This window comes from Vitis vinifera, chromosome 5 (genome assembly GCF_030704535.1).
Source record: "Vitis vinifera cultivar Pinot Noir 40024 chromosome 5, ASM3070453v1".
Lineage (NCBI taxonomy): Eukaryota > Viridiplantae > Streptophyta > Magnoliopsida > Vitales > Vitaceae > Vitis > Vitis vinifera.
In genome coordinates this window covers 3,696,492-3,835,059 of record NC_081809.1, presented here as the reverse complement: position 1 = coordinate 3,835,059, position 138,568 = coordinate 3,696,492, and the positions used below count along the sequence as shown (strand labels likewise).

The following is a 138,568-nucleotide window of genomic DNA, read 5'->3' as shown; positions in this document are numbered from 1 at the left end:
ATTAAATTAAGACATAGGATTTTTGAAGGATTAAACTTTAAATAACTAGATAAATATGTGATAATAATTCTAATTGATGAAAATAAGATTTAAACAAATTATTGAAAAGTTAAATTAAGACATGGGATTTTTGAAGGATTAGACTTTAAATAACTAGATAAATATGGGATAATAATTCTATTGATGAAAATAAGATTTGAACGAATTATTGAAAAATTAAATTAAGACATGAGATTTTTGAAGGATTAGACTTTAAATAAATAGATAAATATGGGATAATAATTCTATTAATGAAAATAAGATTTGAACAAATTATTGAAAAATTAAATTAAGACATGAGATTTTTGAAGGATTAGACTTTAAATAACTAGATAAATATGAGATAATAATTCTAATTGATGAAAATAAGATTTGAACGAATTATTGAAAAATTAAATTGAGACATGAGATTTTTTGAAGGATTAGACTTTAAATAACTAGATAAATATGTGATAATAATTCTAATGGATGAAAATAAGATTTAAACGAATTATTAAAAAATTAAATTAAGACATGAGATTTTTGAAGGATTAGACTTTAAATAACTAGATAAATATGAGATAATAATTATAATTGATGAAAATAAGATTTAAACGAATTGTAGAATTTTTAGGATGAAAAAAAATTAAATTAAGACATGAGATTTTTGAAGGATTAGACTTTAAATAAATAGATGAATATGAGATAATAATTCTAATTGATGAAAATAAGATTTAAAAGAATTATTGAAAAATTAAATTAAGATATGGGATTTTTGAAGGATTAGACTTTAAATAACTAGATAAATATGAGATAATAATTATAATTGATGAAAATAAGATTAGAATTTTTAGGATGGAAAAAATTAAATTAAGACATGAAATTTTGGAAGGATTAGACTTTAAATAAATAGATGAATATGAGATAATAATTCTAATTGATGAAAATAAGATTTAAACGAATTGTAGAATTTTTAGGGTTGAAAAAATAAATTAAGATATGGGATTTTTGAAGGATTAGACTTTAAATAACTAGATAAATATGGGATGATAATTCTAATTGATGAAAATAAGATTTAAACGAATTATTGAAAAATTAAATTAAGACATGAGATTTTTGAAAAATTACTTAAGGACCTAAGTTTTGAAAATAAAATGTAAAGTTTAGAATGTAGTAAATTTATCGATTAGAGGTATAGAGATTTTTTTAGAATTGAGGCAGCCAAATGAGCTAGCTCAACATGGACTTGGGCCACGAGGGTGGCTGGCATGGGGAGTCCATCAACATCCTTGGGCCTGGGCTCCTGCTCAAGCCCAATATCCTTGCCATGGGCAAGCCCAAGGCAACCATCTTCATCACAAACTTGGGCCTGGTGCTCCAACCCAAGCCCAAATCCAATGCCGTCATGAGCAAGCCCAAAACACCCATTCCCCTCACAAACTTATTCCCCCCCCCCCTCGCCTGGGCATCACCCTCGGACGGAGCTTCCTGTTGCCGGCGGGACGAAAAGCTGGGCGGCTGTCGAAGTGGGAGGTTACAGGGCTCGCCAGGTCCCTGGCACGAGCGCCGCCGATGTAGAAGGCGGGAATGACAGAGCGGTGGGGGTGGCGGGTCTCTCATCATGATGAGAGGGCGGCGTCAATGGCTGAATTCTCAGCACGGCCGGATGAGCCGTGGGCGGTGTAGGTGACTGGGGCGCCGACGGGCACGAGATCCGGGGTTGCGTCACGCCTGGCGCAGGGCCAACAGCACAGCGAACAGGTCCGATGAGGCCAAGCTGGGCTTGGATGAGGAGAATGGTGGGGGACTCCACGACCGGCAGCGGGCGACTTGATGGGCAGGGTGACGATCGCGGGGGTTGTCTAGGAGGACGCAGAGGAGCGGAGATGCAACCTTTGGCTTCAACGGCGGCGGAGAAGGCATGCAGGTGGCGCCAGGTGAACCTTCGGCCATTACAGAAGGAGAGGAGCTTGAGGGGTTACAGGGGTAGCCATGCATGGGGTTTGAAAGAGGATAGAGCCAACTAGATATCAGCTAACCAAGCAAGGGGAAGGAATGGGTGTGTTAAAGCACCCTCATGACTTCCTAGAGGTTAAAACCATCTTGTGGTCCCTCCATGCCTTCCCCCTTCGGCAGTTCATGCCGGGAAATCAAGTGCAATCTAAGCAAAACAACAAAAAAGAAAGAACAACGTAATGAAAATGGGATTTAAGAAAATGGCCAGACCTGAACTTTCAGGGTGAAGATGGTCTTAGCTCCCTCTTTCCTCGTCCGCCCCCTCCAGAGTGCGTTCCCCTCCAACTCCCCAGAACTCTCTCCCTCTCACTTTTTTCTCTCTGCAGCTATACCCACTCTCCTATTCCTCCCGTCAGCCAGCATGGCTTCCCCGCAGCCCTGCCCTCGGCCAGTTGCCTATGCCGTTTGTCCCGTGCATGGGAAGGTCCCCCCTCCCTTCTTCCACAAATGTCATGCAAAAGGAGAAGAAAATTCTCCCGCCCCCCCACCCCCCCCCACTTCAAAAAATGGGTCAGGTAGGTTTTTATCTTAAAGTTTAATCTTTTTTCTTCACTAGTTTGAACATTATTTCCCTAGTAAAAAAAGGATAAAAGCATAGAAAAATAAATTAGTTTCTTACTTTTTTTAATTAATTAATTTTCAAGAAAAAAATTCAAGATTGAAAGAAGTATATTTTTTAAATCTTTATTCAATTTAATATATATATATATATATATATATATAAATAATAGTATTTATTTTAGTTTTTCTAAGTTTTTATTTCAATTTGTAATTTAAAAAAATGAAAAGGTAAGGTTGTGTTTGGTTCTTGAAAAATTTGAGTGAAAATACAAAGGAAAAAAAATAGAGAGGAAAAGTAAAAAGTAAAGGAAAATAAAAAATAGAGTTAAAGATGATAAATTATTTTTATTTGTTACTTCAAACTCATTTTATTTATTTTAATTCATTAATATAAAGATTAAATACTTTTAAAATGCATAAGTTTCTAACTAATTTTAATTATATTTAATTTTCTTTGGAATATTTTATAGGATAACCAAACATGAGAAAATCATTTTTCTTTGTACTTTTGAGGAACCAAACATAACTTAAAGAAACGTTACCCGCAATTTCTGCTTGTTGCAAAAAAATTACATCCCTCAACCAATGTGGATGCCATGTCGACGAAGGCTGATTAGATTGGGATTTACTATGGAGCCTATCTATATCAATTCTTTTAAAAACAAGTGGAAAAAAAAAAGTGTTGATTGAACTAGTCTTTTGATCCAAAATGTTAATGAGACTCTTCGTTACTAGGTGTAAGGATATGCTATTTTATTTATTTATTTGTATGAATATTATTTGCTTTGAAGCCATACTGGTTAAGGGAATGATGTTCGCAAAACTTTTTAGGCTTGGAATAAATATTATGTACATGGGAGGAAGTGAGTTATTATAAATGATATCAATATCAATTCTCAACCTTAATATGAGATTCTTTACACCCAAAATAGTATAAAGATCCACTCTCTTTTGTGTAAACATCATTCGCTTTGAAACCAACTTGATTAGAGGAATAAGTTCCTTATATATATAAATTTTATTTAATCGAGTAAATGTATTTTAAAACGATGGAAGCCCTTTATACTTAAAGTGAATAACTTGTACATAGGAGGAAGTGGATTGTTACTATCAACACCGATCCTTAACCTCAAAATGAGATTTTATTCGTCTAACCTCAAAGGGTGTTTATTAGTAACTCCATAATCCTATAGGACACATGCAGTAAAGATGTTGTGTCTATAGGAGGATGATTTCGATATCTCACGTCAAATAAGGAAATAATTTCATGACATTTTATATAGGTTTTATTTCGATATTTCTCTTAATCACACATGCATTTAAGGGAATAAGTTTTTGAAATTATATGTATAGGTTTTATTTAACTAGGTAGACGTATTTTAAGAATATAAGATAGTTAATCGTCACAAATAATATCAGAGTAAATCCTCAACTTTAATACAAGATTTTGTTTGTCCAGACTCCCAAGAGTGTCTATTTGTGTGACCAATAATCTTATCTTATGGGACATAATAAAAAGACAAATCACTGCAACGAGGAGAGTTAGAAGGTGAAGTATGGAGGGTTTTTCTCTTAAAAGGAATGGACTTGCCCCTCGGGTTGGGGTCTACTTGCATAACCTTCGATAGCTTTGTTGTGTATGGATGGCGTAGCAAGGGCAAGGTCAACATTCTCGGGCAGAGAGCTTAATTGTCATTGTTTCTGCAAGTGGCGCCTAGGATACCTTGCCTTGCTTGTCATTGATTGCTCAGGCATGTCTCAGACGATGGTCAAAGGATAATTGGAAACGTTGGGAAGGGACGGTAACCAGGAGTCATCCTATCATGTTAGACTTGACGGACCCATTGTATTAGTCCACGAAGGAGGGCGGCACCCTGAGTTTAGGTGGCATCTAGCAGCGGCACCCTGCTAATCCGTCCAGACACTCCTGGCATGTGCCCGAATGGATGGAATCCATAATCTCGGCTTCATCATGGAACAAGTGTCTTCTCAAGCGGGCTTGTGTGGCGTGATACGCCAATCAGTGAGCCGCCACATCTAACCCGGGGTCTTCGTGGATAGGGTTGGTTCTCCACTGTTCCACAGACTTGGGTTTGCTAGCTATTGGCCGGCCTGAGGATGTTTACCCGATTGCACGATGGACTCAGGTCATCGTATGACTGGTCCCTCCAATGGATAAGTTTCAGGAAACCAGTAGAAGTTATTTAGCTATTGGCCGGCCTCAGGATGTTTACCCGATCGACTCAGGTCATCGTATGCCTGGTCCCTCCAATGGATAAGTTTCAGGAAACCAGTAGAAGTTATTTAGCTATTGGCCGGCCTGAGGATGTTTACCCGATTGCACGATGGACTCAGGTCATCGTATGACTGGTCCCTCCAATGGATAAGTTTCAGGAAACCAGTAGAAGTTATTTAGCTATTGGCCGGCCTCAGGATGTTTACCCGATTGCACGATCGACTCAGGTCATCGTATGCCTGGTCCCTCCAATGGATAAGTTTCAGGAAACCAGTAGAAGTTATTTAGCTATTGGCCGGCCTCAGGATGTTTACCCGATTGCACGATGGACTCAGGTCATCGTATGCCTGGTCCCTCCAATGGATAAGTTTCAGGAAAGCAGTAGAAGTTTTTTAGCTATGTGCCGGCCTGAGGATGTTTACCCGATTGCACGATGGACTCAGGCCATCGTATGCCTGGTCCCTCCAATGGATAAGTTTCAGGAAAGCAGTAGAAGTTATTTAGCTATGTGCCGGCCTGAGGATGAGGATGTTTACCCGATTGCACGATGGACTCAGGCCATCGTATGCCTGGTCCCTCCAATGGATAAGTTTCAGGAAAGCAGTAGAAGTTATTTAGCTATGTGCCGGCCTGAGGATGTTTACCCGATTGCACGATGGACTCAGGCCATCGTATGCCTGGTCCCTCCAATGGATAAGTTTTAGAAGTTATTTAGCTATTGGCCGGCCTGAGGATGTTTACCCGATTGCACGATGGACTCAGGTCATCGTATGCCTGGTCCCTCCAATGGATAAGTTTCAGGAAACCAGTAAATGTTATTTTCATCCATTTAGCAAAAATAATTTTGTGACTCAAGAATACCGAGAAATCCAATGCAGAATGCAATGGAGAAACGAGAGAAGAACTACGAGGTTAATTCTATTGGAGCTTACTTCACTGATGAAAGAGTTTGTTGGATTGTCAATTTCATAGTGTTGATGGCTTTCCTTGTCTGTCTTCACGGTAATTCCGCATAGCTACTTTCTAGAGTTGGGCATTCAAATAATTTCAAGGTTGGACGGTCATTTCAGGGTAGCAATTAAGCAATTAAGCAATAAAGATTGTGTTGGGGACTGAACATGCCAAGCAATACTTCTTCCTTATAATTCAGCTTTTGTTTGAAAATATAATCAGTACATGGTTCCATAGAATTTGTATGGCTATCATATCTAATACAACCTCTTCTAATAATGGGTCTATTTAATATGATGCCCTATTCACATGGATACAGTTTTACTACTACTTCTTACTAAGCCACTTGCATCTGGAGATTCTTGTCTGAACTTGATCCTACCGGCAATGATTCACCAACTTCTTCCTCTTCGTTAGGCATGTCATCCCAGAGCATCTCTGGTTGACTCAGGCTCCGAACCAACTCAGTAAATGAAGGAAAATGCTCAGGGGAGAAGAAATAGGCTCCCATTCTCTGATAAGTGAACAAGTCCACAACTCCATCCTCGCCCAGCAAATTCTTCTTTACCTGTTCGAAACCACCAGGTGCTCCTGAAACAGACGAGTTTTGCCCAGAAATCTGAACTCCTCTCTTTCTGCAAGCAGACTTGATTTGTGCGAGTAATAATTCAGGGCTAGAGAGGGACTCCTGCGGCTGGTGATCGTCTGACAGGTCCATTCCCGGTAAGATCATTTTGCATGAATTTTTTGCAAAAATTTCAGCAATCCTTTCATAGCCGTCCTTGTCAACTGTGTTGTAGAAGCCAGCTGTTAGCTCAGAAGGGTGCGAGCGGGTTTTGTACCATGAATGAACGACTGGGACCTTGCCAGAAATTGCAACGGGAGAGTTGCAGAAAACTGTAGAAGCAAGGGAAAGGAGGCTACTTCCATGAGATATTAGCTGGTTTGAGTACCAAGAAAGGAAGAAATCACCATATGGAGTCTCCCATGATCCGCCATGCTCCCTGAAGAAGTTGTTCGAGTTTGGCATCCCATCATACTGGGGGGCATCATGAGGACCACCGAGACCCCAATACGGATTTCCAGTTGCTTCAGCATGTTGCTTGAGAAGGCTGAGCATGTTTTTGTCATAACACTGAAATTCTCCAACCCCAGGGACTTTACCCCTTTTGCTTACCCTGTGATGAGAAGGATATCGAAGCTCACCATCTGGGCCTAGACCCATTGAGATGCCCTGCAAAATAGAAAATACCAGAATCCACTTTAAGTGTCATTACCCCAAATAAGATACCAGGAATATATGACAATAGAGTTGTGGGATCCAGATTCTTACTGTGATTGTTGAGCCCATGAAATGTGAGAACGAAGTCTTGAAACTCTCACAGAAGTCATGGTAAACTTGGATTGGTGTCTTTCCATCTAGAACAGGAAGATCATCAACAGCCAGAGATAAGCACTCCTTGTAATGCTGCCCCAACCGATCTGTATGGAATATATCAGGCTGCACTTCACCAATCTGTGATACCCACTGGGGAAGAGAGACTTTTGGTTGTTTGGATGCATGGAAACACAGTGAAACATGAAGCTTGAGACCCATTTTTTGAACCATCTCTGCAACTGCAAGGTAGCCAGACCAATCATATTTTCCCATGGCTTCCTTCTCAGCTATTCCCCACCAGACTGGGAGCTCAACACCATCCACCCCCATTAGCTTTAGAGCCTTCAATCCAGCTGAAACTGCTTTCACCTGATTTAGTGTATTGCAGTCGGATACTATATCCAGGGGCAGGCCAACATATAATCTTACACCATCAACCTGAAACAATAAAAGCAACAGAACAATATGATAATACCAGCATAATCAGATTTTAACAGGAGAAAGATGATTAGCTTGAATTATAGAAAAGCAAGAAACTTTAATAGTTTGAACCATCCAAAAAGCAAAATTGTTCTCTTTTACTTTCAATAAGAAAGTTGAGGCATCTTTCCGATATACAGGGTTCCATATAGAGATAAGGTTTCTAACAGTGCCCTTATCTAACAATTACTAAGGTGGGACTGGTTTAGACAGATCAGATAGATCATGTCAAAATAACACAAGTTGTGGACATTTTATGACAACAGAGATATAGGACAATTATAAATGATAACCTTGCAAGTCTCTCTCATGGTAAAGGGTTAAAATTTTATCCTAAGTTTGATTGCCGAGAAAATTGGGAAAATATAGTAGAAAATTTAAACAGGGTTCCATATAGAGATATGGTTTCTAACAGTGCCCTTATCTAACAATTACTAAGGTGGGACTGGTTTAGACAGATCAGATAGATCATGTCAAAATAACACAAGTTGTGGACATCTTATGACAACAGAGTATATAGGACAATTATAAATGATAACTTTGCAAGTCTCTCTCATGGTAAAGGGTTATCATCTTATCCTAAGTTTGATTGCCGAGAAAATTGGGAAAATATAGTAGAAAATTTAAACAGTTTCAACTCAGAGCTATATCTCCAAATAATAAGGACCTTTGTTTATACTTCCCATTTAAATTCAAAATACCAGAGGAGTCCTTTACTGTCATGCAAATAAACTAAAGAAGGGTACACATAGCGTCCACACCTAGGTTGGTTGCTGAGGAAAAAAGGGAAATTAAAGAACTGAAAATTCTTAAATTTCAAGCCAAATCAAGTCAAATACACGACCTTTTCCATTTCTGAAACAAAAACAATTCCAAATGTTATTTTTCATTTCCCTCGATCTTAATGACCACCAAACAGATGTAAAGGGATAATCAGCGGAGAAAAGCAAGCAATTTCTGGAAGAAAGTTGCAAAAGAAGATATAAATTTCAAAGCGAACCTCAAGACTTGATGTTCTGTTTGCAAATTTGAATACAAATAAAATTTTCATTCTCGAAGAGAAAAAAAACCTCGAGTGATCGAGCCCAAACAAATAACAGACCACATAAAAATCATTTTTTTTTTCTTTTTTCTTCCGTTTCCCAGCAACCAAACAAAAGTTCCTAAAAACAGAAAAACAAAAACGAACTTACTGGCTTGGATCTTCTAGCAGAAGTAGACACATCGCCGGAAACTTTCTCAGATCGGAGAACTTCCGAATGGACAGCGTTCAAACTAAGTCGAACACCATCCGTTCTCCATCTCTGGGAATGATCAAAACAGATCCTAGTCGTCCGAGAGAAACCCTGAGCCGCCGGATTATAAAATCCTAGCTTCCTGTAAGCCAAACGTGCTCTCCCGATCTGAGCCTGAGAAGTCCCAATCACCAAAGCCTCCATACCTCAAAACCTAACTTTTCAAACCCCAAAATCTCACTTCTCGATCAAATAAACGAGAAGATGAAAACCAAAACAGAAATTCCCAAGGAATGAAATTTTGCAGGAATGCTAGTCGTGGAAGAAAATGAGGGAAAAACGTAGGAGAGAAAATCGGAATGTGAAGACAGGAGAGTCGGAGCCCCGTAAGTTATATACAGAAGGATCGACACAAGAGGGGCATTTTGGGAAAAAAAAAGTCCTTTAAGATCCGCCGCGTGTCCTGTTCGAAAGTATAAAATTCTTCTATCAAAAGTATTTTTTTTTTCTTTTTTTATTAATTTTAAACAAAATTATAGAACTAGGTTTCGTTTTCTGTTACCTTATTTTTAAAACTAGTTAAAATATATAGTATTTATTAAATATTCACTAATAAATAAATAATTATCTCAATTTATTAATAGTCAAAATTGTGGAATTCTTTTCAGTTTTTAAATATTAAATAAATTATTAAAATTGAATTAATAAATTATTCAAAAACATTTTTAAAAATTTTTAATTTAAAATTATAATAATATTAGTCAAATTTGGTAGGAAAAACATTTTCCTAGACAAGTGGGTCAGGTATTCATAAGAATGGGCCGACCACAGGGTCTCTCTGTGGGTGCGAAGAGACGTGGTGTATTTGATGAGGTGGAAAGTGAGATTCCAAACCGAGTCTTAGCCACCATTTATTTCACAAGTTGTAAATGATGATGTTCTGGATTGGCTTCACACGTGGCGCTTAGTCATCCTGCCTGTAGAAGCCTGCTGACTCACGTCCAGGTGGATCTTGATTGGCGGTGCGTGTTCAAAATGGATAGAGGCCCATGTGTATGGGGATCTAAACAAAAACTTCACCATCCAACGCATCACTGGTGCCTTTTAATGATTTGATTCTATCAAAAAATGCCCCTCTTTTTTGTGCGTATTGTGAAATTAAAATTTACTAGAAATTAGGATATGGATCGAGCTTTATATATATATATATATATATATATATATATATATATATAAAATAAAAGGTGTTTCATCACCCAATTTCAAAATTCACTTTGTAATTGTAAATCTTGTTCGAGTGTGCCGAAATCATCCTAGGGATTTATTTTTTCAATTGGGCTTAGATTTTTTGAAATGAGAATTATACTATCATTCTAAAAATATGGTTAACAGTTATTTTAAAAAATATTTTTTTTAAAAGATGGGTATTTAATAAAATTTTAAAAATTATTTATAATATTTTTTAAAAAAACACATAAAATGTGTTCAACTTGTAATAATTTTCGAAAATGGTTTAATTTTGTTTTAATATTTTAATGATAAAAAGTTTCAAATGTTATATAGATCAGAAACAATATCGGGATTCATGATCAAACGGGTTAGAGTTTTTTCTAAAACTATGATTAACTTCTTTTTAACCTTAAAACAATTTAATAAATAAGGATATTTTTATAAGTATATAGAAATTATTCTTTATGTATTAGGGATTACTTTTTCATTTTACACTTGTGATGAAAAGGCAATCTTTCTGTTCTTAAAAATTTTGTTTTATTTTTAATAAGGTATGGTTGTGTGATTCCCCAAACAAAGGAAATGCCAAAGTAGGAAAGAAAAGCCAGAGAAACTATAGACCCAAGCATTGAGGCAGCAGTGGGCTTCTTTAATGTTTTGTTTCCTTGTTTTTGGACATGGGTTCCCTGAAGAAGCACAGCGCAGACGTGCCTAATTCTATACCTGTTCAATGGTTGAGTTGTTTGGAATAGGCAATTGACACGTATAGGAATATGGTATTGTGATTTAAGATTTTGTTCAGTGCCTGCCGGATTGCTTTGGCATAAGGCAAAAGAGAGGGTGGGCAACCGTCCAGTTCCATACTTGGCGGTGAATGGATATGGATAATACCCATTTTCAATTATTTGTGGCTCCACCATGACCACATGTGGCCGTCACCTCTCAATCATTCTGTATTGCTGAGGCTTGTGGAAAAAGGTGCCACTTCATCCACCTAGCCAGGCCAAACCACCCCCATATATTTTAACATATTTGTGTCACCTCATAACTATACATATACGTGTCTTTTCTCATGCCCCTCAGGCCTCTTGTCAAATTTTAATTATCAAGATGAGAAATCCAAGGCCATCCATTGGCCACCTGAATTAGACCGAAAATCATTTTTTAAATGTGGCTGCAAGAAGGACTCTTTCCATACCCATCATCCAATAGTCTACCGTGCCTCCCTCCCTTTCCCTCCTTCTCCTTCCCTCCCTCTCTCTTTTAATTTTTGAATGATACAAGATGTTATCTTCAAAGACCACTTTCAACTCTCATACAAGGCAAGAAATAGTGGCCTATTTTTAGATACTTGCTTCACAAGTTTAGAGAATTGAAGTGAAGACAAATGATGTAGTCTATAGACTATGGATAATGTTTTAGCAATGCGCTGTGGCTCATGTGATGTTCCTTTGCCTTTAAGTTTCCTCATTGATATTTAATATTATTTTCTATAAAATTAAAAAGACGTGTGCCTTCGCTCGATTGTTACAATAAAATAACCTTTGATAAAATACTATATATCTTTAAAATTAAAGGATAATCATGTAAAGGTCTATAATTTGAAAAATATGAATCAATTAAGAATCTAAAAATGAGAAAATCATGGAGAGTAAGAAAAAGTAACCCATAGCATTAAAATAATAATTTTAGGCATTTTTTCAATACTATCTTCTGGCCATAAAGGTGGGCTGTCACCAATTTGAAAAATATGAACCGATTGAGAATCTAAAAACAAGAAAATCATGGAGAGTAAGGAAAAATAACCCATAAATCATGCATTAAAATAATAATTTTAGGCATTCTTTCAAGATTACCTTTCGACCATAAAGGTGGGCTGTCACCAAACAAAGCAAAACTTTAAGTGATTTCGGTTATTGCGACCGCATCCCATTCCTTCTCATCTATTTTAAGTGTTTTCGATCATGGTGACTGCGTCTCATCCTTTCCTTTAGATTTAGGTGACTTTAGTCTTTGCACACTTTGTCCTCGCAACTTCATATTTCATCCTGTTTTCGTATAATAGATGTATGGTTTTTCCCTTTGTACTTATTCCTATACTTTTTGGTGGTTTGACTGCTACTCAACTTCGATATTGATTTTCGAGTTACTTTGGAGACTTTTCAGGGATAGTTTGGATCACAGTGTAACTTTAGAGGCATCATAGGAGTTTTATTTTCTTGCTTGATACGTTCTTGCCCTCTTTTTAGGGTTTTAGAGCCCCTTTGTTTTTGTTTTTGTTTGAGGGCATCGTGTTACACTAAGACACTTTTGAGGTCTCTCTTGTTCTTAAGTAGAGTTCACTTCATTCCACTCATTGTTCACACTTTCATTCCACTTCATCATTCATATTCCTTACACTCGAGAACTCTACCAAAGATGGATATATTTGTAGACCCCAAAATTTGTCTTAAACTCTTTTATTTTTATTTTTATTTTTATTTTTTGTTTATATATATATACATATTATTTATCTTAAGACTTTTGGTCAATGATTATTAGGTTTATTTCTTTTAACTTTTAAATCCAATTTTTGTTAGAGATTTAATCTGAGTCTTTCTTATTCTTTTTTCATCAAATCCCCATCATTCATTTCAAAACAAAACTTTAACCTTCTCATTTATATCCGATTTTTCTCATACCCGCCTCTCAGTCTTCTCTTTCATTTTTCTTCTATTTTCTTTTTTTCTTTACATTTTCTTTTCCCTTCCTTCCCATTTTCATACCCACGACACTACCCCTCTCACTGCTAGCGACACCACAACCAGCGGCACCACTATCGGCGGCGCCACTGCCAATCGACAATCTCTTCCAACCACACTTCTCTCTCTCTCTCTATTTTCCCTACATCTTTTCGCTTTCATTCTCTCAGATTTTCTAATATGAAAAATTGTATCCATGGTTGACGCAAAAGAGCGTTCATCCATTTCTGCTTCCAGCCGAGTGACTCATGGTCGTCATGCCGCTCAACTCTATTGTCATCCTTTCTACCATCGTTGTTTGGTTTCAAGGTGGGATTAATGGTAAAAAGAAAATTTTCATCTTGGTTTACATAGTAACTGTTTTGGGGTTGAATTCAGGTTCAGACCTACTTTCAATATTATTTGGGTTCTGGTTTTGTTGGTATTTAGATTGCATTTTTAAGTTGGGCTTGTTTTCTTAATTGGACTTGATTTTTTTATTTGAGATGTTGGGCTTGCATAGTTATTGATTTAGGTTTCTAACTTATGTGATTTGGGCTTGATTAAAATATTTTCAATGGGCTGTGACATTTCTTGTATTTCTTTATGTTTTAGCATTGTGTTGAGAGCAGAAGAGCAAAATGAGAGCAATTGGGGTGGTTGAAGCAGGATATGGGCATGGGCAAAAAGTTGGCAGAACCGAATTTGGGATAAAAGGATCACTGGCAGCTTGAGAAGAGAGGGGGGAGATGACTCTAAATTCTCTCGATTTCTTGGTATTTTTTTTAGTGTCTGTGTAGTGAGGTTGAGAGATTTTGGTTTGTATTTTTTGAGCTTTGTTTGGGAAGTTATGGAGAGCCAATGCTAATGAGATTGCATTGCACTATAAAGTTGTATGTTTATCCATATCCTCCTATTTATTTATTTATTTTTGTATATATTGGTTTTATTCTATATGTTATTTTTGTATATATAGTTTTTTTTTTTTTTGGTTTATCAATGATGCAAATATCGATTTTTTTTAATATTTATATTCGTCAATTTGTGCACATATCCCTGTAAATATCTTACTTTTCTTCTTATTTATTTTTGTGTGTTTATTTGGTAAGCATGGATTTTATTATTAGTGTGCACATTGTATTCATTCATTTATTTAATTTTATATTTTATATTGTTATAAAAATAATTTTTTATTATTATATTTGAGATTATTATTACTTTTTTAATATTTTATTATAAAGCTGAAGATTTGGTTAAAATATGATATCATTTTTCTAATAATAAATTTTTTAAGTCATTTTCCTAATAAAATAAATAAATGAATACTTTTTTATTTATAAAATCCAAGCAATTCTTATCAAATAAACTTTTTTATTTTTTTTTTGTCTTTGCAATTTTGAAATCCTATTCCTTAAAAAGTGGCCTTTTTTACTTTCAACAAATATCTTCTTTTATTATTTTTTTTTTTCTTTTAACGAAATTGAAATCTTGTATTTTAGGAAATTTAAATCACTCTTTTTATATACAAACTTCAATTATTCTTTTAATAATAAAATTCAAACCTTTTTTTTTTAATACAATGATACAAAGAATTGAAATCATTCCTTTCAAAAACTTTTTTTTATTTTTTCACAAAATTAAGAATTTTTTTTTTTTTTTTTTTATTTAAATGATCAAGATATCTTTTGTAAGTAAACATAATTGGAATAGAATTCTTTTGTAAATAAAATTGTGAAAATGTTTTTTTTTAAATAAAAAATAAATAAAATTCCCTCTTTAGTAAAGTTAAGGAAAATTCTTCTTTGTAGATAAGGTTATGTTTTTTAAAAAATAAAAAAAAATAATAATAAATAATAATAATAATAACTAAGTCAAAATTTATTTTATGTCAAAATTGTAAAGATTTTTTTTTCCAAAAAATAAAATAAAATAAAATAAAGGTTTAAAACACCTTTTGGTGAATAAAACATGAAAAATTGGTTTTCTTTAAATAAATTCGGATAAACTCTTATTTATTTATTTATAAAATCCAAATCTGAAAGAGAATCAAAGTTTTATTTATTCATTCATTTATTTTTATTTATTTATTATTATTATTGTTTTTTAGTTCTAATAAAATTGAAAATTTTTTCTTTTAAATCAAATAAAGATAAAATCTCTTCTTCAATTAATCTTTTTTTTTATTTAATAAAACCATAATAATTTTTTTTATAAATAAAATAGGGATTAATACATTTTTCTAAATAATTTTGTAAAAATTCTCTTTTCTATTAAATAATTTTTTATTATTAATAAAGTTGGATTGAATTTTAATATTTTTGTAAATAAAGCTACAAAAGTCTTTTTTTAATTAAAAATTATTTTGCAAATAAAGTTATATATATATATTTTAATAATTTGTATAAGTTACTTTTCTTAAATGAAAATAAATCAAAATACTTTTTTAAATAAAATTGTAAAAATTCATTCATTTATGGTAAAAAGCAAGTAAAAATAATTTTTGTTACCAAATTGAAATTTTGTAATAAATTATTTTGATAATTGTAAATAATTTTTTTTTAATTAAATACAAATGAAATTGAATCAAATCATTAATTGAAAATAAATTGAAACTTCTTTTTTGTAAATAAATAAATTGAAATCACTAATTCAAAATTGTTTTTAATAAAATCATTTGAAATTTCTTGAAAACTAATTCTTTCAAATATCTTTTTTTCTAATTAGTTCAATAAATCAATTTGCATAATTCTATTATTATTTGTTTTGTACATTCTTGTAATTTTATTTTATCATCATCTTTGTCTATATTGTTTCATTCCTTAAATCTTGGTGTCCATGATTAATTAATTAATTGTCACAATTTTTTTAATTCGTTTAATAGAAACCATATGTATATGGCTTAGAGGGGTGCTACGGCTCACAATCGTACATTCCCAATAGATAACTTGACCTCCAAATCCAAATTTGGTTTTTACATACATGTTTTTTTCCAAATAAGGAGTCACACAAAGTTTTCTTTCTTATTTTGTTTTCTCTTTAAAAAAATAAAACGAAAATAAATGGCGACTCCAAGTCTTTTTCAAAAAATCAAATTTTTATCAAATAAATAATAAGAGAGTCACCATTCAAGTAGGGATGCATGTGAAAAACGCGGGTCCACAATTTGCATTAAATTTTTTAATATAAAATTCACAATTCTCATCATATTATATGATATTTAAAAAGAATAAAAAAGAAAAACTAATTTTTTTTAATTAAAAATGTAACACACACACATTTTTGTTTAATTAAAATTTTAAACCATTAAAATTGTTTTTATTTTTTTAATAAATAATGTTTTTATAAAGTACATTATGTGCATTTTTTTGGCATATTATTTCATGATCAATGTCAAAATCATAACAATGATAATAAAAAACTAAATAAGTTAATATATAATGTTATCTATAATAGTACTTTTAGTCACTTACATGGTTACTTTTAGTTTTTGGTGAAAATAATATCCACGTTATCTACGATTATACTTTTAGTTACTAACATTATTACTTTTAGATAAAAATAATATTATTATTAACATGTTTGAAATAGAGATTAAAGTAGTATTGAGTGATGTGACAATTATATAAGCGAGGTCTAATTAAGTATGATTGTCAAATTGCCTTGTATAGGTGGCAACCCACTTTCAACGGATTGAAGGGTATTCTTAGAAAGTTATTATTTTAGTGCATGATTTGAGGATTATTTTCCCCAAAATATATTCTCCATGAAACCCAATTTTTTAGGCTCTCAATTCATCCATATTTTTCAAACAGTAAACTTTTACATGATTCATAAAATGATATATAAAATTAGAGGACATTAATAGAAAGAGAGAAACCCAAGAAAACTGGTTCAACTCTCAATACACACATCTCTAGCAAATAAGGTGAAATATGGGTTAGAAGTTGAGGGCCCCTGTCACCATCCAGGTGGGCCAGGAGGTCCTGGTGGGCCACCAGGTGGGCCAGGAGGTCCTGGTGGGCCACCAGGTGGGCCAGGAGGTCCTGGTGGGAAACCAGGTGGTCCAGGAGAACCTGGTGGGTCTGGTGGACCGAAAAAAGGTCCCAGAGGCGGACCAGGCGGAAGAGGAGGCCCAGGTGCTAGCGGAGGAGGTGCAGAAGGGGGTGGGGGAGGAGGCCCAGGTGGCCCAGGTGGCCCAGCCGGCTGGGGAGGACCACCGAAGCAGTCTTGCAGTAGGCAGCAACAGCACAAGAAGTAGAAGCTGCAAAAGCATAATACAAAGAGTAAGTTATGAAGAAAATTTTCCGTAGTCTTCGCACAAATTAACGCAATGATGCAGAGTTTTCTCACTAGATAGTGTTCAAATTGAGATGATTGTGAAATCTGTCAAAGAAACAATTTAGAAAATATAAAATATGTTGTAATAAACAAGCTTTGCCTAAAGAAGTGAATAATCAGCCATGCACTTGCTAGGTTACTGGTAAAAATCATCAATCTCACCTTTATCAACCCCCAGTTGAAGAAACCTACGGGTATGGGAGAGAGTGACTCCATTATGTACAGTCGGGGTTTTGATACTAACGATATAAACAGAGTAGAAGATGAAAGGAATGATACTAACCAAGAAGATACAGTGGAGCACAAGCCATTAACAAAACCACCGAGAAAGCCCCCTGGAAATAATGGACCAGGTGGACCGGGTGGCCCTGGTGGCCCGGGTGGTGGTCTCATTTAGCCTTCCCAAAATGCAAATTGATCAGCCCTTTCAGATGGTGGTGGTTGCGAAGGAGAAAGAGAGGTGTGTGGTGGAAGCTGAGATGAGGTAGATTTTTTGTGTTAACTGTGTAAGTGTGTGTGGGTTGAAGGTGTAGGGAGATTGGACTGTGGACATTCGCAATATATAGAGGGGAATGGTGATATGTCCATGTGTAGTCTTTTTGATGTTTGACCAGCTGACAGGTTTTATACAACACTCTAGGTTTTGGCTTTGGGGATCTGCCTTTCAAAAGGCAACCGCTCTTCTTCTTCGACCTACTGCTCTTCCTTTTTCTTTCGCCCAGATAGAAAGGTTGTTAATAATGAAGTTAGATGGGCATGCCACTTTGATTGGTGTGGCAACTCATTCAACTCTTTCCAACAGTCAAAACTGCTTCTCACCTTACGTATCGTTCCTTTTTTTCTCTCTTCTTTTTATGTCTTGTTGGAAAGTCTGCTCAAACAGTTGGATTCAAAACTTGGCATTAACTACTTCCTTTTGCAGTCCCCTTTCACTAAAACAAATAAATCTAATATTAAGATTCATTTCTTGCCCTGAAACGGAAGTGTCCAGAAGAAGAAGAAGAAAATTATGCAGTGACCCACTATCAGAGTTTGGGAAGAGGCCGCGCTGATAAACCATAGGAGTGAATTTTAAGTTTGCCTCTGAGAATCACGGATTTGATTGGTAGTTTCCACGAGAAAAAACCTTCGGGGCACGATGGAAAAAGCATTAACAATCATTCCAGTGCAGACGTCTTCCATCACTTTCTTCTTAGTGCCTTATAGGTCCATTTGACAGCGAAAGAGTGCACTTTCCTTTCACAAAGTGTATTGGCCAATTTAAATCAGGCTCAAGGATCCGCACTGGGGCAGTACAGTTCTGGTCCATTAACAGGGCCTAAGATCTTGATTCTTGGGCCAGTCTCAGTAGTTACATTACTAAGGAAAAAACAGCATAACCCTGGCTATGTGGATCCACTGGAATTCAGAACTTGGAAAAAGTAATAACAGAGTATTTCATTGAGCTTGGAAGACAGTAGCTGAATTCAACAAGTAACAGATTTAAAGGACAACATCAAACACAAGATTGGGTTCTCGTGACAAGTTTATTAAATTTTCACTAACCTAAATAGAGTTTTCAACACAAAGGGATAAATAATAAAAAATATACAATACTTGCGAATCTTCTCAACATTCCAAAGGAAAAAATAGAACATAAAATAGAAAAATGAAATACAAGATATTTTACCTCTGTTGAAGTTGACTGGCTGGCTTTCCCCGCTGGAACTTAAGACACTCTGGATCCGCTGCAGCATTTGCAGCCTCATGAATTGATTCTCAACAAAACTAGAAATAATATGTTACATGCCTTCTTTCTCTTTGACCCGAGCAGAATTCTTATCTCTATGAGAATCCTTTGGTTGCTTTGACTGTGCATGTCCATCACCTGCCATATATTTTTTTCTCCTTGGAGCACCTACAGCAGCAGGATCAACCAATGGGCCTGACCACGTTTGGATGGGTGCTTTTGAATATGTGAAATTGGAGGAACTGAATGGGACATCAGGAGGATCAAAGACTGGATCAAGGTGGTGTGAAGAACCCAATGGGTAGCCAAGGGTTCCATCCTGGTGTGGGGGAGGAAACTTTTCACTCTTGCTCTTGGCATTTGCATGAGTTATTAGACGTCGCCTCTGTTTAGAAATGGAGATATAAGACAGCAATCAAAATCTACAAACTACAAGTATCAGAACCAACTTGATCAACAAAATTATATGGAGCCACATGATGAAAAACATGTAAATACACACTTGCCAGCAGTATGAACATTTAACTATGAAACCGGTTCATATACCTCTAAATTAGCAAAAGAAAAAACAAAATTCTTTATGCATTTCTATTATAGATGTCTAGCAAAGGTGTTGGCTAATTGACTCATGAAGGTTGTGGGAAGAGTAATATCCAACCATTAACTTGTTTTTGTAGAGGGTTAACACATTTGGACAAGATTTTTATTGCAAATGAGGCCATAGATTCAAGGTTGAAGAGCTTAACTAGTGGTGCTATTTATAAGCTGAACATGGAGAAGGCTTATGCACACACATGATAATTAAGGTTTCTTAAACTTCTGATGAAAAAATATGAGTTTTGGCCAGAAGTTGGTCAACTAGATTACATGGTGCATATCTTCTGCAAATCTTCAATGTTAATTAATGGGATTCCCGTTGCTTTTTTCAGAGCACAAGGGGTTTGAGACATGGGACCCCCCTCTCTTCCTATTTAATTGTTTTGGCTATACAAGCTCTCAGTTGCCTTCTGAAAAGGGCTAACAAAGGGTGCTTCTCATCAAGCTTCAAGGTGGGTGGGAGAGATGGTAAGGGTGGAGGTGTCTCATCTCTTATCTGCTAACAATTCTCTTATTTTCTGTGATGCTAACTATTAGCAAATTTAGCATCTAACTATTATATCTTTCTCAGCTTTCTGGCTAAGATCAAGTGTAGTATCTGCTCTTATACAAGAATAACCTATCAAAAATAAAAAGTTGCACTCCCATGTGGCTTGAGGCAGTTAGTTATAACTGACAGTCAACTTGAAGAAGTTTGGGTCAGGAAGGGTAACTAATGTGGAGGAGTTGGTTTCTACATTGAGATGTGGTAGGGGAGCTCCTCGATACTTAGATCTTCCTTTGGACACCCCAATAAATCTTTGAGTGGTGGCAGAAGGGAGGTCTCAAAAAAGGCTAACAATGTGGAAGAGAAAATTGCATGCAAAAAATCAAACAAGACTTCTTGGCAAGTGGAGTTGGAGATTTGCCTTTGAAAGGAAGCCTCTATGGAAGACGGGTTATTGTAGTTTTGGGAAGAAGAAGCAAGATGGTGTCCTTGTGGCGTGAGGAATGGATTTGAGGAGGGGCTGTGGAGGCAATTGGAAGAGGGTGGGTACAACTAGCTTTCATTGGTAGAGGATACTACCATTGAAATAAACCCAGAGTGTATTGGTCATGAATCACATCAATTAAGGCATGTACATCTCTTCATGCCAGGCACTTGCATCTTTTTTATATCCTACAGTATGGTATAAAACAAAAATGTACTCTTCCAAAATTTTGTACTAAAGTAATGGACTGCAAGGCATCTAGTGGAAAATATTACTGATCTAAAACTAATTTTTCCCAAGAAACTAAAAGAGTCTCAACATATTGATGTGATAACAAATAACCTAAGTATGAAGAAATGTTGCTGAAAAGAATAGCATCTGACATACATCAAGATTGGCTTGCAGCTCAGCATTGGCTTCTGGAGCAGGCATTGCCCTTACAGCTCGATCACGTGTACGAGTTTTCTTCACTCCATCTACATTAGCTTTGCCAGCAGCTCTCAATCTACAGTCATGAGGTTTGTCTCCATTAAATTAGAGAGGGAGGAAAAGATGCAAAATAAGTAGAACACAAATATATGTACATGCATATTCATGAAACGTCATCTTATCAATCATACAAGTAAATGACAATGAGATCAAATAACTAATATCTAAGGGGAAATTCCAGTAGATGGAAGGGAAGTTAAACCTCTAAAATCTTTAATCATACAAAACAGACACAAAAAACCTATTAAATAAAGAAATTCTTCGTGAGGTCAAATTATGAAAAAACCATTTTTTAGTTATGTGCTAGAGATATCAAAATGCTGTTGACAATAGTTTCCTTATCAAATTTCTCATTAGTTCATTTGTCTTATTGTTTCTAATTGTTGGACAAAATCCAGTTCTCCTAGCATTTGAATGACAATATAAGCCTTGTTCATATGACGCATTCCAACTTTTCTTCGGAAATCTAAAGTCAAGGAATAAAAATACCTTGATCTGAAAATTCTACAGTTGGATAGATATATTAAGTTCCAATCAATTGGTAGGTGCATTTTTAAACTAAGGATTGGATCCTCCAATCCTATCCCCTCACATCCTTCAGGGTACATTTGATTTGCTAACGTCTAAACTTGAGAATGAAAATCATACTTCCAAAATAAATTCCTGAAATGTAATGATTATAAAATTTATTTAGTTTGGTTAAATTTGAGAATTTTAAATTCCAGCCAAATTTTATTTCCCATAATGGCATTTTATTATCTTGGAAATTACTTGGAATAACTTGGAAATTAATGTAAATTTACATGGCAACCACTCAATAATATTAGTAAAAATAATGATTTTAAAAAAATTATTTGTAAAAGTTGGACCGAGTTATAAATAAAGAAAAACTAAAAATAAGTTTTCCACCTACCTTTTATCTTCATTTTCAAGGAATGAAGGAAAAAAAAAAACCAAATCTTACATAGAGATGAAATTTTCTTAACTTTGATAGACACCATATCTAAGAAAATTAAGGCTTCATTTGTTTAGAATGTTCTCTATTTTTCTTTTCTTTTTTAAATTAAAAAAAAATGCAAGTCTGAACATGTTTGAACACATTAATCCACTTCCATTTTCTAGGGAAGTGAGTTAAAAAAAGGTCAACTGTGAAAACGCTAACATCTAGTGTATTAAATTTTTTTTTGTGAAAGTGAAATGTTTTCTAAACAATTATCACTTTCCTCAAGCAAACACACTTTCAAGAAAAGAAGAACATTGGAAATATAAGAGTCTATTTGGGAACTGTTTTCGAGAACAGTTTTTTGTTCTCCAAAACAAAAAAACTGGAAAACAAGTTTGACAATCAAAAATCTATTTTCCCTTTTCTATTCTTAAAAAAATAGGGTGTTTTTTAAAACATATTTAAAAATAAATAAATAGGTTAAAAACATTTCAGATTCCAAACAAACTTGGTTCTACAAAACATCAAAGAATAATTTCCAAAAACTATTCTCAAAAATTGTTTTTAAGAACTATTTTCGAAAATAGTTACCAAATAGGGCAAAAGTGTTTTCAAAATTAAAGTTTTCTTTATTATTAATGGCATTCCTTTTTGGCTTTTTCCAAAGATTTAGAGGCTCAAGACAAGGGAATCTTATTTCTCTCTATTTATTTGAGTTAGTAATGAAGGTCCTCAATTGTCTTCTTAAGAAGGCTAGGGAGGGAAGGCTACCTATCAAGATTTAGGATGAGAGCGAGAGGTGGAGAGGGGGCCTTCTATTTTCTAATGATAATATTGTTTTTTATGAGGCTTCTCAACATCAAATTGTTCATTTAAGTTGATTGATCATATGGTTTGACCCATCTTCGAGCTAAAAATACACTTAGAGAAGAGAGAGTTCATTCCAAAGGGAAGAACGAATAACATGGAGGAGTTGGCCTTTTGAGATTGGATGAAAGGTGGGAGAGCTTCCATCTACTTACTTGGGTTTATCTTTAGAAGCCCCCTTTTAAATCAATGGCGGTTTGGGGTGAGGTGCAAGAGCAGTTTCGCAGAAGGCTAGCAATATGGAAAAGACAATATTTCTCCAATAGAGCATGTTATCTAGCTTGTCCATCTATTTTATATCCTTATTTAGCATTCCTAGGAAATTCAAATTAAGGCTAAAGAAGATTTAAAAGGTAGGGCATTAGAGAAAAAACGCATTTAGTGAAGTGGCCAATTATTTGCACAAACAAGAGGAACAATGGCTTGGGTGTTAGATGTTTTTCTTTGCTTAACAAGGTCCTTCTTTATAAGTGGAGTTTGTGATATGCATCAGAAAAGGAAGTTCTCTAGAAGCAAGTTATAGGTGGGAAAAATGGGAAGGAAAAAGGGATGTGGAGTTCTTGCAAAGTGAGAAATGGATATGAGGGTGGGTTAAGGAAAACTATCACGTTGGTCAATAGATGATTTCTTTGTAAAGTCGACGAAGAATCCATTGATCACATCCTAATTTATTGTGCCAAGACAAGGATTTTATGGCAGTTTTTGTTCTCTTAATTTAATGTATCTTAGGAGTTATCTTCCACCATCAAAGAAACTCTTTCAGGTTGACATGGATCCTTTGTGAGAAAAAGGTGAAAGAAGGTACGGAGAGCCCTTCCTTTGTGCATTTTTCTTTACAATATAGAACGAAAAGAATCAAAGATCATTTGAAAATTACTGGTAGCCTAACCAAAGGCTGAAAAGCAATTTCCTTAGTAATATTCTCTTGTAGGTTTTTTTTTATAGGTAAAAGCAATTGTATTAAAAGCACCTAAAACTCACCTAAAGTATACATGATATATACAAGGCTAAAAAAGGAGAGAGACTCACAAAAAACAACACCCTCGCCTCACTTACAGTCCAACCAACCAATAAAGTCGAATAAAAACAAAGTGCTAGACCCTAAATGTACCCTGACCCACTCCAAAACCATGCGCATGAAAGAGCGTAAAATAGCATGGTCTAGCGGGTTAAGTTGTACATAGAAGAACATTCAATGCTTTTAATTGATTTTGTAGATTGATTAGGTTCTCATTGAGAAAGGGATAAGTTCTTTGTGTTCCTTATTTTTTTCTATGCCTTTTGGCGCTCAGTACATTGATGCTCTATTTCTTTTATTGCTTTTCATATTATTTACTCACTTTATTGCCAATAAATAAATAAATCTTTTTTTTTAAATAAAAAAGAGATGAAAACTAGAAAATATTTTCCACACCAAACCCAACCTAGAACTTTACAAAGTTATATGCAACAAACATGGTACTCTTACATTTGCATATAAGATACTCATTTCCTAGTTGAGATATGAGTGAACCAAAAAAAGCTCAAGGATTTTAACATCTCTTTGCTTATTAACTCAAGAAACATTTGGTGTGCTTTTGTTGAGGCGCTTTTTGTCGACATATGCATATGTTGCATGCTTATCAAAAATAAATAACTAATAACTCAAGAAACGGACTTTACAGTTTAGAGTTTCCAAATCCTCCATCCAAATGTACTCTAAATTTTAGTAGTTATGTCACCTGATAAGCAGAATGTCCAAAATGAAGTGAAAAAAACAACCAGAAATTGAAGCTAGCACAATTAAAAACTGAAATTGTCCACACACCTTCTGGCTTCTTCATCCCGTAATTTAGCATCCATCTCCTTGCTGGGAGGATATTTTGGAAGGCTGGAAGGCTCACAAGCATAAGGTTTGGTTGTGAAGAACTGTGAGGCAGTAAACAGCAAATCACAGTGAAAAATATTTAATAAATGATCAGGGAATAACACAATCTAACCAGAAAGCCATGCAGATTAAATTCTAAAAGAAAATCTATCCCCAAAATAGGACCACGTGAACTCAGTTTCCAAGCTAAAACCTATACTTCAAATATTAGTTTTCCTAGAAAATACACCTATATCAACACTGTGGAAATTGACCAAAGCCAATAAGCTAACCTTTCTATTTGTTATCAAAGGCTCATTCAGCAATCTAAAAACCTAAGTTTAGGCTAGATTTTTCCTTCCCTTCTCTCTCTCTCTCCCTTTCTCTCATTTCTTTTTCTTTTTCTTTTTCTTTTTCTTTTTTTTTTTTTTCTGTTGATCAGAACCAACAATTCATTGAAAATGGATTTGAAGGTGCAAGAAAGGTGAGCCGTTCTTATAGTCACCACAAAGTCCTCAATTCCAAAACAAAGATCCAAAAGGTAAATTAAATCAGGCTTATTAAATTTCATGTATAGTGTTGTGTAGTTGTAATATTCTTAAAAGTAACTCAGAAAAATCGAGAGAGAGAGATCCAGAGTAACTTATACAAAGAAGATATGTACAGAAGTTCAATGTGGTGTCAGTATGAAAAAGAAAAAAAAATCCTAGAAGTACCTAACACAAAAAATGCAATTACAAAAGTTCAATGCAGTGTCAGTATGAACAGGTATGGCAAAGCACTGAGTAAGCTCTCTGTATGTTGAGGGGCCTGTGTTGCATTAGTATAGTATTGAATACTGGACAGATAAATATGATGGATTAGAATGATTCATGAGTTCACGCTTTGCAAATCTATATAAACAAGAAGTGAACAGGGATTATTGAGCTTGGAGGAAGTTCAACTACAGCTTGAGGTTAATTCAAGTCCAAGATTGAGCAGCCAAATAAATTGGCTCAGGTTAACTATTTACTTCCTACACTTCTATATTCAACCTTTTCACCAGTGGTGGAGATAGAAATTTATTTCTGGGAGCCAAGAGTAAAAAATTTATTCTAGAGGGACCAAGATACAAACAAAAGTTATTGCTTTAGCCTGATGGCAGCTATTTTGATAACCATCTAAGGGTGGGGTGGGTCTGCTTATGTTATCACTGTGAAAACATAAAAAAATTGGCAAACAATCTTTCTGGAAATTGCTTTGCCAGAAAAGAAACTAATCAAGCAACCAGAATCACCAGATATTCAAAGTCCTCAAGTTAGAGGGTAAGGTTTGTAGACTCATCCAAGGGGCCAGAATGGTTTCAACCAATGTGGGACTACTTAGCAAAAAAAAAAAAAAACGGGTATTGCCAGTATGGCATGTAGCTAAAACTATGTCAGACATTACTGACAAAATCTTAACAAGGGGAAATAAGAATGGGAATCCAAAAGCCCTATTTAGTATTCCAAACCATCCTTAAGCTTGTATTTCCATAACAAGATTCAACCATTTTCCACGATTAGCATTTTGAAATATGATGCAGTTTTTTATATTTTCAATTGACAGTGTAGTTAGTTAGTTCTAAGAAATCCTAAGTGTAAGGAAGTCCAGAATTTTGGGTTGTACCTATAACTAAAGAAACCTCAATCGTAAAAGCAATCACATGCTTCTAGAAAGATGCCTATTTTCCAAATACCACCTACTACATTCAGACAAAATAGTCCAAAGCCAAAAATAAAAAAGAGAAAAAAAAAGGGGGGGGGGGGGCGCAGGGGAGCTCTCTATTTAACCATCTTTGTTCATGAAATGCAGATGTACTATACACATATATTCATACATGAATATATGATAAGCAGATAAAATAGAATTATTAGAGCACATTAATAAATGAGCAAAGTCATGCATTGCTAGGGCTTTAGAATAGAGATTCCTTTTTTTGGTCATTAAATGGACCCAGCATGAAGGCTAAAAGTATCATTCGAGAAGTATCTTAGTTTGAAATAGACAAATAGAAAAAAGAATGTAGCCATATAGAGCCCTATATTGCAAAAAGAAAATTAATGCTTGGTGAGGAGCAAGACAATCTGATAATTGAATATAAAAGCTCACTTCACTCCTCAATGCAGCAGTGGCAGTTTGACGTTCAGCTGGATCAATTGCAAGAAGTGTCTCAATTAGGGGCAATGATGATGCTGGAAAATCCTTAAATGTCTCTGCTATGCATCGCTTGTATGATTGTTGAGGCTTAAATATGGTTGCATGCGGCAACTTTGATTTTTTCCAGTATTCTTCAGAAGGAGAGCCACATAGCTTAAATATCTTGTGTAGCTGCTCCACCTGAGCACACAAAAGAAAATTTTTAGCAGCAATAGAAGCAGCTGTACTCTTGTTTCAAAATTGGGTCCACCACAAACACCTAGAAAATTCAACAAACCCTTGGAACTGTTCTCTTTCTCACATAACTGAACAAGCAGCCTGTGATTTAATGATATGCACATCAAGATATTACTAGAGCATATAGTTTACATTCAAGACCAACATCAAATGCCAAGTAGATCCCAAACCATGTGCCTCAAAACGTAACACATGTAAAGTTGAAAATGTTTGCTTTACACAAATATGTGAAACGATATAAGCTTACTTACTACATTTACCCTGAACTCTAAAGAAAAGGTGATGATTGACAACTCCCTGTCTAAAAAGTATTGGGATGAGGAGAGTTGAGTATTGAGTAGAGAAGAAATCAGGTCCCTCCTATCTAGAAGATGGAAAAATAATGAGCCCTTCATAGACGATGACTCCTATGATATCAATAGTGGGGACTTCCCCAAAGTTTATCATTCATGAAAATGTTCCTGCTAAGAAGGGTATTTTTTGGGGTATGCTCAAAGCTTTGATTTGGACTTTATTTGTGTTTCAATATTAAAATCTTAAGGATTTTAGAGGTATAAATTGCTATCTCATAATTCTACCCAGGCTTCTTGTTCTTGTCACTTAAATTTTAAAATTTTGTCCCTTTACAATTTTGCAGGGAAGTCTGCTCTATAACCCTATGAATTATCTCCAATATTCTAGCTAAGTACAGTTTCCAAATTTTTAAGCAAAAGGTATTACAATATGACAGAAAAAGAACTATACGTTCAGCCACATCAGTCTATCAACATTACAATCATAAATAGTGTTATTAACAATTTCTCCTTAATCTTCTTAATCCTTTCTAAGTCCTTTAAAATCATCTCTCCATTTATGAAACTTAACCAAACCCTTCTCTCAAATTTCATTTTCAACCTTCTCTCCTTTTTAATATTATCAGACTAAAAAATACAAATATCCGTGTTTTTCTTCATTCAAAGTGAGAATTTTCTAACTGATCTAAGCTTGCACAGATTTCCAATAGAGGCGAGAGAGTGGGTACAGTAATCGCCAATGGCATATTCTATTTCTTTTCATAAAAGAAAAGGTTGATCTGATTTGGAGCAGGTGAAAATTATCATTTTGCCAATCAGAACATACTTTTACAACCAAAAATGAACAATCCAAGTGCATAAGCTGCTGCAAACACTAAAAGCAAGAATAACCACCTCGCCATAACAAACAGCCCAAATAATGCAACTAAAAGTTCAAAGCAATGGAACAACTCATTTTAAATATATATTGTTGAAGTTACCTCGGTGCGACCAGGCATGATAGGCTTCCCGGCCAATAACTCAGCTAGAATGCAGCCAGCACTCCAGAGGTCCACACCTACACCATATTCGGTGGCCCCAAGAAGCAGTTCCGGTGGCCGATACCATAGAGTAACCACTCTACTAGTCATGGGCTGCTTATGATTAGGATCAAAAGTAGAAGCCAGACCAAAATCAGCAATCTTGAGAACTCCTCCATTGTCAAGAAGAAGATTTGACCCCTTAATATCACGGTGCAGCACATTGCGATTATGACAGTGTTCTAGCCCTGATAATAATTGATGCATGTAACATTTGACCTGCCATGTCCAAACATATAATGCACGCAAAAATAAATAAATAAATAAAAATAAGAAATAAGCACCCAACTTCAAAATGTTTATCCAACTGATAGAAAATTACCAATGACATGTATTTTGACTTCAAAATGTTTATCCAACCAATACAAAATTCAACCAATTATATGTATTTTCAAATAAGCACATAAAAGCAGGTAATAAAAAAAACCGAATCCAACCTGAGGTTCTGTGAACTTGATCCCTGGGCTTGCAGCAAGTCCAGCCAAATCATGCTCCATATACTCAAATACAAGGTATAGACTACAGGACATCCTTGAAGTCACTAAACCTTCCAATTTTACCACATTTGGGTGATCCAACCGTCTTAGAATATGAATCTCTCTAGCCATGAACTTTACACTCTCTGGCTCCAAATTGTCGAATCTTACCTTCTTCAATGCCACAATTTTCCCTGTCAAAGTATCCCTAGCTTTGTATACGTTGCTATATGTGCCTTGCCCAATCTGATCAATAAAAGATTAACACAATAAGTATCAGTGGCCAAGAAAGAAAATAAGAATGCAATTCTTGGCGTTAATGGTAGTTTTTTTTTTTTTTTAATAGCTATATTAGGAACATCTTTTTCTAAATAACAATAATCTTAATAGTCTAAATTATGGTTTTTCTATCCTACATTTTCTCATCAACCAAACACAAACCATTGGCTCCAAAACGGTTCCACGATTAGAAACTAATAAAGCCTCACCTTATCAAGCTTCTCAAACGTATCAGCCCGGCGAGGCGTCCAGCCATTGATAGCCTCGCCCGCGGCCGCTGAGAGCCAAGACGGCCACCCGGCAGCCACCTGCTCGCCGTGAACATTCTTTGGAGGATTGCTCAACCTAGGATTCGGCCTCCCCGATCGCCTCCTGGAACGCACACTTCCCTCCTTCTCCTCCTCCTTGCGATCACCGCCGTTCCTCACCTCCTCCTTCTCAACCCTAACCACTGCTACCGTCGCTGCTGCTGCCTCCGCCGCTGCCACATCCCTGTCTTCCCTCCTCTCCACCACTCTCTTGGCCGAAACCTCTCTTCCAAACACGCACCCCATTTTTCACCCTCATTTCTCACCACATTTTCCCGGCATCCAAACACTCCCACCACCCAAACCCTAATATTTCTCAAGAATCAAACCCTAGGTCCTTTTCCCCGACAAAGTAATGATTTGTTTAGCAAGCGCAGTCAAAAAAATGAGGCAACAAAAAAGAAAAAGTTGAACAGTGAAATTCAAGTAGCTTTTTTAGGGCTTTTTTTGGGTGGTGTGATGGTGGAGATTGCTGATCTGATGTTAAAGAAGAGAAAGAAAAAAAAAAGAAAAAAAAATAAAAAAGTTTGAGATTTATCTGAGGTTCAGTGAATTGAAGGACTTTGAAGAGAGCTATATGGAGTGGATCTGCTTCCACTTTCTACCTTCTACTTTCTCACTCACTGGTCTTTTTTTTATTTTATTTTTTATTTTTATTAACTCTGTGACTATGACTGTGACTGGCTCAGCATGAGAAAGATAGTGCTAAATTGCTAATTTCCCAAACTGTACCCAACCCAACCGCACCCCATCGCCGCAAGTCAAAGCCCCTCTCTCTCGCTCCGCACACGTATCCAGTGAGGACGGCGGTACTTGTTTATCCTGAACCAACCAATGAGTGCTCGCCACGTCTCTAAACCTTCTCACATGTTCTGATGGGGTCCACATCCAGGGGAACACACGTTACACACCCCTGTTTCCCTCTGTCACCTGATATTGTAGCCCAATTGCATTGTGACACGTGGATAGGTTTTTGGAACCTCTAGTAAAATTAGGAAAGAAATTCTCATTAAGCTTTAATGGTAAAAAAAAAAAAAATTTGGAATGTAAATGTTAAGGAGGAGTCGAGCCTGACTCGTGAACTGCACTGCAGTGGAGTAACTACAAAGCTTCAATTTCTCTCATGTATTCTATTTGATTTTGACTGATTCCAATATTTAAAGACTTGTATGAATTGTTTTGCGCGTATTTTATTACTTCTATGGATGTTGTTTTTGGCAGCAGTCTGAAATTCTTTGATTTCTGCCCCTGTTGAGATTTGGGCCAACGTTATTTAATTGAATAATTCATTGAGATGTGCTGTCAAACTCTACTAACTAGTTTCTGTTAAAAACCTTATCTTATATTACAATCGATGTCTTAAAAATAAATGTATGTTTAATTTCAGGAAAATACTAAAAAAAATTATATTTTAAAATAATTTTTTTACCAGTTTTGATTTTATTATGAAAAATACTAAACAAAAGCAAATAAAATTATAATTATATAGTTCGATAAAAGTCAATACTTATTATTTAATCACTTAAGTTAAATTATACTTAAGTTACAAATTTAAAACTTATTACTTCATTTTACTTATTTAATAAAATCAATTTAAAATTTATTTCAAATCATTAAATTAACATATTTATCATCATAAATTATAAATAAGACAAAAAAAGATTGACTAGCAATGGAAGTTGCAGAATAACAATGGAATTGTAAAAGTATTATTTAGGGTAAAAAAATAAAATGAATATGTAAATTTAAGAATAAATTAATTGTAAAGTCTTTTTTTACCTTAAATCATATCATTGAGTTGTTTTACTAAATATATTTAATTTACTTAATTGTCTAAATTAAGTTATTAAGTCATTTTAAGTTGTTAAGTTAATTTACCAAATAACTACTTATGAAATATTTGTTATTCTTATTTAATTCTAAATATAACTTAAAATTAAATAGTACTTGTTGGGGTTAAGTATTAAGTTTTTTTTTATTTTTTAATATTTTATTTTTATTGAACATTAAAAAGTATAAAAACAAAAAAACCAAATATGTAACTTTTTTTATTTATAAAAAGTAAATATTTTTGTTTTTTTATTCAATTAAAAATTTATAATAAATCATGAAAAAAAACCAAATATGTAACTTTTTTTTATTTATAAAAAAGTAAATATTTTTGTTTTTTTATTCAATTAAAATTTTATAATAAATCATGAAAAAATGAAAAAAAAAACTAAAATCTAAAAACAAATTACTTTTAATAAAAAAAAAAACTAAAAAAACAAACACCTCTTACTTTTGTTTTTGTTTTATATCATATTTAAAAAAAAAATCATAACATTACTTTTGCGTTGTCATTGCAGACAAAATATTAAAAAATAAAATTTAATTTAAAAAATAAAAAAATGATAGTAAAACATCGAGATCCATTCAAACTTTAGAAAAATAAATAAATAAACCGGGCTATATTTCAAGATCTCGTTAATGCATGCCGAGGAAAAATCATTTATTTGAGGACCAAAAGTAAAGGCACTACCCTAAAGAAAGGGGGGAACATGGACGTGGCAGCATAAAGTCGTGCCACTAATTGCTCGTAGTAATTATGATATCAATTCATACGCATTTGAGTTGTCAGGTTGGTTTATTTCAGTGGGGTTGGGTGCCTGCCTTCTACCATAAAGGTCCATGGTCCCTCTTACAAGACATATTGAATTGGGGAAGAAACATTCATTAGGGCATGCAAACAAAAGTTGTTAAGGTTGGTGAGCTTGCGTTTGACTCTCCCATGGAATATGTCTCTCAATGATGATAATAATTTTGGAGGTAGGTTACATAAAAACAAGTCATTTCAAGTTTTACGTGGAAAAATTCTTTATGATATGTTTGTGATTTTTTTTAATCCATCAGAGTTTCGATTTTGAATTATGTCCAATTGATATCGATGGTACATATTTTGTCAAATTTTTTAAGTTTATTAAGAGTTTTTATCAATTTGATTAATCTTATTATGATAGCTTATAGCTTAAAAAACAACTTAATATATAGGTTGGACAAATATTATTTATCGTAAATTTTTTTTTTTTTATATTTAATAAATTTAGATGCTAATTTTTTAAATTCGTGATTTTAATTTCAATTGTAGCTTTTAATCAAAATAAAAACGAGACTTTAATCTTATTTTAATTATTTTTTACAATGTATCAAGTCATAATCTTTGATTTTGACAAAAAAATGACAGCATTTATGATCCAGCGGTTTGAATTTGTGACGTTTATCTAACTTAGATGATGATATATATTTTCCTATGTGTTGGTAGCTAAATAATAAAGTAACCATAATAATTAGTAGATGGCACGTTGTCGGTCAAAATGGGCATGGCAAGGGATACAAATTTGGGCCCACCAAATAGTGAGCATGAAATGAATTGAAAGACATGGACTATTTATAAGAGGTTTCATTAATAATTTCAACTTCCTCATGCACCATAATGTTCGATGCTTGGTCGGGTCCGTGACGCACCTAAAAGAATCATGAAATATTTTAGAATTTAGTATAGATTATTTTCAATTAAGAGATATAATTTTTGTTGTTTTTATTTGAAGGTAAGATTTGAATCAACATTTGATAGATCATCTAACCTCACGCAATCTCAGATATTGGTGGGGGTTTGATTCGTTAGCTGGTATTTGTTTAATCATTCAAATGGTGACTGGCATGCCACGTCTTTTGCTCGGAAACATTTGTGATAACGGAGTTCTTGGTACAAGGAGAAAGAATGGTATAATCGTATATATAATTTCCTATTAATTAAATCAAACGAGTTTGAGGTCGAGATTCAAAAATTCACCTTTGGAAAGTAAGGTACAAGTAGGTCCGATAAAGAGTGATACAAATGCTTAAGGGTCAATTTGGTAGCTATGTAACAACTATCTACACTGTAGTTATATTTTGAAGAAAGTTTTGAATTCATATAACCCTTTATCGGAGGTTGAATGAATAAATCAAATTTTATTTATAAATTAATTTCTTATCAATATTAGGTGATGAAACAATCACATTTTAGATATTGTTTAAGTGTGTTTGGTTGTTTATTTATTTTTAAACAATAAAAGATAGTACTATGTTTATTTTTTTAATTTAATTTCGAATATAACTTAATACTAAATAGTATTAAGTCACATCATTTTTTAATATTTTAATTTTTTATTAAATATTATCAAGTAAAAAAAACCAACAATTTATTTTTAGCATTTAGAAAAATTTAAATATTTAAAAATTTTCTATTTAATAAAAAAATTTAAATAAAATATAAAATTGAATCAAAATTTATTATTTTTTCTCCACTTTCTTTTCATCTATTTGTTATCTCTACCGTTTCCCTTGTAATATTTCATTTATTTTTTTTATAACCAAACATAGCTTATTTTTTTAAAGATAAATTTCAAAAAATAATTACACTTTTTATACAAAATTTATTACTATTATTTATTTATTTTTAAATAGCAATTTGTACAAAAAGAAGCACTTAATTGAATTTTAAAAGATTTTGACGAATGATTGAAAAAAAAAAGGGAAAAATACAAAAAACTTTTGTGGGAGACAAGAAAGATGATTAAGTATCATTCAATGTAACAACCACTATGATTCAAAGCCATCGTTAAATCCAAGTAATTGTTATTAAAAACTTAAAATGCAATCCATAGATATATTCAATAATTCCATAAATGCCCTCTCTTCAAATAAAATATTAGGATATTTAATTAAAAGGACCTTTAAAAACCTAAATTTGAAAATCTAATCTTTTATTTTTTTTAATTATATTTAGACAAAAATACCCTTATTTTTTCTCGTAAAAATAACTATTTATTTTAAAACTTATATATAAATACTTGAAATAGGTAATGATATTTGTGTACAAAATGAATTATTTAAAAAAAATAAAAAAATGTTAAATTCATAAATATGAAAGGATTATTTGATTTATTTTAATCAATTATTTCTTGAATATTTTTGTAAAAAATAAGACAAATTATAAATGAAATATTTTTATGATCGTAGATATAAAGACATAATGCATCATAACATAACATAATATGATTGAATAAAAATTGATGTACAAACACGCAATGCACACATTGGCCTGCTTTTTTTTTTAATAATCCCGGTCACGCTTAAATCATGATTCATGACAACTCCTGCTGTGATGTAAATTCCAGCAAAGTGCCACGTGTAGATTTGTTATTGCACCGTGAAATCTATCGTCCCAGACAAAACTGAAAACCCAATCCGGGTCCGTGGAACCAGAATGTGGAGAGTGGGCCCAGAAAAATCTCCATTTCGAGGAACCCAATCGCAGTCCGCATCTCCATTTTTTTATCTTCTCCACTTTCCAATGGGCACTCTTGGTTCGACAACCACTCTCTCTCCGTACTTCTCCTCCAAGCTCTCCTTTTCCTCTTCGTTTCATCGGCTCCGCTTCAGCGCCTCCAGATCGTTCCTCTCTATCTTCAGAAACCCTAGCTTTCGTGCGAAACGCAGTGTTTCAACAGACACTCGTCTTCGAGTCAGCGCGTCGTCCACGCTTGGTGCGTGTTCTGTTCTCTCTCTTTTTGTTTCTGAATTGTATGTCTGTGCGCGGTTATGTGTTGTGTCGTACCTTTTTTTATGGCTGTTTGGTTGCTGAGAAACTGAGTGGAAGAGGAGAAAATTGAGATTGATATCGTTTATGTTTAGTGACCGTGTTGAGTGTACTATTTGGATTGGTTTGTTGAATTTTTACGCTTTGGTAGAGGGCAGTGACTGAGGTTTTGAATTTTTTGTCATTTTTTTTCAGCAATCAAACAGTGCATTGAAATGTAATTAATCAAATTACTGGTGCTTATGCTATTTTGGAGTCATTGATTTGATTAATCAAATTAATTAATCTGTTTGAAATTAATGAAACAGTGCATCGAGGTTTTGAGTTTATTTTCCTTTCTTTTTTTCAGCAATCAAACAGTACATTGAAATGAAATTAATCAAATTAGAGGTGCCTGTGCTATTTTAAAGTCATTGGTTTCTAATACTGCTTTTATTTTTTTGATTTATTGGGTGCTGAAGGTGCACCAAACGAAGAAATGGAGACTTCTTCTTTTGGTTTGGTTGGAGAGAATGACCTTCTGATTGTTGGACCTGGTGTTCTTGGGCGCTTGGTAGCGGAAAAATGGCGGGAGGTATGACTTGAGCAATTAACCAAATGAATTATCCTTGTCTGGGATTTTTATCTGATTATGTCAGATCTTATGTTTTATTAATTCTATTGACTTGCCCAAAATATACGCCATATCCACATTGTCTGTATTTGTGATTCTCATGTTTGTTTTGGAATGGTTTTTATGGGACAATCTGGTCAGTAACTGTCTGTTCTGAATATTGAGGAAAATTTGGGGATTGTGTGATATCTTTGGATTTATACTGCAGAAACGTTTACTTTTTACTAGTGTGGGAGTGAACACTCAGAATTGATTGTTTTCTTTTTGAGCAGGAACATCCAGGATGTCAAATTTATGGTCAAACTATGACTACAGATCATCATGATGAATTGGTTAAAATTGGGATAAATCCATCTTTGAAGGGAGTGAAAACAACTCATCAGTTTCCATATGTCATTTTCTGTGCTCCACCCTCCCGCACCTCAGACTACCCTGCGGATGTTAGGTAGGCACAAGCATCATTGATATGTACATGTCTGTGTCCTTAAATTTAGCTTTGAGTGGTTCTCAGGCCTCAATGTGAAAATTATTCTTCACCTGTTGATAAAATCTCGTGGAAGGGTTACTAAGGGTGCCTCTTCTATGAGAGACATTTTTAAACAGGCAAATTCTATGGTTGAGTTGTATATTTTCTGCAAGGTTTCATAAATCGTCAAGAATGAATTCCGCTTTCATGTATGACTCACATTCTACCAACAAAAATCTAAAACATGGTTTATAGAAAGTTGTGAACTTGAAATTTACCTACACTGGATGGCAATAAATATCAAGACATTTTGAGTCAACCTGTACCTGTATGCTACAATGATAAATTTCTTTTATGAGGAGCTTCATGAGGAATAAATGCTGATGGAAACATGTTCACATGGGATGCTTCAATGGCACTGTAATTTAGAATGTGTTTTCATATGTGTCAGGACTTTTGGTTGCTACTCTTATTTTGATCTATAAAAACCTATTCTGGAGCTATGTTTGATTTTAGCTGAGAATGGAAGATTTAAGTTTCCTTGAATGCCCTTTAAAGAATCACTGAATTAATCTGGAGCTATGTTTGATTTTAGCTGAGAATGGAAGATTTAAGTTTCCTTGAATACCATTTAAAGAATCACTGAATTAATCTGACATAGATGGTTCCATTATTGGTATGTATTACTATGGCAGCAGCATTGTTTGAGAAACCAGGGTCGTTTGGTTTTGGAAAAAAAATAAAACATATGGGAGAAACAATAAAAGAAAAAGAAGAAGAAACATACCATTAATCCTACCATCTCTCCCATCCCTAATCCCTAGCTTAGAGTTTTAGGTAGACAATCTGATTTGGAGGTGGTTGTGGAAGAAAATACAATTTTTTTTTGTGTATCGCATGTATCCATCTCACTGTATATGTGTGGAGAGGTTGTTTATTGAAGAGCTCAAATACGTGGGATTGTGTGTCAATATCTAATTCAAAGGTACTCACTTATCAAAAAAAAAAAATTATCTAATTCAAAGGTACTCATGGATAATGGGAAATTGAATCTGATAAAAAAAGATAATGGGAAATTGAAGTTTTTCTGTTTGTGCATATTTTGGTTATGATGTCTTCTGCTGTCTGTATCAAGAATCAGTGGAAAATAAAAAGTTCAAATGTCCTCTGCAATTAATGTGCATTTGTGGTAAACGGTTTTTATTGTCAATTCCATTGGTTCTTATGAGATTGGTGTTGTGGATCCGGTTGGTCAATCTAATAACAAAATGAAGAGGCAAAAGTAATTTGCCTTTTGAACTTACACTATTGGTTTTCATCGTGAAACTATGAGCAGGTTGGCTGCATCAAACTGGAGTGGTGAAGGTTCTTTCCTATTCACATCTAGTTCTGCACCATTTGATTGCAATGACAATGGATCATGTGATGAGGTGTTACCATCTGTCCTATAACACTAATGAGTTTCTCTGTCTAATTTGAGATATAGGCATATCTTCTTAGCTTATGCTTCCAATTTTCTGATATGTTGAATGTGTGACTGTTATTCGTTCCATTTCCTCTTTCTTTATTCTATTCTTTTCTTCCTAATCCATATGAGGCTTAAGAATTCTGTTATGTTAGAACAATGGTAAATCATACCCGGAAATCAGAAAATTACATATACCTTAACATGGCTGAAAATAACTCTGATCTTCCCTACGATTTTGAAATAAACTCTTTTCAGTTTTCATGCAAATTAGAGCAGATTATAATTATTTTGTCTCAACATAGTTTCTGGAATATGTAATAGAAACAGTTAGTAGATGGATTCCTTGTGCTTGAAAGCACATAGCACATAGTGCTTGAGATCAAAATTTTATTTACTTAATTTTTTTTTTTTTTTTTTTTTTATGTTTAACAAATTTCTCCATCTAATGTATATTGGCAAAATCAGAGGACCAGGAGTCATGGTAATAATCTCATTTTGTATCATTTAGACCTGTTAGATTGAATACCTTATATATATATATATATATTTTTTATTTTTATTTTTTTTTTATTTTGATATTTACCATTACAGGGGCATAAATATCAATAAAAGGTTTATTAGTCATTTACTTGAATTATTTTATCACACAAAATTCAAATAGTTTACAACTGGGTGTAAGAATACAAGCCCTGGATTACTGTTACTCCTGAATCTTAGGGAGGTCAATCTTCATTCAGAAACCATGTGGAAGTTGTTGTAATTTGCCGAAAGATGTATTCTAATAGAAGAATATGTCAATTCAATGGCTTTTGTTTTGACTTATTAAAATGTTTTTCTACAACTTGCTTTACATACTTGACTAATGTTTTAATGCTAATTTTTTAGGTCCAGGACTTATCTAATCAACACAACCTTGTATCGTCTTTTTGAACAGATTGGAGCCTGTTTATTCATTTAAGTTATTGGCATTTTAATTAATATCACATGTTTGGTATTTCTGATTAAGCTGCAAAGGTTTTTGTTGCAGAAAATTTTTCATTTTTTTTAACCTTTGCTAATGCTTATTGAAATAAATTCATTGTCTAATTAATGGGAAAATAGGAGTCACTGTTTATTTCAGAATTTACTTCTTCATTTTTCTTGTGTTTCATGCAATTTTCTCATTTTTCAAGTGTGTTAATGTTCCGCTGCATAGCTATGCAGGATGGTCCTGTAGTGCCAATTGGGAGGAGTCCTAGAACAGATGTCCTTCTAAATGCAGAAAAAGGAGTACTGGAGTTTGGTGGATGTGTTCTTAGATTGGCAGGACTTTACATATCCTTTCAGATACTTGAGTTGTGAGATTTACATCTATATTTGTAAGAGAGATTTCAGGGATTCATGGAGGAAATCAGTATCATATTCTTAGTAACCTTAACTATTGGCACAAAGCAGATAGAGGTGCACATGTTTATTGGTTGAAGAAAGGGACTGTTGAAGCCCGCCCTGATCACATCCTCAATCTTATACACTATGAGGTGAAGTGCCCATCTTTGTGTCTTCATTTATTACTGTTCATGAGTTTTGGATAAATATAATTCAATTTGTGTGGATCCCTCTCCTCTTTTTTCATTATTTTTATAGTACAATACCTTGAAGGTTTGAAATACGGTCTCTTCAATCTTGTTCCTTGTATGGCCATTTTGTTTTGCGATTATAAGTCTTTTCTTCTTCTGTTTGCTTGCACTCTTAAAATATACATAGGACTTATCAATTGCTACTGTTTCAGTGGAATCTTGAATTTGGTAATTCATGAACACTTCTATAACAGGATGCAGCTTCTCTAGCAGTTGCAATTTTGAAGAAGAAACGGCATGGTCAGATTTTCTTGGGTTGTGATAATCATCCCGTATCCAGGTTTTCTTACTCACTGTTATTTGAGTATTGAGAAATCTACCAAATTTACAGATAAATATTATTATATTAGCTGCTTCATATATGTCTGCACCTTGTAAATTTCCTTGCAGGCAGGAATTAATGGACTTGGTTAATAAAAGCGGGAAATTCAGTAAAAAGTTTGAGGCTTTTACAGGTATGCTTCTTAATAATAGGGAAAGCAGATGCACCCAAGACTTCATAAATGACCAAGTCAAAAAATAACTATCCTCAATGTTTATCACTTGTTCAGTATTTTATGATCGACAATGTCTGATTCTTCGATATTCTGAAAAAACCTAGATATTGACGCGGTTGATTCTTTGCAGGAACTAGTGATCCTTTGGGTAAGAGATTAAACAACTCAAAAACTCGTGAGGAAATAGGATGGCAGCCTAAATACCCAAGCTTCTCGCAGTTCCTTGAGAGTATCTGAGTAACTGCTGCTTCTATTTTGTCTTTGGATTTAATCCAAGTACGGTGCAAAAAGCACATGGATTGCTTGAAGATGGAGTTGCTGACCTTTCTTTTCTTGGCTTACATGGCAAAATCCTGCTGCAACTAAAAATTTGTCAATAGTCAACATGTAAATGTGATCACAAGTTACCTAGTGAAAAAATATCTTTTGGCACACATATAATTGTCCCATGGACATTTGCTTGAGTTCATAATTCTTACCTTGTCTACTATACGCTTTACACCCCTTGTTTCTCTATATGTTTGGCTGTTGATTTCTGGCTCAGAAATCACGTGAAAGAAGTAAAAAAAAAAAAAGGCTCTATATTGGAATTTAAAAAAAGAAAAAGGAAAAAAGAATCTCAACCTTGGTGTATGGATACAGGGTTTGGATTGTCTTCATGTATTCAATCTTGGGTTGGTGAGATAATAAATACCTAATGTGTTTTCTTCCTGGATTCTAAGCGACAGGAACAGCAATAACCTAGTAGCATTTGATGGCTTGGAAGAACTGCTAAATCAAAGTAAAATGTGTTTTAACATCCTTCCAAAACCACCCTCCATGGCTGGAGATATCTGAGTATCTGATGAATTGTCTTACAGGAATCCAATGAAGAGAGAGCAGTCTGCAAATAGTCGTTTCTCTTGGTTATTTGTCAACTAGGGTGCAGATACCGGTAACCTTATTAGTCAACTGTGATTAGTTTGAGTATTGAAAGTTTCACCAACAACCCAATCGCTTCCTTATTTCCACCCTCCTTTTGAGAAAAACGAAAGGAAACTAGAAACAAAGGAATTGACTAGAACAGAAATAAGCGTGTAGATTATTTCTAAGTATGAATGGATCTTTAGAAGGAAATTTCTTTGAAGATTCAAAGTTTGAAATTTCTTTTTAGTCATGTAGCAAAATCCAGTGAAAGTTTACCTTCACCTCGGATGGAAAATTTAAATATTTAAAGACTCTGGAATAAAAAAAAGACGTTTAAGTCAACGGACCTCCTATAAAACTATGGTGCCATCTCCACCTCCCTTAATATATTTCATTCCATCTCCCATCATTTGCAAAGCAGCTTAGGAAACAAGAAGTGTCGGCAACTTGAGACAGAGAGCGTTGTTTGGGGATGGGGAAGTTGTGTTGCATGAACGGTGATGAAGGTGGCATAGATCTAACAGGGATTTTCTTGGTGGTTGTCTTGGCTCTTGCACTCATGGTTGTTTGCACTCGTCGTCCACCCCGCGGAGGTGTTGCTGTTGCTTACTGTCGTTGTTGTTGACTTATTTCTATGCTCCCCTCTTCTTTTGGTCTACTCTCCCTTTCAATGTATCCACTTATGGATTTTCTTTATGTTTATTTCTGATTCACCATTGATGGATTCACCTGTTCATCAAGGCTTTGTGTTTGATTGTACCTATGCTCAGTGTACCATTCAATAAGAGATTTTTAGTCTATTTTCCCTTTTCTTTCTCTTACTTCTAACACTTTTTGTTCTTTTGTGATCCAGCTTGTTGGTTTGAGATGTACCGTATTATTTATATATTTTTTGTGGGAGGAAAAGTGTGAGAATTCATTTATGAAAAGCAGCTCCAAAGGGGTCAAAGGTGGGGAATGTTGGGCTTTGTGAAGCCTAGTTTTGTTTGATCCGGTTTGATGACCCGACCCGAATAATATTGCATGGCTTTTTTAATGGGAGATTTATTGAGGCCTGTTGGGCCCGTTTAGCCCATTGTGGAACCACCTTTTGTAATTAGGATTTTTTAGTATGGTAGGGTTGCCGTGCTATATATATATAGAGAATATTGTAGCCGCTAAGTTGTACTCTGTATTCTTCCCTGATAATAGTGATATCCCTACAACTCCGTGGACATAGGAAAATTGCCGAACCACGTAAATACTGTCTTGTGCGTGTGATTGTTTTTCTTTGGCGTGTGTTTTTCTCTAATTTTTTGTTTCTCACGGGTTGGGAATTCGGTTTAATTCCCTACAACTGGTATCAGAGCCTAAGGTTAGGTTTGAGTGGGAGCAATGGCAGAGGAAGCAGGAAAGACGTCTGGAATAGAAAAGTTTGATGGCACAGACTTTGCGTATTGGAGGATGCAGATTGAAGATTATCTCTATGGGAGGAAATTGCATCTGCCTCTTTTGGGGACAAAACCTGAGAGTATGAAGGCTGAGGAATGGGCGCTTCTTGACAGACAGGTTCTAGGAGTTATTAGGTTAACTCTGTCTAGGTCTGTTGCACACAATGTTGTAAAGGAGAAGACCACAGCAGATCTAATGAAGGCTTTGTCCGGTATGTATGAAAAGCCATCCGCAAACAATAAGGTGCATCTGATGAAGAAATTGTTCAATTTGAAGATGATAGAGAATGCATCAGTAGCACAACATCTGAATGAATTTAATACAATCACAAATCAATTGTCGCCTGTAGAAATTGATTTTGATGATGAGATTCGTGCTCTGATCGTCTTGGCTTCTTTGCTAAACAGTTGGGAGGCAATGAGGATGGCAGTAAGCAATTCTACGGGAAAGGAAAAACTCAAGTACAATGATATACGAGATTTAATTCTGGCTGAGGAGATTCGCCGAAGAGATGCAGGTGAAACCTCAGGATCTGGTTCTGCCCTAAACCTTGAGACAAGAGGCAGAGGTAATAATAGAAATTCAAATCAGGGTAGATCAAATTCCAGAAATTCTAATCGGAACAGAAGCAAATCTAGATCAGGCCAACAAGTACAATGCTGGAATTGTGGGAAAACAGGTCACTTTAAAAGGCAATGCAAAAGCCCTAAGAAGAAGAATGAAGATGATTCTGCTAATGCTGTAACAGAAGAGGTACATGATGCATTACTTCTTGCAGTAGACAGTCCACTTGATGATTGGGTTTTGGATTCAGGAGCTTCGTTTCATACCACTCCACACCGAGAAATCATACAGAATTATGTTGCAGGTGATTTTGGTAAGGTATATTTGGCTGATGGTTCAGCCTTGGATGTTGTGGGTCTGGGAGATGTCCGGATATCGTTGCCCAATGGGTCTGTTTGGTTACTGGAGAAGGTTCGACATATTCCTGACTTGAGGAGGAATCTAATTTCTGTTGGACAACTTGATGATGAAGGACATGCAATACTATTTGTTGGTGGTACTTGGAAGGTTACAAAGGGAGCTAGGGTATTGGCTCGTGGAAAGAAGACTGACACTCTGTATATGACCTCATGTCCAAGAGACACAATTGCAGTTGCTGATGCAAGTACTGATACAAGCCTATGGCACCGCAGACTTGGTCACATGAGTGAGAAAGGGATGAAGATGTTGCTGTCAAAAGGAAAACTACCAGAATTGAAGTCCATTGATTTTGACATGTGTGAAAGTTGCATCTTAGGAAAGCAAAAAAAGGTGAGCTTCTTGAAAACTGGCAGGACACCGAAGGCTGAAAAATTGGAACTAGTACACACTGATTTGTGGGGGCCTTCTCCGGTTGCATCCCTAGGAGGTTCAAGGTACTACATCACTTTTATTGATGACTCAAGTAGAAAGGTATGGGTTTATTTTCTGAAAAATAAATATGATGTATTTGAAACTTTTAAGAAGTGGAAGGCCATGGTTGAAACAGAAACAAGTTTGAAAGTAAAATGTTTGAGGTCAGATAATGGAGGAGAGTACATAGATGGAGGGTTCAGTGAGTATTGTGCTGCACAGGGAATTAGGATGGAGAAGACCATTCCTAGGACACCACAGCAGAATGGTGTGGCTGAGCGCATGAACAGAACTCTCAATGAGCGTGCTAGAAGTATGAGGTTGCATGCTGGACTACCAAAAACTTTTTGGGCTGATGCTGTTAGCACTGCAGCTTACCTGATAAACCGAGGACCATCAGTTCCCATGGAGTTCAGACTTCCTGAGGAGGTTTGGAGCGGTAAAGAGGTGAAGTTTTCACATTTAAAAGTTTTTGGTTGTGTTTCTTATGTTCATATTGATTCTGATGCTCGTAGTAAACTTGATGCAAAGTCAAAAATATGTTTTTTCATTGGCTATGGTGATGAGAAATTTGGCTATAGGTTTTGGGATGAACAAAACAGGAAAATCATCAAAAGTAGAAATGTGATATTTAATGAACAGGTTATGTACAAGGATAGGTCAACTGTAACGTCAGATGTTACAGAGATAGATCAAAAGAAATCTGAGTTTGTCAACTTAGATGAATTGACTGAAAGTACTGTCCAAAAAGGGGGTGAAAAAGATAAGGAGAATGTAAATTCACAGGTAGATTTGAGTACACCTGTAGCTGAAGTTCGTAGATCTTCCAGGAACATTAGACCTCCGCAACGTTATGCACCTGTTTTAAATTATCTCCTGTTGACTGATGGTGGTGAGCCAGAGTGTTATGATGAAGCCTTGCAAGATGAGAATTCAAGCAAGTGGGAGTTAGCCATGAAGGATGAGATGAATTCCCTATTGGGGAATCAGACATGGGAACTGACTGAATTGCCAGTAGGAAAGAAGGCTTTGCACAACAAGTGGGTATACAGAATAAAAAATGAGCATGATGGCAGCAAACGTTACAAGACCAGATTAGTTGTTAAAGGGTTCCAGCAGAAGGAGGGCATTGACTACACAGAGATATTTTCTCCAGTTGTGAAGATGTCAACAATTAGACTTGTACTTGGAATGGTGGCTGTAGAAAACTTACATCTTGAGCAGTTAGATGTGAAGACAGCATTCCTTCATGGTGACTTGGAGGAAGACCTTTACATGATTCAACCAGAAGGGTTCATTGTTCAGGGACAAGAGAATCTAGTTTGCAAACTGAGAAAGAGCTTGTATGGCCTTAAACAAGCTCCTAGACAGTGGTACAAGAAGTTTGACAATTTTATGCATAGAATTGGGTTCAAGAGATGTGAAGCTGATCATTGTTGCTATGTTAAGTCCTTTGACAACTCTTACATCATATTACTGTTGTATGTGGATGATATGCTTATTGTAGGGTCTGACATTGAGAAGATCAATAATCTGAAAAAGCAATTGTCCAAACAGTTTGCAATGAAGGATTTGGGAGTTGCAAAGCAAATCCTTGGTATGAGAATCATTAGAGACAAGGCTAATGGTACATTGAAGCTTTCACAGTCAGAGTATGTGAAGAAAGTTCTCAACAGGTTCAACATGAATGAAGCTAAACCAGTGAGCACACCCTTGGGTAGTCATTTCAAACTAAGTAAAGAACAGTCACCAAAGACAGAAGAAGAAAGGGACCATATGAGCAAGGTGCCCTATGCCTCAGCTATTGGCAGCTTGATGTATGCTATGGTGTGTACAAGGCCAGACATTGCACATGCAGTGAGAGTTGTGAGCAGATTCATGAGTAGGCCTGGAAAGCAACATTGGGAGGCAGTCAAGTGGATTTTAAGATATCTGAAGGGTTCATTAGATACATGTCTTTGCTTCACAGGTGCAAGTTTGAAACTGCAAGGTTATGTAGATGCTGATTTTGCTGGTGATATTGATAGTAGAAAGAGTACTACTGAGTTTGTTTTTACTCTAGGTGGTACAGCTATATCATGGACTTCAAATCTACAGAAGATTGTTACTTTGTCTACTACGGAAGCTGAGTATGTTGCAGCAACTGAAGCTGGAAAGGAGATGATTTGGCTACATGGTTTCTTAGATGAATTGGGTAAGAAGCAGGAGATGGGCATTCTACACAGTGACATTCAGAGTGCAATTTTTCTTGCCAAAAACTCGCCTTTTCATTCAAAGTCGAAACATATACAAACAAAATACCACTTTATCCGTTATCTTGTTGAGGATAAACTGGTAATACTTGAGAAGATTTGTGGATCTAAGAACCCTGCAGACATGATGACTAAGGGTGTCACTATTGAGAAGTTGAAGCTGTGCGCAACTTCAATTGGTCTTCTAGCTTGAGGACAGGAGGATGAGTTGTAGGGATGAGGGATCGTTTCTTGGAGGATAGCGGTTTGATGTTGGTGATTGGACTAGTCTCCAAGTGGGAGATTTGTTGGGCTTTGTGGAGCCTAGTTTTGTTTGATCCGGTTTGATGACCCGACCCGAATAATATTGCATGATTTTTTTAATGGGAGATTTATTGAGGCCTGTTGGGCCCGTTTAGCCCATTGTGGAACCACCTTTTGTAATTAGGGTTTTTTAGTATGGTAGGGTTGCCGTGCTATATATATATAGAGAATATTGTAGCCGTTAAGTTGTACTCTGTATTCTTCCCTGATAATAGTGATATCCCTGCAACTTCGTGGACGTAGGAAAATTGCCGAACCATGTAAATACTGTCTTGTGCGTGTGATTGTTTTTCTTTGGCGTGTGTTTTTCTCTAATTTTTTGATTCTTACGGGTTGGGAATTCGGTATAATTCCCTACAGGGAATGCCAAAAAGATGCCACTCTCTTGGATAAAAGGTAGTGGCAGCCAATTGCCATTTTCAGAGTGGATAGTAATCGATCAAAACCTTAAATCAGCACATGGGTAGATGCTGTTCTTCCAAATACACCCCAGTTTTGCAGGATCCAAAAATGCCCTTTTAATATTAGGTCATTTGGTTCTAACCTGCACAAATATATTTTGGATTATTTTCTTCATCTAATTGCAGTCTTCTTTGGCTTCTTGAGATTATTGTCTTTAATAGTGAACTACTACTGCAACTTTTGGATCAGCTGTCTGATTCCCCATTTCCATAATACCCTTGGCTTCAGCCACCTCCATTTTCTTCTTCTTTTCTTTGGTCAGAGTCTCCACTTCCTCTGGTTGTAAACTAGGCTCCTCAATTTGCAGCAATTGAGTTTTGCCTGTCGTGTCAGCTCTGTTCGTTTTCTTCTTCTTCTCTCGTTAGTGGAAATGGGAGTTTGCCTTTCTTGCTTCATTGGCCTGAGACGGTTTTGCTTCACCTTTCCTCTTCTTAGGGATGATATCTTTCTCCTGTTTCTCTACTGATTTCTCTGCCATATACTCGGTTGTTTGCCCATTGACCGAATCAGTAGCTGGATTATGAGTCTGTTCATGGGCAAACGGGTGTCAAAGTCAACAAAAATATTAGCAAGGCCAAATTATTCAAAAGCAGGGACTGGGATAAAATTCAGACCTTGGCAGCAGTTATTAGTGGCCTCATTCCTTGGTGTATGGATACAGGGTTTGGATACAGGGTTTGGATTGACTTTCTTTATGTATTCAATCTTGGGTTGGTGAGATAATAAATACCTAATGTGTTTTCTTCCTGGATTCTAAGCGACAGGAACAGTAATAACCTAGTAGCATTTGATGGCTTGGAAGAACTGCTAAATCAAAGTAAAATGTGTTTTAACATCCTTCCAAAACCACCCTCCATGACTGGAGATATCTGAGTATCTGATGAATTTTCTTACAGGAATCCAATGAAGAGAGAGCAGTCTGCAAATAGTCGTTCTCTTGGTTATTTGTCAACTAGGGTGCAGATACCGGTAACCTTATTAGTCAACTGTGATTAGTTTGAGTATTGAAAGTTTCACCAACAACCCAATCGCTTCCTTATTTCCACCCTCCTTTTGAGAAAAACGAAAGGAAACTAGAAAAAAAAGGAATTGACTAGAACAGAAATAAGCGTGTAGATTTTTTCTAAGTATGAATAGATCTTTAGAAGAAAATTTCTTTGAAGATTCAAAGTGTGAAATTTCTTTGAAGTCATGTAGCAAAATCCAGTGAAAGTTTACCTTCAACTCGGATGGAAAATTTAAATATTTAAAGACTCTGGAATAAAAAAAAGACGTTTTAGTTAACGACCTCCTATAAAACTATGGTACCATCTCCACCTCCCTTAATATATTTCATTCCATCTCCCATCATTTGCAAAGCAGCTTAGGAAACAAGAGGCGTCGGCAACTTGAGACAGAGAGCGTTGTTTGGGGATGGGGAAGTTGTGTTGCATGGACGGTGATGAAGGTGGCATAGATCTAACAGGGATTTTCTTGGTGGTTGTCTTGGCTCTTACACTCATGGTTATTTGCTCTCCTCGTCCACGCCGCGGAGGTGTTGCTGTTGTTTACCAACGTTGCTGTTGACTTATTTCTATGCTCCCCTCTTCTTTTGGTCTACTCCCCCTTTCAATGTATCCACTTATGGATTTTCTTTATGTTTATTTCTGATTCACCATTGATGGATTCACCTGTTCATCAAGGATTTGTGTTTGATTGTACCTATGCTCAGCTTACCATTCAATAAGAGACTTTTAGTCCATTTTCCCTTTTCTTTTTCTTACTTCTAACACTTTCTGTTCTTTTCTGATCCAGCTTGTTGGTTTGAGATGAACCGTATAATTTATATATTTTTTGTGGGAGGAAAAGTGTGAGAATTCATTTATGAAAGGGAGCCCCAAAGGGGTCAAAGGTGGGGAATGCCAAAAAGATGCCACTCTCTTGGATAAAAGGTAGTGGCAGCCAATTGCCATTTTCAGAGTTGATAGTAATCGATCAAAACCTTAAATCAGCACATGGGTATATGCTGTTCTTCAAAATACACCCCAGTTTTGCAGGATCCAAAAATGCCCTTTTAATATTAGGTCATTTGGTTCTAACCTGCACAAATATATTTTGGATTATTTTCTTCATTTAATTGCAGTCTTCTTTGGCTTCTTGAGATTATTGTCTTTAATAGTGAACTACTACTGCAACTTTTGGATCAGCTATCTGATTCCCCATTTCCATAATACCCTTGGCTTCAGCCACCTCTATTTTCTTCTTTTCTTTGGTCAGTCTCCACTTCCTCTGGTTGTAAACTTGGCTCCTCAATTTGCAGCAATTGAGTTTTGCCTGTCGTGTCAGCTCTGTTCGGTTTCTTCTTCTTCTCTCGTTAGTGGAAATGGGAGTTTGCCTTTCTTGCTTCATTGGCCTGAGACGGTTTTGCTTCACCTTTCCTCTTCTTAGGGATGATATCTTTCTCCTGTTTCTCTACTGATTTCTCTGCCATATACTCAGTTGTTTGCCCATTGACTGAATCAGTAGCTGGGTTATGAGTCTGTTCATGGGCAAACGGGTGTCAAATTCAACAAAAATATTAGCAAGGCCAAATTATTCAAAAGCAGGGACTGGGATAAAATTCAGACCTTGGCAGCAGTTATTAGTGGCCTCATTCCTTCCGATCTTTGTTCCTACATTTCAATCTTTGATTTGCCTTTAATTGACCCAACAGAGTGACCCAATTCTCTGCCCTCAAGATTCCCCAACCAGGCTTCAAGCTACAAAAGAGTTCCACATAATAAGAGGTTCAGGAGAAACAAAAATGCATCAGATAGGGACTTCGCATCTTGTATTAACTTTGCTTGATTTTCTAATCCCATAGTGTTATCCTGGTTATCTCCAAGAGCATCTTACCGAATGGTCAATGCAGCCTTGGCAGCAAGAGATCAAGAAGTCTTCCCCTTAAGTTTTGGGGCTGCTTGACCAATCAATGATGCATGAGAGATAAGACCATATGTTGCAGTGGCATGTCTTGTCTTTAGAGCTCTGAAAAGGGCCTTTTCTGCACCAAGAATTTGAACTGTGCTGCCAGGTTGCTTAGCAAGATTCAACAAACTGCCTCCATGGGCAATTAGGTAAGCACCAGCTAACTCCCTGACGAGCAGTTAGATTTGGGGCAATGGTGTTCATTCTGCTTTTCAGATGGTTGAGCTCTATAATCAGCAAGAGACAACACCTGATCACAGAGGTCTTTGATATTTTATCAAATCTAGGTCACAAACTTCAGTTCCCATAGATATCACAGCTGCCTCTTTTAGCTCTGTCTTGGTGTCTTCTGGCAATATCTGCAAAAATTGACCCCAGAAAAGGTCACAGGTTTTAACACAATTTGGTTTGGCTACTAGACCTTGCAATCTCATACGAAAGAAGACTCCTGTAGGCCAAAACATATCCAACAGGTTATAATTACAATTACAGAATCTCTCTAAAACATCATCATTTTCTTGATGAACTAAAAATATAGTCACGACTACATGATAGACAGAATGTTGGATCATGACCATCAAAAACTATCAAACAAAGAGACCTAACCATCATGGATGTGGAAAAAGGTGACAACTGATTTGTTTTCCTATCTTAGTGGTTAAGGCAAAGGAATCTAGCCTCCTTACCTTAGAGAAATCAAGTTTCACAGCATTCACATGGTTACCCATCAACTTCACTGCCTTGGCATAAAGGATGTTATCCTGTACAATCTTAGCAAGCTCTGGAAAATGCCATCCATACCATTCTCAAATTCTCATTGCGTAAGCATTCAATTCTTTGTCGAGATCATCCAACAATCCAATAGCGTGAATAATCACTGTATCCACCTACAGGAAATCCCAGAAGAAAAAACACCCGAGTCATAGCACTGCATAGCTACTCATTGCAAATTAAATGAATATGTTGTCAAAGTAAGTAGCAAAATGAAATCCAGAAATGCCTTACACATGATGATCAATAGGCATTACTGAAATGAAATAGAAGAATCCTTGGTCAGTCCAGATAAAAGGGCAAAAAGAGGAGAGAATCCTAAATTTTACCATAAAACTCTAATCACATGTGTCACTTGAACCAATTCAATTCAACAAGATCTTCCCAAGGTGGGATTTGGTAAAACTTAATATTTAATGCTTGGTAACTCAAGATGACTTTAAGTTAAATTATGCTAGGTTGTTAATTTAAAATTTATCACATAATTTTTGCTTTAAGTATTAAGATTGTTTGGTAAAATTCATTTAAAAGTTTTTTTAAACTATTAGATTAACATATTTAACCTCATTAATATTGAGTAATGAGGTTATGAGAGAGAAACATAGAGGAAAGAAACATAAACAACCAAGACAAATTATAGTTGAGATTTAGAAAAAAATATTTATTTTAATTCAATACTTTGAGTCAATTTTAATTTTAAGTTATGGAATTAAGTTATCTTACCAAACATAATTCATGCACTTAATGACTTAGATTAAGTCATTAAGTCAGTTTACCAAATACCCCTCTAAGAGTTGGCTTTTAGTCCACATATTATTCTGCCAAATTAGATATATCTTGTTAGGGTCATCCATTGAGATTTACACTTCCCATATACCAAGCAATCCTCTTAATTCAGCCACAAGTGCCATGATAACAGAAAGGGCATATCATGTCTCATCTTTTCCAAACACAAAACATGCTTTTACAAACAAATTTTGGGTACAAATGCAAAATTTTAAGGGCCAAATGTTTAGTGATTTCACCTTATCAGGACTGAACTTTAGCTTGTATCTAGACAAGCTGTGGAATAACCCAAGCTCATTGGAGCCAAATCTTGAACTGCTAACCCGGAAATGAGTTCTGTCAATTGACTTCTCACTCCTCTCATCAGCTCCATTACAGCATTGTTGTGAACACATTCGATTTGCTGCTAAAAGAAAAAAAAAAAAAGAAAAAAAAAGAAGAGAAATATCTTCTCCTCACTTGTATGAATGACAAAGAAGAGTGGCTGACTGCAGTTAGAAACTTAGAAAATCTAGGCATAAAATAATAAAAATACTACAATACCGGTGTCTCTTTTATTGCATTTCCAAGTTTCGAGTCAGCTATAGCCAATGTTTCACCATCACAGTGTGCATGCAAGAAGTTGCAAAGACTGTTTCTGGGCTTACTATTGATCAACAAGGTTGCTGCTGACAAAGCTTCAGACATATTATTAAACTTGCTAAAAGCTTTCAACTTCACCATCCAATGTCACTGTGCAACCATACAATCTCCGGATCATGGTTCAAAAGGGAAGAGAAAAGGAGCTCAATAATATGAATTCATTACAGTACAGGAAGATCAGTAGCATCAAAGTGAAGAAATGACCAGAACAGAAGGCAGACTTATATTTATTAAATAGCATCCATTACATGCACTTCTTCCTATGAAGAAGCTCTAAACATTCTAAAGAGTCAAGACATTGCGCTTCTACTTCAAGGCTCAAAACATTTGCTAATTTTAAAATATACTCTCCATGATAATATATAGGTATTCACTATTTACCAAAATCCACCCCGAAACTACTCTATATTAATGACCCCAAAGAGAATATCAAATGTCTATTTTTGAAACTCAACATCAGAAAGCATAGATGAGTGACCTGTCTGAGTCGACTCTGATGTGGAAAACTCCTTCCACAAGTCCTGCAATAGGAAATCAAACTGATGAGAGGTCCTATAACATCGAAAAATTAGACATCAAGTTTACTAAGGTAACATTTGTTTGGAAGGAAAATACTTATAAACAAACTTTTTGCCAGAAAAAAGATACATTTTGGTTCTAAACATAATCTTCACCAAAACCAGCTTCTTTTCCCTACAACAACATAAGATAACGACCTCTATAGATCGAGCCTTGGGTTCCTATTCGAACTTTGGAGATTTGATCCCATTCCTCACAATTTCCAAGATCCAAATGAAGCACGTTTTTCCAACACATTCATCATAGAAGCAAGGCCTTAAAGACAACATATGAAACATAATTCAATGTTAATTACCTTAACTTTGAGAGCTTTCCTTCGTCCAATACTTTAAATAGAGCAAACCCCGCGGGGGTTTCAAACAAAACGAGCATCTTGGAACCTCAGGGTGTGACCCGACACAAGTTACAGAAGCCATTCCATAATCTAAAAGCACCATATTCTACAATCTGGTCTATTCTGAAAATGTGAGCTACTTTCCTCATGTTATCCTCGTAATCCATTTGTGTTAACATAGGCAAAGCTCAAGTCTTCCATGGGAAAGCCAGATGAAAATTTTAGATCGAAAACAAAAATTAATAAGTAAATAAACAAATCAAAGTCATGGTGTTACACTTGTAGCTCCACTTGGTTGCTGAGAGAACTTTCCTTTCCTCCGTTTTCTCCGCAGCCAAACGCAGGACATGGTTTAGGAGCCGCTCGTGGTGGATGTGAGGGCACTGGATTGCAAGGTAATAAAGAAGGAACTGTAACATTCTGGCTTTCACTTATTTTTCCCTTGTTTCTCAGCAGCCAAACTGAATATGATGAGTTACCTTACTCTGTTTTTCGTCTCCACAAACTTGCCACAGAGATGAAAACAAGGAATGGTGTGACAAAAATGACGAGGTTTAATGCTACTATGCTAAATTAGGGTAGTGTTCCAGGGTTACACTGTATTTCAGGGTTTTATTTATTCATTTATTAAATAATAAAAGAAAGACCATAGTATTGAATAATAAAAGAAAGACCATGGCCAAAAGGTTGGGAAATTTTACAACTATTTTCAAGAAAAGTTTTTTTGTTTTTTTTTTATAATCAAAAAACAAAAAATAGGTGTTTTCACATAATATTTTTTAATTATTTTTAGTTATTTTTTTAAAGCTATTTTCAAAAATAATTATACAAATTAAAAATAAAATTAGAGACATAAAAATTATTTTTAAAAATATTAAAAACAAGTTAAAAAAACTTTAGGTTCCAAATAGACTTTTGTTATAAAAAACATTCAAGAACAATTTTTAAAAATTGTTCATAAAAATTATTTTTTAGAATTGTTTTAAAAAACAGTTATCAAACAAGGCCTAAGAGTCTCTTTCAATACCTTTTTTAGAACAATTTCCTCTTCTCCATAACAAAAAACACATAAAACATGTTAGACAATAAAAAACAATTTTCTATTTTTTGTTCTTAATAATAAAAAATAAAGTGTTTTCATAAAACATCTTTTAATTATTTTTTATTATTTTCACTTATTTTTTAGAAGTCAAACATGTAGAATAATTAAAAATAAACTATTAGATATAAAAATTATTTTTAAAATATATTTAAAAATAAATTAAAAATATTTTAATTTTTCAAACAGACTTTTATTTTACAAACAATATTTCTTCCCATGAAAATGTTGCAAAAAAATTGTTTTATATTTAATTAAAATTTTATCATCCAAACTTACAAATTACTCCTTTCCTATGGGTCCTTTGAGAGAGATCACAGTTTCCATTCCACACTACTCATGACTCAAGCTTGTTAATGGAGAACGGCGAAACTCCCACTCTATATACAGTCAAAGTTCTAGACATTTGAGACAATCCATATCCAGTACTGCTCTACTACTGGATTGATTAATTTTACACTCAGAGCATAAACAGGCATATACATGTATAGAGTTAGTGTTTTGTACAGATTTACACATTGCATCATATTGTGCAAGGGAACCATTCCCAAACCTCATGTTTGGGAGCTTTGACATGACCAGGAAGTTGTTGAGGGACTAGGGATAGAGATCTGAACGCGCAAAACCTCATGAATAGCTCCTCGGTGAAGCACCCAAAGTACCTCATCCTCTTTTGCAACGTCCCTCAAAGAGACACGGCGACAATGAGATTCGTCCCGCAAGCGGAATCCATAAAACCACCTCCCTAGCTTCCACCATTTCACGCAGACTTGCCGCTCTGAAATCTTGCAGCTTTGAATTGCTTCCATGACATGCTCAGCCTGCAAAATGTCGGAGTATCAAAGAGTGTGACCAAGGCTTCTAACAGATGTATAACCAGGATGTGTTACCCATCAACAATTCAGCCAGCAGTCTTTTTTCCTTTTTTTTTCAATAGCTAATGGAAGATACATAAAGGCTTCTAACATGAGCTACAGACTCTAGAACAGTACTCCTCGCAGGCTGGTGCATGGGCATGGACACCAAAACAAGAAAGAAAAAGGGGCTGTTGCTTTGTTTACCAGACATGCAAATAGACTCATGCAGTCATGCTCATTCTTTCATCACCTGCCCAACCCAAAAACACATGTCCCATAATGCAACACCCAATTAAGGAGCCTCAGATACAACCAATCCCTGCCCTTTCTATAGGGATTGGTTGGGGTACAATAGTTCCTACTAGAGGTGAAATATGTATGATATTGATTTGCTGAATATTAGCTACATAGAGATTAGCCCTTATCTGCTTTAGAGATCAGAATAAGAAACTTAACTCCTATCTATATTCTTTAATTTAACATATGCCGCCACCTATGACAATATTCTAGAATGAAAGAAGCAAAACTAGGCAAGGGCGATTAGTAAAATATGGAAATGAGAATGAATTCAAAAGATAGATGGTACATGTGGTTCATGGCAGTACTTACCGGCACTTTAAGCCATTGAATGCAATATTGCAGGCCAACCAAGTTAATCAGCACATTAAGCTTTGGTTTGAAAAGGAATATTTGAACATCTTTAAATCCAAGCTGCCTATCTCTCAGGCCCACAATTGCTTTCAGATGATCTCCAACCTCAAGTGATTCAGAGGAGGAACGACTTTCCACAAACCTAACAACATCAGTAGCTCTACCGGCCATCTCATGGTGCCACTTGATGTAAAAGCTCTTCCATCCCTACACATTTAAATTTTCAAACAACAATTTGAACGATACCAGCAAACCACATGATGGGAAAGAATAGAGTGTAGTCTGTCTTCTAAATGTATTGAAAGGAGGTGGATTGGAAGAAGGAGCCTTTGGACATTACAGGGTAATAGTAGAATACATTGTGTCTTCTATGGTATTTGAAGCATAGATATATCATTTGAAATGTAATCAGTACAAAATTAAAGATACGATGAACTAAACTTCATCAAACCCCACACCCAGCTTTGTTCATGCTTATGGTTTTCAATTTTATGAATTATGGTCATATTACTCAAATCCACATTCTTCCAAATTTAAAAATATTGACTTTTAAGAATCCAAATTCTTCTATCATTCCTCCAAGATTCAGTGTGTTTTGACCAAATTTGCAAGTCATTTATCCCAATTTTGTGTTGAAGTAACAAAAAATTACTAGAAAAGCTGTGTCATCCAAATTCCAAATCCAGAGTTTTCCAAATGGACCAAGTTTGTAATCTTTCTTTTCCAGCACAACCTTATTCAAATTGGTGGCTGTCCGGATCCTTGTTCAGTGGTTCAGCAAAGCAACTTCTAAACCCATGCTTATCCTACAAACAGCCTCAATTCAAAAGCAATGAAAAACCAAAAATCCCAATTCAAATGCCTAGTATGAAAGAATTGAATGGTCCGATATAGTCCTAATGTACAAAGACCCTCTCCTCTAACAATTCAAGCAAACTAATAAACTACATGTTATATTGAGTCATTCGTGTGGCTGCTGAGAAATTGTGGGAAAAGAAAATCCATTTTCTTTTTCATCATATTAGATCCCAGAATTGGAACTAGAAGTCCATAAATGCGACTATCAGAGTTTCAAGAATTGACTCACATTTTCCATTTCCCAGATACCAAAACAACACAAAAACATAAAATCCCAAATCTCCTCTCCTTTTCTTTTCCTCAATTTTCTCGGAAACCAAACAAACTGCAATAAGGTTTAAAAATGCCGAAAGAAAAAACTCGAACCTCTTTAGGGGGGTGAAGCTCCGAGGCTGAGGATTCTCCTAACATACACTGGACAGACCATCTATCTCTGCACAGACGCTCCCATATAGGATCCGACCCCCATAGTTCCCGCCAAGACCTAGAGCAACTTCCCAGAGAACATAGATCCGATGCCTTCCCAACAACAAAAAAAAATCAAATATTACATTTGAAGAAAGGGAAAAAAGAAAAAAGAAAAAAGAAAAAAAACCTGGAGGGATGATGCAATTTTGAGGGCAATATCGTAGGGAAGTGAGTTGTGGATCCGATTCCACTGGTTCATGCTTTTGGGACTCAGCCCTTGTTTAGGGTTTGAAAATGAAGAAGGGATCAGCCTCCCGGAATCGTTTATCCCTTTTCAACCTCCAATCTGTCTGACGTGGCCTGAAACTACCAACATCACCATGTTAAATATGCCACGTCACCATGATGTATGCAGATGGCAGTAGCGCCGGCCATCGAGTCCGTTTAAAAGTTGTCTCGGAGTCAGGCTAAGATGACAGGCAACTGTCATCTGAAGCTGACTGACAGTTGAATCATCTCAAGGCCTTTTTGTCCACTTGGTTTCTATTTAAACGGCATCGCTTGTATTAAATATTTAAATCCCAGTTCGAGCTTGGGCTGGGCTAGGCCCAACTTGTAATGGGCCGAAACTGCTGTAACCAACTCAAAGCCCATCACAATTAGCAAAACATTTTGTTTTTGTTTTAATAAAATAAAAACACTTGCTAAGAAAAACACTCTTTTATCACTGAAAAAATGGTACGAAGGGATGAAGAAAAAGCAAAAGTAGAACCAAAAATTTGGGAAGATGTCAAAGAATAAGATCATTTTATTCTCTTATTATTCTTTTATTTTGTGTCACCCAATCCAAAAGCACCTAGATTACAGACTTCTCTCAGCAATCGCCTCAAAAACCAGAAAGGATACTCAGCTTTCAAAATTCTATGCCCCCCTCACATTTTCACCTTCCCAACTTCTGAACTTGTAGCCTTCCAGCTCTCTCCTCCTGGCTGCCTCCTGCCCTGTCTTTAGCAGGAGGAGCTGAGCACACTGGCACAACTGATCGGATGTTAACCGCTGGTGCCATGAACCTACTACAAGGCCTCACTCCAGTGTACTTCGCTCCTTCTAGCGTTGGCCTTGTTGACCAAGTAGGAGCCGCGTACCTGGTTGGTGGTGGAGCTGATACGAATAAGCTCGAACTCATTGGTCTGGGCTTTCGGATGGATGATGCATCACTGCTTCTGATCGTCACAGGAGCTGCAGAAGGTCGTGTATAAACTCTGGATGATCCTGGGTAAGTAGCCATGGGGGCATTTTGGGATCTGATATTTGACTGCAAATAGTCCAAGAATTGCTGGTTTTGTAACCACAGATTAGCTTCATCCGAGGCTCCTGCACTGGACCTGGTATCCGCAAACCTGGGAGATGTCCAAGCAAGTCGTTGGATTTGGTTGGTTCCTAATTGAGCAGAGTTTCCAGCACTGTTTTCCTCTTCTTTTCCCTGCAGCGCCTCCTGGATAGGTTCAGAATGACTGTTAGGAGAAATGGGACACTTTGGAATTTCAACTAGAGAGAGCCCAGATAAATTGGAGGGGAAATTAATTTTCCAGCAGCCGGAATTTGCATCAACATTCAGCCACTCCTGTTCCACTTTGGGTTTTTCCTCTATCTCTTGAATGGTAACTTGGGAGAGATTACTAACAGGGACTGGCATTGAACCATTTGAGAAATAAAGAAATGGACCAATTCCAGGACTAAGAGGGGCTGGCTCTTGCTCCCTTGGTAAGAAACATGGCCCATGGTCTGGCTGGAATATGGACCGAATAATTGGAGACATCTGAGGTCTGGGGAGAGTGGTTGGTGCAGATGGAAGAGCCAACAGGTGGTTCTGCTGCTGGGATGCCCTCTCTTTGGGCCAAGATTGATGTGCCAATTGAATAAGAGGAGCAGAATGAGACCAGTCCCTGCAGTGCATAGAGTACAATGATATGGCATTGTCATTTGGCATCAAGTCCCTCCTACAAGGTGTAGAACCCTGTCCTAGTAGCCCGTCTCTTTGTGCAGACTTGTTCGCCTCTGGTGGTTGTAAACTAGCAAGATAGCGGGCAACAGTGACTTGCTCCAGTTCATCATTCCCTCCAGACTCTAAAGGAGCGGAAGAAGTGGAAGAGCTGGCCTGAGACACTGCACAAACACCATGACAAGTGTTAGACTGGATGACTAAGGCAAACAAATGAATACATTTTGTTAATTCCTTTTCAGAAACTATTCCACTGCTTATGGATTTGGTGGGCATTAGAACCATTAGAACCTGCCCTTGAGACAAAAAAAAGGGGTGAGTGTGGACTTTCTGGAGCATGGCACTGTTCAGAAAGTGTTTGGAATTTGATCAAGAAGAATACCATGACAAAGGCAGCCAAAATAAGAAAAAATTTTGAGCATTGCAAGTTCCTGAAACAAACAAACTTTGTATGCTCATGGCCACAGCTCATTTTCCTTTCTTTTCTTTCTGATAGTTCCATGCTGAGTAACTCATGCCATGTTCACAATTCATTCAAAACTTGTGCCGGATAGCTTTCATAAATAAGTCCAGAGGACTCTGAAGACTGAAGAAGAGCAAAGTAAATGGGAAAAAAAAACATACATCGTTTCAAGGCAGACCAAGCAGCCATTGCTGCATTTTTCTGAGCTTGCTTTTTGGTTTTGGCTGGTTCTCCTGTAAAGCTCATTTTTGCAATATCCACTGTGCAAAAGAAAACAGGAATATGGCCTGGTCCAGATCGAACAGTGGTATAAACAGGAAGTTTCAACCCAGCTCTGTGAGCTGTCTCTTGAAGCAAGTTCTTGTAAACTCCAGTTTCATCCTGTATCATAGGAAATGATAAAAAAAGCATAAATGACTCATGTAATCAGTTACGGAGTGATTTTTTGAACCCTTCTCTAGAAATGAAGAATGGAATAAAAAAAGCATAAATGACTCATGTAATCAGTTAGGGAGTGATTTCTTGAACCCTTCTCTAGAAATGAAGAATGGAATTTCACCCAACCTATATATGTAGCTATGGAGACACAAGGGAATAAGTTTTGACATTTCTTTCAGTTCTTCTACTTTCAACAGATAGTATTATGTGGTAATGAAGCACCAACACCGTTATAGGAAGATATATATACTCCACACTTTTGCAAGTTGGAAAGAGGTGGGAGGTTGATCCATTGGATGTGATCTTAAGTTTATCGAGTATCTTGTGGTAGAACTTCAAGCTTGGCTTGGGAAGATCTCCTGCACACATCTCTTTTGAGAAGATCTTCTTTCTAGGCTTGCATTTGCTTATGAATTTATTCCCTCCTTAGACTTGACAGTTTCCAAACTTGTTGAACTTTTGGGTGGCTCGAGTTCCTTCATTCTTCTACATTCAAATCCAGCCACCACATCACTAGAAAAATACATTGCATTCCTCCAGTTTTATACTACTTGTCAGTCCATTATATGTGTGATTCCTCAGACTAATATCAAGTTTTAGACAGAAATTTCTGTGTCCTGTAATATATCCTCTACCATAACACCTTGTCAAGAGTAGTAAGCAAATAATGTTTGATAGAGAAAAAATACTTAAGGCAATTTATAAAGGCCCAATTAAATGACTGGAGAAAGGCGAGTTACAGATAGAATGAAAGGGAAGGAATATATGAGTTTAAACCCGTACCAGAACTTTTGCAGCCAGTGCTTTAGAAGGGCCATTTTTTGAAAGCACATTAAGTGCTACCTCTGCTGCTGCATGTTCAGCTTGTCTCAAAGTATTGCAGAAGGTTGGACTCTCAAAGACTTCACCGTTGAAGTTAACTGTGGCTTTAAAGCGTGGGGCATGATCTGGTCCTTCCCTAATGCAGGCATAGGATGGCAAGTTGAAGCAGCTTCTCTGCGCTAATTCTTGCAACTGGTTCTTATACATCCCTGTGATAACAAACAACCACAAGGGGAATCTACAAAAAGGAAAAAAAAAAAAAAAAATTATTCATCGAAGAACAGAATAATGAAGGCAAAAAAAGTATGCAATTCATTAATTTTCAACAAGAATGATCTAGCTGATCCACATGAGATCTCAAACCCCATAACCATTTTTTCAAAAGGTGGCTCATTCATAAATGGATCATCCTCAGAATTCTTCTAAATTTAAATTTTTCCAAAAAGAAAAATGACAGAAAAGAAAAGAGGAGGAACAAAATCCTGTAACAAGTTAAATAAGAGCTCATAGAATAATAACAAAAGCTGTGTTAACTACGTGGGTTGCTAAGCCAGAAAGTCACAGTGCGGACAGGAAATCACGCTGAGTTGAGCAAAAATTCAAGAAGTTTGTACATAATAGTATTAACTGTAACAAAACCAATCCAACCCCAGAACCCAGTATTGCAGTATACCCAATCTGGACTGGGTAGAGCTGATGAATTACCATGAAACCATATCAAACATCTCAGCATTCAAACTTGCCAACATGATATAACCATTTCCCATTTCCCATTTTAGGGCTCAGCAATTCAGTTCTTCCCGGAAAAGAGAAACCCAATAAGCAAACGCCCAATAAAAATCAACCCAAAACCAAAAGAATGCAAAAGGAAAAGAAGGTATGAATCATGTGATAGTCTTAATTCAGCTCATTTATCAAGCCCCATATGCATTAATCAACCACCCAGTGAATTGAACCGACAGAGTATTAACTACTTGTATTGAATTGAAGATATTTAATAGAACCCCATTTAAAATATTTTAAACCCACCTCGATCAGATCACCCCAAAGACCAATACAGGCCAAAAGTTATTCAGATCAGAGAAACCCACTTAGCAATTACTTCAAACACCAAAAGAGTCTCAACATATGAAACAAACAAAGCTAAAAACCACTCCAAACACATACCTCAATGGAAAACACAATCAACCTCCCTCCCAAAAATAACCAAAACCAACACCCAGAAGAACAAACAGCAAAAAAAAACCAAAACCCATTTCCCAAACTTCAATTCAGAGCTTTGTATGCAAATTGAGAGGACAAAACTGATCTCACCACTGTAACCTCATAAACCCAGTGATGGGTCCGCGGCAGGAAAGCGACAGCATAGTGACTGGAAAGCAGAAGTCCGGTGAAGTGGGTAAAAAGTGAGGATCTAGGAACGAGAATGGGAGTTGAGAAGATCTGAACAACAAACTGAATTTCCACGCCCTTTTATGATATCTATCAGAGTCTGTTGTTGTTGTTTTCGTTTTTGTTCTTGGTCTCTCTCTTATTTTCTTTTTTAGCTATCGTTTTCTCTTTCTACTGCTACTCCTTGTGCTGACTGTTCCGAGTGTTTCACTCCTACTACGATAAAAGCACTCTGCTTTAACATCAGCCATTATTGCATATTAAGTTTGGGTGGTTTTGCTAATTTACACCTACCGCACTCAAACTCAAACCCAAATTTTTCCCACACAGGTCTAAAGATCATAGAAAACACACACTCCCACTTGATTCTAAGGCCCAAAATTATGAAATAAGAATTTTCTGAAGTATAGAGTAATGATTTAGGAAGAAGTAAAGAAGTGGTTGTGGCTTGGGCTGTGTATTAAATACTTTCTAAATGGGATTGGGAGAGTCTGTGGGTCTTCAAAATTTTGAATTTAATGTTAACGTAAATATTTTGAAATTGGTCACGCACCATGAAAAGAGAGTGGACTTTGGACCGACCTTCTAATAAATTGCATGGAAGCAAAAGACAAAATTCGTAGTCGTACTCGCGAGAGTCATACAAGCATCAACCACGTTCTCTTCGATGGAAACGTGTCCCTCTTGGGTTGTTCGGCCACTACCGTTAAAAATTAACTTATTGGATTTTCTATGCCCAGTTTATCCTGATATGGGAGTCAAAGGCCAAACTAGTCCCATCAGGGACTAACCTAACAGCATACACTAGAGTCACTCACGTAAGCTATCATTTTAATTTATTTTAAAATTTAATAATTAGGGCATAAAAGAAAATTACTATATCAAATTTTAAATTTTTTGAAAGTAATTTTAAAAAATTTAAGATAAATTTACATTTTTTTTATATAAAATGTTTCACTTTTATATGAAAATTCCGATTTTAAAAAGAAAAAAAAAGAATAATGAAACTAAAAGATTGTTTGTTAAAATTTAATATTTATTACTTAATAATTTAAGTTAATTTTAAGTTAAATTATACTTTAATGATTAATTTAAAATTTATTACTTTCTTTTTATTTTAAGTATTAAGGTTGTTTAATAAAATTAACTTAAAATTTATTATAAATTATCAAATTAATATATTTATTTTTATAAAATAAAATTAAGGTAATGATGATAGAATAAGAATGAAGATTGTGAATAACAAAAGAGATCATGAAAGTAACAAAGAGAAATAAAGATAAAAATATAAAATAAAAATATAAACTTAAAAATAAATTAATTACTTTTACTTGTTATTTAAAATTGTTTTTTCATTTTAAGTTATTTCACCAAATAAATTTAATTGGTTTAATAACTTAAATTAAGTTATTAAATCACTTTAAATTATTAGGTTAATTTATCAAACAATCGTTAAGTTAATCAAATTTTAAAAAATAATTTATTTCAAGGAAATTTATGATTAATGGGCAAAAGTTAAAATTAAATGCATTTTTTTGTACTTTAAGCACTATGCTAACATAATGCCTACCAAAGTCAATCCAATGACTTAAAAAGTCTATTTTGCCATTGTCTTAAACTTGAAATTCATATCTTTTTTTTCCTCTATGAAAGAAATCTTGGTCCATAAATGCAATATAGTAGTCCTATTCCAACTCCACTTGATCCTAGATTAGGTTTCAAGAAACCCACTAATCTATAGATTAATTTTCAAATGGTAATTATTCTTATCCTTTTAAATAAATAAGTAGTCAATCACTAAAGGATAAAATTTAAAGAAAGTGAATGGTCATAATTATACAATTGATCATGCAATGATGATTAAGCGACTCGTCAACACTTTCTTAGAAAATAATTAAAGAAAAATATATAAACTAGTTGACTATAACCTAACAACTTCACAATGTTCATTTTAACGGGATGTTAAATAAAACTTAATACTTATTATTTAATAATTTAAATTGATTTTAAGTTAAATTATACTTAAATTATTAACTTAAAACTTGTTACTTAATTCTTATTTTGTCTTATAAAATTAACTTAAAATTTATTTTAAATAATCAAATTGACATATTTATCTTTATAAATTATAATTTGAGTACAAAAGGTCAAGTAACAATGGAAGTTGTAAAATAGCAAAAGATATTATAGAAGTAATTAAGGCAAATAATGATAAAAATGAAAAATAAAGATGTGGATTTAAAAATAAATTAATTGTTTTTATTTATTACTTAAAGTTATTTTTTATTTTAAGTCATATCATCAAGTTATTTTATCAAAGATGCTTAATTTATGTAATGACTTAAATTAAGTTATTAAATCACTTTAAGTTATTAAATTGGTTTATCAAACACTCACTAAATTTTGACTGAAATGAGATTGGGATAAAAATGTCAACCTGATTTAAATTTTAATTGGGCTTGTTTTGGAGGTCAAGCGACCCAAGCACATTGAATTATAAACTCTCATTCATAATTTGATTGTTGTCTTGCTTGAAAATATCTTACAATTATTTGATTGATTAATTAATAAATATTATAAGATTCTAGATTTCTAATTAAATGGATGTTATTAATAGTTTTTTAATTAAATATAGGTTAATTAGTAAAACATTTAGTAAAATATATATTAATTTTATATAATATTAATTAATTTAAAAATGAAAAAAAATTATAAATATGTGGAAAAAGGTGGCGCAGTGGTAATGATTACGTGGCAATTACTTGGGAATAAAACTTGTAGCTAATTTGTTGTAATTTGGTTGAGTCATCCTTCCAAGCCTTTTAATCGTACAGCCAAGGCCTTTTAATATTTGTTTTTTATTCACCCTTTAAAAGCATGAATCGATATTTTACTAGCATAATATTTCATATCAACACGTTTGAAACCAATGTATTGCTTTTGCATAAGATCGGAGGGGAGACTATGCTAACAATGAAAATATGTTGATTGACTCCAAATATATATATATATATATATATATGTGTGTGTGTGAGTAGCTTTGGGTAAACACAATCCAGTGTTGGCATTCTTACCCTTCTTTTCCTTCTCCTCTTTTCTATTTATAATTGTGGTTATTGGCTTAACCGTCAAAGGATGATCTATTAGAGCAACCAAATCTGGCACATCCTTGTTGAAGATGCTAAAATTCTTGAACTAGTTGAAAAACTAGGATATGACAAAGCAAAGAAAATGGTCATTTTTGTAGGGGCTTCCCCGTGTGACCACGTGACAGGCCACCTTTGCTCCACATGACATCCGTCTATCTCTGTTTGGACGAGCATAACCAGATCGGAATGTCCAATCCGGCCTATGAGTATCAGTAATCAGTTACATTGTGTTATTTTAAGATTGCACAGTGCATTCTGAATAGGTTTTCTACCCCACTCCTACGAGCAATCATTCTTCTCATGCCAACAGTACGTTCGATGGGACGTCACTCTGTCTCCGCATGTGACCTACTACATGCTGCACCATACCGCCTGTAGACTAAGGTGACAAGTGAACCATCAAGTCACCTCCACTAGCAATCCCTGTTAGCCGCCTAAAAAGTGATAATTGCTCCGTCATCAACTGTGCTGTCATCATGATTGCGAAAGTCAAAAATTCAAATTAGCACAAATGTGACACCGTTCCAAACACTATAAGAGCCCTCATTCAGCCCAAAATCAAGGTACACGTGCAATACAGACTCCTTCTTTAACTCCAAAAAAGGGGCAATATCTCGAGTTGACATTAATCATCTGACTTGAGCTTCGGAGGGTGTGTCTGGACATCTTTTGCAGGGAAGAAGGGAGAAACACTGCTCCCAATTGATTAGGTTTCAACAATTTTGAATGTGCCTCTTTATTAAAAAAATATGTTGTGAAGAGAACTTTAATGGAGGAGGATCTCTTTCTCTTTGGTTGGAAGAAGCTATATATAAAGTTTTCTTTATGGGTTTCTTATGAAATTTCTTACATTTTTTTAAAAGTTTTTTTTTCCTTTTTATAGGGTTGATAGCTCTACGAGCCTTGGAACCATCATTTTTTACTATTCTCATGCTTGTAGTAGTTTTTTTAATGACAGACAAATTTTGTGTTTCTTTTTAGTCAAGCCATCAAGTCGGGTGATTTTACTGGCCTCCACAAAAAAGGATACTTTAGAACTCTCAAGGTGGGGTTTGTTAAAATTTCTTCACCTCCACCTATGTTTGTAGGAAGGCACTAGGGGAGTGTAAAGCTAGTTAGCTATTGGACTTATGCAATAATAAGGAGAGTTATATAAAAGAGGTTTAAAGAAGAACGTTTATTGGAAAGTTTTGTTCCAATAATTGTGCCATCTATGGAATCAATTGGTTGAGAAGCCATTTTCCAATGAAAATGACTTAGAGAAAATGTAGCATGCGATGGTGAAGGGGCTCTTACCTTAGAGGAGTATATTAGAGTGACTTTGGCTCAATTAGAGGTGTAGCAAGTAAAGCATCACCTCTAATACAAAGTGTTATAACAAGCCATAGAATAGATGTGAGTCGAAAATGAGATATCCTGGTTACTACTAAAACATTAATAAATGGAGACCGGTTACCCTTTTCACATTCAAGAACAACCACTACCATCAGTGCAAGATATTAATATTGAGCCCATAGTAAAAATAATCTTTATTGTTTCTTATTAGAAATCATCGAGCCACATTGGAGATATCAGAGAAATATAGTTAGCATACTATAAGCTAATAGGCACACATTTCTCTACTAGCACCATCAATAGCTAGGGTATTTGGTTGTTTGGTTAGATCATCCCACCATTAACTTATTTGATTCTAGATAGCCTCATATGGATGTCATTTTCTCATGATATCATGGCATGAGAGGTGCTAAAAGGTCTTTTTATGCCCAAATTTAACATGTTTGACAAGACCATTGATCCTTATGACCATATATTGTATTTTAAATAGGTCATGATGCTAGAAGCCTCTAACGAACTATTATTGTATAAGATTTTTCCAACCAACTTGCATGCTCTCACCCTTTCATGGTTTCATGGATTGTTGGAAGGATTCATCAATTCTTTCAGAACCTTGTGTGAAGCATTTATGACTCAATATCGATGTTCAATTTGTCCCAAAGGAGAACCTAATTCATTGTTGGAAATGTGGATTAGCCCTAAAGAAATGATTTATTAGCTTATTAAGCATTTCATCCCCAACCTCAACAAGTCATTAAGACGATATAGGCGTTTTTAAGAGCTTTTATGCCCATTTCAACACTTATTTTCTTTCCAACTTCGTGTGGGTCATTGAAAGGAAAGCCCTTCTAGCAATCTCTAAAGTGCAATTCAATATTCCTTTAAATTTGAGAAAATCACTCTTAGTCATGATGAAAGAAAAATTAGTTGTGACATGGAGTGATTAAATGCTTGATAAACAAAGAATGTATAAGAGTTTGATAAACATTGATACTAAATTGTGGCCTCCATATATAAGAACAAAATCGACATATTAAAAGAATTAGAAGATTTCTTTTATTTTAATGTAAAAATAAATATCAATTAAATATATTATTATATTATTTAATAACGAGTTCTTGCTATTTTATTTTCATTTTTTATTTTACAAAAAATATTTTCATTTTCCATCTTTCTAAATTAATTTATATATATATATAATAATAATAACATGTTTTCTTTTATTTTCTCGTTATAACTAATATCAAACATAAGAGTGCGTTTAAAAGTGTTTATACTTGAAATGTTTTTAGTGAAACTATTATATTAAGAAGTGTTTTTTCAAAAAATATTAAAAGTGATTTTTTAAAACTGTAAGTAATTTTAAAATTTTTAAAAATATTTTTTAAATTTTAAAATTATTTTTTAAACTAAAAATGTTTTTTAAAATCACTATTAATCTATGTAAGCTCTTAAGAAATATTGAAAAGGGGAAAAAAATTACTAATAATTTTTTTTCTTATAATTAAAATTTATATATTTTAAAATCATTTAATCTTAAAATAAAAAATAAAAATAAAAATCATTTATATATTTATTTGTATAAAAGCGTGAAAATCCAAAAAGTTAAAACATATCTCCTCCTAGCATATCCACCGCCTATCATTTGGATTCCACACAGGCGTAGAGCAGCTCGGTCACGACATGGAAGGCCACTCGCCTTCATCATCTGCCTCACATTTTCGATTTTCCTCTCTCTGCACCACACTTCGCCAAAGCCACAACCATTTCTCCAAAATCAACTCTCTTTCACCTCCAAAAATGTCTCTTTATCTCTCCTCCAATGTACTCACTCTCCACTCTCCGAAGACCAGAAGCTTCAGAAACTGTTCTGCTTCTCAATTCATCAACCAGAATCAGGTAACCCCAGCACCATATGCTATAACACGTTTGCCTTTGAGTTTATCACAATCGCCTAAATTTAGTAGAGAGAGGTTTCTACCCATTACAGCTTCAATCACCCCAACTGTTGAACCCCCATCTTCATTCAGAGGCAAAAACGCAAGCGAAATCAATGTGGTGGTGGTGGGTTCAACTGGGTACATAGGAAAATTTGTGGTGAAAGAGTTGGTTAGTAGAGGGTTCAATGTCATAGCAATTGCTAGAGAAAGGAGTGGGATTAGAGGAAGGAATAGAAAAGAGGATACCTTAACTGAGTTAAATGGAGCTAATGTGTGGTTTTCAGATGTGACTTCTTTAGATGTTCTGGAGAAGTCTCTGGAGAATTTGGGGTTGCCTATTGATGTTGTTGTCTCTTGCCTCGCTAGCCGCACTGGTGGGGTTAAGGATTCATGGAAAATTGATTATGAGGCCACGAAGAATAGTCTTGTTGCTGGGAGGAAACGTGGGGCTTCTCATTTTGTATTGCTTTCTGCCGTTTGTGTGCAGAAACCGCTTCTTGAATTTCAGCGGGCCAAGCTGAAATTCGAGGCTGAATTGATGAAAGAGGCAGAAGAGGATGATGGTTTCACGTATAGTATTGTGAGGCCAACAGCTTTCTTCAAGAGTTTGGGAGGACAGGTTGAGTTGGTGAAAGATGGGAAGCCATATGTTATGTTTGGGGATGGAAAATTGTGTGCTTGTAAGCCTATTAGTGAGCAGGATTTGGCTTCATTCATTGCAGATTGTGTACTGGAGAAAGATAAGATTAACCAAGTTTTGCCTATTGGCGGGCCGGGGAAGGCCTTGACTCCGTTGGAACAAGGGGAGATGTTATTTAGACTTGCAGGGAGGAAACCCAACTTCTTGAAAGTGCCAATTGGTATAATGGATTTTGCTATCGGCTTTCTTGATTTTCTCGTCAAGATTTTTCCTTCAATGGAAGATGCTGCTGAGTTTGGGAAAATTGGTAGGTATTATGCAGCTGAGAGCATGTTAGTTTTGGATCCAGAAACTGGAGAGTATAGTGCTGAGAAAACTCCAAGCTATGGAAAAGACACGTTAGAGGAATTCTTTGAAAGGGTGCTCAGAGAAGGGATGGCTGGTCAGGAATTAGGAGAACAGACAATTTTTTAAATGCCCTGTTCCAGTTGACGTTTGTAAATTCAAATGCTCAAATGTTCAATCATTTTCCTAAATTGTCTAAGGTATGCAGGTTTTTATCTTTTAATTGATCGGTATCTTGTATGAGTTATAAACTAGATGGTTTTGTAAAGTTTTCAGTCATCCAAACTAATAAATTTGCATTGTAAAATGCTTTTTGACCACTAGTTTGATGCTTTTCACATTGCCCTAATTGTAGAAGCTCTCTCCAATGTGTTGAAGTGAGCCTAAATCATTCTCACTGGTTAGATTTTGATGTCTTGATACTCAGTTGAGTCCTTGCAGTTGTTGTAATTACTCAGCCTCAGCATGGCAATGTAATATCCTCTATGTAAGTGAACTCAAGATTAGATTCCATGGATGTTGACAACATTGCGATAAAAATTCAGTAAGTTCAACTACTATTTAAATTGCAGATAATGTAATTCTTATGTAAGTGTCATATTCTATCAAAGGATGCCCCACTCTCTTTCTGTCAAGTTGTTTAGTATCATAATTGTATAACGGAAACAGAACTCTTAAGGAAAGACCATTTTGACAGAGCTGTTGATATAGTTGGTTTGTGGGAATACCGAATACATAGTTCAGAACAACAGCTCACTACGGCTGAGCTCCAGGTCTGGCATTGCCACTTTCAGGCCTGGATTGGGAGTGAGGTAGGTTCTTGTGTCAGTGGTAATTTGCATACATTCTTGATGAATCTCTTTCAAGTTAAAATTCTATTGGTTAGTCAGGAAACAACATTTTCTCAATGTTTTAAGTTTAACCCCATTATGGTTGGTATACTAGTCTGAATTGTTAGAGTTTGGATAATTGTGGGTTAATTTTCATTATGGGATTTTGTACTCTTAGAAAACCAGTTTATGGACTGGCTAGATTGGAGTCTTAGGACTCTTGCAAATTGAGCTGTTTTTTCCAGTAGTTGTTTGAATTCCTCAGGCCTTTTATTCAGATTCAAATCTGTAAGTGGTGCAAAAAAATTTGGACTGTAGAAAACATATACATGATTAGAAATTAATCTAAAGAGAGATTAAGACCTATTTGGATTGACTACTGAGAAACTAAAAGTTCTTTTTTAAGCTCAATAGGAGCTTCTATACCTATTTGGGTGATTTTGTTGAAAGAGTTTATAGCTTAAAAAGAACTAAATATACATGTTGCTTTTTAAAAATAGAAGTTCTTGTACAGGAAGTTATCTCATGTTTAATGAAATTTGTATGATATCATTATTGCCGTTTGAAAATTATGGGTTTGGCTTCAACTTAAGTGTTTAGTTATGGGGAAAAAAAATCCAAAGAAGGCTTAGGTTTCATGCTTCACATCAGAGTGAATTTTACAGTGCAGGATATGGTCATAATAAATTTGCTTTACCCAACTGAAATTTTGTTATGGTTAGAAAATTGTAAGTAAAAACATCTTATTCCTTAGGCTCAAAGCACCAAAATATATGCGATCTCCTCCTATTTCTTGGTTAATTTAAATTCTAGTCTTATTCAATAAGGCCATTATAGTAGCATTGCATTCTGGTATCTTCATAGACACTGATGTGCAGACACTGTCAAAGCCTGCTGTTTTGGCTTCCATATGACTTGTTTAAGTGATGGAAGTCAACTTGTACAAGACAGTATACGGTTCTTTTGGTTCTGCAGTTCATAATACTACTATTTCCTTCCACTTTAGTTAGTGATTATGGAAGTTGAGCACCTGCCTGTATCCTTATTGAATTATCTTGTCTAACCAAAAACAAGGGTTATTAGGGAATGAGCTGGGCAGGGCTTGATCCCCATTTGGTAGTTTTAACCGTCCTTGATGGCTCTTGCCTGGCTATTATTTGGATGGGCGAGACTCGGTTTCTGTCTGTCACATTTCACATGGTAGGCCACTCAGTCTAGCTGCCGCCCTTTCCTGTCTTATTCGTGTCCTTAGACATGGCATGTTGGTGGGTTCAATTTAGTGATGGAGTTGTTCTCATTGCCTGCCTGTACCCAAAATAGTATTGGTAGTTGTTGGAAGGTGTCTCAAATTTCTAATTAGTGTAGATTCATTTTTATAAAAAATATTTTCTATATTGATACGTCATTGTAATATTAAATTTTCTTATAGAATAAGAAAAATTATTAGAAGTATCTCCAAAAATATTTTAAGTCACGAAGGGAAAAAAAGCGAAAAAGTTATGAAATGAAGATGAGATTGTGAAGATTATATTGAGGTGGATAAAAATGAGAGACACTCGATAAATTGAGAGACTTGTGGTTCAAGGTGTAAATACGAGGAGTGGAGAAATATGGAATGTTTTAGGAACCCAATAGTTTTATTTGTATGATACAGTGAAATGTTTCTCTCTCATTCGTGGATGTAGGTATAGTTAACCAAACTATGTTAAAATCTCATGTACTTTTGTGTAGATTATTTTATCTTTGTCTTCTTAAACTAATATGTTTATATTGAAGCGATCGTTAGCACAACAGTACCAAAAAAACATTAATGGATTCCTTTGACTAAGGAAAGACGGTTCCTTTGAATCGAACATATGCATGATTAGTGATAAAGAAGTGATTGCTTAACTTCGATGACTCTTGCCTTGATGCGAAGACCGAAAATTATAGGCGAAAGCAACATTTATAACATTTCCTACACGAAATCCACAAAGATCGAAATACATGTTTCATAATTGGAAATGGATGTACATTATGGATACAAGAAAAAAATCAATTCAGTTCACACGACTACACATGAATCCTCTTAACACTTAAAACCACAGAACCAAAGCTAAGGCTTCAACACATCACACACATTCAATTGCCATGTTTCAGATATCTGCATGCCCTCGAAACACTATTTTCTGATACGAGAGTAGAGGGTGAAAAGAGAGAGCCAAACAAGCAAGACGAGCAGAATAGATGCGAACAATGCAACAGCAATCGAGCCTCCCACATGGCGACAGAACTTATCATAAGTGTTGCACACCTTGTTCCAGCCCACATGAGAGTTGCCTTTCAATCCGACGTATGCAACGCCCCCGGCTGTGCCTGTGGCCGAAGCTGCCAACCCCAGCATCAGCTGCACCCACAGGCATTGTGAGTATATTTTCAACAACATCAATAAGATGGCAGAAAACTAGACAAGCATGCTCTGTGCTAGACTGTTATCTGTGTAGTTAGAGAAGTGGGTTGAAAGGAAAGACAATTTTCAGAGGTAAAGGCCTTACCACATCCCAGATTGCTAGATGGAGAATGGTCTTTGTTGAGCAACTTGGCTTTGATATGAATATAAAGGATGCCAGCGTAGTGATGATGCTGTAGAGGCCAACAACTGAGAGTGCTGCTACAAAGTATCTGCATAGTGACAACTAAAAATCAGACGATGAAAGCTGTACTATATTTAAGAGTACATTTTGACAACGATTCTAGAAAACATTTTTAGTTCAAAAAGTATTTTGAAAAAAAAATCATAAACTTTAGAAAACATTTTTAAAAATCTGAAAAATTAGATGTGGTATTGAAAAATCATTTGTAGTGTTTTTAGGATAATCGATCATCTCTGAAAAACACTTGCAAAGAAAACATTTCGAATAAAACATTGTCAAAAGTATTGCAAGTAACTTGATTTTTTTTAAATATATCTAAAGTTTGGATAAAATAAAAATTAATATGAACCACTCAAAAAGCTAAGCTATGTTTGAAATTGTTTTTTAAAACAATTTTTTACTTTTCAAAACAAAAAAAAAAAAAAGAAAACATTTTGAGTAATTAGAAAATATAAAACAATTTATTTTCTTAAAAATAGAAAATGTGGTGTTTTCAAAAAATATCTTTTACTTATTTTTCAAAAATTGTTCTAAAAAATAGTTAAATAAATATAAAAAATAATTAAAAATAAAATACTATATATAAAAAATAATTTTTAAAACATATTTAAATGCAGAGAAAACAAGTTAAAAATATTTAGGATTCTCAAATACGTATTTGATTTATAAAACATTAAATAACGATTCTTAAAAATTATTTTTTTAAACTATTTTAGAGAATAAATTTTAAAAATCATTCTCAAAAATTGTTCTTGAAAATAATTATCAAATCAAGTCTAACATTATTTTTATTTTTATTTTAAATTCAATTTTTTTAAAATACACTTCATACTAAAAAAATATTCAATCACGTCACAGTAATATTTACCTCTACTTCTATTAAATTAAACAGCATCCCTATAATTAAGATGTAGAAAGCAACTTAGCAACTTTTCTATGTGCTTTCGTAGTTACAGAGAAAGCTAACTTGGTTTACATGAAATAGGAATTAAAATTAACGTTAGAAATCTTGTTGAAACCTTGAATTTTATTTTTTTTTATTTTTTTTTATGGACAAAATATCTAATACTAACACCTAACATAAAAGGAAAACAGTCCTGCGTGAGAGACTCAAAAAGTGGCTATTTTGGGCTTATTGAAACTGTTTTTAAAAACAGTTTTTTTTTTCAAAAAATAATTATACAAAATGATTAAAAATAAAATATGTTTAAAATATATTTAAAACTACTTCTGATACACTTTCAGAACAAAATAAAAATTTAAACAAAATTTTGTTCTACAAAACATGATTTTCAGAACTGTTTTCAAAAGCACTTTTCAAATAAGCCCAAAATTTGCACTCCTTGAGTTTTGAATCATTTTTGTGAGTGGATGTAACTCACATGAAAGCCGGAGAGTTTTGAAATTTGGCTTTATTAGACACAAGAACAGGGACACCCGCCACAGCAATGAGCTTAGTCTGCACGCTGGTCACCATTACCACGACCGACGCCACCGCCGACCCAAGCAACAATATCCTCAGAACCACATCCAAAGCTGAGTAGCCCGCCGGAGGAGGGGGAGGCGGAGGGGGAGGGGGAGGGGGAGGGGGAGGCGGAGGCGGAGCCTCGGTCTCCAACGGAGGAGGAGCCGGCTTCTCAGTATCCACAGACGACATCGCGGAGGAAGGTGGCTAGCAAATATGGGTGTGAATGGTAAGTTTGTTTAGTAGATGGAGGGGGAGACAAGGCACAGAGAACCAATATTTATATACAAATACGTGAATGTGAAGTGGGGCTGCTGGTTGGTGTTTGTTTCCCACACGCTACACCGGGTTGAATGGAGAGGTTTTGTCATTTTTTTTTCTCTGAACATATCGTCTATTTGGAAGAATTGACTTCTCTGGAATCTTCGCAGCCTCCTTGTATTGAATCTTCAGCCTTCCATAGCCACCATCCACATAATTTTTCCCTAGTTGTGGTGGTTTTTTCTAGTTCATACGGTTTTGAAATATGGAAAGATGGTTGAATGTGGCCTCAAATATTAATTCAGACTTCGAATTTGAGAAAAATTGACAAAATTTGAAACGAATGAAGGGCAACATCATCGGTCTTATCCAAGACCAATGTATTTTAAAAAAATTATAATATAAAAAATAATTTTAAATTTACGACATAAGTAAAACTCGTATTCTCAAAAGATAAATTCAATATCAAAATCAACCCGACTTTTTAAAAGATGAATTAAATTAAAAAAAAAAATTGGAATCGTCAAAGAAAGTGAAATCATCTTTTGAAAGTCGGGTTTAGTATGAAAATCATATATATATATTTTTAAATAATTATTTTTTAGAAAATAATATTTTTATTAAAAAAAATCCCAACATGAGTATGTTTTTTAATGGTTTTATGTCAGCGTGTATATATGGAAGTCTGTATAAGTGAGGTGACTAAACAACCAACGCACCATTATTGCATTCTTCTATTATTTTAAACGTCTCATTTGAATGCTTTTAAAATAAGAATTTAATGCCTTCTTTTACTTTTGAGGGCTTTGGCACTCCACATCGTGTCAAGTGGCCCCACGTTACATCTTGGAAAGTAAGAATTTGTTTCGAGATTAATTTTGATTATTTTTTTTTTTTTTATAAAAATCAATTATTAATAAGTGAATGTTTGGATTTTTGAAGGTTATGTTTGGTGTGTGCAAGATTTTCTAAAGTGGGCAATTTTTTATATCTATTTTTCCATCCTTTACCTTTCTTTTTCTTCTGCTTTTAACTCAAATGATTTGATTTGATTTGATTTGTATTATAATTTTTTTTTATAGCCAAAGTGGGCCTTGATGATCTGGATTCCAAACCAACCAAACCTACCATTCCTAACGTCATCCTGTGTAGTGACTTGTGGCTCAAATCATTTGATCATAAAGAGACATCTACCTATCCATGTATATATTTATATCTCATTATTTTATATCTAATTCTATTTATTTGTATTTAATTTTATTTTTTATATCTTAATTTTATTCTTCATATTTTTATTTAAATTATGTTTTCACAATGTAAGTACTTTTAGTGAAAATATTTTTTTTAAAATATTTTTTAAAGAATTACCTATCAAGTGTTCCTCTTATAAGTAATTTTAAAAATTTTTAAAAGTATTTTTTAAAATTTGTAAAATAATTATTTTTTTTTTCTAAAATACTTTTTAAACTAAGAGTACTTTTGATCATTTTAGAAAACATGTTTAATATTTTTAATACTTGAATGATAAAAATTTTTGAGTGATAGAAGCATTAAAAATGTTTCTAAAATAATTGACAAATAAGTACTAAGAGTTGGTGTGGGTACTTATAGCATGAAAAGTGTTTTTGAAAAATAAATTATTTGCAAAAATTTAAGAAACACCTTTAAAAATCTGAAAATTCATTTATATTATTAATAAATAAATAAAATAATTAGTAGTGTTTTTTCTGAGAAAAAACACTTAGAATGCGTTTGACAGTGATTCTAAAAAATGTTTTTGACATCAATAAAAATTTTCAAATATAAAAAATATTAGAAACACTTCTTAAAATCACTGTCAAATGCACTCTTAATATATAATTTTCCTAAAAACACTTTCAAATAAAAACATTTTTATTAAAAATACTTTCAAATAATAATGGAACTATTTTCTCTAAAAACTTTTTTAGAAGAATTACCATTAATGTGTTTTTTTTCTTAATATTATAAGTGATTTTTAAAATTTAAAAATTTTTAATAATATCTAATTGTTTATAAATAAAAAATAATAATTTTTAGATTAAAAGTGCTTTTTAAATCACTGCCAAATAAATTCTTAATATATTTTTTGAGGGATGGAGATAAAATAAATAAAAAATTGTGATAAATATCTCTGTGATATCTTACTATTTTCGTTTCTTAGAATAAAATCAGAAGATTTCATCGTCAAACAAATTGACGGGATAAGGAAAACACTGTTTGGCATCCACACACATCATAATCATAATAATATAAGATTAGTGCTTATCCATTAGAAGGAGACATTAGAAATCCTAGTCCGTGTAAAATTACAAAGTTACCCATGTGATCACATGCGCCTTTGACTTGGCCTTCCGTGTCTAAGAGTCATTTGACAGCTGTTTGGAAGAAAGGAAAGCAAAGGGAGGAAAATTTTGTTCCCATTTGCCTTGTGGTGGCAGGTCACGGAAACGAGAAGATTGGTGAGCAAGAAAATGTTGAAAAGGGAATCAAATCGATATCGAGATGGGTTTGATAGAGACAGACGCGAATGGATTTATTTCTAATTTCTGGTTTATTGTTTCTCAAATGAACACCTAATCAGTGATCACTGCATTGAATTGATTGACCAAACCATTACATACATCAACATGACCTATGTTATATCGATCCTTACCCTATTAAATGCCCCCACAAGGTCAACTTGAATAATAATCATAATTATTATTAATAATTCTTTTTTAATTATTTCTCATATTCTTCCCGTATATATATATATATATATATATATTTTTTTTCATTTATATATATATATATATATATATATATATATATGTATGTATGAAAATGAAATTATATGTGAGTTAAGTTTTTTTTATATCGTAAAATCATAGTCGGTAATTATGGTCTTACCACGGTTATTTAAAACCGTTATTACCGATTAACAAATAGGTGAGTAATAAAAGTGATTTTAATTATCATCTTAAGTTTTCTTTTCTTAAAAGTTAATTTTTATTTTATTAAATATTTTGGTTCATTTTTTCTAATTACCACCTTAAAATTTTCTTTTCTTAAAAGTTAAATGTCATTTTATTAAATATTTTAATTTATTTTTCTATACATAGATATTAATGAAATTAAATTAGATCAATTTTGAAATTCACAATTTGGTTAATGGTTCATTGATGGAATGAACCTCCTACACTTATAAATAAAGGAATTCTTGTTCCATCACACCATTATAACAATTCAATAAAAACATCTTCATACCCATCACGAAGGAATGCATCATACCCTTTTTATTTTTATTTTTTTGATATGGAAAATCATAACTTAACATTATGAATGAATTAGTCTATTTTCATAGCTTGAAACTATGATACGATTTATACTTTTATAACTTGAAGTTGTGAATAAATAAGTTTTATAATCTAAAGCTATAAATAAAGAAATTTGTTGATTTCATAGCATACATTTATTGTTGTTATTGTTATTTTCATATTTTGCTTGAAATAGTGTTCAAATTATCATTTTTTTGTATAACTTCTCAAATAAAAGTAATATGATAAGAAATCATTTTATGATTTACAATAGCTAAAAGATTATAACATTGAGTTACGGCAAAATATTATAAATTTTGCTATAACATGAATTATATATATATATATATATATATATATATATATATTAAAAAATCGATATTATTTTAGTCTGTCATTCACTGGCCAAACTATAATGGATATAGTTATCAATGTTCAGTTTGTCATTCAAAATTTCGTATAACACACATAAGGATAAATGAATCATTCATGAATTAATTGCCATGTGTGTGCAAGAAAAATGAAGGTTGAAATAAAAATAATTACAAATGGTTCACATGGTATCACATAATAGAAATTAGTCCCATAAAAGGAGAGGAACAACAAATAATGGTACAAAGACTGAAAATTCATATAGTAAGAAGGACAATGGTCTAAGGTGTTATTTTTGTAAAAAAAAAAAAAAGTGGCTATGTTTGGTTCCCGGAAAGTACAAAGAAAAGGAAAAAAATGTTAAGGAAAATGATTTTTTCATGTTTGGTTGTCCTATGAAAAATATCAAAGAAAATCAAATATAATTAAAACTAATTAAAAACTTATGTATTTTTAAATTATTTAATCTTTATATTGATGAGTTAAAATAAATAAAATGAGTTTGAAGTAACAAAAAAAATAATTTATCAACTTTTAATCTATTTTTTTATTTTCCTTCACTTTTTATTTCCTTCTACTTTTCCTTTGTATTTTCTTTCCCTTGCATTTTCCCTCAAATTTTTCGGGAATCCAACATAGCCAAAGGACTACTACATCAAGAAAAAGAATTGGTTCGAAAAAAAGGTGATAACTTATCCTTTATATGTTTTGAAACCAATTTAGTTCATATTCCTTCTAATACATGGAGGTAAGATTTAGGTATCACAATTTATGTTTCAAATTCTATGCAAGGATTCCTTATAACAGTCTAAACAAGAGAGAAAAATATATAGAAATAGGGAGTTGGCTAAAATCAAAAGTTACAGCTATTGAAACTTTAATTTGAAATCCATAATTAGTTAATGGTTCATTGATGGAATGAATCTACTATGACTACAAATAGATGAATTCTTGGTTCCTCTTTATACTTTGACAATTTAGTAAAAGCATCTTCATCCCATCACTAGGGATTGCATAAAAGGGGGAGTAGGAGAGAGAAGATAAAATACGAAGGTACCATTTTTTTTTTTTTACATATCCGTTTAAATTCAATATTAAATGTGAGCTGAAATTAATTTTCCAAACAAATGAAAAGTTATTTTAAAACTAATTTAAAATCTTAAAGTGAAATATTGGAAGAAATTATCTAATACATGGATGTGATGCAACCTTAAATCATATGAATCTTCAAAATATTAGCAAAATTTTATATGTAAAGAATATTTAATAACGTGAAATTATCTTAAGCTTCAATCTTATTAATAATTATTATTTTAAGCTTTGACAATTTTCCAAATTTGAATCAAGACTTGGCAAGGCAATGAGTGCCTTTGGTTTTAGTTTAATGTATTGGTCTAGCTAGTGGCATGATATGCAGGCATACAAGGTCAAATTAGCATTCAATAATGCTGGTATAGTTATCACAAGTACTAGTAAGAGTATTTCAATTTAATGTTTATGTATTTTTCCCTTTTTTTTTTTTTTTTCTTTTTTTCCTTTTTTAAGTAAGCACCAAAATTTAGAAGATAAGAAGAGTAATCTACTTTTGAAAAAAAAATTAAAAAAAAAATCTTCTAGTTATCGAGTTTGATAATTACCCTATCTTTAAATTAATTCAAATTGATTAGTTCACATCTTGTGACCAAAGAGGGCATAGCATTAATATTGGTCTATTTATTGGTCACTATGTATTAATGTATACATAGTGACCAAAGAGTAATCTATTTATTGTCATAGCGATGTTTCTTAAATAGAAAAGTTATTAAACCGATAATGAAATATCAATCAAGTTGTTTCGTTGATATTGGTTTAAAACTAGTTGTCACTCCTTTATTTAATTTATTAATTTAAACTCGAAAAATAACAATCATGATTGATTTATTGTTAACTCACTTTTACTAAAAGATACATAGTTACAGTAATAGGTAATGAAAATATATACAATCATGTTGAGTTAATGTGTACAATATCATCACCTTATAAAATGATATATTCGCTTGCTACCGAATCTTATTTACTTCTACCTTTATATTTTGATCTCATTTATTTGTATCATCATTTAACCGACTAAAATTTCATCACACAAATCCATTAAGTTAAACGAATAGTTGATAGAAACACCGAAATATTCCAATATATTTTTCTTCAATGAAACTTATCCGTCTAAGCGTAGCAACATTCATCAATGTCAACCAATTCAAAATTTATTATTGTCTCCTCCTTCCTTTTAATACAAGGTGAGTACAGATAAAAACAAATAAATCTTACATAAAGATTTCTAACGTCTCTTTTGAATTTTAAATTGATGAAACAGGCTAGCCACGTTATGAAGTCGAAGAAAAAATAGTATGAAAGGGTATCGTGCTCACATTTCAGCGGTAACTTGCGCAAGAAAACAGCTAGGCCCATTCGCGTTGTCACGCATCCACACCCAAAGTTTGACTCCCACGAAACGACACCGCATTGATTGCTTCAACAGAACCCGTACCCGAAATCCGCGGCCCATAAATCCCGTCTCAACGGCGAACCGCATCGCATTCGCCTCACTTTTTTCCATGTAACCATTTTCATACATCAATCTACTAAGCCTCGTCTTTCATATATAAATAGTCGCATTTTTTGGTGTTACGTAACTTCAAAACTTCTAGTGCCTTATAAAAGCCATATTTATTACAAAAAGGGAAAATTTGAATGTTTTGTACTATACAAAATATTCGAAAAACCTAAGTTTATACGAAGGTATAAATAATTGAATTAATGTTACAAAAAATAAAAAATAAGATACTAATAATGAGATTGAGTTCAGTACAAAATAATGAAACTTAAATATACGATAATAAGATTTTCATATTGTAGCAAGATCTATAAAAAATCTTTACATTATCGTATAAGTTTACACTGGGTAATAATTTCATTTCTTTCTTTTTAAATCTCATTTGATCAGTTAAATATAATATGAGATAAAATATGTTAAACTTAAGTTAAGATATAGGCTATTAAAATTTTATTTTTATTATTAATTTTTATTTTTGTATGTTACTTATTTTGTAAAAAAAAAAATGTTATAAAATAAAATTTGTGGCTAAAAAAAGAACTAAAAATATTTAAAAAATGTATTGTAAAATAATATTATTAAATATATGTGAATTATTTTTATAAATTGAGTAACATAATATAAAAAATTTATTTACAAAATTTAAATATTTTAATTATGAATATGATTATGGAGTTAAAAAAATTTATATTTATTTTAAATAGAAAATATTAAAATATAATATAGTTTTTATCTTAAATATTGAAAAATAATATATTTTATATTTTATATTTTTTATTCATTTTATAAATAAAAAATAAATATATGATTTAATATATTATATTTATTGGATTTAATATCTAATAATATTATATTTCATTAAAAATTATATTATAAAATATAATATTTTAGGATATATATATATTATATTGTGTCGGTAATTAAACGGGCAGCAACTAAAAAAAATTATGGAGGAGAGGACTGTTATCCCTTTGACCTATTTAATTCCAATTTTCAGCGAGGCAAGTCCAACTGTGTACAACGCACTCCAGGCTCTCTTTTTACCTTGAGTTGATGCAATCAATGTAGTTATGGAGACCCCATCCACACCCAGTTGAGTCTTCCTCTTCCTAATACGGCCAAAGCCCACACTCTTCACTTTCTCACCTATCCCTTGGACCTCTCCCCCCCTCTTTCTCTATTTATACTCTCCACACAAGCCCTTCACTTTCACACCTTCCTCCTCTTAACTGCCTCTTCCCCCTACTCTGTAAAACTACGAGTTTTCCCTGAAAATGGAGGTAGAAAGCAAGACCAGCTTTGGAGGGATGGAGAGCAAAAGCAAGGAAGTGAAGGTGGTGACCGGTGGGAAGTTGAGGCCCTTTGACTTGGTTTTGAGGGTGGTAGCCTTGGCTCTGACTCTTGTTGCAGCTGTTCTCTTGGGGGTTGATAAGCAGACTAAGGTGGTGTCTTTGCAGCTCCTTCCAACCTTGCCTCCCATGGATGTTCCAGTTACTGCTAAGTGGCGTTACTTATCTGCCTTTGTGTAAGCTCTCAGCGGCCCTCCCTCTTGATCTTTGAATTCATTTTCGTGGAAAATTATTTGTGTTTGTTTTCTTTCAAACTACTTCTGTGAAAGACTCAACGATGGTTGATGATCATCTAACAGTTTCTGTTTAGGGAAAGATTTGCATGAATCTGTTCAAGAAAATGTAGGAATATGACTAGATTTTCTGGACACATTGGCTAGCTCCTTTTAAGGAAGCCCTTTACCTTAAGCATTAACTTTTGCCCAAGTTCCTATATGGGTCACTGCAAAATCCTCTCAGGGTTTCACTGCAACGGTAAGGCAGTAAATCCAAGAAAATTTGTACTAGAGAATCCATGTAGAATTTTATGGGTTGCCAACTCACAAATTATGGGTACGTTTGTTTGATTTCCATAAATTTTGCAGCAAAAGTCTTTTTTTTTTTACATTTTTCAAACCCATTTCAATTGTAACCTCCGTTATATACAAATTAAATAATTTAAATATCTATATATTTCTAACTAATTTTAATTATATTTGATTTCTTTTATATTTTTTATAATAAAATTAAATACAAGAAAACCAATTTTTTTAACATTTTTTTTCTTTAGTACTTCCTAAAAATCGAGCGTAATAAATTATATTTAAAAAATATATGAAAATATATTTTATTTAAGGATCTTATCCCGTTATTAATTTTGTTTATATGCAAAAGGACCATGACCCATGGAACTATTTTCCATGTGTGGGTATGTATATCTTTAGAATTTTTTTATTTTTTGTTATTTGATTAAAAGGGTTTTTGAAAATCCAATTTTTGAAATTTAATCTTTCATCCTTTTTTGATTTCATTTGGACAAAAATATCTTTATTATTTTTTTATAAAAATAACTATTTCTTAAAACATATATGTAAATACTTGAACCGACAAAGGGCATATATATAAAAAATGAAAAAAAAATATAAAATGAGTTATATTCATAATTTGGAATTATTTCATCATTTTAATAAAATATTTCATCGTTTTTATTTTTATTTATTTTTGTTTACTCACGTCAGTATATTAAAGAGGAAACTCGTATTGTCCACACACCAGTTCAATGCTAACACCAAACACGTTATAGACCTACCAGCAGTTAATGTTTAAGGTCAAACCACTATTGATCATGTTAGTTGGGAATTAAATGTATATAACAACCAAACAGGGCCCCCGGCCCCATATGGCATAATAAGGCCATATAATATAAGAGCCAGGCAGCCAGCTAGCTGTAATTTGGTGACAGGGATTCAAGCTTCTTCTCCATAAAAGGCAACCGTGTTTGCATACATGATTGAGGCTTTGTTCTTCTTTCTATAGTTTCTGTAATAATTAATATAATGGATGGATGTTTACTAGGTACTTTGTGGTCTCAAATGCCATAGCATGTTCCTATGCGGCACTGTCACTGTTGCTTTCAGTGGGGAACAGCAAGGGAAACAAAGGGTTGGGGTTGGCGATAACTGTGATGGACCTAGTGATGGTGGCGCTGCTCTTCTCCAGCAATGGAGCGGCGGGGGCCATAGGGCTGATGGGGTATGAGGGGAACTCGCGCGTCCGATGGGGCAAGGTCTGCAACGTGTTCGGGAAATTCTGCAACCAAGTGGCAGTTGCGCTTGGGCTGTCTTTTTTTGGAGGACTGGCTTTTTTCTTGCTGGTTGTGATGGCGGCTTTCGCCCTCAATAAAAGGCATTGAGTAGAAATGCAGATGGTAATGTGGGGTTGGATCATGGGATCGTGGATGGATGTTGTGTTTTCTTTTGTTTAGTTTGGATTTGGATGTTTTATGAAAATGTGAAGGGATGGTGTATTGTGGACTTTCAGGGATTCGATTTCCTAATGGATAGTAATTTTATATAAAATAAAATAAAATTTTAAAAATGTGATTTTTATTTCTAAAAAATTAAAAATAGATATCTTAAATTTTAAAAAATTTCATTGTGATTTTTGAAGATATAAAATATGAAAAATCTAAAATCGAATACGGAACACCAAAGACAGGTGTATTATTATGTTTACAAAGATTTTAATATAAGAATTAAAATTCTCAAATTAATTAATCTTTTGAGAATGAAAATAGACATTATCTAAGATTTACTTTTCAACACCTATACCATGATCTAAGTCCATGATACCTTAAATGTTCTAATAGGTTTGCCTCAACTCCTAAGCTGATGTACGTCTCTTTAACAACATAAAATTTGTTCTTAACAGTTTTTGCAAATAACATGATAAGTTAGGATTTTCTCAAATGAAAGCATCAAACCTTAAAACACATTTAAGTGTGAATATCGGATAGGGCTAGGGGATTGGAAACAAAATTTTCCTATAAAATAAAAATCTTAAAATTTCTATTCAAAAAAAAAAAAAGAAAACCGACAATCTTTGAAACGAGTGACACACTTAACCACCACTTTGTCAAATGATCAAACGCTTGAGCATTGGCTTTAGAAGTGGTCTTGCACATTTTCAAAAATTAAATAAATCATTTTAGCTCCAAAATAAAACTTCTATCCCACCCATACCATTTAAAAAGCTAATTTATCTTATTCAAGCATTTTCAAACTTGCCAACGACATTTTGATTGATTAACTGACCACCTCAAATCTTCAATAAAAAGTAAGCTAATACCTAAAAGGTTTTTATACCAAAGTGAAAAAAGAAAAAAAATCTCCAACAAACAATATAAAAACATAATGCCCTACCAATAAATTTATATTTTTTTTTCATAATTATATAGAAGTTTTTTATTTTAAAAATAAAAAATAAAAGATAATATCTAAACCAAGTTTGTATTTATGAATAGGGTTGAAATTGGAGTTTATGGGGTTTGGGGACAAAACTTTCAATTGATTAGGACAAAAAGGTGTCTTTATTCAATGACATAACCTACCAGGGAAGGTGAGAAATAGTTGAATTAATGTAAAGGAGGAAATTTCTTCCCAGCTTATTTGGTCTGAGTTAAGGCAATGTTTGGTTGCAGGGAATATTTGAAGGAGCTGATTTTTTTTTCCTTTTTTGAAAAGGGATTTAATGAAAGAAAGAAGAAGTTGTTTTACAAATTACACATAGTAGTTTTAAATTACTTTAGAAATTTAAATTTAAAAAAAAGGGAGAGGGAAGGAGTGATGATGCAAACGGTGGAAATGTCATATGTGTACAGAGTCGGCATGTGCTTGTCCTTGGTCCTGCAACGATAGAGCCACCTAACTGATTCCCTCTCACCTTATTTATTTTTCTTGTGACATCTGGTATGATGGTATCCCACTCCCACAATCAAGGCCATGGGAATCAAAATGGAAGGGACCACAGACACACCAAAATATATAAATAAATAAATAAATAAAAAGAAAATCAGAATGGGAATCACAAAGTTATGATTAGAGGAGCCGTACCATTGCACCGCATTCCCCTCGTCCCTCCTCTTTACCCCCACATTTCTCACTCCGCTTGTATGTGTGTGTATATATATATATTCCAACACTTTCCTTAAACATGCTCCCAACACCACCAACGGGCAACAACCACCTTTTCTCTCTCTTTCTCTCTCTATAATAATTGGAAGATGAAGAAAGAGGGAGAAGAGGATGATAGGGACTTGAGTAAACTGATTCTGGCTGACACTGCCTCTGCAATTCCACCATTATCGCAACAGCCACCTCCCATGGCTGAAGGGAGAGCGGCCTTCACCTCCACCTCCAGAAAACGAACCAGAACTGAAGCTGGCCAGGAAACAGAGAGAGGGAGGAGGGAGAAGATGAGCGACATGTACGCGCTTCTCCAAACCATGGTTCCCACTCTCTTCCCTAAGGTTGTTAATCTTGGGCTACCATACCCTGTTCTTCTTTCTAGGTTTTTCGATGATCCTTCACAGACATTATTTTTGGGCTTTTGGTTTTTGGTTTTTGGTTAGGCTACGAGGGTGAAGATCATTTCTGAAACGGCCGAGTACATTAAAGAGCTTGAAAGGAGGAGAGATAGGTTGGAGGAGATGAAGAAGTCCATAGGAGCAGTGGCTGCCACACCCATATTGGTTTCTCAGTGCAGCAACCCAGATTCTTCCCTGCGGGTCACTGTCTCCGGCAACGTCGCCTTCTTCGGGATACAATCGGTGCGAGCTCGACGGGGACTGGCCACTCAGATAATCATGGTGTTCGAGAAACATGAGGCCCAGGTCTTCGCGGCAAATGTAGCAGTAAACCATGGCTTGTTGATGGTAACTGTCACGGCATTTGTGGGCAATAATGGAGACGGCGTTATTGACAAGATCATCAGAGACATTCGGAATTTGTAGTTTTTTTTTCTTCTCCTCACTTCTTCTAATCACATAGTGTTACTGTATAGTGACTTGGATCTTTGATTTTCTTGTCTATGCTAAGTGTTGACACAAAAGAAGACCGACATGGTTATACAAACGCATGGATATCAAGTCAGGTTTTTCTTCCTTCTTCGTTCTCATTTTCTTGGCATACAAGCACGAACAAGTTGAAGAACTTTGATTGGATTGTAAAATGAAGTTGTCTGTTTATCAGAAAAAATGAGTCAGTAAGTAAAAAACGCTTGATTATCCATGAAAGGGTGTTGGTTTAGGTTGGGATAATGTTTGAGATTTTTGGTACGGGCAAAGGATGACACAGAAAGAGTGACGTCGGTTCTGCAAACATAACATGGATAGTAGTTGTAATATAGGGAAGTGATAACTCGGAACCTAAACAATACGAGAATTGTGATGGAATGAATGGTTGAAGATGACAAGAAACATGAAGGCATCTAGAAGCAGTCCTCCAAACCTAACAGGAAAGGAAAAAAGCAACCAAAAATGTTCCTAGGAGTTCAGGAAGAAATTTGGTTGAGATGTATCAGGAGCCTTTCATAAGAAATGTTTTTCCCAGATTGGTTCAGTGATTCCCGATTGTCCAATGCCGAGAAGGAAGATCAGAACCAACTCTGGTAAAGCAGCAAAATGGATATCCGTTCCTCTTACATTGAATTGAACCACCAAAATAGCACAACCAAAACACTATCATAGTCATCCGGTAAACCACCGGATTTAAAAATTACACTAGGAACAAATCAATAAGCAATTGGAAAAAGAACAGTTAGTAGAATGAAATACATCCAAAAAGGAGATAAATAATGTTTCCATAGTGATCAAAGAATGCTATTGAAGCTTTAGAACTTCCAATTTTTTTGTGAAAGAAAGCGGTTGTCCAAGTGCTCTATCTACACATGATAGATGCTGCTTCTTCATTTATGATCAAAAGAGCCAAGACTTTCGGGTGTCAAATTCATTCTCCAGCAACTTGGTAGTTCAAGTTAGAGCACCTTCTTTTGATAGTTCTTCCATGCTTACGCTCAACTCTAACCCCATGTTTTGCAGACCACTAACCATGACAGGTATATCAGTTATCAAAGAAGCTGCCAATGCCTGGTCAGAACAGAGAGAAAACCATGTTAAGCATATGGTTCTATCTTACATGTTGAAAGAAAATTGTATTTGCATTGTATCCCATCTTGGAACAGCAGTTGCTGAGCGTCGAGGCTTAAATGGAACATGTTTGAAGACGAAACGGGCCTGAAAGTTAAGAAAGTACTGAAACCTTTGACAAGGCTTCGAAACCATGTTAAGCATGTGTTTTATCAAACATATCGAAAGAAATTTGTATTTGCATGGTGTCCCATCTTGAAACAGTAGTTGCTGACTGTCAAGGTTTAAATGGAACACTAGTTTGAAGACAAAACAGGCCTTAAAGTTGAGAAAGTACTGAGACCTTTGAATAGGCTTCTACACTAGCAATAACATTACATCTTGCAACCGAGGAGAAGAAAAAAACAACAGGTCAAATAAGAAGGTTTGAAAACAAAGAAAGGTAAGTGACCCAGCATTTGGGTAAGTGTTGTTGGATTGTGTAAATGACAATGTAAACAACCCAGCATGATGACAGAAAAAGGAAAATCTAAAGGATGTTCTTTAGAGATACAAGGCTTTGTGATAGTCAAAGGATGAACAATGAACTAAAGGAAATACCAACCAGTTCAAGGGATCAATCCCCATGAAATTGCACACCAACATACTATGACCATATGAGCTCTGGAAATATGTCCCAACAAAGGTCAAAGTGAAGAAACTTTTCACCGGATAATAAATTTACACCAGAAAAGTTAGGTTAAACACCTATGACATAGGCAGTGGCTACAAGACAGTCAATGAGATGATTTTTTTTTTCTTCTCTCTGTAAGTTGAATTTATATTGAACTCAGAAAGTTTTTGGATTCAATGCAGATCAAAGGCAAAACCAAGTATACATTATCAAATCCCCATGCCAAATCAGAACTCCTTTTTACATTGATCTTGGAAGTGAAACATATTACAAATCATGAAATTCAAAAACAAAAAACAATGTTGATAGAAGCATATACCTTCCTGTCCTCCTCTTTTTGACGCTTAACAACCTCCAAAGACCACTCACTTATCAGTTTTTGAAGTTCAACCAGGACACCAGCTCTCTTCGCCACAGATAAATTCTGGGATAGAAAGCTATCATTATATCTCAATGGCCCCAAGAGAAAGAATGCACAGTATTCAAGAAAAAGGACAAGCCTGAACTCTATATAAAATACCTTTTTTCTTTCACTTGCAGTTCAGTATATGCAATCATATTATCTAAGAACATCAACAATTTCGCATCTAGATGGAAACAAAATGACTCCCTCTACTAGCAAGTTCAAAGATTAGAATGTGCACCTCATAGAACATCTGAGTGAATTATATTCCCCACAGTTTGTCCAACAATATTACTCAGTATGATAATTAGCAAGAAGAACTTAAGTAACACTAGGGTCTAGGGGGCTTTATCAGGAAGCTAAAGCATCACTGTTTCACTTCTATTAGAAGGTACAACTGTTTGGTACTTCCTAGTCTAAGAAGTTGATGGTTGTACTACAACCTAACAGAAGCTACTACTATGATATTTCATTGACTTATGGGCACAGAGAGCAATTATCCCTACTGTCTATCTCACAATTTAAGCCATGAACAAAATAATAGACACCTGAATGAGGAGTTGAATGATGGAAGCAGCATTATCAGGCTTACGTTCAAGTAGAAAGCCCTGTAAAAGAAAAAAAAAGTCAGATATTAAACACACCAAAGCAGCAGCAGTTTATGTGTGTCTTTAGTGCTGTCAGTCCCTCATCTGAAGAGTGATTCCTCATTTTCCTTGTGAAAATTCCAACAACTATGCTCTAACAGTTTTGAATTTTGCACTTAGCTCACCCAAGGTTATAGATATACATAACAAATTACCTTAGCACATGAAAATCCAGTCCTAAGAGAATGCTGCTTCATCATCTCTGACCTCAACTTCTCAATTTTCCATAATGATTCAGTATCTCCTACAAAAGAGGAATTCAAAAGGCTTTGTAAACAATAAATGGACCTAAGCATAAGGGAAAGCATAACTTCATGGAAATTGACATGACTCATTGAGATGCCTCTTTCTGTGACGTGATGACAAAAGGAGGAGCAATCAGATCAAGACACTTTACAGGTAATATATCAGGAATCACTAAAAAACATCAAACCAAAGTTTCAAGACAGTGCTCTAAATCTAGAAGCAAAAGGTTGAATTCTTGAAAAAAAGGTTAAACACATTAATGCTAAGCTAAATTAAACTTCTAAGGAAGTTCATCAGTGATTTTACGAAGAACATATAGCAGTCTATCCTAGAGTTTCCTTAAAACTGCAAAAACAAAGTAACACATGATAAAACTAATACTAGAACAAGAAAAAAGAAAGCAACTGAACAACTCAAGTATCCTAATTATAGATAGATGTGGCATGCCATCTATGTAATATTTTTATCTATCAAAAAATATGCCATCTATGTAATATTTTTATACAAATAAACCCTAATAGAACATGGCTCATGGTTTATAACTAATATTCTGTAACATTATCCAATAAATAACATATTTTTTGATAGATTTTGTTTTTTTGTTTTTTTGTTTTTTCCAATAAATAACATATTGATCAATACAGCATACCATTAGACATAATATAAACATATATCCACACATTCATCACACGACCAAACTAGAAATTAAACCATTACACTACCAACAAATTAAAATAGGCCATTACCACTTATGCAACAAGGTATAAATCCCATTGCCTGATATACATTGTGAGCCCAAATCCTACAATTAAGCTTTTAGGAAAATTGGTTGTTTAACATGGTATTAAAGCCTCATTTGACGGGAGGTCATATGTTCAAGCTTATCCACATATATATTTCCCGGGAAAGTAAGCCCAAAAGAGGCTGATTATGGTTGTTTGACAAATCCCAAATAGGTGAGAGAGTTCATGCAACCAAACCCCACAACCTCTCATGATATGGCATGGCAAAGATACCTATAAATCGTATGGTTCTCAACACGATAAATAATTACTTATGTCATACATAAATACATGCATACTTACAAGCATACACATGTACATAAATACCCTAGCTTGGGTTGGGATGGTGCCTGTGGTACTCAGGATGCCCAAAAGAACTCGAAAAAAAGGAAAACAAAAGAAAGTAGCAGAAACCTATTAAAGGGTCTACTTATTTGCCATATGATTTTTCACTATATTGATAAATCAGGCTTCTTATTAATATCCCATCCCACCAACCACTACTGAAAAGAAAAAAAAGAGATATTCAAAGATGGAAATATTTCATAAAGTGCACTTAAAGTAAAAGTGAAAGAATAGAAAATTTGTAAAGACCTATTTTGGCTGCAAATTCCATCCACGTGTCAAATGTAGTTTCTCGCAATTTTACTCCAGCCTTGACAAACTTTTTTGAGTACATAGAAATTAATTGCCAGTTATCTGTATTGTAACAAATGCTGCAATTAATCAAGACAAAGACAAAATCAAAACCTTATTAAACACAAAACAAACCAATGCAATGGAAGTTCATCAAATTTTATGCACAGGACAACCATTGCACATGAGTTGAGGTGAGTGGTTTACAAATTTTAGCAAACAAAACACTTCATATGGACTAGCTAAACAACTCAACACATGGAAACACGCCATGTATACATATTTATGCACAAGAAAGTGCTTTCTTGTGCTTGATATCATCACACGAGTCCTATGTGTGGGTAATCAATAATGTAACTCAGTAATACACTGCCCACAGAAGGCACAAACAGCCTTTCTCAACTGCTTGGCAGCACACAGCTTAATCCGTAAACAGTTACATTAATTTGGATAAATTCCCACCATACCAAAGTTAAAGTTGAAACTTGAAATTTATCGCAGCCCCATCCCACTAAACCATAGGAAGGTGATATTTCAGAAATCAAAGTTCATCCAATGAGCATAGTAGTATAGAAGTTTTTACTATAGGAAGAGTATGGGAAAGCAAAAAGCACAAAGCACCTCTTATGATCAATGATATACCTGAAAACAATATCAGCTGTACCAGATTGATACGGCAAGTCATTCCTTTTCAAAAGTTTCATAACTTCAACCATAAGACCAACATCATTATGCTTTTTAGCATATAACTGCAGCCACATAACACCAAACATTTAATATATGCAAAATGTGAGGTGTAAGAAAACTCAAATCACCTTATAGAAAGTTATGACATTAGTACCAATAAATGATGAACAGATCCAATACTAGGCGTCAGTCCATACACATTATGCTTCCTCAACGTCTTCTTTCCTGTGCATATATTAAATATTAATTATTTCAGCATAACTTTAAGATAAACTCTGAATTTAACTTTGCAATATTTCTAAAGCAAAAGCTTTGCAAGGACAAATATACAAAAATCATACTAATGGAGAACAAGTTTTGCTAAATGGATCTTACAAGTTTAGGTGTGAAAATTTAGTTTCATGCAGATACCAATGGTTTTGTATGTTACCTTTCTTATGAGATAAAATCAGAAGTTTGAACATTTACGTGATATCCCACATCGGATAAGGAAAAAAGTTCATAATATTATATGTGTATAGACTCCTCTTCACTATGTAGATGTATTTTAAAACTGTGAAGGCTCCTTGTCCCAAAGGGGACAATATCTACACGGTTGGAAGTGGGTCGTCATGAAGACATTTGTGTCTGCAACGGGAGTGATTGTGATATCTTACATTAGAGAGGAAAAAAAGTTTCTAATGTTATATATGTATAAGTTCCTCTTAACCATATAGACATGTTTTAAAGCCATGAGAGTTTTTATGGCTCAAAGCAAATAATATCTACATGGTTGGGAGCAAGTTGCTACAATATAAATCATGCTTGTAAAGTCATTCACTTCCACACTAATGTTTATTTCATAACTCCGAGTGAGGATTTTGGAATAGTTAGCAGAAATTCCGTCATCCAGTCCCAATGGTGCTCGTGTATTTTTGAGAGTATGGCTTTCAGTTTTCTTGGCAAACATTAGGTGGTTCTATTTTGGGCTGTCACCATAAAATTCCAACTTACTGACCTCCTTTTGGAGAGGCACCTTCTTGAGAAGATGTACCAGCCAAGATGGTCAACTATTTGTTCAAAGGAAAGGAAGAATAGTTTGGGTGGTCTGAGTGATATGTCAATTTCAGGACTCTCCTTGATAAATGGTTGAGGAGGTTTGCAGTGGCACAAAACATTTGCTGAGAGTTAATTTGGATAAAGTTTGTAGTAGGGACACTAGGTAGAGAAGGGATATGCTTGGAGGGATAAAAGTTTTCGCTCTAATGCTAGTTCGGTTATGGGTGATGACCTTAGGATAAATTTTGGTTGGATATTTGGTATGGGGATTCAACACTACTATTTATTTTGTACTTTTGTTCATATTTCCTTGAACAAAAACATTTGGGTGACTGTTTTGGAATGTGCGGGGTGTAAGTGGTCATTGAAGTCCTTGTCTCATGAGGATCTTTTATGATTGGTATCAGAGATTGTGGTTCTTTTCATGCAGAGAATTCAGCTGATGGAGGTATGCAGAGGCCATCAGGATTGTTTGGAATGGGGGTGCAATAAGGACAAGATTTTTTCTGTTGAATCATTTTACAGGTCTTGGACTCATCATTGGGTGGCTCTTCTAATGGAAAGGAGGTGTGGGCCTTGAATGCCCCTTCCAAAGTGGGTTTCTTTGCATGGAAGGCAGCCAGGGAGAAAATTGAGTTGTTAGAGCTTTATGTCAGTAGACCAGGGACAAAAAAAAATACATACACCACCTAAGTAAGAAAGGTCTTTTCTTAGAGCTTTATGTGAGTAGAACAGGATTCCTTTAGAATTGTCAGTTCTGTCTCTTGTGGATTTCATCGATTCTCTAACAAGTTGTTATCTTTGGTGTGCTTCTATTTTCTTCTCTTGCTACTTATGCCATTTAGATACACCTTGAGTAGTTGGGAAGCAAACCTCCTTTTTTTAGGCACTTTTAACAGATTTCTTTTGCCTATAAGACAGTAAGAGAGAGAGAGAGAGAGAGAGAGAGAGAGAGAGAGATGTGTGAACATTATGCTTTCATTTCCTTGATATGCATGTGTAATCATAAGATGCAGTTGCCAATTTAAACCCAAGCAACAGAGGAGATAATACCCATAGAGGTTTGCTATAGGGTTAAATTGGAGGCTGCTCCAACTGCTTGAGTGAAAGCAAAATCAAGCGAAAAAACTTATGTGGTATTTGCTTTTCCCTGTTTCTTACGGCTTTAGAATGATCTAATTTCTCTTCATGTTTCCTTCTCTTTGGGAACCCAAAAGCAGGTATGAAACAATGCATGAGTTACACTAAAAGAAAGCAGTGCGTGAGGACAGAGGTAGAGAGGAATATTTTAGGTGACAATCTCCCTATTCTCCAAGAAATCGACAAAACCGCAATTAAATTTTATAGAAGATAATAAACATTATGAGTCAATTAGAAGTTCATGGGCAGGACTTTGATTGCATAGAAATGGATAATGTAACCTCCTAATACAGTTATTGGTTGTTTAAACAACAAATCATAATCAAGTTGATCCATTGTGTTTGACAGGATTTAGAATGAGCTGAATGCATTTTCCTTTTACAAAAGTTAAAAGAGTTTCTTTGTTTCTAACAACATTTGCTCAAAAAAGCGTCACAAGATTTCAATCAATGATCTTGTTTCTATTTTATCTTGATCAATATGTAATGCCTCAATATTATGTTACCATTGATTATGCTTTGTGGCTTTCCACCCTTTAATATATTTGTGCTCATTTATCAAAAAAAAAATATTATGTTACCATTGATATGTGGGAACAACTAATTAAATTTTCCATTAGCATCAAAACATCCTCTTAGTGTTACCTTGCTAATCAACATGTCCCATAGAGGCAACAATGACATCAATATCACTAATTAAAACAAGGATCATCTAAACAACTGGTAAAAGAAAACTGATAATCAAAATAGATGCTCATGACAGAAGCAAGTCAAGTTCAAAACCATGAATGCATTCATAAAGCATACCAAAGTCCAAGGCCCCTACACGAGCACATGCCTTAGCGACTTCTCGGCAAAGATTGCAGTTGAAATTCTCATGAATGCGGAGATTTGACAGCCTCTGTAACCAAAAGCAGAGTGTAAAACAGTCAACAAATAACAATTTAGCTCGAATGAAAGCCTATAAAATAACTTAAAGCTGTGAGATAAGACTAACAAATCTTCGTAGGTTCTGCAACATATCGAAGAGTAGTTTAATGTCCTCATGATTTTCACACTTTTCAATAAGGGACCACAACCAAGCATTAGGTGGCATAGTTTGAGCAACCACTGACTTGAGCATTTTATTATACAGCTCCTTCACAGCCTCTATATTCAATAAGACAGAGCAAGTATCAACATCTCATATTCAAGAACAATCTTGAACAAACCAAACCAAGTGAAACACAAACCGGTTGGACCGACTTCCACGGAAGAAAAGGACGCCCTCGCCGTTAACATTGAACACATAGAATGTTGCTCTATGCGTTGTCGAATGATCCCTGCGCATTTATGTTATATGTAACAAAACTATTCATCCAAACATATGCTGAGGAAAAATGTAGTACCACAAATGAAATCAAAATCGGAATCTTGAAATCAGATTCAAAAAAATAAAAAATCTTCAATCCAGTGAGCCTGTCAAAACTACTTGATAAGTGAATCATTGATTTCAAAACTCAAAATTTCAATTTCTTCTTCCATCATTTTCTCAGCAACCAAAACCGAAACCTAAAAGTGAAAAAATGAGGAAGGTACCAGAGAAAGGAAGGGATTGGGAAGAGAAGGCAGAGTGAGGCCGCCATTGTTGACGAGAAGAGTGAGAAGGAGCTTCAATTGCTGGAACACCATGAGAGAGAAAACGATTAGAGTTGAGAAAAGTCGGTGCTCTCAAAACCCTAACGAGTCCGCGGGCTTTTGAGCCGACTTGCATGTTTAGTCAGGCGCTTTGTGAGTCGGGCTCCGTCTGGGTGCAATAATCAGGGCTAGCGAAGAAGAAAGAAAGAGATATATCTGGGTGGAGCAACGGTCCAGGGTCGTTCACTGCACCTGCAATTTTTGGCACGTGGCGTTTGGCAATTTGTTAGACAATTCTGTATATTATTATTATTTATTGATATTTCTGTTCGTAATGTTTGTCAATTGGCAAATGAACAAAATCGTAAAAAATCTCTTAAATTTCATAAATAAAGATGCTTAAGGATGTTTGATAACAATTTTGAAAAACATTTTTCATAAACTATTTTTGAAAATTGTTTTTTTATGTTTAATAAAAAATAAAAAATAAAACCTAATAAACTCAAGTATTTTTAACCTATTTTTAATATTTTTTAAATATATTTTAAAAATATTTAATTAAAAAAAACCCTTATTTGACAACTTAAAATAATTTTAACCTATTTTTAAATATATTTAAAAATAATTTTTATATTTAATCCTTTATTTTTAATTATTTTATATATTTGTATGATTATTTTTTAAAATAAATTTTAAAAAATAAGTAAAAACAAATAAATATATTATCTGAAAAATATTATATTTTTATTTTTAAAAATAAAAAAGAGTTTTTATGGTTTTTAAACATATATTTTGTTTTTTTATTCTAAAAAATAGAAAATTGTTGTCAAACAAGTCTTTAAATACTTCTGTTTCATCGAGTTATGTAGCAACTCATAACAATAGGGAAGAAAAAGAGACAATTTTAATAGTGGATCTAAAAATTATTAGAAAATAAGCGATTTTATGACTGGATTTGGTATGTGTGACTAAAACTTTATATAAATTTTAGATAAAAAATATTTTAAATCTATTCAGTCAAAAATTGAAACAATGAATTAATGTATTTACTCTAAGTTTCATGGTGTGTGAATTAAACCTTTAGGCTATGTTTGGTTCCCGAAAAATTTGAGGGAAAGAAAATACAAAAGAAAAGTAGAAGGAAAGAAAAAGTGAAGGAAAATAAAAAAATAGATTAAAAGTTGATAAATTATTTTTTTTGTTACTTCAAACTCATTTTATTTATTTTAACTCATAAATATAAAGATTAAATAATTTAAAAATACATAAGTTTTTAATTAGTTTTAATTATATTTGATTTTCTTTTATATTTTTCATAGGACAACCAAACATGAAAAAATTATTTTCATTAGCATTTTTTTTCTTTCCTTTGTACTTTCCGGGAACCAAACATAACCTTAAAGAAAAATAGAAAAGAAAGTGAATCATAATAAAAAAGAGAGTAGTCAAAATCTAAAGGAGAATCAAATTTGATTTCCATGTTAGTGATTTTTCTTTTTTTTTTAATCCTATAATCATTGTAAAAAATAATTCAAATGCATTAATAAATTGAAAATAAAATTAACTCTTCATTCTCATTTTTTATTCCAATGTTTCAAATATAACCTCCATTCATTGATTAGTGTTGTCAAATCCGAACAATTGCATAGCAATACAAAGAAATAGGGTTTAGCATGAATAAACAAGGCACTAGTGAAAGTGCAGGCATATAAGTAACACCAATTTTATCATACAATCGTTAGCCAACACTTTGTTTATGGTATCGAAAAGCTACTGAAAAATTATTTCCAAGAAATAACTTTTTTTAAATGAATAAATTACTTTCACTAATCAATCCTTCCCCAAAATACTACTACTTATTTGAAATAACTTACTGTTTTTAATTTTAATTAAAAGCTAAAAGTCAATTTTTTAAAAAATAACATTGATATTATAAAAAATGCATTTAAAAATAATAATAATAAATAAATAACTTTTTAATAAATCAAAATAGAGCTTTTAACAATAAAACAACATTTTCTTGATTTTCATATCATCATAAGTTCTTTAAATAAAATGAGTGACAAAAAATTTTATTGAGCTTAAAAAACGGTTTTTGACTACTCAAAATCCACTCAACAGGAGTCATAGTCCCCAGTGCCTTGGGGCCAGAAAAGTTGACAAGAGGAATCAGGTCCAACTTCAGTACATGCTGCATGCATCTTGTTAGAAAGCAATTCCACAATGTATCACAATTTCATCAACAAAGGAATATGTGGGTACATGTAAAACACGAGGACACGATGTTGTTGAAGACTCATAATTGTCAAACACCATGACCACAATTCATGTAGGTAGTCTATATCAGGAATCTGTTGTTCCCCTAAACTAACATTACACTATATAATGTATACATTAATCCACTTAGTTTGTGGAACCATATTTTAAATCCATATGTTTGGGGAAGAATAATTTGATAAAGATTTATGAGGCACACATACAAATTATGTAATGGTACTCAAAATCATTAATTGGAAAACAGCTGACAAATGGTTTGACCCACCAAGAGAAACCCACTCCGCTTTTTAGCCTGGGGAAAAAGCTTTCTATGTGCCCACCTGGTTGGACACCGTCCTGAAAGCTTAATCTAGTCATTGTGGTAGAACTGGAGGAGCAACTATGCGAGTGTTGTATGATTTGCAGTGGCTGCATTTCTGCCCAATTATGTGGTAGAAAACTTCAGTAGTGTCGTTGCAGTCATTGCAGAGGATCCAAACCTGCAAATAACTTTTGGCTTTCAGAGGAGTTTCAAAACCTGATAGTGTGAGGAATTGAAACCTGGTAGTGTCAGGAATCCTATGAAAAGTTGATTCTTAAAATGAACATGGAGATGTTTTGGTTGATAAAAAAACTGTCTAAGAGACATAAAATTGATCCTAATTTTTACTTGGGGAAATAGGTGGTTTCTTCCCATGTTGAAACTCTATTTTTTATCTTTCCTTTTAAGGTTGTGGATGAGGTAGAATCCATCAAGGAACTATGGCAAGATAATAGTTGTACTTATACACATCAAATACCTTTCCATAGATATAATTATCAATATAACAGGAGTTTTAATCTCTGCTGAATATCTAGATTTGGAAAGGGTGATTCCACCAAGACAAAGACCTTCACAAGCAGAGGCAGGTTAATAAATGAAAAGAATGATAAAAAGAATGAACCTTCTTGTGTTGGTAATCCTCAGGCATGATAGTTGCTTCAATCTGACAAAAAAAAAATGTTTACAAGTAAAATTATTATGGTATGGTATAAGCTAACAAAACAAGTAGAAGCACAACCACAACCAAAACTGATAAACAACCCAACCAAGATAATTGAAGGGATATAAAGTTATGATATGGTATAAGCTAACAAAACAAGTAGAAGCACAACCACAACCAAAACTGATAAGCAACCCAACCAAGATAATTGAAGGGATAAAAAGAAATTTAGTTAAAGCAACTGAGAAATATTTTATAGTAATATGCAGACCTGGATGTTGGTATTCAAACAGCCACAATCCTAATGAGTTAATAGAAAGTTAAAAGTTCCACTTAGAGGAAAAAAAAGGAGGCCATAGCGGCAAGTGAGGGGAGCACTTCCTATATTGAGGAAAAGATTTTAAGTGCTCCCTACATTGAGGATGAGATTTTATGCAGACCCTGGAAAAAATAGGTATTGATCCTGACCATCTCTCTATACTTGTTTCACGATATAAAGTAGTGCATAATATCAACCTTTGTATAATTTTCCTGAATTTGATTTCCAGATTTTCATTTTAAAATTGCATGATTATTTGCAAGTCAACAAAAACAAAGTCTGAATGACCTAAGTGTGTGCTTCCAAAACAAACCTACATGGATCGGATATGAATTGAGTATGCACATGGCTTTTTAAGTTCTTGTCCCAAAATTTCACCTTTCTAGAATTCAAAATTATTTGTTTCTGGGAGACTGTTGAACATGCATTCAGATGCAGGTTAGCGTCACGGACTAAGGCCTTTCTTAAGCTCATGTGAACCCTACATTAAGGGGGACTTAGGCCTTTCCTATTTGTTTCTAGGGACTTAGGCCTTGATGCCCCTCTTGGCAGATTATTTGGAACAGAGCATCAAGGGGGACTTAAGTGAGCTTAGTGTCCTGGACTTAGGCCTTTCTTAAGCTCATGTGTGACGCTAGACAACTCAAACCACTTGATGTTGCTAAGTCAGCCTTTCCCCAGTCTTAACTTGCTATGCTAAGAATACTAAGCGACTTGGTGGCTAGGATCAACGAAGACAACACTTAAGAAAGGAAACTTTACAATGCTAGGAAGTTCTCAATTTGCTTTGTGTCTTGGTCAAATGAGGCCACCTCCTCTTTATAGGCATCCAAGGAACTCTTTGGAACCCACAAAGGTTCCAATTTATCCTAGAATTCTTTAGAATGCTCTATACAAACTCCATATACAAGTATGTACAATATGACTCTGGAACTCTCTAAAACACTCTACTCATTTCCCATGTCTTCCATCCCTTGTGTAGAGATGTGTGGGTGTCTCTAGACTTCTCTGAAATCTTCCACACTCTTCCACTAGTAGTCAATTGTAGTTGGCTCCAGGAGGTTCCAAAAGTTTCCTGCTCTCTTGTATAAGCTCAAGGAAGGGTCATTGGAGCAGGTTGTGACACTAGAGACATTTACTTTTATGGCTTCTGGTGCAAAATGATTCGTCGCTGCAGCCAATTATTTTTCTCTTTTTCAAACATGAGATGAAATCATTTTTCCTCTTGTTCCTAGATAAAAGGCATTTTATCACCAAGAAAATCAAAGCCTTCCTTCTTTTAGAACTTAACCATATGATTTTCCAATGCAACTGCTGATGAGTTTCAATTTCTCTTTTTCTTTGAATTTTTTTTTTTTAAATTGAAAGTCAAATGACTGTTAATCATTCAACTTTTGCATCACATTTGGTGAATAAGAAAGTGTAATTTTTTATAGCAACAACCATGACAATGTCATCACCAAAACAAATAAACAAAATAAAGGAGTGCAACATTAAGTATCCCCACTGACACTTGTCACAAAAAAAAATAATGCAAGCACGTTCACCCACCAAATTTTTGAGATATCCAATCATTTGTATAGTGAACAAGCCCAATAAACATGTAATCAAAGCTTAATAAGAACACACAAAACATGAAGAAGAATTAAGGCGCTCCTACAACTATATATCATACAATAGACATAAATTTAATAAGCCCACCTCTTCATCAATTCTCTTCCAGGTTCTAGTCATATCTCTTACAGACTTGGAGCATATTGGACAACAGTATCTTAATAGCAAACCCAACACATGTTAAGAACATTATAAAACTATTTCAACATGTAGATAAACAGAATAGAAGGAAAGAGATTCAACATATATGTGGATGCTTACTTGTCATGGCTTACCATCTCATTGTAACATTCACAATGCATTGTGTGTCCACAAACCATGACTGTGGTATCCTTGAGTGAGTCAAAAAGATACTAGGGAAACACAGTGTGGAAGTGTCAGAACAGTACCAACTTTTCAACTTTTTAGAAATAGTTGAATAACCTATAAGACTACAACACAAACCTCATAACATATGGGACAGTGATGCCGCATGGAGTTCTCGACACATGAATGATTATCACGAAGACCCACCGAATAGCAACATCCTGTGATCTTATAAAACATTAACAATTGAGTATAAACTATAACAAGAAAAAAACACGCACACACACTCTCTTTTAACAGTCAGAATTGGCAGTGGTTGGTTCCATAGTTTGTAGTCCCATTAATTATCAGGTTATATTTCATCTTGAAGAAAACACAAGGACTGGTTAAAAAAATGACCTTAAACATAATAAATCTTCTAAAATATCCAATCAACTCTTGCCTCATAATGGAATAATATATTAGGAGGAGACTCCTCACACGGGTATGACGCAAATGATTATTCCAGTAGAATTAGATGGATGACAAATGAACAAGAAATACCAAAACAATAATGAGTTTGAAAAGATACTTTGGGAATGAATAAAGGAAGTATTGGGTAAGTAGACCAAAGTATTAGGTGGATGACAAATCAACAAGAAATACCAAAGCAATAATGAATTTGGGAATGAAGAAAAAAGCGTCAGGTCAGTAGAACAAAGCACAATTCAGCATCATTAAGATACAAATTGCCTAGAGTTGAGAAAAATCAAGAGAAGAACAAGAGCTACAATCCTGAACATGACAAAAAACAGCTCCAAACCCACCAACTAGCTAAATGAAGAAGCAAAGTATAGAAAATAACATATCATACATATCATTGTTGTAGCCACAACAATAACCTATTCAGTGTCTTCAAGCAATGACTTACCCCAAACATTTTCCATCACAAGGATGAAAACTCTAATGCAATAAGGTCCTTTACAAGAGAGTACATAAGAAGATAGAGAGCTATTATGCCCAAAGTTGGCATTGGAGAAAGGGTAAATCCATTATCAGTTCTAGGATAAAGGCAGGTCTGAACAAATCCATGAGGTAATTTTCCTGGAAATAGCAACTGTATGTCATAACAAAAAGGGTTTCAAGTGAGAATTTAAAACAGCAACATGACCGAATTTCTTTAGAAAGTAAGTACGAAAAACATGGTATACCAATTACAAAAATAGAATAGCATAAAAAAGGAAGATGATAAAATAGAACTGGCATTTTAGACATATATGGTAGAATTGAGATTGTTTCTTGTGGTTGGAGCCTTTCCTTCTGAGTGGTGGCCAGCTCCAACAGGAATCATTCATGCATGAAGACCATATGGGAGGTAAGATGCCTAAAAAAATTTAGAAACGTGGGAATAATGAAGTATGCCTATATCACACATTGATCAGCAGTATCGATTCATCTACAGAAAAATTACCCATCCACTCGCAATTGGTTGAATCAACAACCATCATTGGTATGCTTCCATATTTAAGATTTCACATAAGAAACAAGACTCAAGAAGATTATCACTTCCACCTAAGCCTTAAAGGTAATGTACATAGAAGCAAAAAATTTAAGACCATGTCTGTTTATACAGTGTCCTAAACTTTATTTACTGCCTAAAAATTCAATTCCCAGGGAACTAGAAACTAAAGGATGGTGGAAGCTAATAAAAATATGAAATAATTAAGATGCAAAACAAAACACAGAAGATTGCAACCTTCTGATCTACAGAAAACAAATTAAGGAACATAAGAAAAAGAAGAAGAAAGGAAGAACTAGCATTGCTATTGTTTGACAAGATTGTTGAAAAAAATATACATCAACTAAGTTCATCAAAATGATAAGTTTAAATGTAAAACACAAAAGTAGTGATTCATACCACACTTCTTGCAGTGAAAGAATTTATCACGACCTCCAACTCTGATTGAAATATTATAATTCAGATCAGAACAACATTTGATATAGCTAACTGGAAGACATTTATAAGTCATCTAGAAACAGAAGAATAATCATACTCTGCTCACTAACCTACAGATCCCACAGTCATCACAGTGAAACTGCCCTTTCGTAGTCTGCAATGAGTGCAATAGTGCTTAGCACAGAAGAAAACATAATAGGACTACCAAAGATCATATCCAAATTTCAAACCATCATCTGACTACATATGAAGCTAAAAGGTGAAGTAATCAAGAACTCTAAAGAGGCAAGATAACAATAATTATTTTGCTTTTGTCAATATTTTGATGGCTCAATATGATCATGTTGCATTACATCATCATCATAGAATTTGCACACTTCACAGAAATATTCCCCCATATTGACGCCACAATTTGTACAAACTTGAGCAACCTGAAAATTGCCAAAGGTACCCTTGTAACTAATTGTTATTTTGAATATAGTCATATCAAGGAAGTTTATATTTACAAATCCACAAACAGACTCACAGGCTGCTCTGTGTCACAAACTGCACATATCACCTGAAACATCAATAAAAGTTCTATGTCTCTTCATTGCTGATTTGAGCAATCCAAAAATGGAAATAGACAAGTGAATAAACATAAACTGAGAGAAGAATTTTTTGTCTCCTGAATTAACCTACTTGTTTAACATCATGCCGAACTAGTTCGTGCCGATCAAAGGGGTTTCTCAACATGCTCTAATGAATCAAATAAGAGGAAAAAAGTTAAAACGAATATCCATATCAGAAAAGGGTTCATATGTTTACAGTTTGAGCTACACATATACAATAAGGATTTAAAGGATTTCTCAACATGCTATAATGAATCAAATAAATGAGAAAAATAAAAAAGCCCCAGATCAAAAAGAAGGTCTAACTACCGTGGCCTCGTTGTGACAATGGCGGCAAGGAAAGATCTCGTTGCAGCAGGGAGCACGAATTCTGCATCTTCTTCTGTAATGCTTGCACCTATCAAAAACCCATTAATCAGAAATCAAAACCCACATTTCCCAACCACCAAAGAATAAAATAAAAAATAAAGTTCCGTTTGGTGACTGCGAATTAACAAAATCAAACGTACTTCCAAATCTCAAAATACATCATCATTCAAGAATCTATAAACCCAAAAAAGGCAGGACAAGGAAAAACCCTCCACCCAACTAAGACCCGGAAATCTGTTTTCCTTCTTTCTCAGCTACCAAATGGAGATACCATACGAGAGACGAGAAAAAATAAAAAATAAAAAACGAAAAACGAAAAGTACCCAAAACCCATCTTCCCAAAATCAAGACGTTCATCAGCAGAGCCTTCCATGAGGTTTGGAAAGAAGAGCCAAGGAAAAGCTCAACCAGAAGATTTGCCTGATTTGGAAAAGATTGGGTTGTTACTGTTGTTGATGATAATGAAATGGATCGAATGATGTGCTTATAGTTTATATTTATTCCCATTCCCATAACTCATAAATACAATAATATATTCTTATTAATTTATTATTATAATATAGAAATTACTACTTGTAGCAGTAATGGTGAGAGTAAATAATGTAAGGGGGGGAGGCATCGGCGGAGGAGGAGGAGATAAGGTGGCGTGGTGCAGTGACTTGGGGGGAAAGCGACAGCGCGCCGTGAAATCGGCGAATTGGATTTCCCCATAACCCAAAAGCCAAAAAAGCAAAAGCAAAATGTCTTTTGGGCATTTCATCGAACAGTTGGAGGACTCGTTTATTTTATTCTTGGCTTGCCCTGGAGTCGAGAGTAGCCTCATGTGGCACCTTCGTACCTTGTCTCTATTATTATCTCACTTCTCATTCCCTTCCAATTTCAGTGCATCACATGATCGCTTCTAGACTTCTCTGGCTGACTCATGGTCCTGTTACAATTTTTAATTTTTTATGTCATTCATTTCATAGCAAATAAAAGAAATGAAGAATTTATTGGTTCTGACTTGAGTGAGTTTGCATCGTTTAGAAGCCATCAAAATTTGAAGACCTCATCAGTCGTCACTAATAGGAATCAGTTGATATCGGGAGTGGGGTCAACCTGGACGCAGCCCAGCCCAAATCTCAACGCTTCCTTCTTTTCAAGCGCAGTGGTCTGCCTTCTTTCACAATTCTCCGGATATGGACGGCGGCATTGATTCACGGTTGACGCCACCACCCCCGGGGCTTCTCAGGAACTGTTCTTTCCCACTGACGTCTTCTACCCAAATTCGTAGCCCACATTAACTGAATCAAAAATAAGAAAAAACAAGCTACACAAGTATGTGATGATCTCTTGCCACGTGGATAAATAGAAAAAGGGAAAAGAAAATTATTTTAAAAAATTTTATTTTATTATGAGAAATATTTAAAAAAATAAAATATAAGAAATTCATTTATTTTTAAATTACCCAAAAATACACACCCATGCCGACAAGCCCAACAGACGCCATATTAACCTTAAACCCACAACGGAAAAACGGCTCCTCGTAAGAAATACGCACCAAAATAATACACCCATCCATGCAACGGCTCCTCCAACAGAAAAAACCAAAAAACAAAACCATCAACCTCTCTTCCTTTATCTCCCTCACCATCATCGACCCTCTCCTTACTCCAATTTCTTTCTCTCTCCCTCTCCCTCTCTGTCTCTCTCTTAATCTTCACAATAATGGGCTGCAGAGAATCAAAGCTGGATGTAGTCACCGGCAATACCATCTCCCAGAGCAAGAAATCCAATGCCGATCCCAAGCGCATTGCCCCACCAGAAACCCGACCCGATGATAAGAGTGGTGGTTTGGAGGAGGCGGCAGCAGAGGGTGATGATGCTGTGACGGTGAATGGAAAGGAGGGAGAGACCAGAGAATTGGATGGGGAAAGGGAGGGTAACGAGGGGGAGCAGAAGGAGAAGGAAATGGAGAGATCCATATCTAGAGAGTCACCAAATCATTATTTCTCGTCCAGAAAGGACAATGAATCCATCGATGCCATTGCTATTGAAGAAAGGTCCGAGTATTCATCGCCACCCAATGAAGCTGCAGGTAAGGAGATTAATGTGTTCAGCAAGGAGACAACAGAGGATAGTGTTGAGGAAATGAAAGCCGAAACAGAGAAAATTAATGGTTTGTGACCTTAAAATTGACAATTCAACTAAGCCTTATATCAATGGCTCTGCTTGTTCATTTAGCTTTTGCATGTACAGAAGAAGAACCCAGAGACGTGAAAGAAGAGAATTTTATCAAAGAATCAGAATTGGTGACACCCCAAACAAAGGTTTTGGAGCATTGAATAGAAAACTGCTAACGCTCGTGAGGTATGAGTTTTCTTCATGACTTTGTTGCAAATATGTTCATCAATTGAAGGTTACTGATTGGGGTATAGCAGAAACTGAATGAAGAGAGGTGTTTGTTCTACAGGAAAATTTTACTGATTCGTCCAATGAAGATCAGAATACGAAACGGGGATAGACATTGATCGCATTAAGTTACTCTCTGGATTTTACTTACTGTTTATTCAGTATATCCATCATTTTTTTTTCAGATCAATCATGTAGCAGCCATTGCAAACACATTGTTGATTTATTCTTGAACTTTCTGGTTTAATAAGAAATAGAATTCCACGCTTAAAGCCGTTCAGTAATTTAAATTAAGAGATGTAGAATCACTTCCCAATGCTTGAAAACAAATCTTTCACTTAAATCAAAAGTCTAGCGAGAAATCTTTAAAAAATTATTGACTCCGTTTGGTTATCAAGAAATTTAAGGGGAATGAGATAAAATAAAATTTTTTTTAAAATAAAACAATAAAAAAGAAGAAAAAATAAATTTAAAATTAATAAATTATTTCAGCTATATTTGATTCCTAAAATATATTAGGAAAATAAATCTTAAGAAAAATGGTTTTTTCAAGTCTAGTTTCATTATAAAAAAATTAAATTAAATTAAAATTTATATATATTTAAATGATTTATGAATCTTGTTATAAACTCATTGAGATAAATAAATAAAAGCAAGTTTGACACTATTTTTAGTGAAAGTGTTTTTATTATAAATATTTTATTTTACAGTACTTATAGGAAAAATGTTTTTATGATAATCTGAAAAAGTGATTATAATAATGCTCTTTATGATATATTGTACAAGTATAAAAACACTTTTAATAATAATAAATTATTAAAAATAATATTTATTACAAAAAAAAAATTATAATAAACCAAAAACTTTTATTATAAAAAAAAAATACATAAACATTTACTGTATTGTTTAAAAAAATTATGAAAGGAAAGTGAAAAATGAAAAGAAGAGTGAGAAAGAAATTGAAAGTAAAAGAAAATTTTAAACGTGTTTTTCAAAATATTATCAAACACCTATTTTTGACCTTAAAAACACTTTTAAGTGTTTTTAAAACTATAGACACTTTTAAAAAATTCTACGGATCCCAAAACAAGTTTAAAAAAACATATAAAAACAATTTATTAAATTTAAACATTTTATTATTATTTTTCTTTACTTTTTATTTCATTTTATTTATTTATTTTCATTCACATTTTCCAAAAAACTATCCTAACCAAACATAACCTAAAAAAAAATCATTTTTTTTTAAAGCAATTTGGCTTCCACTAGTAAGGAAAAGTCTCCTCACAGAATTTCCAACTTCAAATAAAAGGAAAGGTGTTTTAACCTGGGTGAGATCACACTGGGGCTTTACTAGGGTTTTGTGTTTGCATTTTTCCATCACACATGTCCAATACAACAACAGAAAACGACCCAAATGTGGCATCCATGAGCATGAGGTTGTAACAAAAATAATCAGAAAGCATTTCACTTTCATAATCATAGTACTTCATATTAACATGTATGATCATGTACACATTTTAGCAACTATACACACTTCGCTCTCCTTCCCAGCCCAGGCCTACTGCAACGATATTCATCAGTTGATCTACAACTGCTCTAGACAAAGAATTCCACCGGGTTATTTGACCTCCCTCAGCCAACTTGTAAACCATGCTTCCCTAAAAATCTAAACAGAGTTGCCCCCATTACCTGACCTTGTGTTCATTTTTATTACAGACACGGCAGGATCCTTTGACAATCTAAAATTTCCATCAGCATCTGTTGCAATGTACTCATTTACAAGAGGGTCCATCACTATTCTGCATGAGTTCCATGACTCGGAATGTAATATAACACCATAGTACTCTAAATGGTCTGCAATGCTGTTCCCTGCCACCGACCTGCATAAAATTATCGAAGTAGAGAGTCCTTAGAAGCCTGGAAGATCTAAGGTTGATAAAACTCTTTCCAACTTGCACAAATTTCCATGGACAAATTCATCTTCTCGAATGGCAAACTGTCAATCTAAAGCTCCACTTGCTTTACAGAGAATATGGATGAAAAGACGAGAAAATTTTAATTTCTTTCTCAGCAACCAAGTGGAACAACTTAAATCTTTCAAAACCCTGAATGACTTTGATCAGATGTTTGGACTTTAAAGCTTCATAAATTCCAATAAGCATAAAAACTTTAATTCAATTCGAGAAATGATTATTTAAGCAACACTGAAGCAAGAAAACTCGATTGATACTAAGGTTGCAGAAGAGGAAAATGCATACCGGGAGCAGGTTGGGTCTTCACCAGAACCATCACATTCCTTTTCCACTGTATAAACTAGACTTCCCAATCCAATGTTATAAAGCCATACCTGCAAATTCAAAGAGAGGTTCTTACTATGATTTATAAAGCTAAATGGAGAGTAGACAGCCACAAGCAGATAATAAAATATATTTTTGCCTGATTCCACCATTAAGTGCAAGTGGGCTAATTACTCAGATTCATTCTCTGCTTTCGAGAGAAGGAATAACAAGCTCAGCAGCAATTATGTTCAAGTTAAGTAGCCTACCCTGCTAGCATTAGATATCACAGTAAAAGATCTTTTATTTGGATATCACTCCATTTTGAGCAAATTAAGCAAAATTAACACAGAAAATACCATGAGAAAAATCAGCAAGCCAGCAGCAAAGCCATTCACAGAATTCAAATTGGGGGGGGGGACCAAGGCATGCATTTAAAAAAAAAAGGGAAATAAAATTAGAAGGTTAAAAAGTCTTTGTCAAAATTCAAGAATTATTAAGGGAAATTTTCATGAAGGACTAGGGCTAATTCAATATTTCACAAATTATTAAATTGTATGAACTAAACTCGGCTTATACATGTTTATTGAAAAACCGATGTGCCATTTATGCCACTCAACTAAAGAGTAAAAGACTTACATCACAACAAACTATGCTAGATTTCAATAGGAAATCCTACATAATGTCCAGTCAGAGACCTATACAGATTCTTTGAACTTCGTATCGGGATAAGTTTGCAGATCTAATAGTTAAGTTAAACATAATTCACTTTAGTAGGCAAAGGATTACCTCTCTTGGAAAATGGTGGTAGGTCTTTTGTGGGAAATAAGAATAGTATGGAGGCAAATGGGGAACGATATCATGTTCATTTGTGACCCGAATTGTATTTGGAACAAGTTCGCTGTAGTACGACACAAAAACTGCATTGCCAATGCGAGGTTGTCCAAATGTCATAACCTGAACATTCTCAGCTTCATGATTAACCTGAAATAAGAAAAAACACCCATTTAACACAAAACCAATTAAATATACAAATGTGCTTCCTAATTATAACAGACATAATACATAAACAGAATAACAGACATCCAAAATAGACTAAGAATAGTGAGAAGTGAAAATTCTGAAACTCCAGACATGATTATCCAGGAATTATCGTCTACCAGGAATCAATAATGAAAGATGACATAAACAACTCAAACTTTAATAATGAGAACATTGGATATTGTTTTAATTGCTCAAAAACAGAAGGCCCAGTAACAAGATATAAAAGAATCCCAGTCATTCAGAATTTCCATATAGTAGGCAAGGTATGCCACCTGCAATCAAATGCCAGAAAATGTGAAATTTAATGCACAATGAGCATTTTTGGACTTGACAGCTTGAAATGTATAAATAAGTGAAAAGATCGTGACTGAATTGTAAACACACCAGGCCACCACATCCACGTCTGTACACATCAGCTCCTGTGTGTTTTTACCATAACCATAACAGTAGTTTAGGAGAAATCTAACACAATATACCATATTGTTCAGGGGCCACTGAAATGATGATGCTAACAATGATAACAACGACAACAATAATGCAATTATGTTGACACTCAAGAAATCATGCATAGATGTATAACATGAAAAATACACTTTCAATGATATCAAGAAAGGCCTAATTGTAATTACTATAAGATCAAGTCCGCAGAAGGAAGCCATAGCACCCCCCATTGAATGCCCCGTCACCATGATGGGCACGTTCCCGTATATCTCCCTTGCTCTTTTAACAGCATTAAGAACTCCAGGGCGAATAGTTGTGTTGTGGTAAGCATAATAAAATCCATGGTGCACCTAAAACAATGAAAACATTAATAATGGTTACTCTGGCAAAAAATTAGTTTGACACTGAGAAACAGATTCTCTGAAATACACACCATTGCATCAGGCATGCCAGGGTAGTTTAAATCCAGCTGTTTCCAGTACAGGTCTTCCACCCAATTTTGTATGCTGTACAAATGCAGCCAATCCCTTAAACAGTAATCAACTTGAGCAGATGATAAAAATAATGGTCATAGATATGAAAACTATAGTTCCATAACAAAACTGAACTGATTTGGGTTTGATACATTGTTAAGAAAAATGATATAAAATATTTAGTTTATTCACATGGCTCCCTTACAATAATATTTATATTATTCTATCAAACATTCTTATCTATCATTTCCTTAGACCCTGTTTAGATCGAAGTCTGAGAAGTCAAAAGTTTTTTTTCCTTTTTTTAAGCTCAATAAAAGTTTCCAGGCCTGTTTGGTTAATTTTGATCAAGGAGTTTATGGCTTAGAAAACAGCTTAATCTGGAAGCCATGGAAATGTTGCTTCTGTCAAAAACTCTATTTTGGCTTATGCAAAAAGTTCTTTCATGTGGCAAAAAGTTCTTATAATACCAATATTACCTTTACAAAATTTTAACTTAGGCTTCAGCTTCAAGTTAAAGCCAAAAATAGTAAGTTATCCCAAACAAGACCTTAAAATTGCATACTGTCTGCTTTTTGTGTCAAGGATTATCCAGTCACCAGTCAGACTGGATAGTGAAAGAGTTGTACTCATAACCAAACCCCCTTTAGGATTCAATGAACGGTCCAAGTCCAAAAAAGTTACTCAAGAAAAATAACAAGCCACCAAATATTCAAACCTGTGTTCCTGAGTGCCCCTAAATGCGATTATGACAGCATTAAGATCCTGTGCTACACCAACAAACGCCTGCAGTTTACATTTGTAGTATTATCATAATTTAAGCAATAAAAACCCAAAAAGGTACTTAATGGACAGGTCTAGGTTATTATCCTGTATAGTGCTATGTTCAAGAAATGTACCTGCAAGCAGTGCTGGATATCAACAACTAACTCTATTATTTCAAATCCCTGTTTCAACATAGAGGAGCAATGATAAGTAGGCCAGTCATTAGACTGAAAAGAAACAACTTCTAGAATTATTTAGCATGTTACCCACTTAAATTTCTCTTGTAATTAGCTGAATACAAAATATTGGTATCAATCAAGTACCTCAGTCATATCATCACATCTTGAGCACGTCCAAGTAAACAGCTCTGTCAAGTCTGACATGTAAACCTGCAAATACAAAAACTTTAAAATGGCACCCCTCATTTGAGATCATTTTCCCTCGATTCCTTGTCCTGCTCGGCACCTATACTTACTCGATATGCTTTCTGGAAGGCCAAAGCCTTGTGATTCCAAGATGGTGCATTTGAGACTAAAGGGATTTCCTTTGGTGGGTGGTTCACTTGAGAAAAAGGTTGCATCTGATGAAGTGATTGACAGTGTACAAGGATAAAGAGAAATAGGGTCTTGGAACTAGAGCCTTATCTTCCTTAAATAGGCACTATTTGGCAAGTGGTGTTGAAGATTTGCATCATAAATGGATTTTTTGTGGAGGAGAGTTACCTTAGGAAAGCTTGGGGAAGAAGTGGGAGATTGGCGTTCTTGCATTGTAAGAAAAGGGTTTGAGGTAGAGTTGCGAAAAGTTATTAGAAGAGGAAGAAGGGGACTTTAGAGCAAGATCAAACATTAAGATGGGAATGGAAGGAAGGTTAAATTTGGAAGGATCACTTGTGAGGTGAATCACCTTTGTGTGTATCTTTCCTCTAACCGTACTCTGTAACTACTTCAAAAGATGCTTTGGATGCAGATGTTTGGATTTGAAGACAATTTTTTGATTGAGAGTTGGAGAGCATGAAGTCACCCTTTCCAAGGCTTTAGGAGGGAGGAGTCCCAAGGAATTGTGATAATAGTTTAGTTTGGAGGAGCTCCAAAGATGGTAAGTTCCAAGTTAAATCTTTTTTCTTTATGAGAAAGTGCTAAGTTAAATCTTCTTATCCCTCTTGGGAGCAAGAGCATGATATTATCATTCGTGCCAAAGAGGTTTGGGCCATAAAAGTGGTTTCCTTGCTTGAGAAGCGATTTAAGGTAAAATTCTTCTTTAGATCAGGTCCAACTTAAAAGAAGAGAATCAGTGTGTTCTTTGAAGAAGTGAACAAGAATCAGCTCAGCATGAAGACTGCAGGATTTTCTTCTCTCTTTTTTTTGTGCTGCTTAGGTGATTCTTTCTTTGGTAAAAGAGACCCCATTGAGTTGCAATGAGAGTTATGTAGGTAAAAAGTGAAGGTATCTACATAATCGGTGTTCATTTTATAGATGTGGGGCAAACAATCCAAGAGCTAAAAAGGTTCTTCATAGGCGCTTTTCTACCTTGGTTAGAAAAGCCCCTTGATACAATATGTTTGACTATGCTAGATTCATTGACCAGTTGGGTCCTTGTTAATAAAAGGGTGCTCGTTTTCCTTTTCCTCTGTGCCTTTTGGCATCCTTTGTATAATTCATGTGTATTTGAATTGTGCTCTTTCTTTTGTTTTGTGTGAATTTATCTTCGCCTACTCCAAAAAAAAAAAAAAAAAAAAATGAATATTTTCAATGAATATCAGGATTGAATGACATGGAACTTTAAACCCATGTCCTCATTCACGGGTTAGAAAGTTAACTTCGTAAAAAACTTACTGCAGAAGCATACTCCACTAATATAGTTGCAAGAGTGTGATTGTAATGAGCCAAAGAATGATCCTTGTGCTTGAGTTTAAGTTCTGCAATGAAGAAGAAAATTTGGACTGCAATCAACCATACAATCTATAACAAGCTTAACCAGTTGAGCTAGATAAATCCATTTTATATCAGTGAACTTTGCGTTTCAATCACTATAAAAGCAAGAGAAACTATGGCTGCTTTCAGTACCGTTGACCTTGCACCCATATATGGATAAACAAGGGTGAAACATGACCTACACCTATTTGAAGTAGGATGCATGTCCACGTGAGGAATTTTAGAAAAGGGTGATACAAGGGAATGCAATTCGTTTTACTTATCAAAAAAAAAAAGGGAATGCAATCCGTTTTGCAACCCAAACCACTGCTACATGACCGCACATTCATGATACCTTAATGGTGGCATGTAAACAGACCCTTGTTCTCCCTTCCAAGGCATATAATATATACTGGTTATTTGTTAACCTCTCTTTTGATATCCTTTCATTTAAATGACCTTTTGCAACTCTGCAGGCACCAAGCAACCTCTTGAAAAAATGCTTAAACCATCACTTAGACCTATGATCTCAAAATATCAAAGCAATGGAAAATGCTGAAGATAGCTCCAGGAAGAAATTGACATCTTCCCCCTTTTTTTCATCAGCATTAAGTAATTCCATCATTTTCCTCTCATCCCCTCATTTTTCTACTTACTTGAATGCAGGACATCAGACTTCCTAATTCCAAATTTCCCATAACCCCGTAGCATCCAAAGTAAAGCAGAATTTCCCACGATCATCTCCTAATACAACAGTTACACATTGTTGGTGACCTATGACCATCCAATTTACTTCCACATCAACTCAGCCAACTAGACTCAATAAAAGTAAAAAATAAAAAATAATCTGATTAAATCAATCAATTAAATACCTCGCCCATTGGAAACTGCAAACAGACAGAGAATCACAACCACCTTCAACCAGGTCCTTTCTTCCATAATCTGCAGCCCACACCCAATTAATTAAAAGTTCAAACAGAAAAAGCAAAAAAGACAAAAATTCAACGTCATATTGGATTTCTCTAGGGTTTGATACATTGTCACCCCCAAGGGCCCCAACACATACATCTTGATCATATCTACACCTCATCGATTAGGGCAAAGCTCGGAGAAACAAAACATAATTCTGGAAAATCGAACCTGGTAAACCCCGCTGTCTAGTTCGAATCTGCGGAACCGATGGAGTGACGTTGTTTTTCCGGCCACCGTACGGCGACGTTTCGATTTCTCCGCTCCTCCTTTTGTCTTTGTCTTTCCTGAGGAGGATGGAAAGACAAGTGTTTTGACTGATAGAGGAAAGAATGAGAGAAAATAATTTTTTTCTTCGTTGCCTAAATGGCCCCGGTAGCTCCTCTTTATTTCCCTCCATTTCTTGCTTTCTATATTGGGATTTTGGATAGAAAGTGAGGGTATTATTGTAACTTGGTGATCTTTTTGACGTGTAGGATATGCATGTGCTGGTGCAGGTAGTCGTTTCATTTGGGTTAGGTGGAATAGTGGTTGGGTCTGTTTCGGATGCCTGCACGTGCATTGCACGTGTCTTTTGGAAGGCCGATAGTTGGGCTTACTACACGATACGTGTCCTTTGGAAGGCCACCTTACAATGGCAATTTTTCTTACCAAATATACCCAAAAAAAATTTGGCGCTAAAGTGGAGAGCCTTGGCTTAGAATGTATCCCATTATTGCCCATTCAACATCTCACCAAACAAAATGCCAAATAAAATTTTAGAATATAATTGTTATTAATTATAAGAGAAAATTCATTTAATTTCGTATCTTTAACTGTTTTTTGACACAAAAGATTATGATTTAGTTATTATATTAAGATCTTATAAGTTTTTCTTACTCAAATCTAGTAATATATCATGTGATTTTGGTTGTCCCTTGACTTACCCCCAATGGGATAAACATCGAAGTAATACAGATGGATTTAAGGCCAATTTGAAGAGTCTTTTTTAAAACATAAGCGAGGTTTAAGGTATGGTTAAATATACTAGTCCCTTACCCCGATAAACCTCATTTATATCAATTTACTAAATTATCTTTATATATTATCTTTCTCTCTATATGTATATATACAAATTTATCATCCTATAAAATTCCAAAACCCCTCATTTTAATCATAGTCGTCTTTTTCTGTTTTCCGTGGCTATATATTTTATGGTTTCACTCTTAAATCGATTTCTTCGTTATACGATAAGATCCATCTCAATGCACATCTTTCTCTTTGTTTTGAAAGTGGAATAAACTAAACCTTTCTCTCAATGGCAACAATTTTCAATGTGAGGCTTCAATTGCATCTCATTGCAATTTTCATGGCGAAGCTTCATCAACATCGTGTCAAAGTCTCTTCAATTCTCATGGAGCCTTCATTTGATTTGTATTTTAGAGCAATTTATAGTCACTGCAATGTTTTGTAAGTCTTCTATCTTCTTATTACATGTATACTTATGTGTAATTTTTTATGGGATAAATAATCATGTCTTGCCTTAAGTTTGAGTTAGGGAATAGATCTGCAATTTCTCATAAGGGCGGACTCAAAAGAAGAGTCTCGTCTCAAATTTGTCTTGTTGCCATTCGTACCCTTGATATTGATAACAAAAACAATAAAATGTTTTTTATATCTAAACAACAAAATAACTAACTTTAGACGATGAACATGATTTCTATACACAACATTTAATCTTGTAATGAAATAGGATCAATAGTGGAAGATGGTAACAACCATAATGGTAGATGAGATTCATTGATCTTATTGACGGTAAAGTAATGAGTTGTTAATGACGAATAAACCTAGACTTGTGGATTTAGGTAACAAAATGAGATAGAAAGTGAAAAATGAAGACAACCACGATGATTGATGAAATGAGTTGGCCTTGTTAGTGGTGGAGCAGTGAGTTGTTAATGGCGGATAGATCTAGGTTTATGGATTTGGATACATTAAGGTGAGACACCTATACAATGAGTTGTTGATGGCGTATATATCTAAGCTTATAGGTACGGGTACATGAAGGTGAGTCACATATTTAAATGACGGACATATCTAGGCCTATAGATTTAGGTATATTAATGTGAGCCACATAATGAGTTGTTGATGGTAGGTATATCTAGGCTTGTAGATTTGGGTACATCGAGATGAGTCATATATTTAAAAGGCGTTAATGAGATTCAAGGTTTTTTTTCTTTTAACTTCTTATTTGATATGAAAAGTGTTTGACGAAATTTAAGATTATAAAAAGGCAAATTTTTGATAGCATTGCTAATAGGGACATAGAAATGAAAAACTTAAACTTGTCATCGCTTAACCTATAATCCAATTACAATTTCCCTTATATTCTATGATTAAGATACTAACATAAAACTTTTTTTTTTTTTTTTGCTTTGGTCCTTTGTTAAGAGATGAACATCTATTTTCCTTTTAAATCTCCTTTATTTTATCAATCTCAAGGTTGATGACACAAGCCTAAACAAAAGGTTCAGAGTATTGATGTCTTTACTTTATAATTTATTTTAATATAATATATTATGCTTAAACAAGTTTGTGATATCTCACATCGAGTAAGAAATAAAGTTTTTGGGGTTATATATGTATAGGTTTCTCTTAACCTTGTAGACACGTTTTAAAGTTGTAAGGACCCCTTTGGGCTAAGGACGGATAATGTCTACACGATTGAGAGCGGGTCATTATAAAATAGTATTAAAGTTGATCCCCGACCCTAATGTGGGGGTTTGTTTGGACCCATGATGGATGTTTGTTTGTTTGGTCTCGCAAATCTGTGGGATACAATGAGGACATTGTGTTTGTATAAAAGGGAGTTTGTGATATTTTACATTAGATAAGGGAAAAAATTATTGTAGTTATATATGTGTAAACTCCTCTTAACTTTGTAAATGCATTTTAAAACTAATTATACTTTTTTAGGATTATAGTAGACAATATCTATACGGTTAGGTGCAAGTCATTACAAAGCCGCTATCAACTTTATTATACTTAACTTATTGAGTGTATAACAAATCGTACATTAGACCATTTGATTATTGTTGATATTTACCTTGCTTTACTATGCGAGTTGTGGGCCTTTCACTATTGTTCCATACCCTATCATCGTCTACATCCATGATGTAGCCGTCTAGATGATAAGACACTTGTTGAGTGGCTAGTCTATTTGGACAAAGGGTAGCAGACGAACTCCCAGATGAACGGGCAATGAGAATGGTGCCTAAGATGCCTCCAAACATTAACTACACCAACCAGTAAGCGTTGATTGACGCAATTGTTATGAGACTAAAACACTAGTCTTTAAGGCTTATAAAGGTAAGACAACCATTATGAGTTGACAATCATTGACATAGTAATGCACAATCAAGCGCAATTAAAACTCTATTAAAACACCTGAGGAGACGTTACACTTAAGTAATAATAAATAGCCACCCATGGGCATAAGAAAAGTATGTTGTCACTATTCCAAAACAACATTTTCTTACTAAAGTCTTCTCTCTTTCTGGTTTAAGTGTTGAAAGAGCATGCCTGAAACCCATCCAGACACTCATTTGTGAAGGTCGGACCGCCTTCTACGCCTTGAGAGCTGAACGAACCTTACCCTTGTCATCCATGCACCAACACGAGTGACTTATAACTCCCCTGTCATCGACTTAAGCAACAATCGATGTGTCAAAAATTAACTTCCATATATTTTTGTTAATTCCTATGTTACACGTGTTTCCTTTCTCTAATATTTAGCAAATTAATTTTGTAGTTTTCATTTCATTTCATTTATTTATTTATATGTAAGTACCAAATGTACATTAGCAACTATTTCGTATCTTATATAAAATCATATTATAGAATCATTATTTCAAACATACACAAGAATTGGCTTAATAGTTGCTAAATCACATGTACCCTAGGCAACATGCATGGGTATATTTGTTAGGGATGTCAATGGAATGAATTTAGGATAAGTTTGTCTTATCTCATTTTCATCTTGAAGCTTAATATACACTATAAACTTGGACCACACATGGGATAGGGAGAGTAGAAAAAGGAAATCCATGCTCATTTATCGGAAAAATGTACTTTCGAGCACACCATATGGCATTATAGTTGCATTGCCAAACTAGGATGCATTTTATTATTTTCCAAAAACAAAGTTTGCATTAGATTTGTTGTTACTGTCAATAAAAATACTACTTTTATAACAAGATTGAAGTATGTAGAAAAAGAGTCCAAAAAACCTATAAAACAAAGTTGACTTCAATAATCAATAGAAGAGGAACCACCGACTGATGTTTGCAATGGGGTTCATTATGCAGAGATTCACAGGAATACAATAATGGCAACAAGATCTTGTTGCATTGTATGACAATGGATTCCAATGATAGTGGCAATTGCGTGATGTTGGGTTTTGAACCATGTATTTGATATGGATGGTCGTGAAATGGGAGCTGACTATGATTAACAATGATTTGCAAAGGTAGATTAGTGATGAAAAAATGGGCAAAGTTGTGGTATTAGGAGATGGAAAAAGTTATGATGATGATTATTGGACAAGGGAAATAATTAAGGTAGGAGGGTGGTGACCATAATTGTATAATGACTAAAACTTTTGAATACATTAGTTGATATAAAAATAAGTAGGAGTATATACGTAATTTTGTATATATTTAAGTTAAAATGACAAACTCAATATAAAACCTCATATTTTCTCTAACATGACTTAGGATTTAAAATAAAATAATAATAATTAAAAAAAAAGAATTTACATCTGTTTCGAGAATACATTCTTTAAATTTATTGTTATTAAGAGCGAGTTATAATAGGTCACTCATATGCATCGAGGATTTAAGCTCAATCATGAAATTATTTTAAACAACAAATAAACATTTTAAGATATATATGGAGAATTCCAAATGAAAAATCTAATTTTTCTTGTATCATAAGTATAATATGATTTCATCAAAAGAGGAGTAACATCGATAAAATTTTCACATGCCATTGGGCACACTCCACCATTTGTTTCACATGCAATTAACACATGATAACACATATAGTAAAAATATAGTGTAATATTATATTAACAACCAAATATTATCAAATCTCCCAACATTTTATTTTTATAATCGAACCAAGCTTACTACATAAGATGCATGGACCACTCTAGTGCATGGAGGGTCCAACAATCCAAGCTCTTGGGCCAAAAAGGGCTAAGCCCCTCCGACCGCCGGAGTGCCATGGGCGGGAAAGAAATATTTCATGACCCATGGCGGGAACTCCAAACGGAGAATCTCAGTTTCCCCGTGCTGCCGTTGCAACGAGTATAAATATCGTTTCATTACATGTCCTTATTTCCTTCTTAGAAAATGCGGAGTGGCTTTTAGGTCATTCTCTCTTTCTCTCCCTATTCCTCTCTATTTCCTTCTCGTAACTCTCCTCGTTTGTATACAAAGAAACCCTCGGATCAATGGCGAAACCCTCGAAATCGCAGGTTTCATCCGATGAGGCCTTATCGAATGGCTCAAACTCCTCCGAGGAAGAGCAACTGAACGATCAGATCAACGACGAAGAGGACGAGGAGGAGCTTGAAGCGGTCACGAGGACTGCCGTCTCTGAGGACGAGGATGAAGAAGCCGCTGACGGGGGCAACTCGCCTGCCACAGAAGACGATGCTGCCGGCGATAGCAGCGACGGCGAGGAAGACGAGGAGGTAGATTTGCAATTACGTTCTTTTTGACCCGTTTTACACGTGTCTCTGGTTTCTGTTTGGTGGATCTTTTTGTGGTTGCTTGGTCGCAAGGGTTTTGGTGGATTTCATCACTTTAGGGTTTCGCTCACTTTACTATTTGTTTGGCTGGTGAAGAAATTGAGGCTGTTGTGTTATGTGTTGTTTCGGTTTCCAAAAAACGGTGAATTCTTCCAAATCGAGCAAAATAGTGAAATCAAACGCATTGCGTGGGAGTGTTGCTGCATTGGTTCTGAACAATGAATTTCCTAAATTTAAAATTTAAATTATTTTATTTTCTCCATTTCTTAGCAACCAATTGGAAAATATGTAGAGGTGCTGTCATTTTGGTTTGCATGGATGTTTTTCCATGTTAGAAATTTTAGGGGTTTGTGAGTAGCTGGTGTTGATTTGTGACTCCGCTTCTCTTCAGGGATATGAGAGGGTTGTGATGTTTGAATTGCCATTTTTCACCTAGTCAGGTACCATTGGTTTGCTTGCATGGCAAACCAAGGGAAACTAAAGGTCTATCAAGTCTTGATGTTATTTTTAGGTTTTCTTAGTGGAAAGCTTGTCTCAATTAAGCCAGGCTGAGTTGAATACTGGTTTGTTCCTAGGCTGCAAAAACAGAGATGTAAAATTTCAATTTCTGTTATTTGCTGTGTATTCTCAGCATCAACTATAGTGGTTTCAACATCATTTGCTTTAATCCTGGATCCAGCATTGCCTTGATTTTTGAATCCTTTAGTGTTAAACTGGTAACATTTTGCCTTGTCCGGGTATAAGTTGATGAATAACGCTGTCAGGATATGTTTAATATGACTTTTTATCCTTTTATATATCATTATTTTTGTGGTAATTGTTTTTTTGGTCCAAATTGTAGGATGGAAATGCTGTGGGTGGCACTGAAATTAGCAAGCGTGAAAAGGCCAGGCTTAAAGAAATGCAGAAGATGAAGAAACAGAAGATCCAGGAAATATTGGATGCTCAAAATGCTGCTATTGATGCCGATATGGTGTGTTTGTCATACATACTTGAAAGACTCATTTTCCTACATGTTGTTGGCTTTGGTGTATTCAGTCTATTGAGTGTGATGGCCATAATCATTAATGCCTATTTTAATCGGCAGAACAATAGAGGGAAGGGACGCTTGAAGTATCTCTTGCAGCAGACAGAGATTTTTGCTCATTTTGCCAAGGGTGATCAATCCACATCTCAGAAAAAGACAAAGGGAAGGTATAAATGATGTTCATCTAAAGAGTAAAATTTCTTAATCTATCATATATGTTTTTTTTTTAATGATTATATGTTATTTATTAATATTTTTAAAGAAATCAGTCCTTGCTTCTTTTAATCCCAATTTTTTTAGTTAACACAATCAAGTCTTCTTATTGCTGGGATTATTTTGATCCTATTCTGTTGCCTTTTTCAAACCATACATAGCTTTCTGGTTGTTAAAATTATTCATTTAAATTGCTCTAACATTTAGCCACTATGGATTTGGAACTAATTTGATGTGGCTTGAAACTGAAATCAAGTATTGCTAAAAGCTATACAACGATCTAAACCGCAAAGTTGTTGGTTAGGCTTTGATTGTTCAGGTACAATGAATGTATTGTAGTTTAAATGGGTTAGACCAAGCTTAGGGAGGATATGTGCAAATCTTGTTAGCCTATTGGGTATTTTTCATCCTCTTTGTTATGTGTGTATCTTTATAATCTTATTGCTAATATTTTGCACTTACTTTATATAGCAATTGTATCAGGATTGAATTGTTTGGACTGGCTAAATGAAATCCAACTTGATGTTAAACTTCTGTCCTCGATCCTTTTTATTGTCATTTTTAAGCCTGGATAAACACATAGGTAGTTTGGTAAAAATATTCAATTCTACCTTGGTTTAATGATGGCTTTCTCCTCCTTTATTCCCAATCACTTAATTTAGGGGTCGCCATGCATCAAAAGTGACTGAAGAGGAAGAAGATGAAGAGTGCCTGAAAGAGGAAGAAGATGGTTTATCTGGGACAGGAAACACGCGGCTGGTGACACAGCCCTCATGTGAGCTTTCTCTCTCTCTTGGTTGATCTTTTGCGAGGATTTTCTTGAAGAGTAAATATATCTGCATAATGATTTTTGATAGACTTGAGCATAGAATGCATGTTTTTGATTGTTACATGACTTATGACTCCCTTCTGACCCTCCCTCTTTTGTGTTTTCTTTCCAGTGATCCTTTTTAGGATGTTATTTAAATCATCATAGATATGTTTAGGTACCATATCACTTTGTTGACATAAGTATGATGTGGATATGACTATATGAGATCCCACTGGTCTATGCTATTTGTTTTCCATGCATTGCTTTGCCTTGGGCTTTCTGGCTTTCATCTTTATTCTTATTGTCTTCTGTTGACTGGTCTAAATCTTGGTCATAGAATTTTCCTTTGGGTTAATTGGTCACCAACTGTGATGCACCTGAGCCTGATTCTAGCTGAAGGGAATTTTTAATCCATGATTCTGCAATCACCCAATTTTGCTGGGTTTTGATAGCATGCTGACCATTGACATTTTCATATAAATAAAATATATATTGTTTAAATTAATGCATATGCTGCCATGAAAAAGGCATTGTCCCTTTAGATCTTGCTGTTGTTTAAGATGCATTACAGTTTTTAAAAGGTGGTTATTGTTGTTGTGCCCTCCCCCCCCCCCCCCCCCCGCCCTTTTTTTTCCTCAGGTATTCAGGGAAAGATGAGAGATTACCAACTTGCTGGCCTAAACTGGCTCATACGGCTGTATGAGAATGGCATCAATGGAATCCTCGCAGATGAAATGGTATGCATGGAATTTGTGCCTTTTGGAATTCCCCCCCTTTCACTTGATTGCATCGGTTGACTTTCATCTTATGGGTAAACCATTGTCAAATTTGTTGTATGTTATCACAAGTGATTTTTTTTTCTATAACATCTCTTATGTGTTGTTTTATATAATCAATTTACTTTTGATCAATCAGAATATACTGACAACTTGGTATTCCTACCACCAGGGTCTGGGTAAAACATTGCAAACCATTTCTTTATTGGGTTATCTGCATGAGTTTAGAGGAATAACTGGTCCCCACATGGTTGTTGCCCCAAAATCGACTCTTGGCAACTGGATGAATGAAATTCGACGTTTTTGTCCAGTTCTGCGTGCTGTGAAGTTTCTTGGAAATCCTGATGAAAGGGTGTGTCATTCAGGCCCTGCTTTCAGAGTAATTCTTTTTTTATTTACAGTTTTCCACTGCACTTTGCTAACACTTCGTCTCTGCAGAGGCATATACGTGACAATTTACTGGTTGCTGGGAAATTTGATGTCTGTGTCACTAGTTTCGAGATGGCCATCAAAGAGAAAACTACATTGCGACGCTTTAGTTGGCGCTATATCATCATTGATGAAGCTCATCGAATCAAGAATGAGAATTCTCTTCTTTCAAAGACAATGAGACTATATAGTACGAACTACCGCCTTCTTATCACGGGTACACCACTTCAGGTACTAATTAAATATAAAAAAACATATATATTTTTCATTGGCATAGGAATTTGTCGAATTTTCTGTCATTCCAAATCTGGTATGAGGATTACTTTTAAATGACCGTCAACCTGATATTTAAGCTATAAATTAGCTCTTTAAGCAGGTAAAGCTAGGTTTGTAATTAAATGATAGAACTTCACTGATAGGTGTTATGCAACCATTAGATTGACTCTATTCAACTTCCTTTGGCATTTTTTTTCCTTATGGCCTTGTGAACTTACCATCTTTTTAATTCATGCTTGTGCTACCTTGGAGGTTTGTGTTTGGTTTCATTCTTAATATGTCATATATTTTTTTTCATGTTATTCTTGACCATTTTGTTGATATCTGAATAGTTTTCCATGACCTGTGCTTATGTAGGGTCCCGTGAATAAGCTTCATTTCCATATTCCCATTTTTAATTTGGATTCCTTGTTTTCTTGTTGGACTTAATTTAATGTGTCTATGAAAATGGTGTAGCTCCAAATCTTGAAGTAGGGTTGTAGCAACTGTAGCTGATTTTTTGTTTCTCACTTGTATGCTTCTGGTATACTGCGTTCACCACTTTAGTTTGGCACTCTTTATATATACACATACTCTTATTTGCCTATCCAATAAAAATAAAAATGAAAATGGTGTAGCATGTGACATCCTTGCTATCTTTTGCTATGTGCAGAACAATCTTCATGAACTATGGTCTCTTCTCAACTTTCTACTGCCCGAGATATTTAATTCAGCTGAGACTTTTGATGAATGGTTCCAAATTTCTGGAGATAATGACCAGCAGGAGGTTGTTCAACAGCTTCATAAGGTAAACCCAAGACCTCCTAATTTTTTAGCTCTACCTTATTTCATCTCATTTACTGAAATGGTTTCTGTATTTCTGTTTTTTAGGTCCTCCGGCCTTTCCTCCTTCGGAGACTGAAGTCAGATGTTGAGAAAGGCTTGCCTCCAAAAAAGGAAACAATACTTAAAGTAGGCATGTCTCAATTGCAGAAACAGTTCTACAGGGCTTTACTACAAAAAGACCTTGAAGTTGTTAATGCTGGTGGAGAACGCAAACGTCTTTTGAATATTGCAATGCAACTGCGTAAATGCTGCAATCACCCATATCTTTTCCAAGGTGCTGAACCTGGACCTCCTTATACGACAGGAGAGCACCTTATTACGAATTCTGGTAAGCTCTGCCTTCTCTAAATATATTGAGTTAAGCATTGGGTTTTATGGTTAATCAAAGACGATCAACCCTATCTCTTTTGTACTTATATGGCAGGTAAGATGGTTCTTTTGGATAAGCTACTTCCAAAGCTAAAAGAGCGTGATTCTAGGGTTCTAATATTTTCACAGGTCAGTTGCTGTCTGGAATCAAAATCTTGAGTTATGCATTCAGATGACTCCTGCAGACCCTTTTTTTGTATGCCTGTACATTATTCTATAACCTCATTTTCATTGTATTTAATGTTGTATTTTTGTGGATGGGGGACCTTCTATTTAAAATTCAGATGACAAGGTTGCTGGACATTCTTGAAGATTACTTGATGTTTCGAGGATACCTGTATTGTCGAATTGATGGAAATACAGGGGGAGAAGATCGTGATGCCTCCATTGATGCATTTAATAAACCCGGAAGTGAGAAATTTGTGTTCTTACTGTCAACTAGAGCTGGAGGTCTTGGTATCAATCTTGCTACTGCAGATGTTGTCATCCTTTATGACAGTGACTGGTGAGCATTTCTCCATTTTTTTTTCTTTTTCTTTTAGAATGCTAGGGAATTGTTATATTATTTACCAATCTGGTTGATCTCTTTATTGCACCGTAGGAACCCCCAAGTTGATTTGCAAGCACAAGATCGTGCTCATCGGATTGGTCAAAAGAAAGAAGTTCAAGTGTTTCGATTCTGCACAGAGGTTCATTTTGTTCTTGTGTTTTGCATTAAGCTATCTAAAGATATCATATATAAATGCTTATTTCTTCTTTCTGGGTTAATTATCAGTATACCATCGAGGAAAAGGTGATTGAGAGAGCTTATAAAAAATTGGCACTCGATGCTTTGGTGATTCAACAAGGACGGTTAGCAGAGCAGAAAAGTGAGCCATTTCTGCATTACAAGCTTGCTTTGCACTATGACATGCTAATTCATAGAACTAGAACCACTAACATTTTGTTGTTTTTGTGGGCTTTTGCAGCTGTGAACAAAGATGAGCTACTGCAAATGGTCAGGTTTGGTGCTGAAATGGTTTTCAGCTCCAAGGATAGCACAATTACGGATGAAGACATAGACAGGATCATTGCTAAAGGAGAAGAGGCAACAGCTGAGCTTGATGCTAAGATGAAGAAATTTACAGAAGATGCCATCAAATTTAAAATGGATGATAGTATGTGGATCCACTATCCAGGGCTCTCACTCATTATTTACTTATCTACTTTTGAAAGTTATGGGGCTAAAATATAATTTAACATTTATCCTGCTTTGTTCAGCTGCTGAGTTGTATGATTTTGATGATGAAAAGGTAGAAGCATTTTTATTCTCTTGCTAGATAGGCTTAATTATTGTTTTCCCTTGATACTGGTTTTAGGCACATTGGATAATCTAATAAGTATTGATTATCTATTCTTTGCTTTCTGTTGATGTAGGATGAGAACAAGTTTGACTTCAAGAAAATTGTCAGTGAAAACTGGATTGAGCCACCAAAAAGAGAGCGGAAGCGGAAGTAATTGTGAATTTTCAGTTGCCAACTTATGTTATAATTTTATGTTTTTCATTATCATTTAAGACATGTTTCCATTTTCTTGTCCTTTAAGTAGTTACTCAGAGTCTGAATACTTTAAGCAAACAATGCGGCAAGGTGCTCCAGCAAAACAAAGAGAGCCTAGAATACCGCGCATGCCCCAGCTGTAAGCATCTCTTTGAACTGATTGCTTTCTTGGATTGTAGTTGATGTTTTCATCTGCTTTATATGTTTTGCCTCTGTTTTTAGGCATGATTTCCAATTCTTTAACACACAAAGGCTGAATGAGTTGTATGAGAAAGAAGTGCGGTACCTCATGGTGTGTAATCTTTCTTGCCATGTCTTGCTGCTTTGGTGATCCATAACCTACTTTGTATGCACACTTTATTCATTTTTGTTTCTATTTTTTTTTTTAAATTTCACAGCAAACACATCAAAAGAATCAGTTAAAAGACTCCATAGATGTGGATGAACCTGAAGGTATTTTAATTCTTCTCTTTTAAGATGCTTCCTACTAATCTACTACCCTTTCGGTGAGCTCACTGCTAATTGAATATTGAATATTTAGACTTGGGAGATCCCTTGACTGCCGAGGAGCAGGAAGAAAAGGAGAGATTATTAGAAGAGGTGAGTAGACCATCTACTGTAGGGTAGGATCTGTTTTGGTTTCTTTTCTAATCTTTGACTTTTGGTGAATTGTAGGGATTTTCATCATGGAGTAGAAGAGATTTCAATACTTTCATTAGGGCTTGTGAGAAGTATGGCCGGAATGATGTAAAAAGTATTGCTTCTGAAATGGAAGGGAAGACAGAGGAGGAAGTTGAGAGATATGCAAAAGCCTTCAAAGAAAGATACAAAGAATTAAATGGTAAGTGATATTTAATTCTGTGCTATTGTAACCTTACAGTTGAGATGAATGTTTGGAGTCAGATATGCTGGGAAGTTTATTTTTATCACGTTCCTTTCTTTCCTTTCCACCTTTTTGTTTGCAGTGGGGATGCTTGTTAGTACATGTTGGCACTTCATAATACCTTGACTCTCATGTACAGCAGGCCTCTCATTCCACCTTTAGCTCATTGGCTTTCTAGTACTTGTTTATTTCCAAAAGGGGGAAAAAATTTAGTTATGTTAGGATGAAAAGAAGTTCCCCTCCCCAACTTATTTTCACCCCTTCTTGAGTTGGATCAGGTCAAACTGCAGTAGCATCCAGCAGTTAAATTGCTTGAATTTGTTTTCCTGGTTTCAAGAGAGAATTAGCTGGATCAGATTAGTGACTCACTGGAGTTGGATCACCCAGGCAATTTAGATGTTTGGAACACTGGTTGATATATTGTCAGATGCATCTTACAACATCCATTTGTTTTTCATCAAAATGGTGATTTTTTCGTCTGCTTTTAACCATTAAATACAATTTCTCCAGATTATGATAGGATCATCAAGAACATTGAAAGAGGAGAGGCTAGAATTTCTAGGAAAGATGAGATCATGAAAGCAATTGGGAAGAAGTTGGATCGCTACAAGAATCCATGGCTGGAACTAAAGATCCAGTATGGGCAAAACAAAGGGAAGTTGTACAATGAAGAATGCGATCGTTTTATGGTGAGAATTGCAATCATCTCTCTAGTTTGTTTGATACAAATGTTGGTGTGTTTTTGTTTGACGATTGATCTTCCGAGTGTATTCATGCCTCCATACTTCATGTAGATATGCATGGTTCACAAACTTGGATATGGGAACTGGGATGAGCTGAAGGCAGCATTTCGCACTTCTCCCTTGTTTCGTTTTGATTGGTTTGTAAAGTCTCGCACAACCCAAGAGCTTGCAAGAAGATGTGATACCCTCATTCGATTAGTGGAGAGGGAAAATCAAGAATTTGATGAGAGGGAGAGACAGGCACGGAAAGAGAAGAAGCTTGCCAAGGTATGATTATCTTACTTTGTCCTAGATGTTCCTGTATTTTATGATTATTTACACTCCTTTTGGATTTATTACCTAAATAATATGTAATTGATCAAAGTTCATCTACTCAACTCCTGAAATTTCAGAATATGACACCATCAAAGCGTGCCATGGCAAGGCAGGCAACTGAGAGCCCGACCTCTGTAAAGAAACGGAAACAACTGTTGATGGATGACTACGTGAGCTCGGTGAGTTCATCTTCTTGCTTTGTTTAATGTGGCATGAGTCTCTCTTATGAGTTGACCATCAAGTAACTGACTGCTTAATGGTTCTCTTTGCAGGGCAAGAGGAGGAAATGATATTTGAATGATCAAAATTTCCATTTTCTTATATTTTGTTAAGTTACAAGTATCATGGTATGAAGTTGCATTGGGGTTCTATAATTCTATCAGAATCTTCTCATTTTCGTTTTGGAATTGCTACCCAGGATCAACAGAAGCCATAATCTCACTGATGTGAGGGTTTAGGTGTATTTAACTATGTAGTAGTTATAGTAAGATGTATAAAACGAGGGTATTGAGGTTACTTTTGAAACCTCCAGTATTTTGTTTATTGGAGGGGATTTTGGTTAGTCTGTTAACAAGCAAATTGGCTTAGCTGTTCAGGAGGGTTATACTTAAAAAGATCCAACCTATTCCTTGCAAACATTGATGCAGGGGACATGTTTTAAATCCATGTAATCTAGCATGAAGTTTTATGGTAATGCCTAGAAGATGATATAAACACAATGTATGACCACTGTATTTCCACATTGGACCTTAGTAATTCTGAGTTTCTGAATGGGCTAATGATTTTTACTTTTACCGGAGTCGGATTCAGCCATTTTCCTGGGATGCCATTCTATTCCTTGCGTGCTTTAGGCGAAATGACTTTTCAGGCATATGCTTCAGTGAAGCTTTATTTCTGGTAGTCCGCCTGTAATGCCCCCCTTCATTTGCTTGCCTCCTTCCAGTCCAGAATGTCTAACTGTGCCAAGTCATCTTTTAAGCTTGGCTTCATCCTGGAAGCTACGGTTTCTAAGATGAGTCCCTTCTCCCCTTTGCATCTCCCCTTCTCTACTCTCTGGTGGAGAAAGGCCCTTTGAGCTTACGCAGACCATCGGCCTCTTTGATTGGTAGATGGGTGGGCCTGATGGTATGGGTATCAGATGTGGCAGAAAATCCCCTGGTTAGAATCAACCCGCAGAAATGCCCGGTCAAAGAAGGGCTTATTAGAACTCTGAAGAAAGTCTTTAGATCCAAGTTACGGCCTTGCAAAGATTAGGATGTGTACAACTGTTGTTTCTGTCTCTGATCCGTTGGGGTGAGTGAGCACCGGGGCTGGGGGTTTGTTGTGGTTCACCTGATGAAGCGTGTATGCCTTGATCAAACCGCCACTTGGTTAAATCATTTTTGGAAATTAGAATTGGATGATTAGACATTCAGTATTGTCAATTCCTGTGTTTTCAAAGATGGATAATGTGGATATTTCTTTGTAGGAACTAAATGTTTGGTTAACCAACAGTAGTAGTACTTCGTGTCTACTCCATTGGCGGTGGGTGCTTCTGATCGTCTATTCTGGGTTGGAGCAGGGTCTGTTTTCAAAAATAATTTAGTCCCACTGCCCTAAAGCCATTGCCTGTCCAGGTTTGAACTATCATTGCACAATAATTGTATTAATAAACTTCACTCCCAGAGCAGTATGATTGTGGTTTATAAACATCTTTTCCTTCTAAAACCTCTCTTATTTCTAGTGGGGTAAATGCCTCTTAATATTATTGATGCAATTATGCTACATATTACAGGAAATATAACGGGTGAAAGGGCTCCATGTAGCGCATATGAAATTGAAACTGACCTTTTTAGTCCGAGGGAAAAAAATCCATCATCATAATCATGGATTCATGATCAATTGCAAAAAACATCATTTGACAGGAAAAGAGATGGATAGGAAGAGGGGTTTATGTCATAGAGAATAATAATATGATGATGATGATCAAACCTTTTTTTTGTATAAGCCGAAAACACAGATGGACTGGACTCAGAAATCCATACACGATGGGAATGTAACAGGGAATAATGAGACACCCAAACCAAAAGCCACTAAAGTTTCCCCCCGAGATATAAGGACAAGTACAAAAGGGGCAAAAATTAGACATCGTCCCACCACCTCTTCTGTATCATCAACTTCAGAAAAACCCTAAATACATAGATTAACATGTTGCAGATAATGCAGAGGTCACCAGTGAATGCCCAAAATTACAATGCTGCTCCCATTTTCCCTATCCCTTCTTTGACTGCCTGCCTCTCTTCTTCCTTCATCACATAACTGGAATGGAAGATGCATTCCATTTCATACCTCTGAGGGAGTACTGATAATTATATAAGACAAGCAACAACAGTCAAAGTTGGATACAAGAACCCTTATTCTCCGGGTGAAAATGGAAACCAAGACAGTAAAAAGATGATATATATATCTGCAAATTTTCTTCTGCTCCTGTATCATGATCCTCTGAACCATAGAACAATTCTTCTCTACAAGACCAGACAGCAACATGAATTGGTTTTCACCCCAATTACCCATTTGTTCCGTCAAAGCTACCAACCACATTTGCTCGCTTTTTCTCTCTCCAATTCTCTCCCCACACTTTTGCCTCTGCAACTGCACGTTCTCTATCTAAATCCCGATTTCTTGGAGTTTCCCTTGCTCGCCCAGAACTTATGGGGATGTCTCTCTCAGTGTCCCTAGCTCGTCCAGCACTTATGGGGATGTCTCTCTGAGATTCCTGTCGCTCTAATTCATCCAAGCCCCATTTCCTCCCAGACCCACCATCAGCTTCACTCCTGCCTAAGTCTGTGGCAGTGCTCAAATCCCTTAGAGGATCTCTCCTCCTGAAATCAGGTGAATTCTTATGAGTGGAAGGGGAGCCAAGTCGGCCACCACGTCCAGGATTATCTGGGCTATCCAATCCATCTGGTAGGCTCCTCCTGTCATCCTTGCTCCTAGGAGTAGAGGGACCAACTCTATTACTCTGAGCAGAGGCTGCATTTGGGTCGTAAGTTTGGGAGGCTAAATATGTGAGCGCAGTCACAACATCCCCTATTAGAGGTCTTGTAGCTGCTTGTTCTTGCAAACACATGGCTGCGACTGCTAGAGCTTGGTAAAGTCCTCGCATTGGATAACGGCCTTGCAGTAGTGGATCAGCCATCTTAGGGAACTTCCTACGGTCCTTGAAAAGTGGTCGTGCCTACAGATTCATATCCCACAAAATAAAGGGAAAAAGAAGAGAAATCTTGTATAATAATAAATTGAGTATATGCAAGCATCACCTTCATGGAAATTGTTAAAAAGAAAAAGTACAATAAAAGCCAATAAATTGGGAAAATGCAGAAAAGAAACACTTACCCATGCAACAAGGTTATGCTCACCAGCAGCCCGATTGTTATCAATAGCTTTACGCCCTGTGATAAGTTCAAGGAAAACGACACCAAAACTATAAACATCAGACTTCAGAGTAAGTTGGCCAGTCATAGCATATTCAGGAGCGCAATAACCATACGTCCCCATCACCCTTGTGGAGACATGAGTCTTATCACCAACAGGTCCCAGCTTTGCAAGCCCAAAATCTGATAATTTAGGATGATATCCCTCATCAAGAAGGATGTTGGAGGATTTTAAATCCCTGTATATGACAGGAGGGCTTGCTTTATCATGCAAATACTCCAAACCTTTAGCTGCACCAGCAGCAATCTTCATCCTTGTGTTCCAGTCCAGAGGCTCCTTGTCTGGTGGAAGATCTGAAGACAGGCAGCAAATAAAGTAATGAAGTGCGATTTCAGAAAGTGGACTTATCTAATCAAACAATGTGAAATTATGAATGATTTTGGGAAAAATTGTGCAAATATGTTTTCCAACAAAACTCAGTTTCAGTGTAACTCTAAGCATTAGGGTATTTTAACATTAAATAAGTGCTGCTGCAATAGAATAAAAACTGAAAAATACTCAGCTAGTTGTCAGAAAGCATGACAAATTGTCTTATTCAGAAAGCAGAAACAGTTTGTTGGAGACATGGGTCATTTAGTTAGATTCAATTGACTATTCTTATAGAGGCTTGAACTTCAAAGAACAAAGCGGTTGGGAAACTTCATTAATTGTTAAACTGTTCCATTTCTGCATTCATGAACACATTCACTTCTCTAAAAGCCATCCTTGCAACATGATGAAATAAAGGTGATCTGAAACAATAGAACGCTTTATATACAAATACATATGGCACATATTATTGGCTCCACAAATTTGCTCTGCTTCTCTGCCTTGGTTTCTCTCATATCTTTCGTACTCTCTTGGGATGAAGTTGTTAAAAGGTTTATAGACCAAAGACCAGTAAATAAAATCATGGAATAAAGTCTCCGGCATTTTCTCTATAACAGGATTAAGGTTTTTAATTCTCTGAAAAGACCCTTGTTCCCAGTTCAACCTGCCCATCACTTGTTAAAGAAAGAAACCTTCATTAACAGTCTCTGGTGTTTCTGTTTTCTCCCAGAGATCATTTTGCCAATAGCCATCATTTTTTCAAGTCAAGTAACTCCTAGATTTCCACTGGCTATGAATGTGAATTAAGTCTGGAACCTGCTATTACCCTTTTGGTGGGTAGAACAATTACAGGATACTAATATCAGCATATGATGTTTTTGTGACCAACAACCTATTTTGATGCTTAGGTTTTTTTTCTTTATTTATTTGATCTCTTTTCTGGTTAGAAAAAAAAAAAGATTCAGCAATTATTTTTACCATGCATAGTCAATCAAGAGACCTGGGGAGATGATTGATCATATTCATCTACTTCCTCATAAAGCAGAAAATTTTCTGCATTATGGTCATATGGTGCTTCATATAATATATATACAAAACATTATCCAAAGTTCATGTCATAAATTCGGACAAGAGTTCTCAAAAGGTCGGTTTTATTGTATGACTAGAATGACAAACATTTTGCAACCACAGTTTCTCGTCATCTCACCTTTCTCAAAATACCATGACTGGATATCATTCTAGTGTAGTGCCCAACAGAGCCAAAAAGATAGAAATTTCTTATAAAAGCCAAAAAAAGAATAAAAAAATATAATAATAAAAAGATGAAAAGTCAGCTTACAAAGAGTTAGGTCATGTATGTGAAAATTTTATTTCTCCCAAGCAGGAACACGAAGAATACTACTTGTAGACATGAAAGGAAACACGCAATATTAGTATCCAACAGTATGAAAGAAAAATCCTACTATCAGCAACCAATTTTAAGCTGTTGGCATGAGCAGAAAGTTACAATTTTTTTTTCCCTTATAATAGGCAACAGAAAGTTACAAATTATGCTTAAAAATATAACAGAAAATTCCATAGCAATCAAATGATTGAATCTGTGGTCAGAATTCAGAACTAGTCAGTCTAACTTAAAAATTGTAGTCTGATGTCGTACAACCTCACTTCCATGCTAGCCTTTTCTTGTTTTTCTTTTTTAATATAACTTTTTTTTATAGGATCCATACTAAGATGTTAATGATCATTTAATATGCTTTTGGACTTTTATGTATCAACTAAAATTTTGCATCAATAGTATTATCAAAATAAATTCACACAATATATAGCAGATTACATTGAAAGTATGCACCATGTTAAGATGCATTAAAAAAAGTACTTGCACCACTAAAATGATTTTAGTATCAATATTATTATCAAAATAAATTCACACAATATTTGGCAGATTGCATTGAAAGTATACATCATGTTAAGATGAATTCAAAAAAGTACTTGCACCACTAATATGAACCACATCAAGATTTTTTCAAAAAAGGTTATTTGCACCATTTATTCTTTTAATGCTTTCATCAGGTTTTTTTGATAACCACTACCTTACACCAGTTCTTGTTGATCAGTTTTACAAAGTGTTTCTACTAGTTCACTCCATTTTACAACGCCTTCACACAAACACACACACAAAGTGTCAATTATTCTTTTAGTATCATGAAAGGTTACAAATGGTTACTACTATTTGGGTCATGACTAAACTACCACAAGAGTTACTACTACAACTACTTCAAAGAATTGATGCTGCTGCTGCTACTATTACAAAGGGTCATGCCTGCAACTACAACAAAGAGTTAATACTACTACCATACAAAGGGTCATGACTACCACTTCAACAGAGAGTATCATTAGTGCTACTTCAAAAAAGTACTACTATTGCAAAGTACTACTATTGCAAAGAACTACTAATTCAAAGAAGTACTACCACTAGTACTTCACATTAGCACTACTACTCCTTCAAAACACTGCCACTAATTCAAAGAAGTAACTGATGTTTCAAAGAATCACCACCACTGCTTCAAAGACCTACTACTTTAAAGAACTACTACTACTGCTACTACTTCTACAAAGAACTCCTTCAAAGAATTGCTAAAAGTATTACCAATCCTACTACTACTACCACACCAAATCTGTAGTAGGCCAAATTTGATAATTAGTACTACCAAGCTACCACTGCTATTGTGCTAAACTCTTGTTACTGCTTGTGGCATTACACCAAATTACACTACTATCATGCCAAATTTCAAATGCTGTTACCATCACTGCTACTGCTAAAAGAATATTGCCTGAAAATCCTTTCAGTTCAACTTCCCAACAGAATTATCTAAGTTAAGCTTGATCTTGACTCTGGAGGAGTCCACATTTACCCAATCTTGTGAGAGGGATTTGAAGAGCATATTGCCTTCCATTGCCAAATAATAAAATGTTAAAATGTTCTCTCATGCATATTGGTTATCAGATCCAATAGATCTTCAATAAGCTTTAAAATAGCTTGCAATTCGAAATATTCCCCTCATCTCCTTAAGTTGGTGAAAATGCTCCCATCGAAAACCTGCAAATGTTATACAGGGGTTCTTCAACCAACTATGCTAAATTCTTCCAGAAGGTTCAAGATTTATGTGTGCTTCGCAACTTCAAGGCCAAATCCTTTCACAAGGTTTTTGAACAATTACTTGAAACTCCAAAAAAGACCTTCAATAATTGAACATGGGGCAATGTTTTTTCTCTTTGATAGGTAGAACAAAGTAGTACCTATGTGACAATTGGAACTTTATATACTAGAGCTCTTCTTCAACCATTGCATTTGTGGCAATCTATACAATGAGAATGGACAATCTTGTAGGTCAGACTTTTTTAATCGTTTTAAATTTTAATTTCACTAATTAGCTTTGATCTTGGGTGTGTTAATAACTACACAGCATCATTGACAATATTTAGGTAACAAAAATTTACACTGAATAAATTCAGTGGAAGTGTGTAAAGAAACAAGTGCACAGTCAAATGGAATCACCACAAATATCCTCTCCCATGATCGCATAAATTATTCCTATTCAACCTCCAAGAGCACCCAAGGAACAAAAGAAAACTTCTGGTCAGAAGTATTGTTGGCCAAGCATTTTTCATAAACTGTCCCTATTCCTTCATCATTCTAAACTTTGGAGAAGCAACATGAAGACAACACCCTTATAAGTTGCATTATTTGCACCTAAAATGGTAACCAAAAAAATCCTCTGACATGCCAGTATATCAGTTCAGTTATATGCTGCTCATGCATGGATTTATGATATTGAGCTTGAGTCCACTTAAAAAAAGCACAAAAAAATAAATCGTATTCATAAATCAGGTTTAATTATATAAATGTTTGAACTAAAGACCTTTCTTTATAAGGATTTAACTCAATTGAAAGAGGTATATATAGACACACACTAATACGATAAGTGCATAAATGCTTGCAATAATTCCAAAAAGAAGGAAAAAAAACCAAACTCAAGCCAGAACCAACAGTCAGAAATTAATCTGTGATGTCATATAAACAACAGTTTTATAATTCTAAGAACCTATTCTGTTTATCTCAAACGCCTAAGATCTTGGTGGACAAATAAAAGGCTAAGAAACAAGCTCAAGATAAGCATTCCTCCTGAACATGCAAATCAAGTTTCACACTAAATCAAATGACAGCATGGTTGATCTACATGCAAAAAATAGCAAAACTGTCTTTTGTTATTTATGGGTTAATAACTAGTGCACAAAAGGCAGGCAATCTAACCATGTAAATGATCCTCCAATGATCCCAATGGCATAAACTCATAGACAAGCAGACGTTGGTCCCCATCAGCACAATAACCAATCAAGTTAACAAGGTTTGGGTGATGTAAGAGGCTAAGCATGAGAACCTCCACCAAGAATTCTCTATTTCCTTGAAGGCCATTTCGGTCAAGTTGTTTCACAGCAACTACCTGCAAATACAATAATTCATTGAACCAAAAATCAATAAATACCAGATGAGACACAGTGATTAACATTATTCAGCAATCCATATTCCATATATAAAAGATTAGGCAAAACAAAGTGAATTTGTGCGTTTATTTACAGAAAAAAATCTAGCATATATAGTATAGTGACTACAACTGAACATTTAAATCAGTTGTCTTTCAATGAATATGCTTCATTATGTAGAATTATGGACCTCTGTATTCAACCAATCATAGCTTACTTGTCCAGTGCTCTCTAAGCGACCTTTGTAAACACGCCCAAACCCTCCTTCACCCAGCAGAGACTCTGGCCTGAAGTTCTTTGTGGCAGCAGCAAGCTCCCGAAACGTAAATGTTTGTGCAGCAATATGTGCTGTTGGTCCATCTTTTGGAACTGCAGGTTCCTTCTTAGAATCAGAACCGCTCCGAGATTTTGATTTGTCTACATACATAAGCTAATCAGATAACGCGCAGCGGAAAAAGAGGCAAATAAAATATTTTAACATGGACTAAAATACATACAGGCCATGATACTAGAATTATCAAATATAATTTAAAGTCCAAGGGCATATAATTTTTAAGACTACTAGAAACGGAGGTTCAGAGTCTACACATTGTGAGTTTACTCAATAACCTTTTAAAACTAAAATGAATTAGGCATGAAGTTCACTTGGCACTGCAATTCAAAACCATAAAAGTGCTCTATTCCTTGGATTTCTCAGACATGAATAATCAAGTTGAATTGTTAATTTCACATGTGGATTGGCCATAATAAGAAGTGGCATGTATCTTAACCATCTTCACATAAAAGTTCACATTTCTCATATTTGGTTCCATCTTCAGCAGATGGCGTCCAAGTCAAAATTTTCAATTGGATTAAGTTTATCAGCATCTACGTCTGCGGGACTTTCTACAATTGGCTAATTAATAATCACAAAATATTAACAAAAGTACAAAATGTTTAGAATTTCTATAACAAAGAGCAGATCCTCAAAACAGTTGTCGACGGCATAGCACTAGGGCAAAAATTAAAAAATATGAACAATAAGCAAATCCAAACACCAGCACCCCATCATTCAGCAGTGACAGTTCAAGCTAACCAACCCCAATTTAGCAATCATCCACCTCACAAAAAACTACTAGAGATGAATCAGATCAAAGTAACAATAAATCATAACAACAAAACACTGAAAATAAAATTTAGAAAACACGAAATTCAAATTCAACACAGTTAAACTATACCCAGAAAAAAAAAAAACCCCATAAAAAATTAAAAAGAAAAAAGAGCGAAAATCAATTCCAAGAAAAGAGGGTTCACCTGAACTAACTCTGGTCACATGATGAGACTGAGCAGATGAGCCGTCCTTAACTGAATCCTTCTTGGCCACATCTTTCTTCACTCCATTACCCTCCTTGTTGGATGATCCGAAACAAGGAAAACACCCACCCATATCAAATCGGACCCAAATCGAACAAACCCAATAAAGAACAAAGCAGCTCACCTCTTTCAACACCCTCCCTTCATCATCTCCTCTCTCACAACCCCCCACACCTCAAAATTCAATCACCCACTCTCTCCCTCTACAATCCTCACTACTCATTCAACGCTTCTCCGCCGTTCCTCTCTCTACTCTATCTCTCTAACATCAAACCCTCCATGCCTGCGAAGAAGCAGATCAACAAATCGAAGAAACTGATGGTGGTGGAAGACAAGGTAAAGAGGAAAAAAAATATGAATAAATAAATGAATGCGGAAATAAAGAGAGTTTTGGAGGCTAAAACCGAATTATCTTAATAATGGAGGGTTTTGTGAGATAATTAGGTGAATAATGTTTTGAAAATATACGAAAAGACACTGTAGTCTCCGTATTTACAATTTTCGCCATACCGTGATATAAGGAGAAATTACAGCTCGGTGAGAATGATGATGATGATGGTCGGATCGTGGGGCCCACATAATTTTTTGGCGCTGCGCTTCCACACTTTGTGATGGACATTCTTAACACATGTTTAATACTATTTTTTCCTTTGGTAATGATTGCGTACGGTCCACCCCTGCTTTGGGTTTTGTAGAGATCTTCCTTCTCCGCCGTCAGATGGGGGTAGTTTAAAGCTGTGACGTCCACCACACTTGATCCAACGTCAAGATTTTTTATAGTTTTTCTAGAAAATTTTTATTTTTATTTTAAAAAAATTGGGCAATAGTACCTGTACCATGTGATACTCATACTTAAGTAGTTTGTCCAACAAATAAAATATATTTCTAATTTTTTTATTTTAGAACATTTACATAATTTTGAATAATTCTCTTTGAAAAGGTAAACTTTATAATCTTTCAACATGAATTTAGG

At 34.8% G+C, this 138,568-nt stretch overlaps 16 protein-coding genes and 2 pseudogenes across 34 annotated transcripts; 7 read left to right on the top strand and 11 right to left on the bottom strand.

The window, feature by feature from the left end:
- Window positions 1-5,950: 5,950 nt before the first annotated feature.
- On the bottom strand, window positions 5,951-9,292 carry LOC100263193 (inactive beta-amylase 9). The gene is made up of 3 exons (XM_002276741.4): window positions 8,834-9,292; window positions 7,116-7,598; window positions 5,951-7,016 (listed from the first exon to the last, which is right to left on the bottom strand). The coding sequence occupies exons 1-3, from the start codon at window positions 9,077-9,079 to the stop codon at window positions 6,120-6,122; spliced, it is 1,626 nt and encodes a 541-aa protein (XP_002276777.1). The 5' UTR covers window positions 9,080-9,292; the 3' UTR covers window positions 5,951-6,119.
- A 7,333-nt stretch (window positions 9,293-16,625) lies between these two features.
- LOC100245973 (uncharacterized) lies at window positions 16,626-17,840 on the bottom strand. Of its 3 annotated transcripts, XM_010651483.3 has the most exons (4): window positions 17,447-17,840; window positions 17,326-17,351; window positions 17,176-17,208; window positions 16,626-17,086 (listed from the first exon to the last, which is right to left on the bottom strand). In XM_010651483.3, the coding sequence occupies exons 1-4, from the start codon at window positions 17,472-17,474 to the stop codon at window positions 16,763-16,765; spliced, it is 411 nt and encodes a 136-aa protein (XP_010649785.2). In that variant the 5' UTR covers window positions 17,475-17,840; the 3' UTR covers window positions 16,626-16,762. The 3 variants fall into 3 exon arrangements, with proteins under 3 accessions (XP_010649785.2, XP_059592789.1, XP_010649784.1); XM_059736806.1 differs by lacking the exons at window positions 17,176-17,208; window positions 17,326-17,351 and having other exon boundaries at window positions 16,626-16,811; window positions 16,854-17,086; window positions 17,447-17,775; XM_010651482.3 differs by lacking the exons at window positions 17,176-17,208; window positions 17,326-17,351 and having other exon boundaries at window positions 17,447-17,772.
- Window positions 17,841-18,670: 830 nt separating this feature from the next.
- LOC100240938 (probable serine/threonine-protein kinase At1g54610) lies at window positions 18,671-30,122 on the bottom strand. The gene is made up of 7 exons (XM_002276570.4): window positions 29,357-30,122; window positions 28,830-29,114; window positions 28,294-28,611; window positions 26,736-26,963; window positions 24,567-24,667; window positions 20,848-20,965; window positions 18,671-19,277 (listed from the first exon to the last, which is right to left on the bottom strand). The coding sequence occupies exons 1-7, from the start codon at window positions 29,699-29,701 to the stop codon at window positions 18,945-18,947; spliced, it is 1,728 nt and encodes a 575-aa protein (XP_002276606.1). The 5' UTR covers window positions 29,702-30,122; the 3' UTR covers window positions 18,671-18,944.
- LOC132253879 (U2 spliceosomal RNA) lies at window positions 20,048-20,136 on the top strand (annotated as a pseudogene).
- Window positions 30,123-34,741: 4,619 nt separating the features above from the next.
- LOC100251108 (uncharacterized) lies at window positions 34,742-40,237 on the top strand. The gene is made up of 9 exons (XM_059736804.1): window positions 34,742-35,025; window positions 35,540-35,652; window positions 35,964-36,136; window positions 37,494-37,587; window positions 38,829-38,940; window positions 39,054-39,142; window positions 39,436-39,521; window positions 39,632-39,696; window positions 39,869-40,237. The coding sequence occupies exons 1-9, from the start codon at window positions 34,746-34,748 to the stop codon at window positions 39,973-39,975; spliced, it is 1,119 nt and encodes a 372-aa protein (XP_059592787.1). The 5' UTR covers window positions 34,742-34,745; the 3' UTR covers window positions 39,976-40,237.
- An 8,147-nt stretch (window positions 40,238-48,384) lies between these two features.
- LOC100256268 (probable nucleolar protein 5-2) lies at window positions 48,385-53,158 on the bottom strand (annotated as a pseudogene).
- Window positions 53,159-53,997: 839 nt separating this feature from the next.
- LOC100261360 (uncharacterized) lies at window positions 53,998-57,099 on the bottom strand. Its single transcript, XM_002276287.5, has 4 exons — window positions 56,606-57,099; window positions 56,377-56,529; window positions 55,111-55,359; window positions 53,998-54,465 (listed from the first exon to the last, which is right to left on the bottom strand). Exons 1-4 carry the CDS (start codon window positions 56,675-56,677, stop codon window positions 54,199-54,201), a joined length of 741 nt encoding a protein of 246 aa, XP_002276323.1. The 5' UTR covers window positions 56,678-57,099; the 3' UTR covers window positions 53,998-54,198.
- A 109-nt stretch (window positions 57,100-57,208) lies between these two features.
- On the bottom strand, window positions 57,209-62,091 carry LOC100266564 (double-stranded RNA-binding protein 2). Of its 3 annotated transcripts, none has more exons than XM_002276618.5 (4): window positions 61,458-62,091; window positions 60,105-60,381; window positions 59,045-59,264; window positions 57,209-58,584 (listed from the first exon to the last, which is right to left on the bottom strand). In XM_002276618.5, exons 2-4 carry the CDS (start codon window positions 60,348-60,350, stop codon window positions 57,359-57,361), a joined length of 1,692 nt encoding a protein of 563 aa, XP_002276654.1. In that variant the 5' UTR covers window positions 60,351-60,381; window positions 61,458-62,091; the 3' UTR covers window positions 57,209-57,358. The 3 variants fall into 3 exon arrangements, with proteins under 3 accessions (XP_002276654.1, XP_010649782.1, XP_010649783.1); XM_010651480.3 differs by lacking the exon at window positions 61,458-62,091 and adding an exon at window positions 61,311-61,443; XM_010651481.3 differs by lacking the exon at window positions 61,458-62,091 and adding an exon at window positions 60,849-61,248.
- Window positions 62,092-67,643: 5,552 nt separating this feature from the next.
- Window positions 67,644-69,264, top strand: LOC100244223 (divinyl chlorophyllide a 8-vinyl-reductase, chloroplastic). Its single transcript, XM_002276592.4, has one exon. The coding sequence runs from the start codon at window positions 67,703-67,705 to the stop codon at window positions 69,071-69,073; it is 1,371 nt and encodes a 456-aa protein (XP_002276628.1). The 5' UTR covers window positions 67,644-67,702; the 3' UTR covers window positions 69,074-69,264.
- A 2,474-nt stretch (window positions 69,265-71,738) lies between these two features.
- LOC100246027 (UPF0497 membrane protein 15) lies at window positions 71,739-74,203 on the bottom strand. The gene is made up of 3 exons (NM_001397919.1): window positions 73,790-74,203; window positions 72,309-72,435; window positions 71,739-72,160 (listed from the first exon to the last, which is right to left on the bottom strand). The coding sequence occupies exons 1-3, from the start codon at window positions 74,062-74,064 to the stop codon at window positions 71,936-71,938; spliced, it is 627 nt and encodes a 208-aa protein (NP_001384848.1). The 5' UTR covers window positions 74,065-74,203; the 3' UTR covers window positions 71,739-71,935.
- A 7,233-nt stretch (window positions 74,204-81,436) lies between these two features.
- Window positions 81,437-83,840, top strand: LOC100251170 (UPF0497 membrane protein 4). Its single transcript, NM_001397742.1, has 2 exons — window positions 81,437-81,940; window positions 83,319-83,840. Exons 1-2 carry the CDS (start codon window positions 81,690-81,692, stop codon window positions 83,653-83,655), a joined length of 588 nt encoding a protein of 195 aa, NP_001384671.1. The 5' UTR covers window positions 81,437-81,689; the 3' UTR covers window positions 83,656-83,840.
- A 1,529-nt stretch (window positions 83,841-85,369) lies between these two features.
- LOC104879239 (basic helix-loop-helix protein A) lies at window positions 85,370-86,409 on the top strand. The gene is made up of 2 exons (XM_010651478.3): window positions 85,370-85,770; window positions 85,873-86,409. Exons 1-2 carry the CDS (start codon window positions 85,525-85,527, stop codon window positions 86,251-86,253), a joined length of 627 nt encoding a protein of 208 aa, XP_010649780.1. The 5' UTR covers window positions 85,370-85,524; the 3' UTR covers window positions 86,254-86,409.
- A 501-nt stretch (window positions 86,410-86,910) lies between these two features.
- Window positions 86,911-95,448, bottom strand: LOC100256322 (uncharacterized). Its single transcript, XM_002276068.4, has 11 exons — window positions 95,217-95,448; window positions 94,871-94,960; window positions 94,636-94,787; window positions 94,446-94,539; window positions 91,616-91,686; window positions 91,417-91,523; window positions 90,733-90,854; window positions 89,266-89,354; window positions 89,012-89,071; window positions 88,380-88,484; window positions 86,911-87,387 (listed from the first exon to the last, which is right to left on the bottom strand). The coding sequence occupies exons 1-11, from the start codon at window positions 95,389-95,391 to the stop codon at window positions 87,271-87,273; spliced, it is 1,182 nt and encodes a 393-aa protein (XP_002276104.1). The 5' UTR covers window positions 95,392-95,448; the 3' UTR covers window positions 86,911-87,270.
- A 2,023-nt stretch (window positions 95,449-97,471) lies between these two features.
- On the bottom strand, window positions 97,472-104,940 carry LOC100261415 (E3 ubiquitin-protein ligase MIEL1). 11 transcript variants are annotated; one of them, XM_010651476.3, is made up of 13 exons: window positions 104,653-104,940; window positions 104,488-104,577; window positions 103,590-103,677; window positions 103,351-103,407; window positions 103,196-103,228; window positions 103,023-103,100; window positions 102,780-102,823; window positions 102,631-102,671; window positions 100,872-100,954; window positions 100,689-100,780; window positions 100,515-100,584; window positions 98,456-98,497; window positions 97,472-98,011 (listed from the first exon to the last, which is right to left on the bottom strand). In XM_010651476.3, the coding sequence occupies exons 2-13, from the start codon at window positions 104,514-104,516 to the stop codon at window positions 97,886-97,888; spliced, it is 783 nt and encodes a 260-aa protein (XP_010649778.1). In that variant the 5' UTR covers window positions 104,517-104,577; window positions 104,653-104,940; the 3' UTR covers window positions 97,472-97,885. The 11 variants fall into 11 exon arrangements, with proteins under 11 accessions (XP_010649778.1, XP_019075737.1, XP_059592782.1 ...); XM_019220192.2 differs by having other exon boundaries at window positions 104,223-104,577; window positions 104,697-104,918; XM_059736799.1 differs by having other exon boundaries at window positions 104,697-104,915.
- Window positions 104,941-105,194: 254 nt separating this feature from the next.
- Window positions 105,195-106,312, top strand: LOC104879238 (uncharacterized). 2 transcript variants are annotated; one of them, XM_010651474.3, is made up of 3 exons: window positions 105,195-105,726; window positions 105,888-105,998; window positions 106,102-106,312. In XM_010651474.3, the coding sequence occupies exons 1-2, from the start codon at window positions 105,357-105,359 to the stop codon at window positions 105,971-105,973; spliced, it is 456 nt and encodes a 151-aa protein (XP_010649776.1). In that variant the 5' UTR covers window positions 105,195-105,356; the 3' UTR covers window positions 105,974-105,998; window positions 106,102-106,312. The 2 variants fall into 2 exon arrangements, with proteins under 2 accessions (XP_010649776.1, XP_010649775.1); XM_010651473.3 differs by having other exon boundaries at window positions 105,196-105,807.
- Window positions 106,313-107,477: 1,165 nt separating this feature from the next.
- LOC100266621 (lipase) lies at window positions 107,478-114,427 on the bottom strand. Its single transcript, XM_010651472.2, has 11 exons — window positions 114,090-114,427; window positions 113,822-113,891; window positions 112,872-112,954; window positions 111,363-111,428; window positions 111,174-111,221; window positions 110,993-111,060; window positions 110,235-110,307; window positions 109,990-110,151; window positions 109,106-109,300; window positions 108,299-108,387; window positions 107,478-107,920 (listed from the first exon to the last, which is right to left on the bottom strand). Exons 2-11 carry the CDS (start codon window positions 113,886-113,888, stop codon window positions 107,707-107,709), a joined length of 1,065 nt encoding a protein of 354 aa, XP_010649774.1. The 5' UTR covers window positions 113,889-113,891; window positions 114,090-114,427; the 3' UTR covers window positions 107,478-107,706.
- Window positions 114,428-119,122: 4,695 nt separating this feature from the next.
- On the top strand, window positions 119,123-128,659 carry LOC100244281 (ISWI chromatin-remodeling complex ATPase CHR11). Of its 4 annotated transcripts, XM_002275751.5 has the most exons (25): window positions 119,123-119,655; window positions 120,554-120,685; window positions 120,800-120,906; window positions 121,615-121,727; window positions 122,403-122,500; window positions 122,712-122,891; window positions 122,978-123,199; window positions 123,897-124,031; window positions 124,115-124,397; window positions 124,494-124,567; window positions 124,723-124,943; window positions 125,040-125,127; window positions 125,214-125,307; window positions 125,407-125,595; window positions 125,699-125,730; window positions 125,855-125,931; window positions 126,026-126,115; window positions 126,199-126,268; window positions 126,375-126,429; window positions 126,518-126,576; window positions 126,652-126,817; window positions 127,370-127,548; window positions 127,654-127,869; window positions 127,995-128,096; window positions 128,190-128,659. In XM_002275751.5, the coding sequence occupies exons 1-25, from the start codon at window positions 119,413-119,415 to the stop codon at window positions 128,205-128,207; spliced, it is 3,243 nt and encodes a 1,080-aa protein (XP_002275787.1). In that variant the 5' UTR covers window positions 119,123-119,412; the 3' UTR covers window positions 128,208-128,659. The 4 variants fall into 4 exon arrangements, with proteins under 4 accessions (XP_002275787.1, XP_059592779.1, XP_059592778.1 ...); XM_059736796.1 differs by having other exon boundaries at window positions 119,235-119,655; window positions 127,995-128,659; XM_059736795.1 differs by having other exon boundaries at window positions 119,235-119,655; window positions 120,554-120,906.
- Window positions 128,660-129,870: 1,211 nt separating this feature from the next.
- LOC100249446 (serine/threonine-protein kinase PBL27) lies at window positions 129,871-138,000 on the bottom strand. Its single transcript, XM_002275395.5, has 5 exons — window positions 137,536-138,000; window positions 136,460-136,659; window positions 136,013-136,202; window positions 131,293-131,684; window positions 129,871-131,134 (listed from the first exon to the last, which is right to left on the bottom strand). The coding sequence occupies exons 1-5, from the start codon at window positions 137,666-137,668 to the stop codon at window positions 130,463-130,465; spliced, it is 1,587 nt and encodes a 528-aa protein (XP_002275431.1). The 5' UTR covers window positions 137,669-138,000; the 3' UTR covers window positions 129,871-130,462.
- Window positions 138,001-138,568: the final 568 nt, after the last annotated feature.

What these genes read in the sequence shown, in the direction of transcription:
- LOC100263193 (XM_002276741.4), bottom strand. Translation starts at nt 9,079, where the DNA reads ATGGAGGCTTTGGTGATTGGGACTTCTCAGGCTCAGATCGGGAGAGCA. An exon ending in CTGCTAGAAGATCCAAGCCA is followed by an intron (nt 7,599 to 8,833) that starts GTAAGTTCGTTT and finishes TTATTGTTTCAG; the next exon opens with GTTGATGGTGTAAGATTATA. An exon ending in TCATGGGCTCAACAATCACA is followed by an intron (nt 7,017 to 7,115) that starts GTAAGAATCTGG and finishes TCTATTTTGCAG; the next exon opens with GGCATCTCAATGGGTCTAGG.
- LOC100245973 (XM_010651482.3), bottom strand. Translation starts at nt 17,556, where the DNA reads ATGAGACCACCACCCGGGCCACCAGGGCCACCCGGTCCACCTGGTCCA. An exon ending in TGCTCCACTGTATCTTCTTG is followed by an intron (nt 17,087 to 17,446) that starts GTTAGTATCATT and finishes ATGCTTTTGCAG; the next exon opens with CTTCTACTTCTTGTGCTGTT.
- LOC100240938 (XM_002276570.4), bottom strand. Translation starts at nt 29,701, where the DNA reads ATGGGGTGCGTGTTTGGAAGAGAGGTTTCGGCCAAGAGAGTGGTGGAG. An exon ending in CGGGATGAAGAAGCCAGAAG is followed by an intron (nt 20,966 to 24,566) that starts GTGTGTGGACAA and finishes TCATGACTGTAG; the next exon opens with ATTGAGAGCTGCTGGCAAAG. An exon ending in AGCTGCAAGCCAATCTTGAT is followed by an intron (nt 19,278 to 20,847) that starts GTATGTCAGATG and finishes ATTTCTAAACAG; the next exon opens with AGGCGACGTCTAATAACTCA.
- LOC100251108 (XM_059736804.1), top strand. Translation starts at nt 34,746, where the DNA reads ATGTGGAGAGTGGGCCCAGAAAAATCTCCATTTCGAGGAACCCAATCG. An exon ending in GATAATCATCCCGTATCCAG is followed by an intron (nt 39,522 to 39,631) that starts GTTTTCTTACTC and finishes ATTTCCTTGCAG; the next exon opens with GCAGGAATTAATGGACTTGG. An exon ending in AAAGTTTGAGGCTTTTACAG is followed by an intron (nt 39,697 to 39,868) that starts GTATGCTTCTTA and finishes GATTCTTTGCAG; the next exon opens with GAACTAGTGATCCTTTGGGT.
- LOC100261360 (XM_002276287.5), bottom strand. Translation starts at nt 56,677, where the DNA reads ATGAACCAGTGGAATCGGATCCACAACTCACTTCCCTACGATATTGCC. An exon ending in AAATTGCATCATCCCTCCAG is followed by an intron (nt 56,530 to 56,605) that starts GTTTTTTTTCTT and finishes GTTGTTGGGAAG; the next exon opens with GCATCGGATCTATGTTCTCT. An exon ending in TTCAATGGCTTAAAGTGCCG is followed by an intron (nt 54,466 to 55,110) that starts GTAAGTACTGCC and finishes GACATTTTGCAG; the next exon opens with GCTGAGCATGTCATGGAAGC.
- LOC100266564 (XM_002276618.5), bottom strand. Translation starts at nt 60,350, where the DNA reads ATGTATAAGAACCAGTTGCAAGAATTAGCGCAGAGAAGCTGCTTCAAC. An exon ending in CACTGGCTGCAAAAGTTCTG is followed by an intron (nt 59,265 to 60,104) that starts GTACGGGTTTAA and finishes CCTATGATACAG; the next exon opens with GATGAAACTGGAGTTTACAA. An exon ending in TTGGTCTGCCTTGAAACGAT is followed by an intron (nt 58,585 to 59,044) that starts GTATGTTTTTTT and finishes GTGTTTGTGCAG; the next exon opens with TGTCTCAGGCCAGCTCTTCC.
- LOC100244223 (XM_002276592.4), top strand. Translation starts at nt 67,703, where the DNA reads ATGGAAGGCCACTCGCCTTCATCATCTGCCTCACATTTTCGATTTTCC.
- LOC100246027 (NM_001397919.1), bottom strand. Translation starts at nt 74,064, where the DNA reads ATGTCGTCTGTGGATACTGAGAAGCCGGCTCCTCCTCCGTTGGAGACC. An exon ending in CAAAACTCTCCGGCTTTCAT is followed by an intron (nt 72,436 to 73,789) that starts GTGAGTTACATC and finishes GTCACTATGCAG; the next exon opens with ATACTTTGTAGCAGCACTCT. An exon ending in ATCTAGCAATCTGGGATGTG is followed by an intron (nt 72,161 to 72,308) that starts GTAAGGCCTTTA and finishes CTGTGGGTGCAG; the next exon opens with CTGATGCTGGGGTTGGCAGC.
- LOC100251170 (NM_001397742.1), top strand. Translation starts at nt 81,690, where the DNA reads ATGGAGGTAGAAAGCAAGACCAGCTTTGGAGGGATGGAGAGCAAAAGC. An exon ending in CGTTACTTATCTGCCTTTGT is followed by an intron (nt 81,941 to 83,318) that starts GTAAGCTCTCAG and finishes GATGTTTACTAG; the next exon opens with GTACTTTGTGGTCTCAAATG.
- LOC104879239 (XM_010651478.3), top strand. Translation starts at nt 85,525, where the DNA reads ATGAAGAAAGAGGGAGAAGAGGATGATAGGGACTTGAGTAAACTGATT. An exon ending in TTCCCACTCTCTTCCCTAAG is followed by an intron (nt 85,771 to 85,872) that starts GTTGTTAATCTT and finishes GTTTTTGGTTAG; the next exon opens with GCTACGAGGGTGAAGATCAT.
- LOC100256322 (XM_002276068.4), bottom strand. Translation starts at nt 95,391, where the DNA reads ATGCAAGTCGGCTCAAAAGCCCGCGGACTCGTTAGGGTTTTGAGAGCA. An exon ending in CCAATCCCTTCCTTTCTCTG is followed by an intron (nt 94,961 to 95,216) that starts GTACCTTCCTCA and finishes ATAAATGCGCAG; the next exon opens with GGATCATTCGACAACGCATA. An exon ending in GATCTGTTCATCATTTATTG is followed by an intron (nt 91,524 to 91,615) that starts GTACTAATGTCA and finishes ATGTGGCTGCAG; the next exon opens with TTATATGCTAAAAAGCATAA.
- LOC100261415 (XM_019220192.2), bottom strand. Translation starts at nt 104,404, where the DNA reads ATGCCCAAAAGACATTTTGCTTTTGCTTTTTTGGCTTTTGGGTTATGG. An exon ending in TCTCACCATTACTGCTACAA is followed by an intron (nt 103,678 to 104,222) that starts GTAGTAATTTCT and finishes GGTTTTTGATAG; the next exon opens with GTGCAAGCATTACAGAAGAA. An exon ending in CTTTCACTGCAAGAAGTGTG is followed by an intron (nt 100,955 to 102,630) that starts GTATGAATCACT and finishes ATAAGATCACAG; the next exon opens with GATGTTGCTATTCGGTGGGT.
- LOC104879238 (XM_010651473.3), top strand. Translation starts at nt 105,357, where the DNA reads ATGGGCTGCAGAGAATCAAAGCTGGATGTAGTCACCGGCAATACCATC. An exon ending in CGAAACAGAGAAAATTAATG is followed by an intron (nt 105,808 to 105,887) that starts GTTTGTGACCTT and finishes TTGCATGTACAG; the next exon opens with AAGAAGAACCCAGAGACGTG.
- LOC100266621 (XM_010651472.2), bottom strand. Translation starts at nt 113,888, where the DNA reads ATGGAAGAAAGGACCTGGTTGAAGGTGGTTGTGATTCTCTGTCTGTTT. An exon ending in ATATCCAGCACTGCTTGCAG is followed by an intron (nt 111,061 to 111,173) that starts GTACATTTCTTG and finishes TGTAAACTGCAG; the next exon opens with GCGTTTGTTGGTGTAGCACA. An exon ending in TCTGCGGACTTGATCTTATA is followed by an intron (nt 109,301 to 109,989) that starts GTAATTACAATT and finishes TTCTTATTTCAG; the next exon opens with GTTAATCATGAAGCTGAGAA.
- LOC100244281 (XM_059736794.1), top strand. Translation starts at nt 119,413, where the DNA reads ATGGCGAAACCCTCGAAATCGCAGGTTTCATCCGATGAGGCCTTATCG. An exon ending in CAAATTTAAAATGGATGATA is followed by an intron (nt 125,596 to 125,698) that starts GTATGTGGATCC and finishes TGCTTTGTTCAG; the next exon opens with CTGCTGAGTTGTATGATTTT. An exon ending in AAGAAGTGCGGTACCTCATG is followed by an intron (nt 126,269 to 126,374) that starts GTGTGTAATCTT and finishes TAAATTTCACAG; the next exon opens with CAAACACATCAAAAGAATCA.
- LOC100249446 (XM_002275395.5), bottom strand. Translation starts at nt 137,668, where the DNA reads ATGGGTGGGTGTTTTCCTTGTTTCGGATCATCCAACAAGGAGGGTAAT. An exon ending in TGTGACCAGAGTTAGTTCAG is followed by an intron (nt 136,660 to 137,535) that starts GTGAACCCTCTT and finishes TTATGTATGTAG; the next exon opens with ACAAATCAAAATCTCGGAGC. An exon ending in GCTTAGAGAGCACTGGACAA is followed by an intron (nt 136,203 to 136,459) that starts GTAAGCTATGAT and finishes TTGTATTTGCAG; the next exon opens with GTAGTTGCTGTGAAACAACT.